Source organism: Sitophilus oryzae, unplaced genomic scaffold, assembly GCF_002938485.1.
Source record: "Sitophilus oryzae breed Bouriz unplaced genomic scaffold, Soryzae_2.0 scaffold_857_pilon_pilon, whole genome shotgun sequence".
Lineage (NCBI taxonomy): Eukaryota > Metazoa > Arthropoda > Insecta > Coleoptera > Curculionidae > Sitophilus > Sitophilus oryzae.
Genome location: NW_022147480.1, coordinates 2,972,498 through 3,090,846, shown reverse-complemented (window position 1 = coordinate 3,090,846; position 118,349 = coordinate 2,972,498). Strand labels below are relative to the sequence as shown.

Genomic DNA, 118,349 nt, shown 5'->3' with positions numbered 1-118,349 from the left:
ATATCATTTTAAAATTCTTGTATGTTATTTTAGATTCTGAAGATAGTTTTAGAATAAACCGGAATATATTTTAAATAAACATTATTAATTTTTTAACCGATGCCTAATATAATTTATCTATTATGTATAATAACAGGCTTATAATTATGATTTTGTTACAAAAACCTTTAAATAAATGATTATGTAATAGAAAAAATCCAGATTTTACATTTTACTAAAATATTATATAAATAAGCGCCTTTCTACAACAACGCCACTGACTCCCAATTGGTAAATTGAGAGTTGCCTACCGGTCGAAAGTCATTTCAAGACTTAATGGATTATTTAAGTCAAATTTCTTGCAAATTTGGCACTGGCGAACCATATTATATGGTTCTTGAACAGAAAAAGTACATAAAATAAACACTTAACGACTACAAACTAAGAAAATGCGTTAATACAGCCGATGACATAGCGGCAACAAAGCTTTACCGCACACGTGCGACGCGTACTACAAGGTAATAAATGAATGAATAGGCGACCTCGCCTCTAATCAGTGTTGCCATATTGTAAAGAACTTATCCTTTTTAAATAGTATCCGACTTATAATTTAGTAGTATAAGGACTATTTAATACATCTATGGAATATTAAAACCTACTTTATTAAAATGTAGTATTAATATCTCAATATATGTGTATAACAAGAAAAAAAATATTGATAATATTAAAGACGTGATAACATAGGCTGGATGAGGAAGGCTCGGTCGACTGTACCCACAAGTAAACGTGTACAAAAAAGATTGTTTGACCGCGTTTAGATATAAATAGTGGAGTCTATATTTTATTTTAAGTCTATGGTTGTATCCATCGAGAAAGCCAAATATTTAGCTTATAAAACAATAAACTTTTGATTTCTAACCACAATTTCTCTTGATGAATCATAATCAAACGTCAAAATGGCATTCCTCCCAAATTTTGAAGTATAATTAGTGGAAAAGCTAAAGTATGTCAACTTTTTCTACCTATTGAAAATGACTACCACTAATGTAGACGTTCTGAATTCTTACATTGGAATTAAAGGAACAAACTTCTACACTAATTGAAACCACTAATTTACTCAACTAATTGCGAGGTTCTGAATGAAGCTTTATACTTTAAAATTTACGATCATTCACTTTATCTACAAAAATACAATTAAAATTAATACAATATCCTAGCAACAGCTTGCGTTAGTCAGTTGCATCCATAGAGAAACCTAATAATTAGTTTACAAATTAATAAACTTTTTATTTCTAACCACAATTTCTCTGGACAGATAATCAAAGGCCAAAATGACATACCCACTCATGCGCAATAGCATTTTCGATTATACCTAATAGAAAATGTTTTTTTTTTAACTTTTTCTGCTAATTGAAAAGTACTACTGCTCAATTTGACGTTCTTAATGCTTACACTGAAATTACAGGAACAAATATCTACGTCAATTGAAACCGCTAATTTTGAGGTCCTGAATGAAGCTTTAGGGTGATAAATTTAGTGAAATTGGTGGTCCCAAATAAGGTCAATTTGATGGAAACGTAATGGAGAACGCGGGAAACGAACAGTATCATAGATACTACAAAAACGTATCAGTAATTGCGAAATTACTCACTAAAACATAATGTTTAGCCCACTTTTTTTACAGTAAATTATTTTGTTACACACTAAGAATCGTCTGACATGAACGAATTTTGAGACTTCAGTTCTTCTAATTCTTTAATCTGTTGACGTAAAAACAATATTCTGAAAATAAACATATATTTATATAACCTAATACACAAAATTTACTTCTGTAACAAAATTTGAATTATACAGGGCGAGTCAAGTATTGCGCCGAGATATGGAGTGTAGAGATGAGGAGAAATATCTTTTATGGGACTTTATTTGAAAAAGTGGTCACAAAAATGGGAAAAATAAGGGGTCACCAAATGACTTCAGTGGCGCTAATGACGCATAAATCTAAAAAATGAAAAGTAACTATAGATAAGAGAATAAAAGTGACATATAACCAAACATTACCCAAAAAGCTTTGTTTTTATTTTTTAGAACATAAAACAATTATTTTTATATATTAGAGGCCCAATCTATTGCTGCTGAATAAATATCGATAATTTATTTCATGTGACATGAAAATAAAATATGTATTTTTTTGAAACCCGCGCCTTCGCGTCCAATATTTGTCTCTTTTGAATCATTTCCTGTTCTAAAAATTTTCGGCGCATATTTTAAATTTTAGGTTTTTGCTACAGCAGCGCCATCTTAAGTCTTCCTTTTTTATGACCATTTTTTAATGCACGACGACATTTCTCCTTACCTCTACACTAAACAGTGATTTCTCCTTACCTCAACAGTGATGGACAAAGACCCGGTATATACCTAATTTTTTCGCTAATGTAAGCTAAAATAAATTCAACAAGAATAATTCCCAATATAATATTTCTTCTTTGCTCTTACGTAAATAGTAAAAAATTAAAAATGTCAATCACATACGTTGCGAACTTTATGACACATCCTGTTTAAATAGGGATGGACGAATGTCGCAGGTCGTACAGAATTCCGAAACAAGCAACGCTAAATGTCTAAATATAATTCTAGACGTCACAAAGTTGTTCCATTACACTTTGCATACTTTGACATTCCAGTTATCTATGACATTACAATGTAAAAAACTACTCTACGCAATTGTTGACTTCTTTTACTCTGTATATCAATAATTATAACGATTCACTCTTAAATAAGTGCTTGAAATTTACAATTGCAAAGTAATAATAGGCTACAAAATGACGACGCTTACCTTTGTTCTTGTAATGTGGCTTGAATTTCCGTAAGACGAACTATCGATCTTGCAGATTTTAATTCAGCTGAAACTTTGGAACATTGTATACTACCCATAATGTGTGCTTCGTCGGCCAACTTCTGTGCCTAAAATATATGATCATATACATGACGAAATGTTGAGTAAATTGACTAAAAGAGAGATTACCTGTTTTTCTAAAATTTCCGCAGGCCATCCCCTTACGTGATTCACCAAGTCATCTCGGTAATGGTTAGCTAACGAAGGCGTGATAGTGGGCCCTTGAGGCCTGAGGGCCTGCAGCGAACTCGACACGCCTGCCATGGGGGGCAGACTCCCCGCCGGGGGACTGCCTGTAATTGCGACCACTGAAAATCAAGCAACAGTATTTATAAAAAATGTCTATACCTATGTGGCGGGTTCATCTCTCCAAAAAAATCCTATATGGGTATTTCATCACTGCAAGAAAATCTACAAAATAAATTAGTTATTTTTTGTAAACACTGCTGCGTTAATCTAACGGAGACTACTTGTCACAGTTAGGTTTACAAAAAATAATTATTTTATTTTATAGATTTTCTAGCAGTGGCGAAATACACGTATAGGATTTTTTTGGAGAAACAATATTTATCTCATTTGATACTAAACTTTAACGGTGCAAAATTACCTTTAGAACATTCTGGAACTTCCGAATGCGTCGGAGTGGGCGGACCATCGCAGGCCACGCCCCCGCCGTTCTGGCTGGTGTCGACACACAAAGGTTCCGCCTTCTTACAGTCGCCGTCAGCAGGACAGAGGCGCGAGGAACCCGGCGGGCCGGGAGCGTTGGCAGCGCCCGGCTGCGACGTGATGGTCGCGTTCTGCGGTGGCGGAGACACGCCCACGCCCGACGTCGCTAGGGCGTTGCCGGCCGAGTGCGACGGCGCGGACGTGGCGAGGAGGCCGATAGGCGTGGTCGTCGGGTGGGACGAGAGCCGGGGCAGGGCGTTGGCCAACAGGACAGGGCCTATGACGGGCTGTTCGACGACGAGAGGAGGTTGGTGTGCCGAACTGGGACCATATGACACCTAAGTGGTAATAATTGTATCATACCAATGACTAAAGAATACAGGAGCAATTATTGTGTTATTAGACGCAATTTTTTTGGACACAACGGATGTATGTCATCTGAGATCTTATAAACTTCGTGGATAAAGCTATGCCATATGTATATTACACACGACCTTGTTTACGGGACTTTCACATGAATTTTTCTATTTCTTTCTTTCTAGAACAAGATTATCGTATAAACCTATCCTTCTCTCTGAATACGCTACTGAGCATGCGCAGAACGATATTAGACGTGAATGCTAACTTAGAGCGTTTTTTCGCTGCGTTGACAACAATTACTAAAAATACACACCATTAAACTTTTTTTAATATAACTGATACATGTATTTATTATTTTGAAAATATTTGTCATATTATTTCAATATACTTTTTATATATGTTTTGACATTTGACTCTAAGTCAAAACATTAAAATATTTTTATTAATCTCACTCTTTGATGTCACTTTTTGTGTTTTTTGTTACTGTTTGTTCCGTGATAATAAAGAGTTCATTTGGATTTTCGACGAAATTTTAGATTTGTTTTTTTTTTAATGGTTTTTGTAGTATGATAAAGTTAGTGGATAAACTAGTGGATAAATAGACATTATAACTAATAAAAGAGTTATATTGTTACGTTTTTCGTCGGTTCCGTGTGGATAGAAAGTCACAATTTATTTAAACACAATTTATTTAACACTAATTAACAAAAACAATAAAGATAAAAGACTTAAAGAATGATTTACGAACGATTTACAACTATTTATCTAGAAAGAATTTATTTTGAACTTAGCGCGTCAACTGTACTCGTCTTATTTTATATCTGCCCTCTCTAGGCTCCAGCCGCCGGCTTTTATACCCACAGCTAAAGATTTCTAGAATAGTCCATAGATCGTTAGGTGCATAGAGAAGGTTTCGATTGTTCTCGTATGTACTACTCCATTCCAGTGGAACTCGATTTTTCTCGAACGTCCGAATGAATCATTACGGTGTCTATTCTTTAATGCGATGTTAAGGTCATCTGAGGGCGGGACATATAGTTAGGATAGGTCGAGTCCACACGGGTCCGCAACAATATGTAAAGCTGTCCGCAATAGGAAAAATCGTATCGAATCCACAACACTAAAAGTATGAAAACCTCTGAAGTATGTTCCATATTTTCAAAAAACAAGATATGTATTACTTAAAATCTTTTTTTTTCCGACTTTTAATTCAGTGAAATATATATTTATGTTAGATAACTTTTTAAGTTTAATTCCCAAAGGTAAATTTACTAGTAAATATTATCCAATAAATAATTAATATTCGAATAACAATATTTATTTTCCCTAATTGAATTTCTTAGTTAATTTTCTGATATTATACTGACCAAAAACGTAGGTATGCACTAGGTTCCTTAATATATTTTTCTCTTACATGCTTAACTTTTGCTATGACTTCATTATATTGAAAAAATGAAAAACAAGCACTATTACATTCTTGTGAGTGCCTAGTTTATCTTAATTTTTCACAGAAAATTTCTTTCATAGGGAAAATACCGCACAGGACTTTTTACAATGATAAAAAAACAATTATACATAACCACAAAAATCAAAGCGAATTTGCGCCAGGTGTTGTCAACGTTACCAATGTTTAGCAATTTAATGTTATACTTATATTGCCTATTACTTTGAATAAGAAGACTAAGGAAGGACATCTTTAACAACTAGTAAATAAAAGCAAAAATGCAAGAAAAAATATATAATTAGTTAATTTAAGTGAATTTCATAAATGATCGGTTTACTACACGTATGTATATTATATAGTCACTTACTAGCGAAAAGCTGTTCCATTATTTCACTCGATTTTTGCCGAGATCTACCGCATATACACAACCAACTATTTTAGAGTCTTTTTCGATAAATCGCGATAGTGTCACTGTTAATTTAAGTTCTGCCACAATTTCCATCTAGACTTACTACCTTTATACAACTATCAGTAGTAGAATAAATAATAAATAACATAAAATAAGCTCCGTAAAGACTGACAAATCCACAAAATTTCAAATCAAATTCAAATGTGTCAAATGAATCGTCAAATAGAATGTCAAGGATCCCCACCCTAGAGTCCTTTTTCCGCCCACCATGCATGAATACATGGATAGCATTATGCCCCTTCCTTAGTCTTCTTATTCAAAGGCCTATTATTCCAGCTTATCCTTATTTATCCTTATATTTTACAACATGTGGCAACCGCGCTAACGGAATCTTTCAAACTTATTGCTATCGTCCAGGGAATGCTAGCATTCACTAGTAAAAGTTGGTATCAAAAATAGCTGTTGAACTTTTACTGGCGTAATCTTAGCAAATCAGTGAATGTGAGCTTTTACTAGTAATTGTTAACAATCACTGATTTCCAATTTTTACTGTAACATATATAAAAAGACACTTTAATCGCTTTACACGCTGAAACACTCACTTTCTCTGTGGTCATGTGCTTAAGATATTAAGGTTTAAATTAAAAACATTGTATAAAAATCAGCGGCATATGTTAAACGTAAACAGTTTGTACCTTACCTCAGAAGTAGGCGTGCTGTCCCCTGGAGAGATATCCATATCTTGGGCAGATGAGGCTGATTGCACTGAATTATCAGGATTTGAATGTCTTCTGGAACTGGAACCCCTAATAATAACGAAACATCATTAATCAGCTTAGTTTTTAACTTCAATTTGACGTATTCCAAACCCGTCCTTTATTGTCCTACAGGAAAAACAGTTCAGCAGTAGAACAGAACGAGTTCGGGTTAACTCAAATCGCAGTAGACAGTTTGGGTGAAAATCATATTCATTAGCGCCAAAAACTGGAAAGGAAACCTAAAGGTGCTTACAGACCTGACGAGACGAGAGCAACACAAGAGCGGGACGAGCGTCAGACTGCTTCAATCTATTTTTTGAGAGACGCCTGCCATGAGCCAATCAAGCTATGTATAGCCATGCACTAACATCTCGCAGTCGAGCAAATTCTATAACTTTGAAAACGCTAAGCGCTTTTAGACGCTCAGCGTATGACATTTATTTTCGCATAGCGCGTATTTAACTACCGATTTGGGTGTTCTCATTTAACGCGCTTAGCGTCTTTACTGATTGCGCTAAGCGATTCGAAAACGGTTACCTTAAAGGATCGTTTTGCTTGTCGAACTGTCAGTGAAAATCGAAAAAAATGTGATTTTGCGTTATCTTGCTCTTTAGTGAAAATTACTTTTTCTATAAATTCCTCAATAAGAAATTGATAATTTACGATTTGGCAGCTATAAATATTGTTCAAAACATCGAAAATACTAAAAAGCGTCTTCAACATGTCCCTCGTATAATAAGAATGACATATCCAAGAAAAATAGGTTGACATAACTCAACAATAGGTTATGAAATTCACGTAACATTGACATTTTTCATTGTTTTATTCACATTTGAGTATTAGATACCTGAGAAATTGCGATACTGTCAATATTTGTTCAACGCGCATGATACAAAAAAAAACAAGCTATAGTCTGTGAAACGAATAACTTTGAATTTGACAGTTCCCGAGGGATTTTCTAGTGTTAATTTTATTAGGTTAGCAACTTGCGGCCATGCATTTTTCTTTGTTGTCTGATATTTAGAAATGTCAAAAGCTGATGACATTTTACTTTTGACAATTATGACATTTCGTGTTGATTTTTGCAAGAAGAGGAAGAACTGTCACTTGTTTTGTTATTTTCCTTTTCTATTTCACGAAAGTAAAAAGAGTAACCTATATGATTCGTTCAGGCACTCAACTGAAAGAATATCAGTAACTTTTTTGATAGAGGGATTTTATATTTGCCATGTTGGTAAAAAATAACGGTCAAGATTCAAAGTTATTCATTTTATAGAATATATGATCGATAGCGGCTCCAATTCCGTTCAGTTTGCGCATATCACCTGTGACGTCACTACGCCACACAAAAAAAAACCATATTGTTCAACAGTGGCGTGCAGTACCATTTACAGTAGGGTAGGCAACAGAATCAAAAATATGAAAAAAAAAACTAAAAAAACGTATGTATTACATAATATACATATGTACAATGTACGTATATAAAATTTACTGTCTAACGTATTTTAACTTTAAACTCAAACACAAGAAAATTCAAATAACAGCAAATAAATTTAATTATTTGTAGATGCAAAACGAATAATCTGTCTATTATTCAATCATTATTTCTTCCCGATAGGCGACTCAACGACTGGCGAATTAGCTAAAACAATAATCGTACACAATATTGCCAGATTGCCAATTGCCACTGTCTAATAGATTTTATGTACCAAAATGAAATACAGTCAAATAAAATAATAAATGAAATCATTTGGAAACAAATACAGATGACAGACAAGCAAATTTCTAATTTGCTACATAATACAAATCTTTCTAAAACACAGTTATTTAAAATTGATCATATAAAATAACATGGACTGTTTCTTACATAGTTCTGTAATAACATCGGAACTGGCAATACCGCATCGGCGGGATCGAGACATCGGGTGCATCCGTTCTGCGGTAACGCACTGCTTTTGCTTGTCCATATCCATGTAACGTTAAGTTGCGGCCGTGCGTTCGATTTCGAATAATGGGATGCGTTTTTTAGGTAATAATAAGACGTTGAACAGGTGGCGTTTGTTTTGTATGATGTTTCCGGCTTTGCAACCGTAATAAACACAATACTAACTTACTATTTAGAAAAATAAAACAATGTAGGTCGCATTGTAGGATTTGTGTTTTTTTTTCTGGCGCCTCAATTGACTATATATACAATTTAAATGTTTGTTTGTGAATTGGAATAGTTTTTATACACTTTTATGCATTTTATGTCATGTGCAGCCATACGATAAATAAATAAATGTAGGATTTGTAGGTAGATATATAATGAAAATTGATCAGATAAATATATTTTTATTTTGCGTCTGTCTTGAATAAATCGAAGGGTAGGCAATGCTTTTTTGCCTATATGTAATGCACGCCACTGTTGTTCAATTGCCACCAATAAAAAAAGACATAAAATAGAGAAAAATTAGGTCATAACCTCAAAAGTTATGTCAAATCACTGAGCCTGACATTTGAAAAGTAAATTTCACATTTATTATGTGTCAACCGTAATAAACACAATACTAACTTACTGTTTAGAAAAATAAAACAATGTAGGTCGCATTGTAGGATTTGTAGGTAGATATATAATGAAAATTGATCAGACAAATATATTTTTATTTTGCGTCTGTCTTGAATAAATCGAAGGGTAGGCAATGCTTTTTTGCTTATATGTAATGCACGCCACTGTTGTTCAATTGCCACCAATAAAAAAAGACATAAAATAGAGAAAAATTAGGTCATAACCTCAAAAGTTATGTCAAATCACTGAGCCTGACATTTGAAAAGTAAATTTCACATTTATTATGTGTCATCAGTTTGACGATTTGAAATTGGTGCGCGGAAAGTGCCGACCAATGGTGCCGTTATCAACTGTGACGTAGCGACCAACCTGCGCAATATCATACCTTGTTTTCTTTATAATATCATGTATCATTTATATCAGGATCATCTCAACGCGTATCCAGAAAACGAGATTCGCAGGGCAACGAGGATACCAAAATCGACTGCCTGGCGTTCCGCTAATCGAACACTTTCGCTTACCGCTTTGAAAGCGTAACGTTTTTATGTCAAAGTTACAAAATTCAGTCCAGACTGCGCCGCGAGAATTTTTTGATCGGCCGTCGAAAACCCGACAGAGGATGGATTATAACCAGACTCCGTGGGTTGTCTCGCGAGACCCGTCCACAGTCCGCAAATCTGGAATGGCTCGCTTAGCTCGTCTCGCTCTGGTCTCGTCAGATCTAGACACACCTCAAGGCACACTCGTAACTGTAAGACCGTCGACACACGGGTCGTTTGGCTTTCAAAGCGGAAGCGTCCCGAACTCCAAGCGAATCTCCCTCCACTCTACCTTCGTATGTAAATAATAGTATGAATCACATCAACTCCGCGTTGATCGCCAAACGACCCTTTCGTGGACCTAGTATTATTTACGTAGGAAGTAGAGTTCGATACGCTTCGGCTTCGAGTTTGAAACGACCCGTGTGTGTACGGTCTAAATCTACCAAGTTTACAACAATGCCGAGATAATCGTTCTATGAGTTTTACCACACTCGCAACAGTTGTTTCGCTGCGCTCTGGAATTCTACCAAGTTCACAACAGTTGTTCCACAAAAAGAAAACCAGGGAATGGGAATGAAAATTAGGGTGTCCGTTATTTACCAAGTTGATCATTTCTCTCACGACGCCCTCTAAATTTTTAGTTTATTGTCTAAAAAAAAATAACAGACCATTGTAAACCATTAATATTCACAATAAACCTTGACGATTCATTTCCCATTTAAATTACATGGGAATTTGCCACTTTTTGCATATATTTTTTTTCTTTCGATCTTGTTCTCTCGCAGCCATGACAATCACATATTCTTACAGAATTGAACGCTCTACAAAACAGGCCTCTTACAATTTTTCAATAAACCTACTGCTTCAAAAGTTATTCACGGTTAAAGTTAACCACTCGGTAAATAGCTAAATTCTTTAACTTCTTTGACAAATCAAAATACGCCAACGGTGTATTTTGATTGCGTTGGTTAGTTTGGGGTAAGTTTTTTTTGTTTATAGATTGCACGCGAAATACCCGACCAATTTTGTAGAACTTTTATATATTATTATAATTTGTACGTTTTTGAAATTTAGGTTAAATTATGCTACTATTACTTAAGAACTTACTCTCGAAAGTTACAAGTTTATAATATAATAAACTAGCGTGTACCAGCGACTTCGTTCGAGTCGAATTAATCATTTGTAATGGTGATGATAAAGCAAAGCAAGAATTTCCATTAACATACAAACTGGATAAAATTTTCTCACATTTATATCAGCATGAGAAAAAACAATATGTCGATATTATTATATAACTTGGTAATATTTGAGGGGTAGTTTTATCTCGTCGGAATTTGACTTTCGAAAAATCCGTTTGTCAAAAATAATCTTTTTACGTCAAGCAGTTTAAGCAGAATCGTGGTTAAGAAATTACCCAACTTTTTGCAACACCCTTATGATTTTTTAAAAAATTTCAAAATATGTAAAAAACCAAAGAAATTATGCTTGTCCAATATTTGAGGGGCGTTTTCACCCTCTTGGAATTTGAGATTCGAGAAACCCCTCCTTATCGAACCTCTACACCCCACAGCCAATCCGTTTGCCAAAAATCAGCTTTAAACGTCAAGCAGTTTAAGCAGAATCGTGATTACTCAATGGTCATATTTTATGAAACACCCTGTATAAATTTATAAAAATCTTAAAATATGTAAAACAACAAAATAAAATATACGTGTTTAAGAGTTTTTCCCAAAAACTCACCGGTTTTTATTAAAAAATATTTTAATATTTGAGGGATAGTTTCACCCCCTCAGAATTCGAGTTTCGAAAAGTTCCTTCTTATCGAACCTCTTCACCCTAAAGTCAATCTGTTTACCGAAAATCAGCTTTTTACGTCAAACGCTTTAAGCAGGATCGTGATTAATCAATGACCAGATTTTTCGAAACACCCTGTATACATTTTTAAAAAATCTGAAAATATGTAAAAAACAAAATAAAATATACGTGTTTAAGCGTTTTTTCGGAAACTTGACCGTTTTTTAAATAAAAAATATTGTAATATTTGAGGGGTGGTTTTGCCTTCTTGGAACTGGAATTTCGAAAAATCCCTTCTTTTCGAACCTCTACACCCTAGAATCAACCTGTATGCCAAAACTGAGCTTCTTACGTTGATTGGTTTGAGCAGGATCGTGATTAATCAGTATGTCAGTCACTTATGGATTTTATATATTAGTATAGATAATTTGTACGTTTTTGAAATTTAGGTTAAATTATGCTACTATCACTTAAGAACTTACTCTCGAAAGTTAAGAAAATAACTAGCGATGGGAACTATCGAATGAATTAAACTATCGAATGGTTACTGAATGAATGATTTCAACTATCGAATGGTTTTATTCGAATAAAATCATTCATTCATTTGTATACTAAAGCATATGTGACAACCTCGCCGTGTGACTAAATGGTTATCGTTGAGCCACGACTATCGAATGCTTTTGATAAATGAAATTTAGTATTCGTTTGATTTTTGTGTGCGTCAGTGCATTATTAGTTCTTCCAAATTTTTATAACTTCGCCTTATAAATACTGTGCTATTTTTGCCTTTATTAAAATATTTAAAATACTAAAATAGTAGTTTTTTTAATTGACGATTGTGTGCGTGTGCAGGTGTCAAAATTTTTCCGAAAATTTGTGTGATTTTCCGTAGCCCGATCTTTCAATTATTTTATTTTTTATATGGTATATGGTCTATTTTTAATGGGAAATTTTGAGAAGTAGCAATTTTTAAGAGAGATGAGATGAACTTAGAATTAATTTTAAAAATACATATTATTTGTATTTTAGATGTTTTAATAATATGAATTAGTTGAACTTAATAATCATATTTAAGTAATGTGGTTAAGTAAATGGTTATCGAACTCAAACTATGGGGTGAAAAAATTAAATTGAAAGTTTTACACGTGCTAATTTAAAAAAAAATGTTAACGATGTTTGTATTTTGTTTATGCTAATTCTCTTACATGTAGTTTTTTGCGAAGAAATATTTCATTTATTTTTTAAAGTAAATGCCAGTAAAAGTAAATATTATTTTTAAATAGTAATATAAAGTACCTAATATAAATAATTTTGATTTCTAATTTTTTATTTATATTTTCCTTCCATTACACTGCATGCTGCTTAGAAAATTAATAAATGTTTATATTTCACGATTTGAAAGTTTGTTGTTAATATAACAAATTCGTTCTGTAATTATTATTATTTAATAAATCAACGTTGCCAAAAAAGTTACTACGTAAAAAATGTTTATATTAAATTATTTTAAATTTTGTTGTTAATAGGTATAACAAATTATTACTGTTATTATTATTTTTATTAAATCAGTCTTTGCTTAAAAACATTAAAAATCATTTTCCTACATCCAAAATAACAAGTATTATTGCAGAATGTAACAACAGAATATTAATTAAAAAAATGCAAAATATATAGACATACTATCCATGACTAACTAAAGCCAAACAATAACATTTTTTGCTAATATCAACTAATACCAATATATGGCAACAGCGCCCTTAATAATGTATTTTCTGTGTAAATACTAGCACCTCAATAAAAAAAATAATGTGTCCTTATCTTTATATGACTCCGCAAAAAATCAAAGATGCCGGCTTCTTTCATAGCATTGCCACCGACCGCTGTCGGGTTTCTCGGAAAGAAACCTACGTCGCCGGGCGACAACTAAAATCCAGTTAATATTTTATTATAATCGATCCTGACGAATAAATGAATTTCATAAATGAATGAATTTTATAAATGAATGGTTTTTGCTGCCGAATTACTAGAATACAATATTTCAAGGCAGATGACGCATCTATTCGATAATTTTTATTCGAATAGTTTTCAACGAATGTTTTCTTACTAGCTATCGAATTATTCGAATGAATTGCAACTATCGAATGTTTCGATAGTATTCATTCGATAGTTCCCACTACTAAAAATAACCCACGATTTAAATTTGGCGGGTATCATTAGAAAATGATCGGAAGACTTCGACCGCCATCGGAACTGTGGGTTGACAGTTGGAGAGTTGCACGGTCTGGCTAGACGCAAGTGACTATATTGTCGAGATACTAAATGCGTTGATGTGCGCTTGCGTAGAAAAATCCGTATGTTGGCAAGAATGTTTGTAAAAATAAATTCAAATCGTCAACTCAATAGATTAAGTACTGCAAAAGAATACAAGCTCAAAAATAATAGGTATTAGAATTAACTATGATTCAAAATTATTCATCATGGTATCATGAAAATTGCTTTTCATTCAAATCGATAAAATTTTTCAAAAATAATCATAATTTTGTCAAAAAAGCTGAAAAATTTAGAAATTTACCGAGTGGTTAACTTTAACCGTGAATAATTTTTGAAGGAGTAGGTTTATCGAAAAATTGTAAGAGACCTTTTTTGTAGAGCGTTCAGTTCTGTACAAGAATATGTGATTGTCATGGCTGCGAGAGAACAAGATTGAGGAAAAAAATATATTTGCAAAAAGTGGCAAATTCCCATGTAATTTAAATGGGAAATGAATTGTCTTTGGGACAAGGTTTATTGTGAATCTTAAGAGTTTACAATTGTCGGTTATTTTTTGTTAGACAATAAACTAAAAATTAAGGGGGCGTCGCACAGTGCTTCGTCCCATGGACAAAAATCGAAAAAAAAGTAAAATTTTACTAATATCTGAATATGTAATTTTATACTTATAGCAATGTTCAACCATCCTGTATATTATTTTTCATAAACAGCGTTTTTTGTTAGCAAATATTTTCACTAAAAATAAATTTTGCGATCATTATCTTATCAATGAAAAGAATAACATTCATAGTAGTTCTGTATATTATGGAGTTAAACTGTACGTACTTAATTGAAAGCCACTATGGATATTATTAAACAAGGAATGTACTTTAAATTTATTTCTAAACAAGTTCGTGATTGTTTAGTTTTTATTTATTTTTTAAGATGATTCTTAAATGGGTATAAAAATTTTACGTTTTCAAACTTCAAAAAGGCATTTAAAAAAAACATATCAAAACATATCATATTTATTGAATATTTTTGTTGTCATATTCATACACTTTTAATTTTTGTATAGTTCACCTGCGTCTGCTTGCGACGAACTTTATTTTATAATACTTTTCAGATGGAGTAAAATTGATAAGCAATGCCGATCTGGTTAATACTTGGCTTGATCATAAGGACAAGAACTCAAAATTATTTGTATTTCAAAAAATGTGTTCTTTATTAGATATTGATGAACCTTCCAGTCAAATGAGACACCACTTGTGCCTGAAATAGCCCACTATGTTGGAGCGAAACGAATAAAAAAAGTTTCCATCTTTCAATTTATTATAAAACCTCATACCCAAGAAAAAGAAAAAATAATATATGGATATGGTCTATTAAAGAGGTAACTATTCACATCCGAACCCCTCATACCAACAAAAAGAACGGTAACAACGCGAAAAAGTAACATATTAGAAAATGATATCTTATATGTGAGTATACTTCAATTAAAGAAATATCTTATATGTGAGGATACCTGTGATTTGGATACTATAAATTTGGAAGATTCTGTCAGCAGTGATTCTTCTGAATCAGAGTAGTTACGATCTATGCATTTTGTTGTCCTAAAGTAAATTTATAGTATCTTATGTTTTTTTTTTAATTAAATATAACATTAATGTTTCTTTTTCATTAAAGAAAAACATTTTTATCTTATAATAGGCTTATATTGTAGGAATCATGTTCTAATGTTATTTCAATTCTTTTTTATCACAGCGATTTATTTATTACTTACACCGTTTTCATACTATAAATTATTATTTCCTTAGATGATGACAAGATTTTTTTTTCATAAACGTGGGTTCTTAGTCATCATCATTTAGTACAATGAGAGTACTCATCATTTGTGTCAAATAAACCTAGTTTGAATAAATTGCCTACAATAAAAGAGAAGTTTTGCATTTTTGTCCTCTAGAGCCATATGTTCGAAGTACTGTGCGTCGTGAGATAAATGATCAACTTGGCAAATAAAAGACACCCTAGTGAAAATAGGCATGTTTTAGAGTATCATGACTCTTACCAATCCGATGGACCATCTTTGGGAGGCCCTTCCGGGGTCTCACGACTAGAGCTGCTATTACTCCAATGGCGAGAGGTGTCCCTGCTACTACCGCTGCCATTTGAGCCTCGAGAGTTGGAATGTTTCTCGTGACCTACAGTTTATAAAAATAACGCGTAAAGCTTGATTTTCATGCATCCGTTATCCGACGATACGATATTAATTTTATTGGTTGAATTTAAAGACTTCGATTGGTTAGAAACGGTTGAATTTAAAGACTTCGATTGGTTAGAAACGGTTAACCAATCGAAGCCTTTAAATTCAACCAATAAAATTAATATCGTATCATCGTATCATCGGACAACGGATGCATGAAAATCAAGCTTCACTCACAAAAAATCCCCTCAAATTCAATATCCTTGAGGAAAAAATGTCTATACGATTGGCGGATTCATCTCTCCAAAAATTCCTACATGGATATTTCGCCACCGCAAGAAAATTTACAAAATAAAATAGTTATTTTTTGTAAACACTGTTGCGTTAATCCAACAGAAACTACTTGTCACAGTTAGGTTTACAGATAAACAAATTTGCCTAACAAACAAAAAAATGCTTAACGTTCCAGAAAGTTTATCTCTTTCCGTCGTCGGAAGCAAAAAAAAATACAAATAAAGAAAAAAACTATTTAAAATATTTAAATTCAACTATTCAAGAACACCTTAGTTTTTTAAAACAGATACGTCTATAAAAACCGTTGACGTTCTGTTAAAATGACATTATATCAAGTTAAACTTCAAAATTAACAATTACTACCTGATAACAATTACTTAATAAGGTAAAACCAAAAAGCTTCAAACTTTCTGTATGATTATTTTTAATTTTTTACGTATGTAATGTTTATTTATGTTATGTTCTTTAAGATCGAAGAAGCGATTGCCATATATTACTAACATTAAATTAGTAAAAAAGCATTAAAAGAGTACCCGGCGCCTCCACCACATGTCGCGACCTAGCTGGGGGTTGTTTGCTAGAGTCGCTATACCAGGTTCTCTCTCTCAATCAAAACAACAACTGGATAAAATATGCATTTATTTAATATAAGGTTTACAATGTATAACAATTTTGGGGAATGCCAAGACTTAACGGTTTACTTAAAGAAGTACTTACAGGAACATCTTCATCCTGCGCTGTCTTCTATTGGTTCTCACTAGCCAACTCACGGACTAACAATGCGACTCACATCGACGGACTAACCTCCCCACTCTCCTCAGCATACATTTTTATATTTTCTATCCCTCGTTGTCATCGCCGGTTACGTCGTTCCAATCTGTTTTCATCTAATTACATTCACCCGGCTATGACCATGAGGAAATCGAACTTTGGTAGCCTGCGTTTGATTATCGACCCGAGATTGTTGTGTTTTAATTGTTTAATTATTAATGTTATTTAAAAAACATATCTGGGTCGATGTCAGGCAGGTAACCGATCTCTTGGGCCTATATCAAATTGTTTTTTCCCAATTTGATTTAAACCCAAGTTGACATCTATTTAAGTCTTGACAATATCGACATTGACACTAAAGTCTATAAACCTGACTAAATGAAATTTTGGCAAAAATGTTTAAATTTGTTGTATAATTTAAGATACCAAGCAGCTCTTCATTTTACTTTATAGAGCAAATGATTTAATAGATATTTTATTTGGATTAAAGCTACAAAAATTAGTTTAAACCGAATTTTAGTATCGCTATGTTGGTCACATTGCGCCGTTTTCAGTAAGGTTGTCGTTTATTATTTGACAATTATCCTAATGTCGGTCATTATTTTGTATAATATCGTGTTGTTGAATCTTTGTGAGTAATTCTCGTTTTTTGCCTATTTTCATAGTCTTTTTTAAAAAATAGTAATTTTAAGCACAAACAGTTAGTTCTTTTATGAACTAAATTTTCGAGTTTTTGTACTGCATTTCTTGAAATTGTGTGTTGAAAATATGCCGAAACATTAAAACAGTCGAAGCAAAGAGCTTGGCAGCTTCCCTGATAAAATATTTTGAACGAGAACGTGACAATAAAGGTCCTTTATTACCCTTAACTGCAGACCAGAAGTAAGTTTGATTGATAAGCACATTACACCACTTTCAAAGTTATTTCTACGTTAGTTTATATTAAATTTTGTGATTATTAGTTTGTGAAAATCTCCCTCTTACTTGTTATTACCACTTATGGCGTTGTAAGACGTACATCAATAAATAAATAAATAACTCATAATAACGCTTAGAATAATATTCATAATGGACTAGTTTTTGCCAATATGTAATAAGTAAAATAAGCGATAAAACAAATAAATCAATTAATTACTAAAATATTAGTTACTAAATTAAAAAGAAAGCGTAAAATTTTTAAAAAAATGATATAATAAATATATTGTGTCACTTTTAAATTAAGATTCGTCTCATAAATCCATCACAATCTGGCAGCGCTGTCGCCATCGCTTGTCACTCAAAGTTGATCACGTGCATCGGAAATCGTTTTGCGATTACCATAGGAATTTTTGGAGATATCCTTGAGGGTAACTATAGGATAAAAAAGCATTACTTACGTGTACTTGATCGACTCGACCCGTCCCTGTACCTCGATCCGTCCCTGCTTCGCCTCTCTCCCGATCCCTGTGCCGCCGCCTCCTCCCTCTCCCGCTCTTCTCTCTCCCTGCTCTCCCTCGCCCGAATTCTCTCGCGCTCCCTGTCCGTCCATTCTCTGGGCTTTTCCCACTGGGACACTTCCGTCTTACAGTTATAGTAATACTTTTTGCCCGACGAACTCACATGTTCCGACCAGTCGCCCACTTTCGGTACCCGCTCCCTGTCGTCTCTCTGAAATATCGATATTATCCTTTAACTGGTGACCCTAGATCATTTGATAAGATATACTCATAGATAAATGAAACAAGTTTAGATTGGAAAGTGTCTCAAATATATGCATTTTACAAATTAAATTTTTAAAATTAATGTTCAAATTTGGCGCGTGGGCGATAGGTCCCCGACAAGGATAGATAGAGTAAAAGCACCGCGTGTGCAAGAAAAAAAGCAGATAAATGGAAGTCGTTGATATGTTTGCAAAAGTTTCCGTAGTGATTTACTTATCCACCTAAGTATATATGATCTAGGCTGGTGATCTGTGACTAGACATGGGATTTTTTCCGATATATCAATAGCTTTCGATAGTAGTTATAGTCTATAAAATGAATAACTTTGAATTTTGACCGTTATTTTTTACCAACATTGCAAATATAAAATCCCTCTGCCAAAAAAGTTACTGATATTCTTTAAATTGAGTGCCTGAACAAATCAGATAGGTAATTTTAAAAATGAATATAGTTTACATGAAATATACATAATATACAGTTAATAAATACAATATATATACGATCTAATTTAAAAAAAAACATTCAATATCTACTAATAGTGATGTATTATTATTTGCATTCACAAAATTTATATGTATATTTTGCAAGTATCAATGATCGAAAAATTATATTTGCAAATAATACAATATCATAAAAAAAGGAGTCAGCGATGGCTATGAAATAAAGATCGCTGTCATTTTATACGTAAAATTATTCTAAAATTTTTGATTTTTTTGGAATTTATGTTAGGGAAAAACGTTAATTAAGTTTTCATTTGGTTTTCCATTATTTTTTTTTGGTTTAAAAAAAACGTTTCGGCTAACATTATAGCCTTCATCAGTGTTGTGTCATATGAAAAAAATGTGTCGAATATAATCCAAAAAATTACATATACAATATTCACAACCTAACCTAACACCACATAATGTTTACTGCAATTAATAAATTAATATAAACTTGTCAAAAGATGACCACATATTTTTTTAAATTATTGTTACGGATTCCGTGGGTCCACTATTTAAACTCACGATAAAATACTTAACGAATTTATTTGTCTCACTCTGTACACACAACTTATACTATTTACAACACAATTTATGCAACTACTATTACTCTAACGGTATTTCGCGGTATTATCAAACTTCAGACTTCAAACTATCTTCAGACTGTCCAACTGTCGTAAGCGCTCCTTTTATATAGCTGTGGTGAGTGTTTCGCGAACAATCCAAAATTATCGGGACGGGTCCGCCATCTACTAGTACATTCTATTGTCTGCTTCGCTTACTTGTCGACTTGATTAAGAGATGGCGCTACAACAAAAAAATGTCTTCAGATTTCTTGACACGTTGCGGTTTTAGTTGCTCGCTTCTCCGACAGATGGCGCCACATACACATTGACATTGCCCCCTTCTCAAATTTGATCGTCCCGATCAAGGTTTCCTGTCTGGTATCTCTTCAATCGATCCAGATGAACTACTTTCATCTTACTTCTAGGGCTGCGTTGAATCCGGTACACAACATCATTTATCCTCTTGATGACTGTATAAGGACCTTCCCATGCTGGAGTTAACTTTGGAGATCTTCCTTTCTTGCGCTGCGGGTTATATAACCATACTGTATAGTCCTGTTGAAATCCCGTAGAATTAGCTGAGGTCGTAACGAGCTTTCATCCGGTCACTGGTTAGCGCAATCTTATTTCTAACGGCCTTATGAACGTCCAGTAATCTTTCCTTCCTAACGATTCTTTCGAACGACAGTCCAACGTTATCTTGTTCCATTTTTCCTCCAGATCGAGTACTTGGTCCTTGTCTAGCTGCGCAAATCTTACAACGTTGACACCATTTCTTAACAGCTTCACAATAATCCACCCAGTAAAAACGGTCTCTCAGCTTGCTCAGGGTCTTGTTTACCCCAAGATGGGCTCCAGTTTTACCACCGTGAATTTCTTCCAATACCTGGGTAACTTTTTTTCTTGGTACCAGTAACTGAGTTGTTACTGTCCTGCCATCCGCACTTTCCCACGTGCGCTTTAACAATCCATTCTCAATCACCAGTGAATTCCACTGAGCCCAGAGAGCTTGAAAACCAGCCCTCTGTCCGCAATATCCTGGCACGGTGGTCTCTCGCCGTTACCTTCCTTGAGTCGTAGTATTGCTCCGATGTCTGAATCTTCCATTTGATCTTTCCTCAATTGTATCGTCGTCCATTGTTCGTCAGTTCTCAGTTTAAAATTCTGTACTCTGATAGTGCTTTCGCGATGTTGCATTTTCTTGTCCAGGTTAACCCGTCGTCGATCTGGCTCGTTGCCGATAATTTGTATCCGTCCTACACGGCACCCAGAGGTTTTCTCTATTTTCCCGAACACAGTCTCTTGGCATCACCAGGTATCATCGCAATTTCCGCTGATCTTGCTTCCATATTTCCTGGTCTCTTCTCTTTAGATACAGAAAATTCCTCATTCCGATTTTCAGGATGTTTCTATGGTGATCGAACGAAAAACCATGTTGACTGATCACATCCATACCCATGATAAAATCATCTTCAATGTCTGCCACTAAAACGCTATGCCGAAACTTCAAATTCCCTAACTCCAGTTCCATGAAAGCTTCTCCCCGTACAACGGCCATTTCCCCCGTAACTGTACGTAAATACACTCTTTTTCTTAGAGGCATCATCTTCAATCCTTGCACTGAGTTAGTCCGCACCAACGATACCATAGCGCCTGTATCCACAGTCATTCGAATTCTTCTACCATTGGCCTTCCCGTTAATCACAAAACTGTCAGCGGTTTTTCCTAGACTCCTAATGGAAAACATCCTAGGGTCTCTGTTTTCTTCAGCCAATACTCGCCCGTTGGTATTAATTTCCTGGTGCCTATGTTCTCTGAAGGGTAAACGGAATCGCATTTCAACGCGGCAATCCCGTTTGATGTGGCCATTCCTGCCACACCTATAGCAACTTATGTCCTGGGATCTTCCGATATGCCGATGTTCTCTTAATGATGAACGGACTGGCATTTGGATGCGACAATTCCGTTGGATATGGCCATTCCTGCCACATCTATAGCACCTAATATCCTGGGATCTTCTCTGGTTCTCTGTCTGGGTGTTGTTGACTCTCTTGTTCATTTGTAGCTCACATAGTTTGTCGACTTTCTTACACATCTCCTCCAAACCCCTGTGAGTGCTTTCGGGTTGTTCCTCGACCGTTACCGATCTTATCTTCGGTTTAGGGATGGCGCTAAAAGCAGCTTCAATTTCCAGCGCCCTGACCAGTGCTTCGCTGCTGGTAGAAAATCGGGATATTTGCAGCGCCCTCTGTAACTCGTTGTCCTTCAGTCCGCTGATAAAACACTGAGCAGCGAGTTTCTCCCTAAATCCTTCCGGTGCTTCAGGAAACGCTAGGTGTACCAGCCGACGTAAATCTGCTTCAAATTCCTGCAGACTCTCTCCGGACCTCTGCATGCGTGTCTTGATCTGGGCCTGGTAAAGTTGACGTCGATGTTGGTCGCCATATCTTCTGTCCAGTGCAGCGACCAAAGTTTGGTATTCCTGCTGTTGGGCCGCAGGAATAGTTTGCAGGAGTTCCAGGGCAGGGCCACGCAGCGCGATGACAAGTGCCGCTGCTTTCTCCTGGTCAGTCCATCCATTGGCAACAGCCGCTGCTTCAAACTGGCGGTGGTACATCGTCCAGGTGGTTTGTCCATCGTAGGTCGGGGCCTTGAGGTTCGCAGTTCCATAAACGCCAGGTGTCCTTACTTGTACCTTGGTCTTCTGTAGGTCCATCTCTAATTTTTCCATTTTCTGCTGAAGGCGTTCCTCCAGATCTTCTACGGCTTCTTGGAAGCGATTCTGCTGTTCCTGGCAACGTACTTCCAACATTGCTTGTTGCTTTTTTTCCATGTCCCCGAAGCTTTTCCGAAGTCGAATTTCCTGATTTTCCAATATTTTCTGAAGCCGGTCCTGTTCTTCCTGTTTGTCGTGCTGTCGTTGAACTTTGAAATCTTCGAAAATTTTCTCAAGCCGGTCCTGTTCTTCATGTTTGTTATGCTGTCGTTGAGCTTTCAAATCTTCGAGAATTTTCTCAAGCCGGTCCTGTTCTTCTTGTTTGTCTTGTTGTCGTTGAATTTTCAAATCTTCGAAAATTTTGTCTTGATTTTCTAGAATTTTCAGTAGGCGATCTTGTTCTTCTGCTTTTTCTCTTCTCATATTCTCCATAAAACCTTCTAATAACTTGCTTAGTTCCTCCATTTTCTTCACTTGCCCCCTTGTACCAACCATAAAAATACTCTAATTCGGTCTAAAAATCTTCCAATCCACTTAATTTCTTCTTAAAATCCTCTTGAATCGCACTTCCGACACCAATTGTTACGGATTCCGTGGGTCCACTATTTAAACTCACGATAAAATACTTAACGAATTTATTTGTCTTACTCTGTACACACAACTTATACTATTTACAACACAATTTATGCAACTACTATTACTCTAACGGTATTTCGCGGTATTATCAAACTTCAGTCTTCAAACTATCTTCAGACTGTTCAACTGTCGTAAGAGCTCCTTTTATATAGCTGTGGTGAGTGTTTCGCGAACAATCCAAAATTATCGGGACGGGTCCGCCATCTACTAGTACATTCTATTGTCTGCTTCGCTTACTTGTCGACTTGATTAAGAGATGGCGCTACAACAAAAAAATGTCTTCAGATTTCTTGACACGTTGCGGTTTTAGTTGCTCGCTTCTCCGACAGATGGCGCCACATACACCTTGACATTATTATCTTAACACTAAAACTATCTACATTGACTATGGAGTACGATTTCAGCCATAATCAATGTAACCAAAAATACGAGGAATAATTATATTTTCCATGTATTCTACAACATATTTATTAATCCGTAGTATCTAACTAGCGTGACGTCATAAATCTCGCTCAGAGGCTGTTCTATTAGAGACGGCATTGCGTAAAAGAAAAATGCATGGCCGCAAGTTGCTAACCTAATAAAATTAACACTAGAAAAGCCCGCGGGAACTGTCAAATTCAAAGTTATTCGTTTCACAGACTATATCAAAATATCGAATAATAGTAGGTGACTTCAGAATTATCAATATGTCGATACCTACGATAATTTTTTAACTGCCGCATATTGTATGGTCTCGAAAATTAATGTATTTCCTCTAATACTGTACCTTATCGGCGCAATTGTTATGAACTGGTTTCCGATCTCGAGATAGCTGCGACATCTTTATGGGATGTAGAATACTTTTGTCTTCGTTTCGATCGCTGTTGGATCTGTGATCTGATTCTCTGCTTCGCTTTTCCTTGGGCGATCTGGCGCCATCTACCGGAAAAATACGAAAAATCAAAATTAATACACCAAAACGGTTATTAAAAAGCAAATACAATGTGGTCCAAAAACTTCGGCAGCATATTATGCAGATAAAAATAAGTAAAACACTTGTATGTCCTAAAATGCTTAGTTTCGGAGATAGAGGGTGTACAAGTATCATATTTATTTCGATTTTTTCCAAATAATTTCTGAAGTAACGTCAATATTTGGATGAAAATTGGTGTCTGGGAGTTTTTTGACATGAGAAATTTGATTTTGATGTCAATATGACTCCTATTTGTAGGGGGCGCCACCTACATGTGTTTTAACTGTTTTAAAGAGTAATAACTTTTCGTCTGTACCTGTATAACACTACTGAGTGAAAAAATATACATTTTCGTGATTTTTACGTAAAAAATGCCTCTTAGTAAAAATCCCTACGAGCAACCGTTCTCGAGATATTTAGAGTGGAAACAGTCAATACATGTCATTATTGACAAAAAATAAAATGTTGAGTAAAAATGGCGAAAAAACAGTTTCTGTTGAACTGTTGGCACAAAAACCTTTCAATTTTCTGATTTCAGTCCAACAGCTATTTAGTCAACATGTTTAATTTTTGACATAAATTAAACTTTGATTCCAAATATCTCGAGAACCATTACTCGTAGCGATTTTTACCAAGAGACCTTTTTTACGTAAAAAAAGTCGCGAAGAAATCTTTTTTTACTCAGTAGTTTTATACAGGCACGGACAAAAAGTTATTACTCTTCAAACCAGTTAAGAAATATGTAGGTGGCGAACTACAAGTAGAACTCATATTGACGTTAATTAACAAATTATTTGAAAAAAAAATCGAAATAAAAATAAAACTTCTACACCCTGTATCTCCAAAACAGCATTTTAGGACATATATTTATACGAACCTTTTTACTTATTTTTATATGCAGAATATGTTGCCGAAGTTTCCGGAATACAGTTCGGACCACCCTGTATATAAGACTATATTGCTAGTACCGAATTTACACAATGAGTGGAAAGTGAAGCCAAAGAAAAGAAATAGGAATATCAATCTTGTATAAGTCTATCCTTTCGGTTCAACAGCATTTTCGTGCGCACGCGCCAATCAAATCGATCTGATTCGTCTACTTCATCGCTGAACTCTGTCACCTGACCGCGCACTATTTAAATTATTTAAACTCTAAATATTAATAATGTATAATATATTATTTTTTCATTGGTAATGGCATTATTTCAACAATAACAAATAAGACCGATTCATATATTAAAAACACACCACATTTTATAGAAAAAATTTCAAAAATTAATATAACACTCTAACAGTTTAATGGTTAGCTTTGACGTTGTTAGTCTTTTTACTAATGTGCCGGTAGATAAATCACTTAAAATAGTTAGGGATAGATTAGAACAAGATACACATTTAATAGATAGAACAAAATTAAACATGATAGTATTTTGGAATTGTTGACACTTTGTGTTAAAACTACTTATTTCCAATTAAATAATGAATTTTTTCAACAAGATTTCGGTATGGCAATGGGATCACCTCTCTCTCCTTTGTTAAGTAATATTTTTATGGAAGATTTTGAAAATAATACAATAAATAGTTTTTCAAAAAAGCCTGTAATATGGCTGCGTTATGTTGATATTTTTGCAATATGGCAACATAACGTTTCTGAAATAGACATTTTTTTGGATTATATAAATTCTCGCGAATCTACCATAAAATTTACTTTAGAAGTAGAGAGAGGTAATCGTTTGCCATTTCTTGATGTTTTAGTGTTAAAGTTTCAAAATAAACTAATTTTAGATGTTTACAGAAAACCCACAAACACAGATAGATACTTAAATTTCACATCTAATCACAGTATAAGTGTAAAAAAAGGTGTTATAAAAAGTTTATATGATAGGGCAAAAATAATATGTACAGACGACATTTCACTAAACAGAGATATAAACCACATAAAAAATACATTAATAAAAAACGACTATCCACCATATTTTATTGACAAAACATTAAACGAAATACTAACTCCAAATCATAGACACAATAATAACAATACACAATATATACAAGTTACAATTCTATACATACGAGGCGTTTCGGAAAAAATAAGGATAGAAAAACAATATAACATACGAACATCTTTCAAAACACAAAATACACTTAGATCCATTTTATCACATACTAAACCAATAAATACAGAATAACAAACAAAAAATGTAATATACCAAATACCCTGTGAATGCGATAAATTTTACATTGGTGAAACATCTAGACCCTTAAATGTTAGAATTAAAGAACAAAGATTATTTAAGAAAGGGAGATTTTCACAAATCTAAGATTTGTCAGCATTCTTGAGACACCGGGCACAGAATAAATTTTAATAACGCCAAAATTATAATGAACGAAGCGATAGCCTCTAAAAGAAAAATAAAAGAGGCTTTTTTAATTCAATCTAATATAATCTATTTTAATTCAATGTATGGCAATCGCTTCTTTGATTTTAAAGAACATAACATAAATGAACATAACATGCGTAAAATTTAAAAATAATCATACAGAAAGTTTGGGCTTTTTGGTTTTACCTTATTAAGTAATTGTTATCAGGTAGTAATTGTTAATTTTGAAGTTTAACTTAATATAATGTCATTTTAACAGAACGTCAACGATTTCTTGTAGACGTATCTGTTTTAAAAAGTAAAGTGTTCTCGAATAGTTCAATTTAAATATTTTTAATAGTTTTTTTCTTGATTCTTTATATTTTTTTGCTTCCGACGACGGAAAGAGAAAACTTTCCGAAACGTTAAGCATTTTTTTCTTTGTTAGGCAAATTTTTATAACTGTAAACATAACTTCTGACAAGCAGCGCCCGTTTAGGTTTAACGCCAGAAGTGTTTACAAAAAATAACTATTTTATTTTGTAGATTTTTCTTGCAGTGCAGTGGCGAAATACCCATAAAGGATTTTTTTGGGTATTATTTCAACTTGTTATTTTACATATTCATATCTATCCGTTTCTTGTTTTTGTTTAAATATGTCGGAGATTAGATTTAAATTTATAAGTAAAGGCGCGAATAGTCAGACGCTAAATTGATTTACGTGGTAGATAGAAACTTAGAAAACTACTTCTATTAGTTAATATGAAATAAATCAACTAATCGCAAAGCACTTCTCACGCTTGCATAGTTCAAAGCTGTTGAGCTAAAAGGACCAACTTATGTGGATTTTGTATAGGTCTATCTCAAAAATGTGGCTTCAATTTGTCTCTCTAATTACATAGAAGAGAGAAAGGAGGATATATGAAATGTCAAACTTCTATCTGGTCTCAATTTTCTTTGTTATTTTGTTAAGAAAAGTGTTTTTCAGTAAAATTTTGGACATTTTTCTATCCTCAATCAAGTGTGGCTTTTAGATAAACTATAATATAATGAAAATATAGTGAAATTATTACTTCATAGGACCGAAATAAAGAAAAATTCAATGTTGAAATTATTTTCTGTTTTTCTGAAAAACGGTAAGAAACCGCCAAGAAAAAAGTTCAGATTCGTAATCAACAACCTCAAAATAGGGTGTATACTAATTTTGGTGAAAATCAACGATTTCCAGTTTTCCCAATAATAATCCTATTTTAATTAACACATACTTACCAGAGTACTTATCTCGGGACGTCTTATAGTCTCTATTTTCTCTCTCCTTTTCGCGGATTTTTTGTACATAGGAGCTCTTCGACGACTGATAGGATCTGTCACGTTCTCTCGGAGACTGGGACTCGGGAGGACTATCCGACCTGTAATTACCATTGGGCGAGTCTCGAAACTTCTCGTACCTCTCACTGCTCGAAGGATAATTTTTCGACGAGCCATATTTCGAGTTCTACAACAAAGGCACTTATTCCTGTATTATACAACAATACTAACATTCGTAACAGTCGTGTATATCATTTTAATTCACAGCAAAACTGTATTTTGTGCCACTTTTGGGTGTCGTCAAAGTGTTTATAATTATCAATTCAGGTACAATGTACAAACCAAACAAATGTTATGTTTGGTCGGATCCCGTTGATTTATTTATTATACTAATATGATGGTATAGTCTGTCAAGCGATCTAGAGAATATTTCGGCAGAGAACGACCAAAAAATTACAGAAAATACGATTTACCTGTGAATTAAAGTGACAGACACAACTGCCAGTGTCTTGTATCTTCTCTCATTGGACAGACTAAATAACTCTAAATTGAAACATGTTTACAATCATATGTAAAAATATAATCATTATTTTTGTCAGATTGATTGATTAATTAACTGTATAAAAAAAGAAAATTTGATAATAATTAATTATACTTAACAGAATAATGTTAGGTTAGTTAGTTTCAGAATTAGTCAGCCATGTTTATTTTTGTTTTATGAAAACATTTTAATTTTATAATGTATCGACGAAATTAAAGAGACGAACAAAGTAAATTGGTAATACGGAATTTATAATCAACAAATATTCAACAGAAAACCTTAAATCTCGAAGTTAAGAGATATTGTTGTAGAAGTACTCAAAATATATACAACTTCAACCAGGAATGAATTTGGATGAAATTGTTATATACTTATGTGTAATATCGAAAACTACAACAAAATTGAAGTTAAAAGGAATTGATTTGCTAACAATAAGAAAATTGTCGCCAATATTTTTAGGTACTATCAACAGATTTTCCTAGAGTGTATATTTACCTGATAGGGATGGGTTTGGTGCTTCTCGAAGTACCTAAACAAAAAGTAAAAGGATAATTTAGATAAAGACTATTAAACAAAGATTAAAGGTGACAAGTTTACGGTCACCTAAATTTTGTGTAAATAAAATCCTGAAAAAAGGCATACCCATCGCTCATCCGTTGCGTTTTCCTTGCATGCATTACCATCAATGCAAGAATCTAGAAAATGTTTGCGGCTTTTACAACAAGCCCTTGCGTAAAATGATGTCATAAAAATAACAGAGACTTTTAAACCGTTTAGAAACTGACTTTCCTCTCAGACGCCATGTCACGAAGGGAACAATTTTCAGCTGAAGGTGGGCAAATGCTCCTAATATTTCCTCGTCGCCTCATTGGATGATGTCAAAGTTACTAACTACCAACCATACAAAGGTAATACATTTAATACCCTAGGGTATTAACTTAGGGTATTAAATATATAATATATATGTTAATTTATAATTAATTTATTTCAGTATATTTTCAAAATATATTTTAAAGTTAACAAAATATTTCTAAAAGACATGCACTTTTTTTTCTAATTTTAGTTAAAAATTGTTCTATTCCCAATAAAAAAAGATAATGCACTTGGTAACATTCATTTTAGGTAGTTTATTTATGGGGTATATTTAGGTTGGTATTGCGTAATCAGAAAGAGATATGACAATGCATTTACCTACTCCACCAGTTTCTCCGATTTTCGATCTCTCTCATACTTCAAAGAGACTGTATGTGCTTATTTCGTTTTGGAACATTTAGAAATGACCATATGATTAAATGAACGTGCTTTTGACATTCATGTCGTTTGCCTCCCTGCCAGCTCTATTATCTCAGGGATTATCTAGAAAAATGGTCAACTAAAATGGCCAGTATAAGTGATATAGATAAAATTGGTAAAAAATATTCGTAACAGAGTGTTCAAATATGTTCACAAAGTAGAAATACACTTATATCAAAGCAAAGAAAATCTTAATGAAGTTTTAGTGCGTAATATATTCGCTTTTTTTAGTTTTACAAATGCATTTGTGAACGTAAGCAGGTAAGTGTGTTCACTTTGGGATCTAGTTTCTCGCTCTTATTTAGTTATTTCGACTTTTCAAGTACGTTTTAGTAGTGTATTTATATGGTTGTCCATCTACCAGACCTATTTACCATTGTTAATTTGTTGGCAGTTTACAAAAAATGTGTTCTATGACCAACTTTAACATACATAAACAATGATTAGATTAAGAAAATTTAAGTAATTTGTATGTATTCTATACATTTGTGACGGGTTGTAGCCTGTTGTAGCAATCTTGTATGGATGATAATGCCAATAACAGATCAACTTAATGATTAAAATATTTATTTATATTATTTTAAATATATTATATTTATTATTATATATAAAAAAATATTATTTTAAATTATATATAAACAAAGATTTGCCTAACAAACAAAATTACTGGAAGATTCATAAATAATTATATACTTTTAATTTCTTTATTGTTTTTATATCAATACATGGTTAATAAAGGCTTTGTACTAATTGACAATTTTATATTTATTTGAAGATATATTGGATGAGAAAATGGACAAATTTCAAATTATAATGGATCAGGACCTAGAGCAAAAATTGAAACTAACACCCGCAACATCTCAAAATGCCAAAACTATCGCTCAATGTTTAAAAAGGTAAGTATGTAATGAACATAGGTTTGAGAATCATAATATAGCTATAATTTGGTATTTCAATAAAGAAAAATAATTGTAGTTTTGGGTATTTTTGTATATGTTACGGCTCAAATGGACACTTGGCTAGTTTCAAAAGTAACCGGCAATTTTGCAGACTAACTAAAAGTGCTGTTATTTTGAAGGAATCCAAAAAAAATGTTTTTTAATTCTTTCTGTTCACAATTAAACTGGTTAATACACAAACTATTTATGAAATCTGGTTAAAATGGAGATTTTATGTCAGTTTTCAAAAAGTTTAGATATTTACCAGGGAGACAAAATCCTCTTTGGGTTCTTTGAGTCTTTGGGTAGGCGAGTTATGTTAATATGATAAATTTCATATTATTTTATAAATTGTAACTGAAAACTAAATAAATTTTGAGTAGACACTTGTCGAATTTGGTAATTAATAATAATCCAATTCAGGAATTATTAACATTAAAAAATAATTATCAACTTATTAAACTCCTGCTTACGACCATTGTCACTTATTGAGTTGGGTAATTATTTACTATCTAGTTTTCTGCTATTATGCAGTTTTTTAAGAAACTACATACAGACCTACCTGTACTACTACAGTGACAAGTAACATGATGTCATGGTTGCTTCACATTTCCGAAAATTTCTGGGGAATATAATAACAAAATTAACAATAATTGAATCATAAATATTATCTTACTCATCATAGAAGTCTGTATATTATGCAGTTTCTTAAAAATACATATAAAAAATATAAACTAGGGGCTGGCAAAGGTTAGTCTTGGGTCGAGATTTCTGTATGTAAGAAGAGTACAATGCGTTTATAATGTACCTACTGAACAAAGAGAGGACAGTAAACACGTTGCCAAACGTATGAAATAAACCGAGAAACTGTGCACATCGCTAAGAGATGTGGAAGGGGATATAGCAGATTTGTCGCAGTTGACCGGTCGACCCAATCAATACCTCTGTCAGTACTTAAAGTTCTAGGGAAAGGTGTACGTCATGCGTTCAGTTTCACGATTTAATTACATCTCGTGATACTTGATTTGTTTATTTATTAACGAGTCGTAATTTTCTCTATAGCTTGAATTTTTTTAAGTGCAAGCTAGAAACACTTGTATTTTTGGGAAAAATAAGTGGAATTGAGTGGGTGTTTGATAGTGGTCGCGCTATTAGAACTCTGAATTCAAAAATCGATATCTCGAAATCTGTTAGAAATGATAGATTGTAGTTTTTTCAAGAGCTTTGTTAATATTTCTGCTGTATTTTCTTTGTAGACAGTATGTGAAAATCTTTATCAATAAAAAAATTACATGATTGCTGAAAATTGCTATGCTCTAGAAGTAAATGGATGGATTGTTTACAATTTTTGAATGGAAAAAACAACCTTATCGAATTTTTCTTACGTAAACATATTGTAAAATATCCGATCTTGAAAATAAAAAAAAGTTTCAATATCTAAAGTTGTTCTTGAGTTATGGCGTGTTATGTGTTAAAAGTTGAGTTTTTAAATTATCGCGATTACCGACGTTTTCTCGTTATAAAAAAATGACACCCTAACGATATCCTTATAATTCCATTTCAGATGCTCAGAAACATGTCTAATGATTTTATCTAGTTATCTCTTGAAAAAAAAGTCTTTTAAAAATAAGCGGTTTGCGATCGTGATTTTACTTTACTTGATAGGGAAAGGCGTATCGGCAACGCCGCAACAGCACAGCGTCGCGCGTCGCGTCCGTCGGTCGTATTCAGGGTTGCCAACCGTACGTGGTTCCTCGTACAAGTACGAGATTTTTGACTTGCTGTACGAGGTACGAGGATAGGACTTTCCTCGTACAATTATGTACGAGATCTTGATAAAGATGATTTTATACTTTAACGTGACTTTTTACTTCGGCTTGGGTATTATTTTTTAGCATTAATGAGGATTTTCCGAAGGAGATACTTCACATATAGCCTTAAACCTTAAATACATGTAAACTACACATGTAATTTTATAGACTAACTAATAAATGATTACCTATTTTTTAAATCTCGTGGTCAAATTATTTATTAACATGTCTTCTCATTTAACTTCAATTAACAGATTAATATGTTTAGTGCAAATTTTTGTCTTTATCGCAGTTATTTTAAATGTTTATTAAATGTACGAGGTTTTTTTTACCCTTTTTATAGCGAAATACGAGATTTTTAGCTGTCTATGTACGAGGGAAAAAGTTCTACGGTTGGCAACCATGGTCGTATTTCTCTCACTCCGACTTAAGGTTGTCGCCCACTAGACCGCGGCGCGACGCGGCGCGGCGCCATGTGGAAATTTCTTTTGTCTGCTTGCCATGTATTTAAATGGACCAACACACATTAGAGCGCGCAGCGCAGAAGCGCGCCGCGGGATTTCCGTCTCCCGCGTTTTGGCGCGTTGCAGTGTGCGTACTCACAAGGGAAATAATTTTGCATTCGAGTCTTTTCAGTTGGCTTTTTGACTAGGAACTAGTGATACGTATCACTGGTAGAATTGTATTTTTAAAGGTAAATTAGGCAAATCGATTTTCATAAAGGAATATGATATTTTTTTAGTCTTCCCACACTAGAAACAAATGGACGAAATGCCTTTCTATCAAAGATTTAATATAATTGAGGGGTGTAGAGGCAAAACCGGCAATCTCCACTTTTTAACAAAAGTGACAATCTCCAATTTTTAAATTCTAATTACCTAAATACATAAAAAAGATCAGGGTTTTTTCACCACATAACTAATATACACATCAGAATAAATAAGAATTATCAAAAGTATTAGCAATTTGTCTCTTCTGAAAAAATATGATGAGTAGAGATATCCGGTGTTTTGCTTCTAAAACCCTCAATTGAGGAGTGCGTAAAATATTTCCTTTATATTTTGTAATACTGAAAAAAATGCTCTTGTCTTTTATTAAATAAGGAAAAAGATGGTAAAATTCTCCAAACTTCTTCCTTTTTTTGCTAATCTTATGAGTCCAAACTTTCCTTTTCTTCTTCACCTGCTCTTCCTCCGTGTTAGAAGAGCACAAAAATACGCCTCGTCCGTACATGAACTCATTGCTTTAAAAACTAAACTACAGTAAAGTAAGTAAAAAACACTTCGACTAACTAAATAGCGTTTCCGCGTTTCAAAAGCGCGCTATAGTGGGCGCAGTCCCTTCGCAGCCGGAAAAAAATCTCTTCCCAGCGCCGCGCCGCGTTCTAGTGGGCGACAACCTTTAATAAGATCCCTATGCGATTTACTAGTGATGGGAATAATCGAATTATTTTCACCATCGAATAATTAGTAATAATTCATATTTCACAATCGAATTAATAATTCGAATTATTTAGTAGTATTATAAATTTAACCTAAAAATAAATTCGTCCCAGCTAGTGCTCGTCTAGGGGCTATTTTAAACAAATTCTGAACCATTGCCATACCTATATTCTATCACTGAATAAAAAAATTAAAAAAAATTCTTTATACAATGTATTCTATTAACTGTGCCGAAGCCGTTTAATAAATTAAACCATAATTTAAAGTTTTAAATTTAAAAGTGCCGAGTTTATGATTGTTTCAATTCCTACTGAAAAGGTCATATCTAAAATAAAAGCTTCTTCTAAAACGATATAAGTATGTCCTTCTTTACGTGCGGTTCGTATTTCTTTTTATTTTATCAGTTGCAATCAATAATTATTTAGATAAAAGAAGAAAATTAATTTTAGTGTTCGGCAGGTGTTCGGTGAAATTTGGGCGAGATGGAAATGAACCAAATAATAGTATTCTTTCGTTCTGAACGAAATGAAAATTTTCACTTAAACTGATTTATTCCTACGTGATATAGAAAATAACAATGATTTCTGGATTTTTCTATATCGGATCGTTCCTTTCTTTGTCGATTCCCTTTATAAATCAGTTTAAGTGAAAATTTTCAGTTCGTTCCGAACGAAAGAATACTACTAATAGCAGCTAATAGTACTATACTAATTACTAATATTCGTATTCGTCCATAAGAGGTTATGTTTTATGTTCATTTGTAATTCGGTTACCACAGATATAATATAAAATACTGCTAATTTTTATCTCGATTATATCGAAAAAGATAATTCGAATTAGTTAGTTTTAATTTACTATCGAATTAGTCGTATTATTTAATTCGAATTTTCCCAACACTACGATTTACTTCCACACATGTAAATGCCGACCCAAAAGTAACAGTTGCCAGCACGGTATATAATGCTATCCATGTATTCATGCATGGTCGACAGAAAGAGGACTCTAGGGTGGGGATCCTTGACAGTTTTCTTTGACAATTCATTGGAATTTGATTTGAAATGTTGTGGATTTGTCAGTCCTTACTGAGTTTATTTTATGTTATTTATTATTTATTCTAATAATCTAGTAAATCTAGAAGGAAATTTTTTGTAGCAGAACTTAAATTAACAGTGACACTTGCGATTTATCGAAAAAGTCTGTAAAATAGTTGGTTATGTAACGTGCGGTAGATCTCGAGAGAAATGCGACGGTGTGCTGTTGCGGCGTTGCCGGTATGCCTTTCCCTATCAAGTAAAGTAAAAGACTTTTTTTCGAAAAGATACCGTGATAAAATCATTAGATATGTTTCTGAGCATCTGAAATGGAATTATAAGGATATCGTTAGGGCACAGGTTAGGGTGTCCATTTTTTTAAACGAGAAAACGTCAGTAATCGCGATAATTTAAAAACTCAACTTTAACACATAACACGCCATAACCATAGTTTAAGGAAAAGAATAGTTGCACTCTCGCAAATATTTTCTGCCAGTTTTTGCAAGCTGGTAGGTTGCAAAGCGTTTCAGTTGAATTCGGTCAGTCGAGCTGTGAGGTTCGAGCGTTGCGTCCGAGCACAGGGATTGACAAAAAATGAGTGCCTTCCTGTGCGCTGCTATTAATTGTGGAAATAATTAAAAAAATTGTTCTTTGAGTCTTTTTAGATTTCCATCGGATGTAAATCGGAAAGCTGATAGTAATTATCAATTACATTTAATTATATTTGTTTATTTTAGAAGCTGAGATATTATGTAATTAATTAAATGTTATTATTTTTTTAGCATGTGTGCAGATTTTAAAAATAGTTTTTTAGATATACAGGTTGTCTCAAATATGCGCATGAAAATATTTTTTGGTCAGGGGATTTTCCATAAAATTTTTATTCCAATAATAATTTACGAGATAATTTATATAAATTGGTTTTTGAAACAATTTTAGAGTAAATATTTTGTACATCTAAAGTCTCCGCAAATTATTCATATTTTTTAATTGAAAGAATTTTATAATAGCATAATCTCTTATAAATTTAGTGGACTGTATTTTTTTATGTTTTTTTTATTTATTTTTTATTATAAGTGGTCGTAATATAACAATATTCACACACAAAATATTATAGACAAAATATTGAGTTTATATTTGAGGGAAGAAAAGTGCCACACCCAGCTTTAAACCACCGTAAATATACAGGGTGGCCTATTAGTGCGAGGAAGTCCAGTATCGTCGCCGTTGACGAAGATGTGAAAAAATTTTTATTCATATGTTTCAAGGTTTATAAAGGGGTGTATCCTAAAATATTTTGTTATATACAGGGTGTCACAAAAAAAGTTATGGTAAAGTTAGTTTGATTTTTTTTATTATTTTTTATTATTATTTATCATCATTCTATATACATTATTCTATATTGGGTATTTTTTATGGCGTCACCAAAATCGCAATATTTAAAATGGTATATCTCAACTTTTTTAAATGCGACATTCTGTATATTATTTTTCTGTCAGATGCAGAATTAAAAAGTGAACATTTTTTTATTAAATTAAAGTGTTTCTAAATGTTTACCGCTGTCGTAGATATTCGCAGTATTATATTACATATGGCTCTTTCAACAGTAAATTTTTTTCAAAGCCACCTAATATGATCTTTGTCTGTCTTGTCTTGTCAAAAAATGTTCACCTTTTAATTCTACATCTGAAAGAAAAATAATATACAAGGTGTTGCATTAAAAAAAAATGAGATACAACATTTTTTAAATATTACGATTTTGGTGACGCCATAAAAAATATCATGTATATGATAAAGTAAAATTTTCTACACGAATTTATTCCGATATCCTTCATGTTTAAGAAAACATAGCAAAGTATTAATAAAGTTATATCCACTCTAGTTTTTTACCACTTTTCGTATATAATGGTTTTAACCAAAGTTTTAGTAAATAAGAAATAGATTGGCAACACCGCAGTGTGCTTTAAATAAAGACAGTGTACTATAGCCATAATTTTATGCCGAATTCAGTTATCTTCACAAAATTAAACTTGCTAAATCAAAAAAAAGTCGTAGAAAATCTCTGAAATAGATAATAATATAAAAATATGTCATTATATATTTTTTCCGCATTTCTTCCCATCAGAAGATTTTCAGATACAGAAGATTTGTTACCTACACGAAATGTGAAAATATTCTGTTTTCAAGCAAGTTTTTACTTGATGATCGTTTTTTTTTATTTAATTTTATTGTGAATTCATATTTTCCTAAATACATATCTGTGAAACTATGGCGAGTGCCACGTCTATACTTTGCCTAGTTAATAGACCACGACTATACAGCTACGTCGTCGGCTACGGAGGCGAGAACAAGGTTTGGTTTGGTTTGGTTTATATAAAGCGGCAGAAAAAGAACAAAGGATTTGACAAGGAGTAAAACTACTAGTTTCCTTATACTATGCCATAACTTAAGAAACGCTTTAGAAACTTTTTTTTATTTTGAAGATCAGATCTCTTACAATATGCTTAAATAAGAAAAATTCGACAAGGTTACTCTTTTCCATTCAAAAATTTGAAATAACCCATCTTTATGCACTAAAAGTAAATACTTTTAATGCATAACAATTTTCAGCAATCGTGTAACTTTTATTTATAAAGATTTTCACATACTGTCTGCTACGAAAATATAGCAGAAATATTAAGAAAGCTTTTGAAAAAAACTACAATCAATTATTTCTAATAGATTTCGAGATATTGATTTTTGAATTCAGAGTTCTAATAGCGCAATCACTGTCGAACACTAACTCAATTCCACTTATTTTTACCAAAAATGCACGTGTTTCTAACTTGCAATTAACATTTTTTAAGCTATAGGGAAAATTACAACGACTCGTTAATAAATAAACAAATAAAATATCACGAGACGTAATTAAATCGTGAAGTTGAATGCATGAGGTTTTCCTAGAACTTTAAGTACTGACAGAGGTACTGATTGGGTCGACCAGTCAACTGCGACAAATCTGCTATATCCCCTTCCACGTCTCTTAGCAATGTGTACAGTTTCTCGGTTTATTACATACGTTTGGCAACGTGTTTACTGTTCTTTCTTTGTTCAGTACATTATGAACGCATTGTACTCTTCTTACATAGGGAAATCTCGACCCAAGACTAACCTTTGCCGGCCCTTAGTATACTTAATATCACAGAATATCTAGCTACGCAACAGAAAAATACTCGAAATGAAAGAGCTAAAATTGCACAAATAAAATACTAGATGGCGCGACAATATCATAGTCAGAATATAATTGGAAATTTTCAATTTTCGGTTTTGGATCGACGGCCTTGAAGCTCGGATAAATATGCACAGTTGCCAGATTCAAAAAGACTTTAATTGGCATCCCATTCTTTTTCTGGTGTATAATAATTTCTTTCTATTCTTCGTTTCTTGTCAGATACACTTATATTAATTATTCGTTTGGCTTTTAAAATAGTTTTAAGTTTAACACGTTAAGCGCCAGACAAAATGTTTAAAAAATGCTTTCTGGGCCAAGTTATAATTTTGTCATATACTTTCAACATTTAAAATTCAAAAAAATCTAGTTTTTTTTTCAAATCAAAAAGTTCGCATAGGTATATCTGCCGCGCAAGCCAGAGAAGTCCGCCCATCACACTCAAACAGGCTTAAACAAGGACCGCTGGCTTGTGAAACAAATTCGAACCGAATACCGAGCGGTCCCTGGGGACCTCCGTGGCGTAGAAGGTACTTCCTTTGGCGGTCCCTAGGGCCCACCATGGCGTTTAACTTGTTAAGTATATTATTAGAAAACATATGCTCACAAAATACTTTTTTAATATATGTACACTACTTTATTATGTTAACTAGAAAATAACTTTAATTACCGTTAAAATTAATATTATACAGGGCGATTGATAGTGATATTTATTAATGCTGAAACGTTAGTAATGAAATATATACGTTTAATAATAATGGAAATAATTTATTAAAATGCAGTATAAAAAATGTTAAGTAATTGACTAAAAAAATACTATAATAACAAATTTCTTGTGTTTACCACGTTTTTATATAGACCTAGGTAGATTTTAAAATGTGACACAGGTACAATTAATAATATATTAGTTCGGCATAAAAATTGCTGTCACGGCATCGTACAATAAATTAAAATTCGTAAAATAAATTAAAATTATTAATTAAACAAATCTTTATAAAGAATGATATCATAACATTGTACCACCCGATATGCTTTATAATATTGCAATGTCACCGAAGATCCGTAGTATACCAAATTTAAGCACAATCGAACGCCAGGAAATGGTATCGTAATATGGTACTATAGAAGGTACCACTTTATATGCATCAAAGTACCATCATATTACAATGTCGCCGAACACACGTAGTATACAAAGTTTAAGACTAATCGAACGCCAGGAAATGGTATCGTAATATGGTACTACATTATGGTACCTCTTGATGTACTTCATGGTACCATAATATTGCAATGTCATCAAAAATACGCAAGTATAATCAAATATGAGCCCAATCGATCGTCAGGAAGTGGTATCATAATATGGTACTATATTAAGGTACCAGTTTATATGCATCATAGTACTATCATATTACAATGTCACCGAAGATACTTACTATACCAAGTATAAGTCCAATCGAACACCAGGCAATTCAATTACAATCAAACGTCACAAAGTGATTGTAATTCAGCTCGTAAGATTTAACTCCAACTAACATGGCAAGTTAAATACGTAAACGTTTGAAAAAAGAGCTCTGATCTATTTTAATATGTTTAAATGATGTAGCAAATTTGAAGCTAGGCTTTATAAGGAAGTATTACAATATGAATTACACAATGGCAACACTGCATAAAATTGTTTTAAATTTCGTGTGTAGAAAACTGTTTTCTTTTAAATTTATCGCCCTCTATTATGTAGTAGCGAAACTACCGCATCAAAATATTTGATTTGGAGACAGGCTTTAAAAGCCTGTCTCCTTTTGATACCTACGATTTTATACGTGTAGCGAGGCTTCTGTTGCGTAGCTAGATATTCTGTGCTAATATACATACGTGTAGTAAAGCGATCATTTATGAAATTCACTTAAAATTAACTAATTATATATTTTTTAAATAAAAAGCCTAATATAAGATCCAATTTAGTTGGGTTGCTATTTGGAATGATTAAAACTCTAATGGAGTTATTACCAAAAATCATAAATGGTTGGTTAAGTGTCCATTTTAGTCGAAATTAAATATACCTTGTAATGGTTCTTTTAATTAATAATTATTTAATGAAAACTATTAAATTGTTACATTTTCAATATTAATTTAATGTTTTTTTTTCTTTCCAAAAAGAATACATGAAGCACCAACGAAATACTTAAAAAGTAATAAATTCTTATTAATCATGTTATTCGAGTCATTATTTAAATGTAAAATGCAATTATTAAATGTGTACTTTTCAATAATGCATACTAACATTCAATATAAGTCTTCTTAGTATATATTTGAGACTCAGATTTCATAGGATTATAGTACCGTATGATCGAGAAAAAACGGCGTCCAGTTGGCTGGGAAATGACGATCGATGACATTTCCCATATAAATTTACATTTAAAATGACAGCGATCTTCATTTCCCAGCCAACTGGACGCCATTTTTTTTCGATCATACGGTATATGTGACTAGTAATTGTGTTATGATGCCAAGAGAGAAGAATTCTTAAGTAGAACTGTCACAGAGTGACAGTTTTTTAAGACAGAATTTTGAAAGGGACACGAAAAAAAAATGAAGAAACAAAAAAGACAGAAGAAGAACTGGATATAAACAATAAAACCAAGTAAAAACTGTATACCAAGATGGAGCTTGGAATTATATTAAGATGCTTAACATCCTGGACAGTTAAAAAATGAAGACATTTGAAAGGAAATTGAAGAGAACCAGAAGAATGGCGCTACGATGAAGATAAAATTTATTTTATTTATTAGTCACTTTCTTGTAATATTACAAATGAAATAAGTACTAGAGGAGTTCTATATATCTTGATACATTGGTGGCCACACACAAATATTAGTTGAATACATATTTATATATGGTATATCCCAGTGGCGGCTCGTGACCCGTGTGAGTGGGTAGGCGACAAAATTTTAGTTGTGTCTATTTGCCGACTACAAACCAATGTTAATTATATTTAGAGCCCCTCCACGTTCACTTATTTCTGTGAGCTAATAAGTAATTAATTCATTACTAAAAAGTATACTGTATGTGTAAAACATTCTAAGTAAAAAAGAACTTGTAAAGTTGAAATATAAAAATAAGTTCAATCAGATTTAAAAAACAAGATGTATATGGTTTAGACAGTTCAAACGTTAAGTTATTTGAAAAAAAGAAGATTGAAGAGAGGAAGATGATCAAGATATCTACTACATGAAGATGCGAATAGGCCATGTTATAATATACTATATTAGTCTAATTAATAAATTAATATTAAGCGATATTTTTAAAATTTCCATAAGACCACCGCCAAAAAACTTAAATTCACTATTACTTTTTGACCTCCCCCTGTAGACCTAAGCTAGTCAGCCAAACATGATTAGAATGTCTGCGCATGTTTGTGATTTGTGATCATTCTCTACCTCTCATTCTCTATATCTTTAGGTACAGCCAATTCAGCCGACGAATCATGTTTCTCATTGTAGTAATTTAGTATTAAATGTTGGCATGACTGCATTGCCACTATTAATTTTTCATACGTGGATTTTTTAGTTTTCTTTTACTTTTGACGGTTCTCTACGATGCTTTGGGTCTCTGCAATTTATATTTTATTAATTTATGTTGAAATTAAAGCTGTGTTCGAGTTTTGTTATTACTGAGAACTCTACCATAGATAAAAGACATATAAAATGGATAGGCAACTTACAATATTTTATAATTTTCTTATACACGAAGAAGTACTAAAGGAACCTTGAGAAACGGGGGCGTTTTAGTAGATTTAAAATAAATTTCGACCATGTAAGAACAATTCGTGTGCTTTTAATTAGGTCGAACATATTATAAACGATAAATCAATTTAATTAAAAGCATACAAAGTGTTCTTATAAGAATAATTAAAAACATATTGCGAAAGAAAAAATAATACTAGTAATAGTATATGTTACAGTACATATTTTTTTTTTGAATTGGAAACAGCTTTATAATTTTGGTGTAGACCAAGTGCAGTTGACCTAATAATTGCTCATTTAGCCAAAAGTGTCTGCCAGGTGCATGCGAGAACTTCTCGCATTGTGACGTCATTGCAGTGTGTGTATTATTGGTTGCCTATGGTATATTTATAAAAATGACAGCTGAGAAATTTTGAGTGAATTATTTTGTCAATTTTATTTTTTTAGAGCTATAGAGTGTATAAATCAGGTATAAATATATTTATTTTGTATTGTGGATTGTGACTAAGTGCCTACGATATTGTTTATTAATTATTTTAAAGCAAAATATGGAAGAACTATAAAAAGAATGTCTGCAAAAATGATGTTAAAAATGTATTATCCCAGTATTTAATACGATTTATACAGTTAATTTCCTATACTGCATCCATCTAAGGTGTTTAAATAAATAAACTAAATAATGAATGTTTTGCTTTATATTTTTACTAAAATTAAATATTAGACGTTTACATATTTGCATAAATTGGCATTAAAAGGATACCAAAAAGTTTTTGAGTGTTATTGATAACGCCCAAGTTATTTCAAATCTTACTCTAACATTTAAATTAAATTAAACAACACTGCGTCTAGTACATGGTAACTATATTCCTTATAACCCACTAAGAAATACATAGTACAAATAAAAACAATTCTCATATCATTTGATGGCCCTACACTATCACGATTTTCTCGTCTTATTTACATAAGAGTACTTCCATATTTTGCTTTAAAATAATTAATTAACAATATCGTAGGCACTTCAAGAACGCGATACTCTCACTCCATTCAAATGAGTCATAAAGTTCAGAACTGTTCCGCGCCATATGGAGGCACCGGGCTATCGCGCACAGCTCCTTTCAGAACCGTTCTCGAGTAGCCCAGAGCGAAAAGCTCTGGAACTTGAAATTCGCGAATGAAGGACAGCAATAGTGCAACCCATGGTACAAAGAATACAAGGTATGATATTGCGCAGGTTGGTCGCTACGTCACAGGTGATAACAGGCGCTATTGGTCAGCACGCTCCGCGCGCCAGTTCAAATCGTCAAGATATTGTTATAAACCTGTTTTTTTGGTTTATATACCGTCATTGAATTATCGCTAAGCAAGTTACTGTGGAGCAGTGCATAAGGAGTAGGGCTAGGAAGCGAGAGACCGGAGTTCGAATCTCGGCCGGAACATCATCACTTTTTATTTATTTTTTTAAATACTGTTGTATTCTATAGTTTATTTTTGTAGTATAAAAAAAAGATCTATTTATTCTGTTATTTTTTAATCTCCGTTATTAATATAAATTGATTGTTAGTACAATACCTCATTTAAATAAAATAATATTCTACTTTTTGAAATGTATTGGGCCCTAATTGTACCTAAAAGTAATATATTTTTAGTGATATACCATATTGTAAACTATTTAATATTTTAGTCACTTAAAAAGTTAATTTGCATTGAATAATTGCCTACCATTAAAGGAAATTTGAGCTATATAATCCTTGATGGGCATATTCTGGGTATGCAAATACTTCCTTTAAATTTTGGGTGTCGTTCAACCGATTTATTCTCAAAACCAGAAACTTCTACATATAAAAAGAAGCAGAGGTCACTAATTATAATAAACTTCACCCTTGGTATTACTTCCACTAATTATAATAAACTTCACCCTTAGAATTACTTCTATCACAATTACAATACGTTCATCTGCATTGGCATTTTCTACTTTTCGATGGGAAACAATAAACTTCCCAATATTTTTTAAATGATGTAACAATTCCTCTTGTGGTTACTTTTCCATAGATATCCTCAACTCTGTCCTCATGTGAATTCAGAGGCAATGAAAATGAAAATTATTTACCATAAACATCGCAAACTAAAAACCTAATAAACAATTTTATACCGAATATAGAAATAAATTCAGTATTCTTACCTATCGTCCAAATCCATGTTAATAGATAATTATTATTTTTAAATATATTTTTGGAACTGCTGGTTTTAGTAATTATTAAATTAAACGAACTAAAAAGTCTTAAAAATAAACAATGCTTAACCATAACCTCAAAAATGCAGATCTCCTGTCAACTTTCTTTATTTTTTATTTATTCATTATTTTCCTAGTGACGTCACAGGTGGTATGCGCGAACTGAACGAAATTGGAGCCGCTATCGATCATACCTTGTATTCTTTGTACCATGAGTGCAACCCGTTTTCATAATTCCTTTACATGTACCTTAAAAAACAATATCTGCTAGCAAGGAGCATTTATTCACAGTATTAATTTAAAAAATGACATTATAATAGGCAATGACTAAAGCATAGGACTAAAGAATACAAGGACATGTAACGCCCATATACAGGCTGCAGCAGAATTTGTTACGTTAAACGCCATTATATTGGAGCCTACGTATGAGTCACCACTGCGTCAACAGCGACAATTTTAGCGGTTTTTAATAATTTGTGTGTAGTGAACTTTGTATAAACTTTATTATAATGGTAATTAGTTGTTCAGCTTTCAAGTGTAAAAGCCGCAGCGATAAGAAAGAGCTAGGAGTTACGTTTCATAAGTAAATAAACAGCCCGTGCCACCTTTTTAGCGTTTTCTTATTGAATTTGGTAATTATTTTTTTTGATACTATATGTACTTGATATGTGCTAATCGTCGATACTAGTTTTGTACCTTTTGTTAACATTTTAATACGTTTTTTTCGTAATTAATTAGTATGATACCACCGATTACAGTTGAGGGTTGGAACCTTTGGTGTTACACAGCAAAATAAAAACACTAAATCACCACAATACACCAAAACGCTTTTACTTTTACACTGGACGCGCGTTTCGTTAACCAAGTTCTAGTTTATATTTATCTGCTGATGATGCTAACATGGTTAGCGAAAGGCGCGTCCAGTGTAAAAGTAAAAGTGTTTTGGTGTATTGTGGTGATTTAGTGTTTTTATTTTGATGATACCATCGTTTACACCATAGGCGTAGTCAAGGCATTTATCAAAAATATAAATATCCCTTCAAGCAGCTAAGTTAAGAAAAATATATGGCCACGGCACTGTTTGGAGCCATGGTGACAATTTGGTCTCGGGTGTTATATTATATGATCTAGTGTTATATTTATGTCCTTGGATTCTTTAGTCAGATAATTACATTTAATTTACTTCTATTGAGATATCCTTCGAAAACTCGGTATGTATGCAACAATTAAACACCATATAAAAAAATAAATAAGAGTTTGTACAAAACCTGAATTGTCCCACCATGATTATAAAACATTGTCTAAAATATGATACTGACAAAAAATCTGAAGATAGGAATGATAGGAATTTAATTGTACAAAATTCTTAAAAGCAAAACAAAATCAAACCGTAAAATCACAACAAAAGCGTCTCGTGTCAGTTAAAAATCAAACATAGATAAATGAAACAAGTTTAGATTGGAAAGTGCCCATAAGGACAATATACATCATAGAATAACTAACTGAAAGAAATGAAAACTCCTATGTTAAAGCCTGGAAACACGCGCTCGACGCGATCCAAGCGGGCTACTGGCAGAACTAAAAGTTCGCGCCATATTTTTAAATGGACCTTTACTGCCAGTTCATAAGTTTTTTACTTATATTTGGTAATTTCAATCTAGATTATAAACTTATTTGTAACAAAACATTTTACAAAATAAAAATAATGTATTTTGATACAAATAAATTAATAATCTAGGTTGAAATTGTCCCTGAAATTAGAATAAAACACGAAAAATTTGTAACTTGATTATTTTATTATAACATTGTTAATAAAATTACATATAACACATTCAACACTATACAAGTATATATAAAAGTTATCAGAATTTATACAATCAGTTATAAGTAATTATAAAAAAGGTTATAAATTATAAATAAATAATTCATTATATAAAAGACATATAGTTACCGTGAATATAATTTGGTATAACTTTAATCTCAACTTTAATGACCTATTCAAATAGAAACATCTTACAATTCACATTATATAATACACAAAGCCAAGGGACAAAATTGTTATTAAATCTATTCTCGATGACTCGAAGCATTTTTTTTTCAAATAAAACAGGACATATAGGGCTTATAAATAATACAAGGGTATAGAAAATATATAAATAAGTAAATACAAATATATTTTCAACCTAATGATTAATGATTATACTCGTTTAAATAAATAAATGATCTTTTTAAAATTACTTGTTTGTCTTTGCAAATTTGTATATTTAATATTTATCTAAAAGCGTACACTTACATAAATTACTGCACAACCTTTAAAATTAAGCTTTTAATATGTTATACAAATTCTTGATTCGATATAAATACACTTAAATAAAACTTTAAAATTAATGATCTTCCAAATTTCTGAGACAGCCATTTTGTTGAAAGAATTTGTTTTGATTATGAGAAATTTCATAAAAATTATCAGAGGGATTAATTAATCTTATACCTATATTAAAACTACTTGGCTTTTAAATTTCACAATCCTATCGTCCAAAATACTCTAAATTCGCAAAAATCCGTTAAATATTCCCATAAAAACAAATCACAATTCACTTCCACTTCACAGAAACTGACAGACATTGCCAAATATGGAATGACGTTTATTTTTCAATTTACTTTTATTAAATTATTTAATTATAATTGTTTCTGGCGAAAGCAACTTCATATCAATGTTTATTCATAGGGTAACAAAGCACATCACTGTTAAATTATCAACATTTTATATAAATATTTATATTTTTCAACTACTCCAATTACTCCACAGAGAATCAAACGAATTGTTAATTAAACTATACTCTGTGGATGACTTGATAAAATCATGATGAAATTAAAGTCCCTAGATGAATATCTAGGGACTTTAGATGAAATTTCTACGCAGCGCCATCTATCCCTCTACTGGCAGAAACTCCGCCGTGTTTCCAAAATTCAAATGGCAGTTTCATCCGCCTGATATACATACTATTTAGCGCTATTCTTGCAACGGTCGCGACCCAAAGCTTTTGATAATTTCGGAGCGGTTCGATTTTTTCCGGAATTATGTCGCCAAATATATTATTTATCCAAATTTATTATTTTTTTTTTAATTTTATAAATAAAATACAGTGTTTATTTTTAAACAGAGTCTTTATTAATCTTATAAGAAACTTTATTTTATATAAGGACATATTTGTATGAAATATCTATGGAATATTAGCTTAAGTTTTAACCATTTTTTAGTGGTTACTGGTGGTTAAATAAGAAAAAAATGCGGATTATGCACTGAGCTTCTAAATATTTTAATTTAATTTTGGTGCAATTTGACGTTAATGACGTGGACAATGTTGCCATTTCCACTGAATTTTCTGAAAAAGTTTTTTTCATGGAGAAAAACGAGAAACAAAAAAGAGTGAAACCAACGCAATCAAAACAGACTTACAGCGTAATTTGATTGCTAGAACTATAACTAGACATTAACCATAACTTAAGCCTAGTTCATGCACTTGCGAAATACGTTCTGACTGGTCGCATTCAAGGGAGACCCAAACAGAACGCAATTCGTAAATCGCAATTCGCAAGTGCATAAACTCGGCTTTAAGGTCGACCGACCGCCAAATCATGCCTTTTTTGAGTCCCTCCACAAAAAGGAATGTGGAATGAAAACTAAGCTTAAATTCCGGATAATTTACTAGCTGCTTTGGCAACCATGTAAGAATCCGCAACGTTTGTCAAAATTCAACCTTCACTACTGTCAGCAGAATGTGACCTACAGAAACGTAAAAACGCATAGTAATAAAATAATGATACAGACAACAGTTATAGACAAACCCACGACCCACGACTCTTTCATTATGAGTTATGGAATTTGGTATAGAAAATAAAATACAACACTTTTTAGAATATTGTTTATGGGAAACATGTTTTTCCACATCAGACTTGTTCTTCAAATATATCTAAGAAGTTCATTTTAAGGTAAAATAGGCTTTATTTTCTAAAATAAATTTGTGTCTGGAGAGTTCATTGAAACTAAAAAAAATTATTCTTATACATTATATTAGCACTGCCTCAAAGATACTAGAAATTTTTCTCAAATGACAGCAAGACCTGCATACCTTGTTTATCTTCTATTGTATAAATATTACCCAAAGAAATATTATAAGTATGGAATTTCTGACAAAAACTATTTATTAAGAATTACTATAATTAATTATTATCATATCATATTTACACATAAGACAGTTCTTGACATTGAATAAACAACAATGTTGCCATCATAAACTCACCTATGAAAAAGTAGCAGAGATATAGAGGTAGGGAGAATGAGCTTCGAGGAGTGCGCATCCATAAATTTTATTTTTATGTCTACAGGGGAGATCAATAAGTAATAATAACATCTGATAACTTCTCATTTATTTGAGTTTAATTTTGTCTCTTTGGTCTTATTGTTATTCAGAGTTTCTAAGTTTTACCAGATTAGTTTGGCGTGTGCTCTAATTTTTTGTACTTTTTGAACCTATGATTTCATGACTGAACTAAACGATTTTTGTGTTCTAAATGTTTTTAGTAGGTTTTTATGTATAATAATTTAATAATTAGTGGTTAGTTAGTTTAGTCAATATCATGGCTGGGCGTACCCTAAAATTTGAAGAGTAATGGTCGGTTAAAACTGGAAAATAATAGTTCCCCAAGCCTAACAACTATGACATTGATCGGGACAATCAAAATTAAGAGGGAAACAAAGTCAAGGACCGCTTTCAACGGCTATCGATAAAATAAGAAACGACCAACCTTAACGTGGAAAAGATTTCTGTAACGGCAGAGATAAGAGGAATTTAGAGATGATAAAGATGACTGAGAGATTGATCGCTATAAACACCGAAATTTGTTTGGAGATCAATCCATAGATGGCGCGTCGAATGTTCTCGAAGGCTTGAGCAACATCTTCTGAGGTTGGAACAAGAAGTTTTCAATTATTAATAAATGGCGGAGACGGAAGAAATCGGGTAAAGGTGGTCTTATTTATTTTATTTATTTAACACAACTAGTGGCACAAACAGTCAAAATATCCACAAGAGTATCCTTTCAATAATACTATAAGACAGTGGAAATCGGACATAGTTCTGATCTAATTAAGTAGTTTATAGTGTTTTTATCTTGTGTATAATATTAACCGTCCACGGAATCCATAAGAATATTGTTTTTTTGCTTAATTTTTTATTTATTTTGAGTAACTTTCTTGTAATATCATAAATACATATTTTTTTGATATTTTACAGAAGTATTACCGAGTCAATAAGATCAAGATATAACATTGCCCCAGAATTTGCAGAGAGAATGCAGCAAAATGTTTTGAGAGTTCACGAATACTACTGTAGAGTTACAGATGTAAGTTTTTTGTTTATTGTACAGTGTTACAGATATAGTCCGCATCATATGGGCATCTATTATCTACTGCTTTAGCTGAAATTTGACTATGGTTGACTTAAATTCCGGTTTATCAGTGCCATTCTAATTTTATTTAAAACGTGCATAAATTTAATGTAAGGTAGACTCAATAATTTGTTGGTTTTGTTTTACGTTGCCAATAAATGATATTACTTATTAATATTGTTAAAAAATATATATATTTATAATATACAGAGTCCGGCAATAGTGCGTCGGGCATCTAGCTCCTACAATAAAAAACTTGAGAACTTTGCTTAAGTGCAAACCTAAAGTATATGTTCTAGGATGTATTTCAGGAAAATATTTTAACTTCTATAGGGTGGCTGAAAAAATGTGAGTGGATCGGGATGATTTTTTTTAAATGTAACACCCTGTATATTATGCATTTTTCGCTTCCTTTCAGATCACTTTACATAATCCTAAGATATGAGTAAATACATTTCGATAGTTTCAGAGATATTAATAAATAAATAAGAAATATATGTTTTTCAGCCTTTATTAGAAAAATTATTAAAAATATAAGAAATGTCTTGAAATCATAACTACATTAGGCATTTACTTTAGATAGTCTATACTTACTTTGCTGTAAATATCGTAATCAAAATACAGGGTGTTCAAAATGCGACGCCAAATTTTCAAAAATCTTTGTTTTTTTTTAAACGGAACACTCTGTATATATGTAATTTTTTATTAGATGAAACGAACAATTTTTGTATTTAAAGTTTACAGTATTTTAACATTTTTAATGGTTTCGCCGATACACGCAGTATTATTTCATATGGCTTTTTCGACGGTAAAATACCAGAGAAAAATGGGCTCTTTCACAAAAAATAAAATACCCAATTCAAGGACAAAATCTGAAATAGAAGACTATTTTCAGTATATTTATCCAAAAAAAATAGTTCCATGACATTGAATAATTTGTTTATAGGTCCTCAAAATTGCTTTAATTTGAAATAAATTTAAAGTGCCAATTGATGACGTATGAAAAATACGCCCAATGACATTGCAGAACCGTGCTCGTGCGCCAGCCAACAACTGGCAACATTGCGATTTGATTTGACCAGCACCACCTCAACTCAAGGCCAATCAACATGATATGGGCAAGGCAAATATGGCGGCGAAGGCAGCGCATTATTAAATTGTTTACCTTTAACCTGAAAAGCCGGTAGTGGTTTCTCGTTCCCATTGCATACCAGAAATAATTAATTATCTCTAGTTTGTTGTGCTTCTGCAACACGTTTGTTTAGTTCTTAATGTTCAGTGCATGGTGTGATCAGAAAATTGTGATAAAATAACAGTGTAATAAAAATCCAAACCAGACATTCCACATAGGGAACTTCAAACTTTTGTGCTTGTCGTACTCCTCTATTATTAATTATTTTAAGGTAAGAACTAGAAGTATTTATCAAGATATTACACCTAAATGAGTAAAAAGCCTTCACCGCCAGTCTGCATAGTACTTTATAATGGTAACTTACAATAATCAAAAGATAGGTATTAACATTTTATTGTAGCATACCTTTTACATGCTCTGGTTCCAAATTGTCACGAGAATTATAGAGGGGGTCCCAAGGTTTCTCCTTTTATATTGCCCAAAAATGACGAGCTTCGTAAATAATGGTTGACAGCTATTAAAAGAGATAATTTCACTCCTACTAGTAGTTCTCGGGTAAGAAGTGCATTAAATAAAAAGGCCAAAGGCCAAAGTCTCTGTTACCCTAGTGAGGATGTAGTTATGGCTACACTGCTTACACTTACCTCACTATAAGTAAAATATTGGAAGAATAATCAAGCTTTTTACATCATAAAGATCACAGAAAGATATTGAACATTCACATTTGAAAATATAAATGGCCTGCCTGGATGTAAGTCTTTTTTTAAGTCACAATTGCCCCTCACATGCCGTCAGAATTTATTATTAAATCCATCTTGTTCAGAATATCCAATATTTTATTGAAGAACTATGCAAAAAAAAGGAATGACGTTATAAAAAGGTATTTCGTTTTTTTCTATATAAAATCTTGAAACACATATTATATTTTTTAGTTATCCTCACCTATTATAGTTTAAATTTATTCCCATTTGTGTAATGCTGCTAAACATAGGAAAAATATTCCATATTTTTTGACCCAAGCCAGTGTAGTTTATAATTCCAAGAGCATTTACCAAGGCTTTTACTAAGACAAGTAACTTCCTATACTGTCCATCATAGTATATATTTATCAAACGTGTAGTAAATTCTAAACTATAGTAGGTAAGTGTTTGCAATTGAATATTTAGTTTATATTGCTATTTTCTGTCATATATTTCTGGTTATTTCTTTTTGCGATGATTTTGCACACCCTATATATGCTACCTCAAGTTTGAATATTTACACACTAGTACACTACCTACCTATTTTCTGAGAAAACAGACCTTTTTATAAAAAGTAACTAACTGATGATTTCATAAAAGTAATAATACAAAAAATTCCATACTTATGTGGAGAGCTTTAGACTCCCTGTATATTAAAAAATTAGTGAAATATTACGTAATCTAACCCGACATTTGTGAAAAATGTCGTATTTGGAAATAAAACAGGTTTTAAAATACGCGACAAATAAAGCACTTCTATCTCCGCCATATTGGAAAAGGTTGAATGGCCTTGTGTGGAGGTGGTGGTGGGTCAGCATGGTGGCCCGGCCGTGTTGCCGCTTTTCAACATGCCAGGGGTGTGACGTATTAAAAATAAAGTGCGGCTTTTTATTCTGGGCTTTTTTGTTTTTATTTATTTTCTTAAGAACGACTTCAAAGTTTTCGAAAGTGAGATAGCAGAAAATTCTAGAATTGATTGCTTTATTCAATTATGCTAATTCCAAAATATAGTAAAGAGCCCATTATTGGGCGGCTTTGATAAAAATTTACTATGGAAAATGCCATATGAAATATAAAACCGCGAATATCTGCGAAACCGTTAAAAATTTTGAAATACTCTAGATACAAAAAATGTTCTTTTTTTAATTCTCCATCTGTTGAAAAAGTAATATACAGGGTGTGTCATTTAAAAAAAGAAAGAAAAATTATTTTATATTTTAGAAAGTTTGGCGTAGAATTTTGAACATCCTGGATAATATAAGATTACGATATTTATACCAAAGTATGTACAGACTATCTAAAGTAAATACCTACTATAGTTTTGATTTCATGACATTTCTTGTATTTTTAATAATTTTTTTTTAAGAAAGGCCGCCGAAAGATATTTATTTTTTATTTATTTATTAATATCTTTGAAACTATCGAAATATATTTATTCATATCTTAGGATTATGTAAAGTGATCTGAAACGAAGCCAAAAATGTAATAATATACCGGGTCTTCCATTAAAAAAAATCATCCCAATCCATTAACACTTCATTTAGCCCATTTATTCTTCATCAAGTCTTCATACAGACCTTAGGTCTACACTTAAACAAAATTATTAAGTTTTTATTCTAGGAGCTACAGATGCCCGACGCACTATTGCCGGACCATCTATAAGTATAGAAATAGATAAGCTATAATAATTATACAGGATGTCCCAGAAATAAGTGCAAATATTTTTACTGGTAGTATAATTCGACCTCAGAAACACGCCCATGAGGTTTTTTGCGAAATAAAAAAGAAATCGAACCGATAATCCCATATGATGCGGGCCAATATTATACCATCCTGGACATTTCATCTGTGTGGTCTGTATTTTAATGCATGCGACAGAGATAAATATAAATGAAGGGATGACAGATTGCCGGTTTCTATGTGTGTTATTATTAATTAAAATTAACTATTTAAAAACTTTCATGTATATTACTGAAATGAAGATAATATACACACACCGGAAAAGTCTAGGGATATTAAAATTTTATCCAGCCATCGTCAGTAATTTAATTATTTGCATTTCTGATATAATAAAATTAAGGACGTATTGGAAATAAAAATGCGAAATTTACCGAATTTTTCAAATTTACCTTGATTTTTATTGAACTCAAAAAAATACACACATTTTTTTTATTCTAAATTGTGAATTAAAAAAAAGATAAACCCATTTTTACTTAATAAAGGGTATGGCCTCCTCTACTGTTCATTACAGCCCTACATCGCCTCTCCATGCTCCTGATCAGGTTGTCGATCTCTTCTTGAGGTACAGCCTGCCACACTGCATTCACGGCCCGAACCAGATCCCTACGAGTTTCACGAGGCATACCCATTCTCAAAATTCTTCTTTGGACCGCGTCCCATACGTGCTCGATGGGGTTGAGGTCAGGAGATTGTGCCGGCCAGGGTAAGATGTTTAATTGATGAGCATTGATAAACTCACTTACCACTCTGGCTGTATGATGCCGTGCATTGTCATGCATGAGAATGAAGTTTCTCCCAAAATCATTGGCATATGGTAACACGACAGGCTCAAGAATTAAATCACGATATGTGATTCCTGTTAGAAACCTTTCAAGAAAAACGAGATCGGTTTTTCGGCCTAACTGGACTCCGCCTCAGACCATAACTGTTCCACCTTGATAAGGGTGCACTTCCTGAACATGGTCCAACCGAATAAGATTTCCCGGTTCTCTCCATACCCTAAGCCTTCTCGAATCAGGATGAATTCCAAAGCGTGACTCATCCGTGAAGTGAACATTGACCTATTGTTCATTTGACCACTGAACATGATCTTGAGCCCACAAATATCGTACCTCTCGATTTCCTCTCGTTAAGGGTTGAGCTCTCCAGGGGCGTCTGCTTCTTAAGTTGACCTCTCTTAATCTATTGCGAACAGTGTCAGGACTAACGGTTACATTATGTGTTTCCTGGAGAATTAAACTAAGTTCTGGTGCTGTAAGAGTCGGTCGGCGTCGGGCATTTAATTGTAAAAATTATCTTGCTGAGGGGTAGTAATGCGATGTCGCCCTGTGTGCCTTTCAGCAACATCACCACTTTCACGGTAGCGTGCACTTCATCGCGATATTACACTTTGCGTTGTATTTAATGCTCTAGCTACATCGATTTGGCGCATTCCAGCTTCGAGCATACCCATGGCCCTTAGCATTTCGTCTCTGTTAAGATGTCTACGCTCCATAATGTCGTTTAATACTAAACAGAGTTATTTGAATGAATTCTGGCCAGTTATCATAAAAACATAGCCAGGACAGGTTAAATTCGAACAATTGATGCTAGGTGCTTTTTATACATTTGACAAAAAATGCACAAACACTTCTGCAAATATCCCAAATTTAGAAATAACTAGTGTGACTACTTCGTTTCAATCGAAGTAGAAAGAATCGGCCTACAAATATGTGGTTGTGTATTCAAAACATTTATTTTTAACTTTAATAAAATGATATCCCTAGACTTTTCCGGTGTGTGTATTTATGCTAAATATAATTTATTACAGCTGTAGTAAAATGAGTAACTAATTGTGAAAAATAAGGTCCCAACTTTAGATGCAACATTCTTCATAAACGCCTACTTGTGCGATTTGAAATTTTGATACAAAATCCGGCACAGAAGAGATGTATCAACCCAACTTTTATCTCTTTTTAATTTAATTTAAATAAATTAATAATTTAATTTTTTTTAATTTGATTTTTCATTAAGCTGTCTACATCACTGTCTTGCACGTTAAAATCCAGACCACGCTTTCACGATCAGTGGCGGATACAGAAAAAAAAACTATAATTTGGGTTAAAAATGGCATCCTAAAAAGCATATTCTACATTACTTTTTATTTGGGCCCCACCTTAAAATAAATTCTTATATCCGCCACTGTTTACGATGACCCGATCGGTATATTTGACACACGCCGAGGAGGAAATCACTGCCTAAATTTGTACACTGAAATTCTCTTTTCGGAAAAAATCCCCGAAATACCCTCGAAATTCCCCGCAATTCCTTCGAAATACCGTCACGTCCTAGGTGGTCATAATGTATATGTTACTGTAAATGTCCGAAATACGGTAAAACCTAGGATTTACCAAAAGCGAGTGGTAGTAAAAACCAACCAACCCCACCAAATAACCACTTAACCAATGCATTAACACCCTCCAAATAACCAGGCTAACCTAATTAGTTAATGCTTTTGGTAAATCCTAGGTTTAGCGCGCTTATCCTAGATTTTGGACATTTACAGTAACATATATATCACTCTATATTTATTTTCACTATTTACTGCAGTATTTAAAATTTATCATTTTTTTTTGTTAGTAGGCCGTGATAAATAAGAAAAAAATCAAAATGGTATTTACTAAAATAGTCATACACATATTAAAATTTTATTTGAGATTGATGTATTTTACTTTTGAACTGTTACCACTGAATCTCTGAATATATTTTTCTTTTTTTATAACGGAATTAGTTATAGGGATGGGTTTGAAAATATCTAAAAAGCTTGCATTATTAAAGCATTTTCCAGGTGTTCGACATTGTTGTAGTTGCCACGATATATTTCATATTTCAAAAATTCCCAAAATCAGAAATCGAGAACGGACAAATTCAGGAATCAGGGAGGCAATCATATGGGTCCATTGGTTCTAATTCATTGATTTGAGAAATAATAATTTAACAAAATTTTAATATTTTCAAGGTTGTGAGGGGGAGCCCCATCTTGCTGAAAGTATATTTTACGTAAATTCAAAGATTTACAAATAGCGGTAGAGAGTTAAATTTCCCTAATACATTTATAAAAAATTTATCAGTGGCTCCCAAAATAAAACAAGAGAGAGATAGCCGTATTCTTTTACTAATTCTTTAGTTTCTTTTATTATCAATCATGGCCTACTAATAAATATGATCTTTTAATAAAAACTTTTAAATATTGCACTAAATAGTGAAAATAAATATATAGTGATATATATTTTTGAGAAGCTTATGGCAAGCCAGATCATATAATTTATAAATATACAGGGTGTTCCACTTAAGAAAACATAACTTTAGTTCTTATCTTTAGAAATATTATTTTCGTAGAATAACAGACTATGCCACTATATTCTACGTAAAAAGTTCTACAATAAACAGTTTCCACCTTCTCGATAGCTTTAACAATAACAGAGATAGAGAAGGTGTCCCAAATTGCAAAATTTTCAAAAAGACCCTGTAGCTTAGAAACGAAGAGGGCTATGAAAATTTTGTTTACGGTATCTTCCATTTGACAAAAAAGTGGGACAGATTTGTGCAAACCGCACCCTTCTATCTTCACTAATAACGGGGACACGATTTTATACTACATGATTTCAACCAAAATAGGACATCCTGTACACTAAAATACCCCAGTGATTTTCCCCTCGTTTGACAATGTATTAAAATTGTATATTTGTATAATTTACCTAGATCATATATACCGGGTGTTGCATCGTCGAGCGGGACATAGGAAGCCCATGTAAATTTTAATGGGGTCAGTTATTGGCTTCCCTAATTATTTTAGAGAATAATTCTATTTATGTTTATTGAAGAGCACTAAAACCCACATTCAAAAGAATAACTTTAGATATTTTTGATTAGCCCGTTTACGAGTTATCGCCGATTTCTTTTTAAATATTTCTCCTTTCTTATGGCCCTGTATTTACTTATGAGCACCAGTCAAGGTAAAAGTTAACTGTCAAATGAAGTTGTCATTTCAGAAATTTATCTATTTAGTGCTTTATTATTATTATTAGAAACTCATACCTACATCGAAAATATTAGCCATGAATTACACTACCGAAGAAAAAGTATTGATGATTAAATGGTATTATCAAGGAAATAGTTATCAAAAAGTGTCGGACATGTTTGCTGCTCTGTATCCGAATAGACCGATACCTGGAAAATCTACCATCGCAAGGAATATCCAGAGATTTGAGACCAAAGGTACCCTAATAAATAACTGCAGATGTGAAGCAAGGCAGGAACAAAGAGAAGATGCAAGAAATGATACCGACTTGGAAGTTTTATTGTGCGTGGAAGAGAACGCTGGAAAGATCAGCACAAGAAAACTTGACGATGAAATAGGTATAGATCACACTACAGCGTTTCAAATTTCGAAACGACATAAATATTATTCCTTCAAATATGAAAAGCACCAAGAGCTACGAGATGGGGACGAAATACGGTGGCAGGCGTTTTGTTTTGATATGATGGAAAGAGCAAACACGGATAGGGAATTTCAAAAAAATATATGTTTTACTGACGAATGCACGTTTGCCTTAAATAATGAACCCAATGTTCAAAATTATCGATATTGGAACAAAGAAAACCAACACAGGTTTGTCGAAACAAGGACGCAATATCCACAGAAACTAAATGTTTGGGCAGGGATATTCGGACACAATATTATCGGGCCATTATTTCTTAGGCGAAATTTAAATGCAGAATATTATTTGGAACTACTCGAAAATCATATTTTACCTGCTTTACATGATGCCGCTAGGGAAAATCGGGAAGTTTGTTACCAAATGGATGGCTGCCCGGCAGATAGTACCCTGACTGTTCGGGAATATTTAGACAATAGTTTTAACAAAGGTTTTAACGGAAACGTTATTGGCCTAAATCATACAGTAAATTGGCCAGCAAGGTCTCCTGATATTTCGCCAAATAATTTCTTTCTCTGGGGCCATTTAAAAAACAGGATATACAAGGATAAAATATATATACCCAAATCTAGACGCGTTAAAAAATGTTATTTCTGCCAAATGCAATAGAATTTCAGTTTACCAACTAGCGAATGTAAGAAGAGAATTTTATGATCGCCTGTGTTATCGTCTAGCAGTGGATGGAGGAATATTTGAACATCTTCTTAAATTTTAAAGTTCTAACAATTTAATAGTACCTAAATTAATAAGTTATTGAATATTGTATAATACTATAATTAACCTTGTAATTGATTACTTTATTTTACTTTAATTCATATTAATTTGTATTTATAAATACATCTTTAAGATTTCCGATGTAGGAATGAGTTTTCAATAATAATAAACCACTAAATAGGTAAATTTCTGAAATAACAACTTCATTTGACAGTTATCTTTTACCTTGACTGGTGTGCATAAGTAAATACAGTGCCATAAGAAAGGAGAAATATTTAAAAAGAAATCGGCGATAACTCGTAAACGAGCTAATCAAAAATATCTAAAGTTATTCTTTTGAATGTGGGTTTTAGTGCTCTTCAATAAACCTAAATAGAATTATTCTCTAAAATAATTAAGGAAGCCAATAATTGACCCCATTAAAATTTACATGAGATTTTCTATATCCCGTCCGACGATGCAACACCCGGTACCTATACTTACGTGGATAAGTAAATCACAATGGAAACTGTCTCAAACATATCAACAACTTCCATTTATCCTCTTTTTGTTGCACATGCGGTGCTTCTACTCTATCTATCCTTGTCGAGGACCTTTCGTCCACGCGCCAAATTTGAACATTAATTTTAAAAAATTAATTTGTGAAATGCATATATTTGAACAATAAATTGGATGTTTACTGTCACAAAAATTAAACTATATAAAAAAACATTTAGCCACTCGGTACGAATATCAATATTCTTAGGAAATCTCACCAGAATGTATGTACAGTACATCTGCTGGATCAGTGTCTATGAAAGGAATGCGGACAAAAAACATTTAAATAAACATCAATATATTTTATACGTCGACTTGACTAGACGTCACCGCAAATCGCTCCGCCCACTCATTTTACGTACTGTATGTGGTTTAATATAAATAAAATAACAACTGAATACTTTACTTGCCTATGAAAAGATAATTCGGGGACCTTTATATTAGAACTTCCACACACCAAACATTATCTAGTCATTTTTACGAGTATTTAGAAAGTCCAACGAAAAAAAATAGAAATATAATTGCAGAAACTCAGATTGACTTCTCACTGAACACACTTGCATCTTTGGCTATATAAAAGCCGTCGATAAAAGGGTAATTAATACAATTTTTAAATTAAAAAACGCAAAAAATAAGCATCGTTACACAATGGAAATAAGATGATGACATATGATTATGACAAGATTATGAGAATATGATGGCAATGAAAAGTTGGTTTCCATAACAATGTATAATTTGTACTTTCTAAACCGTATAAAATTGTGATTATTTTGGAAATACGTGCAACTTTTAATGCGCATGCGCAAAGTAAGGTCCTCGGAAAAGACAAACCTATTGAACGTTTCATAAGTGCTATAAAGAAGGTTTGAAAATGGCATGTCGTGATGTTGGAGACATATTTTTTAATGCTAAACTTATGGCGTTGAGTTATCCACGTAAGTATATATGATCTAGGATGATTTGGTTAATTTGTTTTGAATCAGAGAGAGGGAAAATATCCATATGGAGTCATCAGGGAATTGATCTTAAGCTACATAAAACTAGAGCTGGAAGTGCTCAAACATCCGATACACGATCATGGCGAATACCATGAAGTTATGAAGGATAGAATATTGTTTTTGTTATGCAACATTTATTCAAAGTTTTCCGACAATTCCTATGAAATTTGGAGGGAGATATTAGCTGTTCTGAATGATATGCCTGTTGATGTTCATAAGTTTTTCGATGATATTGTAGAGTAAGTACCTTCGTATACTGTATAGAGAAATCAATAAAAGTTGGGTGTTTGGAAACATATTTTCAAACTTAAGTTGTAGCTTTTTAAACTTAAGTAGTTAATGGAATACCTTGTTTAGCTTAGTGGATTTGTCAATAAATTTCCACGCCAAAAATACCATGTCTTATACTAACCGTGTAGTGGTGGGCAGAACCGTTATTTTTAAAGAACAGTTGAAACTGTTACTGTTATACCGTGTGCGCATCAAAAGTGGCTCACCAATATAACATTTTTATTTTTTCAGTTAAAAACGAGATTTGGTATATTACTATATGATCTAAATTAGGATTGATAGGTCCGATTCTGCTTTATTTCATAACTACAAGGTGTTAAAATCTTGTTATTTTTTCAATTTATTATAATTTTCTTCCAAATACTTTTAGCGTTTAATAATTTTAGCGTTTTTTAATGAAATTTTGAGGATAAAAGTTACTATAAATGCGACATATATTAAAACTAAAAAAGTGTCGACATATTCACCAGGACGTGCATATGGGTTATCACTCGAATATTTTTCTAAAAAAAGCATGTACGCCACTGATTTTTTTCTCTTGTTAGCGAAATAGTGTAAGCAGCTTAATGCCGATTACAAGTTGTCTCTTGATATTTTGTCAATTTCGGCCTCCTTAATGAGATAAGCACAATTTTATTAACTTGCCTTGATCCAAGTCTAATAGCAACCTTTAAAATTTCTTAATATCATTAACATGCGAAAGTTTTAAATAAGTACTCATTGATTCCTCATCAAAAAATATGAAAAAATAGTTCATATAAACATGGGTATGGAAATGCACAGTTTTAGAGTTACAGGATGTTTAAAATTAGATTTTTTGTAATTATCTTAAATACCATTGTTTTTTTATTAGAAACTAGCGCGTACCAGCGACTTTGTTCGCGTCGAATTAATCATTTGTAATGGTGATGATAAAACAAAGCACGAATTTCCATTAACATACAAACTGGATAAAATTTTCTCACATTTATGTCAGCATGAGAAAAAAACAATATGGCGATATTATTATATAACTTTGTAATATTTGAGGGGTAGTTTCATCTCGTTGGAATTTGACTTTCGAAAAATCCGTTTGCCAAAAATAAGCTTTTTAGGTCAAGCAGTTTAAGCAGTATCGTGGTTTAGAAATTACCCAACTTTTTGTAACACCCTGTATGATTTTTTTAAAAAATTCAAAATGTGTAAAAAAAACAAAATTAATTATGTTTGTCCAAGACTAACCTTTTTTTTATATAACAAATATTGTAATATTTGAGGGGCGTTTTCACCCTCTTGGAATTTGAGATTCGAGAAACCCCTCCTTATCGAACCTCTACACCCCACAGCCAATCCGTTTGTCAAAAATCAGCTTTAAACGTCAAGCAGTTTAAGCAGAATCGTGATTACTCAATGGTCATATTTTATGAAACACCCTGCATAAATTTATACAAAATCTTAAAATATGTAAAACAACAAAATAAAATATACGTGTTTAAGAGTTTTTCCGAAAAACTCACCGGTTTTTAAATAAAACATATTTTAATATTTGAGGGATAGTTTCACCCCCTTAGAATTCGAGTTTCGAAAAATTCCTTCTTATCGAACCTCTACACCCTAAAATCAATCCTGTTTTCCAAAAATCAGCTTTTTACGTCAAGCGCTTTAAGCAGGATCGTGATTAATCAATGACCAGGTTTTTCGAAACACCCTGTATACATTTTTAAAAAATCTTAAAATATGTAAAAAAACAAAATAAAATATACGTGTTTAAGCGTTTTTTCGGAAACTTGACCGTTTTTAAATAAAAAATATTGTAATATTTGAGGGGTGGTTTCACCCTCTTGGAAAAAGCAGATAAGATATTTTATTCTTTACCGAGAATTAAATTCGAAGAATTCCTAGTCCCTACTTCTTTGCCAAATTCAATAGTCTCCGCCCCTTTTTACGTTTTAATTTCTGCCACCAGTTGGCAGCATCGACTTATACAGGCACATTGACTAACTATTAATATATAAACAAGGCTATTAGTATAGATATTTTTTGATTTTCGCTCTTTCATTAGTAGACGTTTATCATTAAAAGTGTCATGCCTAGTGTACATATGTCTACTACAGTGTGGACTTACTAATCCATTACATTTAAAATTAGCCTCATTGGTTAGAAATAAGTGCTTTTCAACTACTTAAATAAATAAAGACTGTCTAAGCTAATTTTTTTTTAATATTAGTAATATTGATTTTTTTTAATAATTATTTTCTTAATTATTAATAATATAATAAACATATTCTAAAAATTAAAACAGAGTTTGATTTGCATATAAATTTTATATTTTAAGTACATTATTTTTGATTAAGAAGTAAATAAGAAGATTTGTATGATTTTACTACAATTTGGATAATGCGTACGCTATTTTAGATGTTTAACATTAAAGTCAAAAAATAACAGAAACCAGTTATTTTAAGCTGTTGTATTCCGGGGGTTTCAAAAAACATGTGCTATCTCTCTTGGGGAGATTTCTCACTTTTAATTTATACACGGTGTTTCATAAAATATGACCATTGAGTAATCACGATTCTGCTTAAACTTCTTGACGTTTAAAGCTGATTTTTGGCAAACGGGTTGACTGTGGGGTGTAGAGGTTCGATAAGGAGGGGTTTCTCGAATCTCAAATTCCAAGAGGGTGAAAACGCCCCTAAAATATTACAATATTTGTTATTTAAAATACGGTTAGTCTTTCGGGAAAACGCTTGGACAAGCATGATTTATTTGTTTTTTTTTACATATTTTGAAAAAATCATACAGGGTGTTCCAAAAAGTTGGGTAATTTCTTAACCACGATTCTGCTTAAACTGCTTGACGTAAAAAGCTTATTTTTGGCAAACGGATTTTTCGGAAGTCAAATTCCAACGAGATGAAACTACTTCTCAAATATTACCAAGTTGTATAATAATATCGCCATATTGTTTTTCTCAACGGACATAAATGTGAGAAAATTTTATCCAGTTTGTATGTTAATGCAAATTCTTGCTTTGCTTTATCATTACCATTACAAATAATTAATTCGACGCTAACGACGTCGCTGGTACACGCTAGTTGTATTATATTTTGAAAAAAACACGGAAGTGTTTAATAAAATGACAATAGCTATGAAACCCCTAACGCTAGGTTACCCTGTAGATAGGTATAATTATTTTTAATTATTTTTAGCAAAGTAAAAGAAAATGTGAGAAAGTGCGAACTAGAGATCTCAAGAACAATGAATAAACCACCTCAACTGACTTGTTGCAACTCATACCCTAACAGTTCCTCGTGCATAGGCATATACAAATGGAACGAACAAATTACCGATGGCAGTGAGAATGATGTTATAACGATATTAGATGATGACGACGACATCTGCCCTGACGATACTGTCGCTGAGAACAGTTCCTATCCGTTAAAACCAGAAAGGTGCCGAAATAATATGAGTGATGATGTGTACGATACAGGACAACATAAAGCTACAACACCTTTGAAAGTGATTGATGTGTGTGATGATATAATTGACTTGATAGATGATAGTGATACTAGTGATACCGAAGTGTCGAAGGATACATCGCAACCGCAAACGCAGGACTCGTGTACAAATGTAAATAAAGTAAATAGTTTTAACAGCGGTGCTAACGCGATCTTAAACCAAACTGATCCAATGAACTCTAACGGCTTTATAACCCGTGCTCAATTGAGCATCCGAGACCAAATTAAGCAGTTGGTGGAAAATTCAAATGCTGAGGTTAGTATTAAAATATTTTTTGTCAACATGTTTTATATATACCGGATGCGTCTCAAAAGTGGCTCACCCCTATAACTTATCTATTTTTTCAGTTAAAAAACGAGATTTGGTGTGTTAGTAACACCCTCGGTATTTTTTTACTTCGTTTGATAGAAAATGACATTCTGAATAGAATGACAAATCATATGTCAACTTTTGACATTTTCGCATATGGTTTATGTGAAATTGTAGCGGTGGTTCATAACAACAATTTGACTCGAAATACCAAGTGTGTGGTACCAAATTATTCGTAAAAAATGCGATTTTTCCAAATATGCTAATGAGCCACCCTTGTTCCATTTGAAAAATAAATAGATATGATTAAAAAAATACGATATGGGCATCTTTTAGCTGGCCAGGGACAAGACACTAAAAACATTAGACGATCAAATATATTTTTCCAAGGCTCCTTGATTAAACATTAGTGTTTTTAAAACAGCCATGGCATTCTAGATTGAAATTTAAAATACAATTTTGTTATAAGCGAAAATGTCAAAAGTTGACATATGATATGTCATTCTATTCAGAATGTCATTTTCTATCGAATAAAGTAAAAAAAAATCCGGGGTGCCATTTAAAAATCAAAAATTGTAGTAATTTCCGGTGAAACAGAATTTATGTCATATACTAACATACAGTACAGCTGGTTCCAATAAAATTGAATACGATTTAAAACATATTTTTATTATTTCGGGCAGTATATTCTATGATACCAGTCCCCATTTCTCTACTCATGTCATACTGACGTTCTGAAAAATTTATTTGCGACTTTGTCAAAAGCAAAGTTGTTTTATACAATGTCACAATAACCTTAACATGTCAAAATACTTGAGACATAAATATACACTGCCCAAATATTCTAAAAAATGTGTAAAGAGATATTCTTCTACTACTAGAGATAAAATTCATTTTTTTTGGAACCAGCTGTACATCTGCTGGATCTGTGTCTATGAAAGGAATGCGGACAAAAAGCATTTAAATAAACAGCAATATATTTTATACGTCGATATGACGAGTGCGTCCGCCCACTCATTTTATTGGCTACTTGCAAATTTGTTGAATTTTTATTGATGGGACGCGTCGTCTATTTTTTTACGAAAAACATCGAGAGAATATCGTTTCCCCTCTCACGGATACCCCGTAGCTACAGAACGGACAGACGTACTGTACCAATTCTCGTTTTTTTATCTAAAAAAATAAAAAAGTTATAAGGGTGAGCCACTTTTGAGACGCACCCGGTATACAGTTCGGGTCACCCTAGACCCTTTGTCTGGGTTTTAACGTGTAATCGTTGACTGAGGGTGCATCCACACTATCCTAGAAACGGCGTATCGTCGTAACAGCCTAACGACCTTGAATCGATTTCCAGCAATTCTATTGGCTGAAATTTTTGACAGATAAAATTTCTGACAGATGAATTTTTCAGCCAATAGAATTGGTGGAAATCGATTCAAGGTCGTTATGCCGATGCGTTTCTAGGATAGTGTGGATGCACCCTGAAGAAATAATATGTGCAACATTATGGGAATTTCGTGGCACAAAACCTATCCATGTAGCTGGCGTTAACGTCAGCCTGTCCGGGATTTAGTTTAGCACTGCGCCGTTGCGCGCTGATATTCGTTTACAGCGCAGCGGATAGAGGATACTGTACCGTAGTTCTGCTTTCAGTCGACAGAGTGAGTGGTTGCCGGAGACAGTGTTGCTAGAACTACTGATTAATCCGTAGATTTAGGGCAACGGCCCAGCTACGTCGAATCACCGGTTCCCAGTAAAACATCGAAGTTAAGCGACGTAAGGCGATACTAGTGGATGGACGGGTGACCAGTTCAAAACTCTGTATCGTGTTGTTGTCCAATAAAGGCAAAAGTGTAAAATCTATTGACACACACTGCTAATTCACGCCGGTTCGAGGCCGGATGAGATCGTATATCTCGTGAGTAAGAGTTGATTTAGACACTTGCCAAGTCGGTAGGCCATTAACCATGATATGGCCGAGGACCGCGGTTCGGATTCCGCGTAAACAAAGTAGGCCCCGTCCAGATTAGTCCCGGCAGCAAAAAGGAGACGTTAACTGAAATTTTTACTTTAATCCGTAGATTTACGACATATTCACCAGGGACGACTTTTTTCGATCATATTTAGTACACATAAAACATAAAAGAATGTTTATTTTTGTTGTTTAGTCTATGTTTAACACGAATAAATGTTCAATACATAAACGCGAATTTTTCATCCAAAGATATTTTCGTCAAACGTATTACAGTTATTACACATTTTAATATGGCAACACTGTCGCTTTCAGATCCACACCGCGTTCGATATGCCTTGGCTGGCCGAATTAGGGAAAATAAGTGTTTTATGCGTTGACCGCAGAACGATTGGTGTCACCACCGTACAGCACTCGACACGTAAGGGGAAATCAAATCAGCCTTGTCACGAATTCGCCCATTAGGTTGCGTATCTTCCCAATTTTTTCAATCAACGCTTATATTAGATATCTGATGTTTTGAATATTCGATAGTATACAGGGTGTTCCTTAATGTCATGCTCATATTTAAGGGGTGATTCTTGGGTCTGTTTTTATAGTCTAAGAGCTAGCAACGTTTTCGAGAAAGTATTTTAAGACGTCTGGCTTTTTGATATATCTTTTACTATGCTCTCTGGAACAGCATCTGGCCCGTCTGGCTGCCGATACCCGTTACGTTCACTACTGCGTATCGGAAACATGTCTCCATAGCCAAGTGCGTAGAGTTTCCGACCACGAACCGATGATTCAGAGTTCAAATCCTGCTCAGGTCAAAGCCTTTTTTATTTTATTTTCGTTTATATTCTGATAGTAAAGTATTAAATAATTCTGGTAATTAAATAAAAACAAATATTTAATAATTTACTATCAGAATATAAACGAATATAAAATAAAAAAGTGTTTGCCCCAACCCGGATTCGAACTCTGAATCATCGGTTCATGGTCGGAAACTCTACGCACTGCGCTATCGGGAAACGTTCGATTTTTATTCAATAATAGAATTTAAAGGACTAATAAAAATATAGGATCTTCTTTCAATGCGCAGTAGGGAACGCAACGTTTACCGGCAGCCAGACGGGCCGCATGTTGTTCTAGAGAGCATGTAGTAAAAGATATACAGTGCTTTTATTTTAACTGTGAACATAGGGCTTATAGCGCCATGCTATTCTACTATGTTCATTTTTAAAATAAAACAGTCAACGCATTGAATTTTCATAGTGGGTATGCAACCAACAATTCATAATTTTAAACCGCCATTTTAAAAAGCGCTATTTTTTGTTTTAAAATAAGCCATTTCTTATAATTTATTTTTAAATTTTCATTGTAAATTGATTGTAAAATTAATAATATAAAATAACATGTTTACAGAAAAAGAAAAAATTGAGATGGTGTCTTTATACCTAAGCGGTAACAGTATAAGATCAGTCCGCGATATATTTGCGGCTAAATATCCCGACAAACAAATTCCATCGGTGGGACTAATTCAAAAGTTAGTACAAAAATTTAATCATGAAGGCTGTATTAATAATCTGCATAAAAAGAGGGTACGACAATGTCCGGTACTAACGGAAAATTTAAAATTAGAATTTTTTGTTACGTTGAAGATGAATGAAATGAAAGGGTAACGCTAAATACACTTTCACAGCGTTTTGGTGTTTCCAAGTCGTCAGTTCACAATTTATTGAAAGAATTCAAATTTAAATCGTATAAATATGGAAATCACCAAGTTTTATTTGAAGAAGACAAAGAAAGACGCACTGTATTTTGTGAATATTTATATTTAATTTAATTAATAATAACAATGACCTCTTGCACAACATAATATTCACAGATAAGGCTACTTTTACATTACATGGATCAGTCAACTCCCAAAACTTTCGGTTAGTATCATAAAATTTTTGATATTGGTCACGAACAAATATCACTGTCACCAAATGACTTTTTTCTTTGGGGCTACCTAAAATCCAAAATTTACAACAATATACAAATTGAAAACATAGAGGAATTAAAAACTAGGGTACTTACAGCATGTAATTCAATAAATCCTCAATTCCTCAGACATGCTGTAGAGGAATTTAAAAACCGTCTTGCATATTGCTTGGAATGTGAGGGAGGGCATTTTGAACATCTCTTGTAATTCTAATTTTAATATGTTAATAAATAAGTACACTATTTCAGTACATATTCATTATTTGCACCTAAAATCAAAGTTACGTTTAGTATTATATTATCATTATAACGAATTTGACTTTAAGTGTGTTACAGTTTTGCGCTTTAAGTAAATAAAAATATGATGAATAAAGAGTTAAAACTAAAAACAAAGTGATATTACCTTTCTTAGCGGATTCGCCCTTGAGGTTAGACGCCAATGAGACGCTTTGTATCTATTACAAAATGTTGAAACTAGCATATCTTAATAAGTGATCCTTATTACACTAAATCATGAATAATAGATATCAACATAAGCTTGTAAACATGGAGAATATTTTTTACGCTCCACGTTCACGTAGAATTCTCGTTCACGTTGTCAATCCCATAACCAACCTTTTTTCTTTTTTCATCTTTTCATCCATTGATTAAATAAATATTGACAAGCGATTCGTTACCAAAAAATTAATAGTCATTAAATAAAATTCAAGATATTATTTGTCATCCAAAACAGATTATTCCAAAATTGTATTTTTTTTAGAAAGAATACGCTAATTTTGGTTAAACAAAATAAATTATTTTAAAACAAATATTATTATTTTTGTACGGAGTATTGTTGGTTGCATACTGTTCAGTTCAAATCCAATGCATTGACTCTTCCACATTAAAAATGAACATAGCAGAATAGCATGGCGCTATAAGCCCTATGTTCACAGTTAAAATAAAAGCACTGTATATCAAAGAACCAGACGTCTTAAAATACTTGTTTTTTCAGACGTTGCTAGCTCTCGTACTATTAGAAAAAAAGTTCATATAAATGTATATCCTAAAGATCTTAACTTTTGAGATACAGGATACAGGGTGCTAAAATTTTCTAACCATTTTTTATAGTATACTGTAGAAAATGGTTAGAAAATTTCTATAAACTATAAAAAAAAATGGTTAGAGTTAAAAATGGTTAACTCTGATACATATCTATGAAATTTGATACACGTCTTCTATGTAGAGTTGCAAGACGCCCGGGATTTCCGGGTAAAAATTCCGGACCCCGAAAAATGATTATACTATCCCGGAAAACGTCAACCAAATTATAAAATAAAATGTTATAAAGTTCACAAAAAAAACAATACACACTTTTATTATTAGTTAGTTTATATCTAATTGTTTATCTTCATTTATGGTATTTTGGTGATTACACCTTCGTTTATGTCGTTTGTGCTTGTGTGAAAATAGTCAAACATGTTTTGACTATAGTTTGTTTTAATTCAATTTAATGAAAATGTGGATAAGGAAGGGGGGGGGGATGTGTATTTTTAGAGAGTCACCTTTTTTTTGCTCCCGCTTTTTTTGCCCTCTTGGAATTTAGCTGTAATAATCTGGCAACCCTGCTTCTATACGTAAAAATTATTTTTTGATGTACAAAAAAATGCACAATCCACCACTGTCACCGCATCAGATTTTTAGCGACTTAACCCTGAAGTAAAATTACTTTTTAAATGACTCTAAAAAATTTTAAGCAGTTTTTTTTGCAAAAAACAATGATAATTGTTTGAAAACTATATAGATTTTGAAAATAATGTTTATTTTTAAAGAAGTCAGTAACGTACCATTTTTTGTAAAAAATATTCAATGTAAAATCTGTACTGGCGCCACTGGTTGGAATAAATATAAAAAATAATTTGTACATCAAAAAAGCATCAAATACATGCATGGAAGACGCGTATCAAGTTTCATAAATATATCTATAACATCAGAGTTATTATGAAAAAAAGTTTTTTTAGGAAACTACCACCGTGCGGTGCTATTGTTGACATCGTTCTGATTAAAAATTTTGCGTATACGCATTTACATGTATTGTTATATGGCTTTTTCGGAGAAATCAAGTCATATAACAAAAGACAAGAATAGGAGAATAGGTACCCTGTATCTCTCTGTATAAGTTAAGATGTTTAGGACATACATTCATATGAAGTTTTTTTTTCTTAGAATAGGTTCGAGAATCACCCCCTTATGTCATTAAGAAACACCCTGTATAAAACAAGAGTAAAATATTATTTACAGATAAGTTATGAAGAAACACGAAAAGAATGGGTGATACGAGTAAAAGACACCAACGCGACCATAATTGACAAACGTCGAGGTGATTCTCAAGAATCTACATCGATGGATCAAAATGAAAATGAAAAATCAAATTATATATATGTTAGGTCAGATTTAAAGGATTTCAGTTCAGGTAGGAAAGGGACTGTAATTACAGAACATCCACCTGTGAAACCTAGTGAAGGACAATCACAACAAGTGGAAGAAAATATTAACAACTGTTTGAATATTAAAATTTTACAACACAATAATGATGAACAAAAGCAAGCAGTACCAGACATAAGTACTGTAATAGAGGAAAGCGAGTTGAATAATGCAGGGGGTCTTTCAGAAAATCACTTACAAGACGATATTGGCGATCAGCAGCAGACAGGATTAAACTTGACATTTAATCAAGCAAATCGATTGGCATCACAAGTTAATAAAATTGAAAATTCTCAACAGGAAATTGCTGACCAAACTGAAAGCAAATCAAATTCACTTAATACATCTAATGCAGAACAATTAACACAAGTGAAAGAAGATATTAAAGATAATAATTTGAATGTAGCAGACACAATTAGTGTTTTACAAAAACAAGAAACAGATATAGAAGAAAGCTCCTATAATGCAGAAACTGTAATTACAGAACATCCATCTGACCCAGGATCCAATAAAAATGCTGGAACTGTTGAAAGTGATCCTCCTTGCCAAAAGAAGATTCAAGTTAAGACGGATACAATAAAACCTACGATAGAAAAATTGCAGAAACGACTATCTGAGCCATGTAAGGAAAAATTATTAAATGATGAAAAACATATACAACCAGTCGCAAGTTCACTTAGTATATCTAATAAAGATAATTTAAATGTAGCAATGAAAACTATTAAAACTGTTGAACACGATCAGTCAAAATTGCATGGACTTCAAACAACGATAAAACAGAACAGCGTATTTAGAAAGAGAAAGTTATCGGAGCCAATAAATCGTGATCAGTCACAATCGCATACACTTAAAAAAGCAAAAGGTTTATCTGAAAAGAGAAAGTTAACGCAGCCAAAGAATCGTGATCAATCACAATCGCGCATACCTAAAACGGCTAAAAACGGTTCTAAAAAGATTATATTATCAAAGAGCCAGAATCAACAACATAAGGATACACAATTGAGAAGTAGAAGAAATAGAGGAATAAAGTTAACGCAGCCAAAGAATCGTGATCAGTCACAATCGCGCATACCTAAAACGGCTAAAAACGGTTCTAAAAAAATTATATTATCAAAGACCCAGAATCAACAGCATAAGGATACACAATTGAGAAGTAGAAGAAATAGAGGAATAAAGTTAACGCAGCCAAAGAATCGTGATCAGTCACAATCGCGCATACCTAAAACGGCTAAAAACGGTTCTAAAAAGATTATATTATCAAAGACCCAGAATCAACAGCATAAGGATACACAATTGAGAAGTAGAAGAAATAGAGGAATAAAGTTAACGCAGCCAAAGGATCGTGATCAGTCACAATCGCGCATACCTAAAAGAGCAAAAAAAAGTTCTAAAAAGACTATATTATCAAAAACCCAGAATCAACAGCATGAGGATATACAATTGAGTGCAGGAGTTGTCGATTTAAATCACATTATTGTTGAGCAGAAAAAGACAGTGAATCAAGAAATAGACAATTTAGGTAGTAAAGGAACTGCAATCATAGGTCACACATCTGACCTAGGCTCCACAAATGCTCAAGTTAAGACGGATACAACAAAACAATATGACGATAAGAAAATACCTATTAAAAAGAGAAGAGTGCATAATAGAACTGCAGAACGTGATGAGCGAAAAAATGTATTGAAACCTCTTAAAAAGCGAAAACTGTCAGAAGATATTAATTCTCAACAGAAAATTGATGACCAAACTGAAAGCAAATCAAATTCACTTAATACATCTAATGCAGAACAATTAACACAAGTGAAAGAAGATATTAAAGATAATAATTTGAATGTAGCAGACACAATTAGTGTATTACAAAAACAAGAAATAGATATAGAAGAAAGCTCCTATAATGCAGAAACTCTTTCAAAAAATAACTTACAGCAAGATATTGACACATTTTGAAAACTAAAAAATTCTCAACAGGAAATTGATAACCAAAGTCAAACAAAATCATGCTCACTTAGTATACCTAGTGAAGGACAATCACAACAAGTGGAAGGAAATATTAACAACTGTTTGAATATTAAAATTTACAACACGATAATGATGAACAAAAAGCAAGCAGTAACAGACATAAGTGCTGTAATAGAGGAAAGCGAGCTGAATAATGCAGGGGGTCTTTCAGAAAATCACTTACAAGACGATATTGGCGATCAGCAGCAGACAGGATATAACTTGACATTTAATCAAGAAAATCGATTGGCATCACAAGTTAATAAAATTGAAAATTCTCAACCGGAAATTGATGACCAAATACAAACAATATCAAACTCATTTACTGTATCTAATAATGCAGTAGAAGATAATTTAACAACGAACGATAATTATGAAGAACAATTTTTGAATATTGAAAATTCTCAACAGGAAATTGCTGACCAAACTGAAAGCAAATCAAATTCACTTAATACATCTAATGCAGAACAATTAACACAAGTGAAAGAAGATATTAAAGATAATAATTTGAATGTAGCAGACACAATTAGTGTATTACAAAAACAAGAAACAAATATAGAAGAAAGCTCCTATAATGCAGAAACTCTTTCAAAAAATAACTTACAGCAAGATATTGACGAACACATTTTGAAAACTAAAAATTCTCAACAGGAAATTGATAACCAAAGTCAAACAATATCATGCTCACTTAGTATACCTAGTGAAGGACAATCACAACAAGTGGAAGGAAATATTAACAACTGTTTGAATATTAAAAATTTACAACACGATAATGATGAACAAAAGCAAGCAGTAACAGACATAAGTACTGTAATAGAGGAAAGCGAGCTGAATAATGCAGGGGGTCTTTCAGAAAATCACTTACAAGACGATATTGGCGATCAGCAGCAGACAGGATATAACTTGACATTTAATCAAGAAAATCGATTGGCATCACAAGTTAATAAAATTGAAAATTCTCAACCGGAAATTGATGACCAAATACAAACAATATCAAACTCATTTACTGTATCTAATAATGCAGTAGAAGATAATTTAACAACGAACGATAATTATGAAGAACAATTTTTGAATATTGAAAAATTCTCAACAGGAAATTGCTGACCAAACTGAAAGCAAATCAAATTCATTAATACATCTAATGCAGAACAATTAACACAAGTGAAAGAAGATATTAAAGATAATAATTTGAATGTAGCAGACACAATTAGTGTATTACAAAAACAAGAAACAAATATAGAAGAAAGCTCCTATAATGCAGAAACTCTTTCAAAAAATAACTTACAGCAAGATATTGACGAACACATTTTGAAAACTAAAAATTCTCAACAGGAAATTGATAACCAAAGTCAAACAATATCATGCTCACTTAGTATACCTAGTGAAGGACAATCACAACAAGTGGAAGGAAATATTAACAACTGTTTGAATATTAAAAATTTACAACACGATAATGATGAACAAAAGCAAGCAGTAACAGACATAAGTACTGTAATAGAGGAAAGCGAGCTGAATAATGCAGGGGGTCTTTCAGAAAATCACTTACAAGACGATATTGGCGATCAGCAGCAGACAGGATATAACTTGACATTTAATCAAGAAAATCGATTGGCATCACAAGTTAATAAAATTGAAAATTCTCAACCGGAAATTGATGACCAAATACAAACAATATCAAACTCATTTACTGTATCTAATAATGCAGTAGAAGATAATTTAACAACGAACGATAATTATGAAGAACAATTTTTGAATATTGAAAATTCTCAACAGGAAATTGCTGACCAAACTGAAAGCAAATCAAATTCACTTAATACATCTAATGCAGAACAATTAACACAAGTGAAAGAAGATATTAAAGATAATAATTTGAATGTAGCAGACACAATTAGTGTATTACAAAAACAAGAAACAAATATAGAAGAAAGCTCCTATAATGCAGAAACTCTTTCAAAAAATAACTTACAGCAAGATATTGACGAACACATTTTGAAAACTAAAAATTCTCAACAGGAAATTGATAACCAAAGTCAAACAATATCATGCTCACTTAGTATACCTAGTGAAGGACAATCACAACAAGTGGAAGGAAATATTAACAACTGTTTGAATATTAAAAATTTACAACACGATAATGATGAACAAAAGCAAGCAGTAACAGACATAAGTACTGTAATAGAGGAAAGCGAGCTGAATAATGCAGGGGGTCTTTCAGAAAATCACTTACAAGACGATATTGGCGATCAGCAGCAGACAGGATATAACTTGACATTTAATCAAGAAAATCGATTGGCATCACAAGTTAATAAAATTGAAAATTCTCAACCGGAAATTGATGACCAAATACAAACAATATCAAACTCATTTACTGTATCTAATAATGCAGTAGAAGATAATTTAACAACGAACGATAATTATGAAGAACAATTTTTGAATATTGAAAATTCTCAACAGGAAATTGCTGACCAAACTGAAAGCAAATCAAATTCACTTAATACATCTAATGCAGAACAATTAACACAAGTGAAAGAAGATATTAAAGATAATAATTTGAATGTAGCAGACACAATTAGTGTATTACAAAAACAAGAAATAGATATAGAAGAAAGCTCCTATAATGCAGAAACTCTTTCAAAAAATAACTTACAGCAAGATATTGACGAACACATTTTGAAAACTAAAAATTCTCAACAGGAAATTGATAACCAAAGTCAAACAATATCATGCTCACTTAGTATACCTAGTGAAGGACAATCACAACAAGTGGAAGGAAATATTAACAACTGTTTGAATATTAAAAATTTACAACACGATAATGATGAACAAAAGCAAGCAGTAACAGACATAAGTACTGTAATAGAGGAAAGCGAGCTGAATAATGCAGGGGGTCTTTCAGAAAATCACTTACAAGACGATATTGGCGATCAGCAGCAGACAGGATTAAACTTGACATTTAATCAAGAAAATCGATTGGCATCACAAGTTAATAAAATTGAAAATTCTCAACCGGAAATTGATGACCAAATACAAACAATATCAAACTTATTTAGTGTATCTAATAATGCAGTAGAAGATAATTTAACAACGAACGATAATTATGAAGAACAATTTTTGAATATTGAAAATTCTCAACAGGAAATTGCTGACCAAACTGAAAGCAAATCAAATTCACTTAATACATCTAATGCAGAACAATTAACACAAGTGAAAGAAGATATTAAAGATAATAATTTGAATGTAGCAGACACAATTAGTGTATTACAAAAACAAGAAACAGATATAGAAGAAAGCTCCTATAATGCAGAAACTCTTTCAAAAAATAACTTACAGCAAGATATTGACGAACACATTTTGAAAACTAAAAATTCTCAACAGGAAATTGATAACCAAAGTCAAACGATATCATGCTCACTTAGTATACCTAGTGAAGGACAATCACAAGTGGAAGGAAATATTAACAACTGTTTGAATATTAAAAATTTACAACACGATAATGATGAACAAAAGCAAGCAGTAACAGACATAAGTACTGTAATAGAGGAAAGCGAGCTGAATAATGCAGGGGGTCTTTCAGAAAATCACTTACAAGACGATATTGGCGATCAGCAGCAGACAGGATTAAACTTGACATTTAATCAAGAAAATCGATTGGCATCACAAGTTAATAAAATTGAAAATTCTCAACCGGAAATTGATGACCAAACACAAAGCGTATCGAGTTCACCTAGTGTATCTAATGAAGAGCAATTAACAGAAGTAGAAGCAAGTACCAATGGTAACACTTTAAATGTTTTAAAAGGTGATAGTAAAAATAGTTTGAATATTGATGGGCAAGAAACCCAAGCGTATTTAGGTATTAAAACTGCAGATAAGGCGAGTCGCAGTTTTTATTCAAATCCAACGTCTCCATTAGCTATGTCGCCTGCAGCAATGGCAATTAGCTATTGGAATCCCAGCTCGCCAGGTAACATTACAGAGTCTAGCGATGTGAATTATGAAGTACCGGACTATAGATTGGATGAACGTATTCCTGATTATCTTACAGACTCGAAAATTTTGTTAAGATTAATGAGTATGGGTCAATTAGACGAAACTACCAATGATTTATTACCAGAAGAAAAAAATGTATCTAGCGATGCCAAGACCGATTGTAGTTCCACTCATAATAAAAATATAACCCCTTCATGGCAAAAAGATCATAATTACTCAGGAAATCCTCTGCTAACGGGAGCGTGTCAGGATCAGGATATAGAATTATTAGATTTTATACCTGTAATCCCATCTGATAATAATAACGGGATGGAGGATGAGAAAAAAAAGGATGGTTCGTCTCATCACAATAACGTGTCATTTTCCAATTATACTGATCCGTCGATAGAAGACTTTCTTACTTCCAAAGACCCTAAGGTTATCGTCGAAAGTTATAAGCTGTGGGATATATGGTGTGATATGAGTGACAGTCCTCTTAGTCAGACACATTTGGCAGAGGTCGATAACCAACCTGTCAGCTCAACACCGATTGAAAATTTTAGTCTGCAAAAACAGGTAGCCGAAGGTAGAACGGTAAATAGTAACTTGTTTGGAGTAAACGAAAATTCGTCGCAAGTTACTGGTCAAAATGACATTCCTAACGCAAACATTCATAACTTACCAGAGGAGAAAAAAAAAGAAAAAAAAAACAACCCTCGACAATTTGTCAACAAACAAAAAAATAATTTAAAATCAACATCAGATTCGAACATGGGTATCGTATTTGAAAACAGATCTCTTACGAGGCAGGTGCAAGAAGCTATTAGATCAAACCATGTTGAAGGAGCAGTAATTAACCAGTTACCACAGAATACCAAGTTATATACACAGAATGGAACAACGGAAACCTCATCGGTATATGTTCCTAAACGGTAAGCAGTTTTAACATTGATTGAAATAGACGTAAAATCACGGGCGGCTATGTCACCCTGTATTTTTCCCCTTTTTACATTAAATAATAACCCTTTACAACCTAAAAACCTTTAAATAAAAAGATTAAGGAAAGAGTATAATACTATTCATGTATTCATATATGGTGCGGGGTCATGATATGGTTGATATCTTCAAAAAGTCCTATGAGTATTTCGCCACTTGCACTGTAAGAAAATTCACAAAATAAAATAGTTATTTTTTTGACCGCTGCACAGTGCTTCGAACATATGGCTCTAGAGGACAAAAATGCAAAGCTTCTCTTTTATTGTAGGCAATTTTTTTAAACTAGGTTTATTTGACACAAATGATGAGTACTCTCATTGTACTAAATGATGATGTTCTTAGTCCCACGTTTATGAAAAAAAAAATCTTATAAATAATAAAAATGTTGGAGCTGTGTTCCATCTAAGAAAATAATAATTTATAGTGTGAAGACGGTGTAAGTATTAAATAAATCCCTGTGATAGAATTGAAATACCATTAGAACATGATTCCTACAATATAAGCGTAATATAAGATAAAAATGTTTTTCTTTAATGAAAAAGAAACATTACTGTTATATTTAATTAAAAAAAACTTAAGATACTATAAATTTACTTTAGGACAACAAAATGCATAGATCGTAACTACTCTGATTCAGAAGAATCACTGCTGACAGAGTCTTCCAAATTTATAGTATCCAAATCATAGGTACATGAAGTATCCTCACATATAAGATATTTCTGTACATCATTTTCTAATATGTTACTTTTTCGCGTTGTTACTGTTCTTTTTATTGGTATGAGGGGTTCGGATGTTAATAGTTACCTCTTTAATAGACCATATCCATATATTATTTTTCCCTTTTTTTGGGTATGAGGTTTTATAATAAATTGAAAGATGGAAACTTTTTTTATGCGACGTTTCGCTCCAACATAGTGGGCTTTTTCAGGCGCAAGTGGTGTCTCATTTGACTGGAAGGTTCATCAATATTTAATAAAGGAGACATTTTTTGAAATACAAATAATTTTGGGTTCTTGTCCTTATGATCAAGCCAAGTATTAATCAGATCGGCATTGCTTATTAATTTTACTCCATCTGAAAAGTATTATAACATAAAGTTCGTCGCAAGCAGACGCAGGTGAACTATACAAAAATTAAGTGTATTAATATGACAACAAAAATATTCAATAGACATTAGCGTAACTAGCAATTTATCCTGGGGAGTGCCTGGGGGGCTCTGGGGTTGAGCCCGGGGGGGGAGCCTAGAGCTTTTGTTTTTTTAAAAACGAAAAATAATCTAAAAAAACACATTTTTTGATTAAAACGTTTACATAAATTTCTCTATCAATAAATTTCATAGACTTGGTTATCAAACCGTGTTCCCGTAGATTACTTAAATACCTACAAATTTTTAAAATAAATAAAAATTAACACATTTTTTGAACATAACAAAATAATATTAACTAAAGAAAACTAAAAAACGTCATTTTTACTGCATCACAAGCAAATAAAAATTAATACGTAGCCCAGAGTCATAACTCAGTATTCCTCTGGGGGGTGCCCAGCAGTAGCTGGGGGTGGGGCCCGGCACCCCCGGGCGCCCCTGTAGTTACGCCAATGTCAATAGATACGATATATTTTGATATGTTTTTTTAAATGCCTTTTTGAAGTTTGAAAACGTAAAATTTTTATAACCATTTAAGAATTATCTTCAAAAGTAAATAAAAACTAAACAGTCACGAACTTGTTTAGAAATAAATTTAAAGTACATACCTTGTTTAACAATATCCATAGTGGCTTTCAATTAAGTACGTACCGTTTAACTCCATCATATGCAGTACGTCTGTCCATTCTATAGCTACGGGGTATCGGTGAGAGGGGCAACGATATTCTCTCTGTTTTTCGAAAAAAAAATAGACGGCGCGTCCCATCAATAAAAATTCGACAAATTTGCAAGTGGCCAATAAAATGAGTGGGAGGAGCGATTTGCGGTGACGTACTAGTCAAGTCGACGTATAAAATATATTGTTGTTTATTTAAATGTTTTTTGTCCGCATTCCTTTCATAGACACAGATCCAGCAGACGTACTGTACAGAACTACTATGAATGTTATTCTTTTCACTGATAAGATAATGATCGCAAAATTTATTTTTAGTGAAAATATTTGCTAACAAAAAACGCTGTTTATGAAAAATAATATACAGGATGGTTGAACATTGCTATGGTATAAGTATAAAATTACATATTCAGATATTAGTAAACTTTAACTTTTTTTTCGATTTTTGTCCATGGGACGAAGCACTGTGCGCTGCGTTAAACCATAGTAGAAGGAAAAGAGTAGTTGCGCTCTACCAAATATTTTCTGCCAGTTTTTACAATCTGTCGAATATCGACAGATTGCAGATTGCAGAGCGTTTCAGTTGAGTTCCGTCCACAGAATATACTAACGAAAAAGAAGCCCAAGTTCCTTATAATAAACCGCTTCCATTTTCGTAACGCCATCTCTCGACATAGCTGACATTTACAGGTTAGCCAAAGGGGTGCGGGGCCGGGGGAATTGCAAAATACACTTTTTTATTTTAATTATTTTTATTCGCTATTTGCAATTTCATTTTTAAAACATATTATGTGAAACAATCACATAATATGTCTTAAAAATAAAATTACAAACGGAAACAAAAGGAATTAAATAATCTGAAAATCTACAAAGTTTATTGATAAAGTTCCGTCCGTAGACCTGCGAGGTTCGAGCGTTGCGTCCCAGCACAGAGACGGATTGACAAAAAATGAGTGCCTTACGTTGTAAGGTGGTTGTAGTAATAATTCAAAAAATTGTGCTTTGAATTTTTTTTTGAGAGTCATTTGTGATCATTGTTTGTGTTTAGGTTAATTTTCTCGTGACTGATTACTACTTAATAATTTGATATTATTTTCATTTAAACCTCAATTTTTTATCGATTTTACTTTTGACAACCATCCCTTGCTTGCTGTTTAACGAACCGCACCATCGTTGAACAAAAATTTGCTAGTACCGAAAGTACCGAAAAAAACTGGAAATCCCGGTTCCTTAGAGGCATGGTACCGAAACTACCGGTTCCGAAAAACAGCTTCGGTTCCGGAAACGCTATAACGTACCATAACCGTGAATCGCCCCATACAGGGTGAGTCTTACATTAGTGCAAATATTTTTATGGGTAGTATATTTTGGCGCCGGAAATATGATGATTTTTCTGTGCATTTTTTTTAATACGGTGACTAGGGCTCAGAACCGGAAATTCCCGATTCTTTTGAGATATCACAGAACCAGGACTCGAAATTATTAATCCCCGGTTCTTTCGGTACCTTCGGGACTCGGTCACAATAACTAAAAAATTATTCTTTTATTACGTGAAAAAGTAGTGATGCTATTTCTCATTGTTCTTGCTTCTTTTCTCTTTTGAAATTTCTCTAATGTTTATGAGCAAGTTTAAATATGTTATTTTATTATTTAGTACAATGTGTTGTTCAATGTATTAGTTATCCAATGAAAATCACCTAACCAATATATTACTACAAAACAAACACATTAATGTTAAAATGAAACTTGTTTTAAATAAAAAAAAAAGTTGTAGAAAATTTTTGAAATAGATAATAATATAAAAATATGTCATATATTTTTTCCGCATTTTTTCCCATCAGTAGATTTTCAAATACAGAAGAATTGTTACACAAAATGTGAAAATATTCTGTTTTCAAGCAAATTTTTACTCGATGATCAATTTTTTTTATTTTATTTTATTGTGAACTCATATTTTCCTAAATACATATCTGTGAAACTATGGCGAGTGCCACTCACTGAGATTAAAATATCTAACTACAAGTATTAAAGAACACTTCAGGTTTTTTTTCAACAGATACGTCTATAAAAAACCGTCGAACGTACAGTGCAAGTGGCAAAATACCCATAGGACTTTTTTGATGATATGAATCCGTCACAGAACTACAGATGTTACGGTTAAAGTCCGATGTCCGGTTAATGTTTGGGTTTGGTTATGTTTTTGGTTGTTTTGTTGTGTGTTATTCTCGAGATTAACCGGGTAATGTCGACATTAACCGGGCATCGGACCTTAACCGTAACATAGACATTTTTATCTCTTTCTATTTTATTAGTATTTGCTTTAATATTCATAGACGTATTACTTAACTTAAGAGTCTGTTACGCTGTACTTTCGGGTTGCTCTCAGGGGACGGGTAAAGCGGGTATGTGGGCGAAGGAAATATATATTATATTTCAGAAATCTGCCTAAGGCTTAGCCCGATCCTGTCGTGATAAGCCACACCTAAAATTCCAAACACACGTGCTTTAATTAAGGCTTAATTAAGGTTTGCAGAGCTTCACCATTTGTCATAAAATAACGAGCAGTTACAAAACCATATAAATTATATATCACTGTAATCACAAAACTTCAATCTATTTCCGTATTGTAACGGAATTTTAAATTATATCTTTATTTTCGAGAAAAGTTAGTCCAAACATAAGAAATATTTTGTTGATGTTTGCCCATCAAAATCCTAAAAATAAAGAAGTTGTCTAAACATGTGCTACAATATAGTATAGTCCTTTATCTTTAATTGCCTTCTTGATTTGTGTCAAAATATTGGTTTACCGGTTTTACATAAAACATTAAATGCCGAACGCTTATTTTGCTACTTTTTCGGACTAGTGATTGTTCCTCTTTCGTAATCAGTTTAAAACAAAAAATGAAAATCCGTAAGATTGAAATGAAATACAGCGGTGCAAGCCACTACTTAATAAGACTCCTAAAAATTAAGAGTTTCTTAGCTAAGAATTGCTTAGGTTTGATTTGCAAATGGGCATAATTGACTTTTTACTGTTCTGTTTATAGAGTTCCAAGCAAACAATCAAAAACAAAGAAAAAGGAGAGAAGAAAGCGATTGGCTCGATGAGGCTAATAACATCAAGTGGCCTAAAGATATACTATAATACGTTATCATGCCGTAGTTCTCGGTCGCGCCACCTTACACAAGGTAAGTTTTTATTTGGATGCAGTGACGTGTTCAATAGCCATTAGAGGTGAAGTTTTTTTTTACTTCAAATCGCTTATAAAAGAAAACAATAAATGATCTAGTATACAGGGTAGCCCATCGAAAACGTTCTACAAGGCATAACGGCCAGGGTATTTTTTTTTCAAAAAATCCAAAAACACGTCAATTTTGTTTGTGAAGGGGACAACTTTTGCCCCAAAAATGATTGCAAAATATTCAACCCTCTAAGCGGGGGTGTCATCCCCCAACTTTTTTCAAATGGGAAGGGAGGTCAAGTGGCACCGCAATGAAAAGAGCTTTCTATTCTCTATATTTCCCCACTTCGTTTTTGAAAATCGGTGGAGTCGTTGAGAAAATATGAAGGATTGAAATTTGAAAAGTTTATTTAAACATTTATCAGAGTAAATGATAATGATAAGTTCCTTCGACCAATTTGCTGTTTTTTTCTTATTATTTCTAGATGTTTACGCATTTTTTCACTTGCCACAAGATTGAACGATCAGGTGCGGTAGTTGCTAGATACCTGTTGTGACTTGTGCGTTGAAGTTCTTCTCAATATCGTTCAACTGACCCACAATAAAATTTCCAAAAATACCAGCCCACGCGTTCAATTTCTGAGGATTTTGTGTGTGCATCTCGTGAAAAGCCCTGGGGTTGTCCTCAGCCCAGTACCGACAGTTGTGCCGATTAACTACACCGTTCAAAAAGAAAGTACACTCATCCGAAAAACACACATTAAATAGGAAATTATTATCATTCGCCACTCGTTCACTCATAGTTTCACAAAATTGCAAGCGACGATCAAAATCGTCTTCGTTGAGTTCTTGTACCAACTGAATTTTGTACGGGTGGAACTTGTGTTTTTTTAATATCCTTTGGACACTTCTAGGATTTACGCCGGTCTCATTGGTTAATTTTCTTGTACTCAGCGTACTATCCATAGCAACTTGGCCCAATACGAATACCTCCATAGCTTCATTTACTACAGGATTTTCTCCCTGCCTCTTTTTATTCATAACGGAACCAGTTTCGCGAAATTTTGCTACTAACTCACGAACAATTTTGCCATAAAGGTGTTTGTCAGGATGGCGTTCATTGAATATCTGCGCAACTACCGCACCTGATCATTCAACCTTGTGGCAAGTGAAAAAATGCATAAACATCTAGAAATAATAAGAAAAAACAGCAAATTGGTCGAAGGAATTTATCCTTATCATTTACTCTGATAAATGTTTAAATAAACTTTTCAAATTTCAATCCTTCATATTTTCTCAATCACTCAACCGATTTTCAAAAACGAAGCGGGAAAGTATAGAGAATAGAAAGCCCTTTTCACTGCGGTACCACTTGACCCCCCTTCCCATTTGAAAAAAATTGGGGGATGACACCCCCGTTTAGAGGGTTGAAGATTTTGCAATCATTTCTGCGACAAAAGTTGTCCCCCACACCAACAAAATTGACGTGTTTTTGAATTTTCTGAAAAAAAATTACCCTGGCCGTTAAGCCTTGCAGAACATTTTCTATGGTCCACCCTGTATAGAAGCCTCCCCAAACACAAATTCATAAAAATTTCTCTGGGGAAATGCATCATTCTCTTTTTTCCGACTTCAGAATAACTGAAATCAGTTACATGAAGACGCGTTCCTGATTTATATTCTAAACACTTTTCTTGTGTAGGTATGAACTTAATCTAGTAGATACTGTAATTTAGGCATCAATACCGTATGCGCAATATCTTATCTCAGAAGATCCAAATCGGTTCTCCGCATGGCGTCACCCGGGTAGTAATTTTCTGTTAAGCTCCGCCCACTACATGCGTAATATCTTATCTTTCCGTTATTGTATCATGGTCTGTACCCAAGAACAGTTAACCTAATAGGACTGCTCATTCAGCCAAAAGTGTCCGCTAGGTGCATGCGAAAACTACTCGCTTTGTGACGTCATTGTAGCCCTTGACATGGTTATTAGTCCTTATCCGGCAACCAATAATACACACACGTGCATTATTGGTTACCGAATGCAAAACGTTCATTATTTAGTTTATTTATTTAAACACCTTATATGTATGCAGTATAGAAAATTAACTGTATAAATCGTATTAAATACTCGGATAATGCATTTTTAAGAACAGCAGTTCCCAGTGTATCACCTTTTGCAAGCATTCTTTTTAGAGTACTTCCATATTTTGCTTTAAAATAATTAATAAACAAAATCGTGGGCACTTAGTATGCACTTTGTCACAATCCACAACACAAAATGAACGTATTTATACACTCCATAGCTCTAAAAACTTTAAAGACACCTTTTTCACATTTAAAATTGACAAAATAATTAACTCAAAATTTCTCAGCTGTTATTTTTATAAGTTTACCATAGGCAACTAATAATACACACTATCATGACAAGGCCACGAAGGCTTTGACAAGGGCTACAATGACGTCACAACTGTCAGCTGAAGCGCGGGAAGAGGCGAACGTACGTCTTATGAGGATGAGCAATCCTATTAGTTTACCGTTCTTGGTCTGTACCCTAGAAGCAAACTGTGTTCCAAAAAGTCCAAAATTGGCATATTTGAGATATATACTCTATAAGTTACTTAACTTTTTATGGTTCTACCTTTTTCTGCCTTACTATGTTCAAAGTTAATGATTCGTTTACCAAATATTACAATCATAGGTTTAAAAATAACCTGTAATTAGGAAATATCTTCAAAAAAGAACTTTAAGTTCGTTTTTCTCAAAACTTTGTTTTGTGACTTAACATAGTTTGCTTCTAGGGTACAGAAATGAAGAATTAAATACGTCAATCATTACACCAACATTTTTTGTAATCAAGTGTTCTGAAATTTTTAACTGTTTGACAGATAAGCTGCAAAAAACACTTGTAACCCTCTCTAACTACACTTTACTTATCTATGAGGGTGCATCCATATCATCCTAGAAAAAGCGGAACGGCGTATTGGCGTAACGACCTTGTATCGATTTCCAGCAATTCTAGGATGATGTGGATGCACCCTGAGAGACTGTTGGTGTTAATTAAAAGGTACCTATATGGTACTACGTAAAAGTACCTACTTATGCTATATTTCTTTTTAATTTTTAGATAGTCACGCTCCGAAATGGTCTACAAGTGCTACCATTTCAAACTTCTGTTTATTATTGACAGAAGGTTTGAGATTTGCAATACTTCATTGCAGATGCATAAAATTGGACTGATGGCAGAAAGTATATGAATCTTATATTTGAAAGACTTATTATACCAAAGATATAGATTTAAGGAGAGTGAGCATGAACGTGCCTAGAAATTCTAATTATAATAGTCGCCATGTTCGCGCTAAGGTCTCTAGGGGATGGTCAGAAAGTAACAGCGCTTATAAGTTTCTTGACGGTCATCTTTAGTTAATCTTAAAAATATCGCGTAATATTACTACTCTACTTAATAAAATGGCGTCCAGTTGGCTGGGAAATGACAGCAATATATAAAATGACAGCAATCTTCATTTCATAGCCATCGCTGACGCCGTTTTTTTTCCGATCATACAGTATATGTCGCAGGCGTATCGAATACCTATGAACAAAAGAAGAATTTTTTACAAAGAGCCTATCTATTTTCAGTCGCTTTGCAAAAAGGCTTATCAGAATTAGGCATATTAAACAATGACGATATTTTCTGTATATTTCTGCAAAAAGAGTGCCTGTTTTCAGTCATTTTACAAAATGCCAAATCGGGGCTAGGCAGATTAAAAGATGACTAAAGTATAGTCAGCTACGAGGCCGTAGGGCCCGCGAAAAAATATTTATACCTAAAGAGGCTATGAGAAACTGCTGGAAATTATTTTCAAGTTTTTAGAACGGCCGCTAGAGGGCGCAACTGCTATAAAAAATAAGTAAAAGGAGTTTATACACAATTTTGCCTAGATAACGGGTACTATAAATAATAGCTTCATAATCTTCAGTAAATTTTGAATATTTTTTGTTAGAATCATTTTCTACTACAAAAATATTTTTAGTAATTGTTGTCAACACAGCGAAAAACGCTCCTAGTTAGCATTCACGTTTAATATCGTTCTACGCATGCTCAGTAGCGTATTCAGAGAGAAGGATAGGTTTATACGATAATCTAGTTCTAGAAAGAAATAAATAGAAAAATGCATGTGAAAGTCCCGTAAACAAAGTCGTGTGCAATAAATATATGGCATAGCTTTATCCACGAAGTGTATTAAGATCTAAGATCCAAACCAAACTAACTAAACTAACTATATAATTATCCATAAACAAATAAAAACACTTTAGAATAATACAAAAGTCGTTTATATCAGCCTATAAGTTCCAAAAACACCAAGAATTAGATCAAATGCCAAACTAATCTCGTAAAACCTAGAATATCGTATTTACAATAGGAGAGAAGACGAAATTAAACCAAAAAAAAATTAGAAAATATCACCTGTTATTACTTATTGATCTCCCCTGAAGACCCAAGCATGAAAATGGCGTCCACCGTGGCATGAGAAAAGCTTTGGAAGTCGGAAGCTCATTCTCACTACCTCTATATCTATGCTTTATATCAATCAGTTTGCTGTCAAATGTAAGAAGGAGAAGGGTTATAAGATTGGTATTGAGAAATTAAGCAATTGAGGAGTTTCTGGCAAAAACCCCATTAGTCAGATATTTCGAAATTTGCAAAAACTAAAAAGAACGTATATCTTGCTCCCATTTCAATTTAAATTGTCGTTTTTTTGTGTGAGCTCTGGTTATAATCTGAAATTACAGAAAACTAGTTTTCTTTATTTTTTTCTTATTTTTAAGTTAGGAAGGGCGTGAATGTGTTTGACTTGTGGGGTTTTTGCTGGAATTTTGGCAAAAACCGTGGAAACAACCAAGTCCTCTTAGCAACTGTTCGAACGATTACGAACGACAAACAACCAAACCACAACAAGTAGCGGACTAGTGGGGTTTTTGCCATTAAGACTTGTGACTTGTGGGGTTCTTGGCGTAATTACGGTATTTTTAATCGTATGCACGGGCTGACTTATAGCACTTGTCCCGAATTCGTTTGGTAGGAACGTTATGACTAATAGTCTAAGAGCTAGCAACGTTTTCGAGAAAGTATTTTAAGAGGTCTGGCTCTTTGATATATCTTTTATTATGCTCTCTGGAACAGCATGCGGCCCGTCTGGCTGCCGATACACGTTGCGTTTACTACTGCGCATCCAAAGAAGATCCTCTATTTTTTACTTAGCGCTTTAAATTCTAGTATTGAATAAAAATCGAGCAAGTCTCCATTAGCTCGGCGCGTAGAGCTTTTGCCTATGAAGCGAAGGTCAGTGGTTCGATTCCGGCTGGGGTTGCAACTTTTTTATTTTTTTTTTTCGTTTATATTCTGATAGTAAAGTATTAAATATTTGCTTTTTTATCACCACAACGGATAGCGTTTATGGGTTTATGATCCGTAGTGTATATAAGTAGAATTTGATACTTTCATTTGTTTTGAAGGATTATTGTGGTAATTAATTATTAGATAGGTTTAGGATGGTCTGACTGCCGCGCCGGTAGGTGGCGTTCACTACTGCGCATCACATGGGTACAGGGTGTCTCATTTTCGTGCGTTTTTTGGGATTTGGGATATCTGGGATTTCTCGTTTATGAGTGGAGATACAATGATGCGGTTTTTTTTTCACATTACTTTGCTAGTTTTTCATGTAACTAAATATTTTACCCCTAGATTTGTGCATTTTCTACACATTAACATTAATCAATCTTGTTTAGAAAGTATTATTATTATTTTATTTAATTTAATTTAACCAGATAATTTTGTTTTCCATCGTTATCTTAACAGACTGAACTGAAAATAAACTTATGTAGCTTTTAGATAACAATCTGTTAAAAAAAGTATTATTAAAATAATAAACAACAGCTGAAAAAAATATTTTGAAGAAAGACAGGCAGAAATTACCTTAATAAAGCATTAAAATGCTAATTTTTATATATTATGTTTAAATCTTTAAAATAAAATTATAAACGAGAAATCCCAAAAAAACGCACAAAAATGGGACACCCTGTACACATGTGATGCGCAGTAATGAACGCAACCTACCGGCGCGGCAGCCAGACCATCCTAAACCTGCCTAATAATTAATTACCACAATAATCCTTCAAAACAAATGAAAGTATCAAATTCTACTTATACCACTACGGATCATAAACCCATAAGCGCCATCCGTTTTGGTGATAAAAAAGCAAATATTTAATACTTTACTATCAGAATATAAACGAAAAAAAAATAAAAAAGTTACACCCCCAGCCGGTATCGAACCACTGACCTTCGCGTCATAGGCGAAAGCTCTACGCGCCGAGCTAATGGAGACTTGCTCGATTTTTATTCAATACTAGAATTTAAAGCGCTAAGTAAAAAATAGAGGATCTTCTTTGGATGCGCAGTAGTAAACGCAACGGGTATCGGCAGCCAGACGGGCCGCATGCTGTTCCAGAGAGCATAATAAAAGATATATCAAAGAGCCAGACGTCTTAAAATACTTGTTTTCCCGACGTTGCTAGCTCTCGTACTATAACAAATTACTGTCGGATAGCGCCATTAACTCATTTTACCCATTTTTTGACTAATGGGGTTTTTGCCAGAAACCCCTCAATTACTTTACCACTTGCATATTTTTCAATCATTTTGTACATATGTACCTACCTACCTTTTGTTATGATCGAAAAAAAAACGACGCGACAATGGTCTTTCAATCAATGATGATTTTTGTGTCTCACCTCTATAGGGCATTTTTTAAAAATTTACATACGCCAGTCACACAAATCAATTTAATGAATTATTTTTTTGAAAATTGATTTGTGTCTGAAAAACTCTTTTTCTAAACATTAATTTTTGGCAAATTTTAATGTTAAGTTTTTAATAAATGACATTATAGAGTCGTCGGGCCGACAGAAATTATCATGAATTGTCGGTCAAAAAGCCACTGTGACACCGTTTTTTTTTCGATCATACTGTATGATGTTTAGGGCTATAAGTTTATACTTTATACATATAAGTTTAGTGATATACCCACATCAAAGTAAATTATTTATACATGATTTTTTATATAATAGTTTTATAGTCTTTTAAATGTTTTTTATAAGCTAAAATTTTATTAGATCTAGTGGGTATATATTATTTACTAATAATACTAATAATACTTGTAAGCTTTTATTATGCTATTTATTGTAGAATACTTTTTATCCTGTATTATAAGTACATTTTATTGTAATTATTGTATATATTTATATAGCAGATAATGTTTGTAAAAGTAATTTGAGAACATATTTGTAAATAGTTGATTAAAAATACTGCTCCGGAAATTTGGAATGATTTAATACCCAGAATACCTCGGTTTTAGAGTTAAACACATGAGGCGGTTTGCACTGTACAGCTGAGTCGACTCCATAATGTTACTTCAATGTTACAAAACATACGGTATCTCGTCGACGTTTTTTAGCTACTCTAAAAATTTCCTCTTAGTTTTATTTTTGAGTCATATTTTTCGAAATAATATCTCATTATTTTCTTTAAGTAAAAAATGGAGCTAGCTATGGTTAACTGTATGTGAGAAGTTTAAATTTTAATTTGCATAGTCGCAATATAAGAGACAACATAATTATATATTAATTATATTACAATTACCATCATGCGTTGAATTTTTAAACTAATCATTTACAGATCTCTAGGAAAAAACACACAGCTGGTGTCATCTAACGTTAAATAGTTAAACTTCGCTTAAAATTTTCTTAGAATTTTAAAGAAATCTATAATTTTTTGTTCCCAAAAAGTGTCGAATCAATGCCGTCTCTAATAGAACAGCCTTGGGGCGAGATTTATGACGTCACGCTAGTTAGATACTACGGATTAATAAATATGTTGTAGAATACATGGAAAACATAATTATTCCTCAGATTTTTGGTTTGTATTTTAAAAATTATATAGTTCACATGAAATATACATAATATACAGTTAATAACTACAACATATATACCTATTTATAGTAATAAATACTTTGGCAAATAAACTATGAACCATACAAATGCAGCAAATGTTTTACAATATACAAATAATGTATTACCACAGATTACACATAATTATTTGTTATTATGTGATTATGTGTTATCTGTGGTATTACATAAGATATTGGGTAAAATGTAAATATATTTTAAATTTTGGGGTTTGAAAATCGATCTAATTTAACAAAAAACATTCAATATCTACTAATAGTGATGTATTATTATTTGCATTCACAAAATTTATATGTATATTTTGCAAGTATCAACGTTCGAAAATTTATATTTACAAATAATACAATATCATCTAAAAAAAGGCGTCAGCGATGGCTATGAAATGAAGATCGCTGGCATTTTATATAAAAATTATTCTAAAATTTTTGATTTTCTTGGGATTTTAGGTTCGGGAAAACGCTGATTTAAGTTTTCATTTGGGTTTCATTATTTTTATTTGGTTTAAAAAAAAAAACGTTTTGGCTAACTATAGCCTTCATCAGTGTTGTGTCATATGAAAAAATAGTGTCGAATATAATCCAAAAATTACATATGAAATATTCACACCACATAATGTTTACTGCAATTAATAAACTAATATAAACTTATCAAAAGATGACCACATATTTTTAGAATTATTATTCTTAACAGTAAAACTATCTACATTGACTATGGAGACTATGGAGTACGCAGTAAACATTATGTGGTGCGTGGTGTGAATATTTTATATGTAATTTTTGGATTATATTCGACACTATTTTTTTATGACACAACACTGATGAAGGCTATAATGTTAGCCGAAACGTTTTTTTTTAAACCAAATAAAAATAATGAAAAACCAAATGAAAACTTAATCAGCGTTTTTGCCGAACCTAAATCCCAAGAAAATCAAAAAATTTAGAATATTTAGAAATAAGGTTCAAGAATATCAAATTTTCCAAGATTGTAAAATTCTAGTTAATTTTTTTATGTGTACAATTATTTAGGGAACGTCATCGATGTTCATTTCCAAGCCAACTAGACGCCGATTTTTTTTCGATGATACGGTATATTTCTTACGTAAAATGTAAATAACATTCGACCAATTAAAACAAAGAAATATGAATTTCATAGTATTTTTAGTAACACCTTTATTCTTAAAACTTAATTTTGTATTGCAAATATACCAATTTTATTGTTATTTTATTCATATTGTATTCAGCCATCACTTAAATATTTGATATTAATTTGGTATTATAAATAATCGACACTATTCAGTAAAAATTACTGAACAAATAGGTATATGTTATGCTTTACATACATTAAATTATCGAACAAAAACACATTCTTCTTTTAAACTTTATCATTCTTGTCTTTACAAAAATCTTTTTTAATTTTGAACTCAAAATAATAATCTTTTTCATGATCATTAATACACATATTCTTTATTTTTCCCTAGATCATAATCACAGGGGAACTGTTTACATTTTATGCGAATGCCAACATCCTATTGTTATTGTTTAGTATGTTGCCGAGTATTTCTCCGCTTTTGTTTATTTTTAATTTTGTATACGTATACTTTGGGGAAATCTTAAGAAAATAATAATATAATTAGCTTACTACTTTTCAAAATTTCGACATTTATAATTTTATTTAGTACTTATTAAGATTCAGTCAAGATTACAAGAAAAATAAACTTGAAATATTTGTAAATTTCGTCATTTTTCATCAGCCGTTAGGATTAATTTTTAATCTGACAACGCCGCTCTGTTGTTATAGCAAAGAGTAGATAAGACAAGAGACGACAGTTCGCGCGGTACCTTTCATGTTTGAGTGGTGGGGAGAGTGACCTCGTCTCGCTTGTCCCTTTAAATTTTCGTAACTTTTTCGCGGGAAATTTGAAATAGACTATTATTAAAATTTGCCTGTATAGCTTATAAATAGTTACTGTGTGAGTAAAGAGATAAATAGAAACGAAAAAAAAAATGAGTTTTCTAAATATTATATAAAATAAATTATAATTAGAAACATATTTGTCGGGGAATAAAGATAATAAAAGCAATATTTTGTATATCGTTGGTAAACAAGAGAAAGTGACCAAGTCGATTTGTAAGAAATGTTTTATTTACGTGTATTTTTTTTACATATGGACAAAAAAATAGAGTTGCTCAATTTTTATTTAATAAATCCTCGCAATTACAAGCTTCTAACCATGTCTTCGATCTATGGATTACATTTAGTTTAATAACATAATTATATAGTATATTTCTATAAAAATACTTTTCAGGATCCTTTGGAAAAGAGTGAAATATTATGTTTGTCGAAGAACAAGACCTATTTTTGCACTCTTTATAAGCACACACAATGCCACAATCTCGTCTTTTCCTGCTACTCGTGTCCTGTTCAGTATTCATATTTAACAATAATTACAAATTAGAACGCAATAAAAACGATACTAAAATTAAACCTTAAAAACTCTCAAAACGATAATATATCGAAAAACTCTGAAAACACACTTTAAAAAGGCAAAAATGCAAGAAAACAACTAATCAGATTTGTTTATGTTTAAGCCTGATTAGCACAGCTGATTAGCGTCCTAAAATCTTAGGTTCGAATAAATAAAATGCGCAGTTGTCAGATTTTCAGATTTTATCTGTTTAACTTTGAAATCGACCAACTTTAGTAATTCTGTTTCTTTGATATTATCAGTACATTGCGAAAAAAAAGAACCTAAACCAACCTAAACTAAAAATTTACATTTCCGTATTAACATACGTTACTTTATATCCTTCTTATATTATTAATTTATTTTCAGAAAATCTTGTTTATTTTTCAAAGAAATATACTTGGCAACAGACAAAATGGGACTTCATGGGACCTTTAAATTTTAATATATCTGCGTCTCTCTCGCGAAATTCGACTTCTTTGTTCACTGTCGTCTCTTGTCTTATCTACTCTTTGGTTATAGTATTTTCTATAGTAGGGGAATTGGACGCGGTCAACAGTGTCAATCAGGTGGATGACACTTCTTATGGGAGAACTGGAAATGGTTGAAAACTTGACTACAAGCGATTTTCTAGGAATCTTCCTTACCGATAAATTATTGACAAGAGTGACAGATAAAGCCTTGACGTTCTTTCAGTATTCCAGTTCATCTCTTTTTCTTTCTAAAGTGTGCGTTGAAAGGAGACAAAAACAATTTTTGGTGACCCATAATTTGTTATTCGAACACCACTTTTCTCCTTGTCGGGTCGTTGACGTTGACTTGTCGCCATTTTATTTCTTTTGTTTACACGCTGCATTTTGCTTTGCAAATTTAATACATAAATTATTTAGGCAAATATATAGGTTTTTAATAAAACTCCTCGGACTAACGTGTAGGTAAGTGTTGATAATTTTTTTTTCATCTTAACATGCTCATTGTCGTTCTCCTGATTTTAGGTGACAGAAAAGGATCATCAAATCAAATTGAATTTTATATTTTCCTTCCTATTTATCCTTCCTAAATATCAACGAGATGAGCCATCGGAAGAAAGGGACCATAGTACAAAACAGAAAGGTGATCTTTTTTCTTTCCACTTCGGATATTGAAATTATTATATACTGTAGTCGTGTTCGGCATTATGCTCTGAGAAATATAGATAAACAAAGAACAACAGATATAAAGCATCCCAGAGGAAAAGAGAGGCAATACCTGTATGTACTCTCTCTGATATTTGTGAAAGTTACAGCAAAGTATTGTTGTAAATGTCATCTTTTTGATCGACCTGAAAACTTCGAGCAAAAAGATGACACTTTCAACAATACCCTGACAGATATCAGAGACGATACAGGTTTTTCCTCTCTTTTCCCCTGGAATACTTTTAATTTATTATTCTTTGTTTATCTAGATTTCTCAGAGCACTATGAACGAACTCAGCTTGTATGTTTGAAATAATCGTCCAGTTGGCTTAAAAATGATGATCGAAGACATTTCCCATATAATTTTACTTTCAAAATTATGATATATCTTTTATTTCTAAGCCATCTATGACGCCATTTTTTTCAGTTTTGTTATAATTAATTTTGTCTCTTGATCTACTTGTAACATTATTCTTTTAATTTTATTAATTTATTGTGGTGAAATTAATTTCTGTTGTATATTTGATATTGATATTAAACATATTTTTAAAAAATGGTGTATTTTTTGTGTTTTTGTGTATGTCATAATTAAAAATAAATGAAGAAATAAAATTGTTTATTTTTTTAAACTTCCCGCCATGCGTGACAATTTAGTCCGTAGTTCCTACAAGCGAAATTGGGGGCGCTAGTAGCAGTAGACTTGTCAACAGTGTCAAATTTAAACGTCAATTTCACTTTCCAATATTTAGCAAGGCGCTCGCACTTCTTCTTGTGTATGTGTTTTGTGGTGTCAATACTGTCGATAAACAGCTGATTGGCATGATCAGCTGTTTGCCGTGCTTTTATTTTTCCATATTTCTTAACTATTAATAAACTATTAATGTATAATTGTTTCATTTTATATAAAAGACCAAAATTAGCATTTAAAATGGGTCTACACTGGCAAAATGTGTGAGAATAAAAGAATTTAAACATCGTCATTTCAAAAGTAAGTACTGTTCTGTGGTAATACAACATCTCGTTTTATTTACCTAAAATATTTACCATATTTGTTAAAATTTGTTTATTTGTTTTATAATATAATTTTGTGAATATAATATATTATGTATATTATAAGAAGTAATGTTTATATTTTTGTTACAATATTGTCCGATTTAAAATCGTATATTTGTATTTAATTATGAATACAAATAATTTGTATGTTTACATAAATTATAATTGGTATGTTTACATTTGTAAAATAATGCCTATTTACGTTTTCTATTACTAAGATAAATATTTTATTTCAGATTTCTAAAAGATAGTGAGAGAAAAATTAAATGGTTTTCTCTGTTAGGATTTATTCATAGCATAATATTAAAAAGTCGAGCAAAAGAGAACTCAAGAACAGCTGATTTTTTTATAAGGAATTGAAGAAAATATTTAAAATCTGATGATTTTCACAGCCATTTATGTCGCGATTTGTGGTCTTTCAGTTGTTTCAACATCACCTAGGAAATTAACATTAAGATATCAGGATCCTGCATATAACGAGATAAGAACTATGATCTTGTTAGGATACCTATTCCGTCACAATATGTAAGTACATATATATTTACAGTTTAATTTTTTAATATAAAATATTACTATATACTAATATGTATACACAGATTCAAAGTGTACAGGGTGGTGCCTTTCATACGATATGAAGGTTTCAAGGATTTTTGTTGATGGAAGTTTGTATTGAAAGAACAAATGGAGGGTTTAGAAATCAATCAAGTCATACAAATTCACTTTCATTTTCCTTGGAGCCTTCGCGTCCTATGAGAGGTGTTACCCTATATGTATATAGATTTGTATATATATATATATTATATTAATATTATTTTACTAAAATTACACTATAGTTGTATAAGATCTCACCATCGAAAAAAAAAACAGCGTTAGGGTTGGCTTTGAAAGCAAGATTTATGTAATTTTTTAAAATGTAAATTTATGTGGTGAATGTCATTGATCGTCAATTTTATTTTGCTCACAATGTATACTCAATGTAGATATTTATATTCACCAACTTCATGTTTATATTTTGTTTTAGGAAGTGAAGATATTCATGGTGTGGAAGTCGTTACTTTAATTACATAGTGCATATGAAATTGGTCCTTTACATCATGTTTAAAATTGACGTAATGCTACTATGCAAAATAGTGAGAGATGTGAACCCTAGGCAGAGCTACAGAATTACTTTTGTTGAGAGACAAATTATGATAGTGATTAGAATCGCATATTCTAGACTTTTACTTAAAAAATGATTTGTTCGGAATGAACTTTTATAGTGTGGAGGAATACCTGCAAATTATAATATGAGGCCTACGTATATGATAATTTTATTATGATCTGTTGTGTTTGTTTTTTTATATTTTGTATTATATATTTGTGTTAGCTTTAAGAATTTATTGACTATTCCTATACAATTGTACATTGTTTTATGGAAATAAATAAATGATTGATTGATTGAATAAGTTAGGAAACCATACGATCGAGAAAAAAACGGCTTCAAAGGCGACTGGGGAATGAAAATATGATAATTTCAGTGAGGTCAAGCCCTAGAAGTCATTTTCTTGGCTCGTACTATTTTTTAAAGGCGCTCTAAGGTTGTAATTTATTTTTACATTAAGTAAATATGATTTTTAAATGGTGTAGTTTAAGATTGACCTCGCTAAATTATCAATCGTCATTCCTCAGCCGCCTTTGACGCCGTTTTTTTTAGACTATTTGCTATAACTATGTTATCTGTTATGCAAATACATATGTCAACAAGTAAAAAGCCAATGAGAAATTAGTTTCTGCTTGGATCCTTACAGTGGCATTTAACAAAATATATATTTTTTCAGGTTACAATATTTTATTTAATATGAACCTGTAAATGTAAGAATATTATACATATATTATATTTTTTACTCAGTCCCTAAATATATTATTAAAATACAACACTTGTGTTTTTTATTAATATCGTGTTATGATTAATACCTAATTAATGTAAAATTATATGGTATGTAAATATCCTTACACTGAGAATTCGTTTGGTCAAAATATTACTCTCTTACTAATATGAATTTGAAAACTACAGAACATTGTTTTTTTTTAGTTTTTGTGCTAATATTTCCACTTAAAATTACCGAATATATTTATGGTATAGGTAGGAAAAGATGAATTTTGTGCTTTTTAATTATACATTATATTAATTATATTATTATTGTAAATAATATCTACTGATATTTAATATAAAAAATAGTTATTCACATGCATCTATTTTTCTTTTGTAATTAATACTATCTAAATAACAAGACATCTTATATAATAGATCCATTAACATTTTAGTTTATCAATTATCAATCACTATACGATATACAATACGTATAATATCTTTTAATTATATCTAACTTTTAATTATTGAATATTTAATAAACAAATTTTTTATAGTGTTTGTTAAATATTTTATAGCATATACTATTATGTATTTATAATAATTTATTAGTTTTATTGCATGAACATATTTTTAAAATTTATTATTAAAAAATATTTTATCTTTGCCTCTAACCACCTACTTCTATATCTCTGGCTTTTACTTTACTATCATCAATGAATCTCAAGGTTAAATTCTGTTTTGATGCTCTTCGGCTGTAAACTCCCCTACCACTTTCCTCTTTACCCCGCTGTCCATAAACTATGGTAGTGGGGGCACTCACCGATAAAACGATGTAGGCACCTCGATTTTGTGAATTTATGAATGACTTGCTCTATCTATTTTAATTCTTAATCTAAGATCATAATACCTACTTACGTGTTTATCTTACGTGTTTGAATCTATCGAAGCTGAACCAACAACACTTGGAGTGGAGATTCCACAATATGAATAAAATAAACATAATTATCCAGTTTTCTTTAATACCATTCTGGGAGAATATTATTTTTAACTTTATTAAAGATATTTTCAATAGAATTGCCTTGATTTATAACTCGTACCCACTTTTCTTGCTCTTCCGGATACTTTAAGCTGCCTAGTATCACTATCCTTTCCACCAGGAACACAACAAAGATGCGGCATAGCACCAAAAACACACTCCACTTAAGCTTTATTGATGAATTGTTGAGTCTTAAAAAACACACACAAAAATCACGATAAATAAAAAATTTATGAGCACTTTTAGGTTAAAGCACTTAACAAAACGTGTAATATTTCGTGTTTTTTATGAGAAACAGATTGACCATCATAGTAACCATATATCTGGTAGTACTTTATGTCACTTAAACACCAAAATAATTAGTTTTTTGCACTACAATAACAAATAATACCAAAAATCAACCGACAAAATATGAATACAGAATCTAACCCAATATCTAAGTATGTACAGCTGATGAAGTAAACAAAAGTCCGCCCGTGGGCTGTTCTTTTATAGAGGGCGTTGGTCGAATGAGTCATCTATGAATAAAATTTTATACTAATTTTGATTCTAAATTCTAACCAAACAAAAAAGTTGAGGTTGTTAAGTTAGAAAGAAGAACGAAGAACTCTGGAAAAAAGAACTATTTCCAGAGCGATTCCATATAAAATATAAAATGTGGAACGTTTTAATTATAAGTCGCTTTTTAAATTCAAAAAAAGTTCTTACCAAAGTTCTTAATTCACTGCATCGGAATTTTTCTTCAGAACACAAAATAGTATCCACCAAAGATGAGAGTACACTTGTAGCTTGGCACCCGAAACGGGACTTTCCTTACGAGTTCAGTAAACCTCTTCCAGAAGAAAAGATAAAAGAGAATCCTTCCGCGCTTAAAACTCAACTCACTTCAGAGCTGATGTCAATATTTAACAAGAAGACTCCCGAACAAGCCAGACTCGAATTGATGAATATCACGCACACTACAAAACACAGGTGGTTCCCGAGAGCAAGAGATAAAAAGGCCAAGAAAACGCCAATGGACAGAGAATATTTATAACTTGTCTTGACACAAAATCGATTTAACACATTTTGTATATCTTAGATCCATAATTTGTAAGACAAATAAACTATTACGGTTTCACTTGTTAAACCTTTCTATACAAAATATCTTTCATAGATAGAATACATTCTAATAGATAGAATAATAGTATGATTTTTAAATATGCATTTTAAGGAAAGTGAAGAAAACAAGAAAAACAATAATTTTGAGTAGTATGCAATGTCTTAATTTAATAGTGCAATTAAAGCATTAACCACATTCCCATGATTCTCTCTGAGGGTTCTTTCAGCTTTGATTCTAGAAATTGCCATTTCTCCAACTATAAGATCAACGTCCTCTTTTTTAATGGAGATCTGAAATAAATATACTATTAGCTAAGTCCATATATTTACAAACGGATAATATAAAATTGAATTTTTACTACCGTAAAAACTGAACAATATATTTATTTTTACGAACAAAAAGAACATCGTTTACTTTTAGAAGTTCCTTCTCCCTCGCTTGTTTCTCTAAAGCTGCTTGATTTCTTCTATCTCCGATAGCTGATATCGCATTAGCTACGTCCTGTGTCGATATTTCTTTTTCTTCCACATAGTCTGTTACTTTTTCCAGATCTGCAGCTCCACTATCATATTTAGCTTGTTTCTTTTGTTGAGATTTTTCGGAATTTTCATCAGAATTTCCATTAACAGGATCTTCGTCAGCCATTGAACTAAAGTTACTAATATAATACAATAGAAAATAGAATGTTTCTCTGAAAGAAAAATATTATTTTATAAAACTTCCAAGTCAGTTTACTGCAGATTATAATTTTCACAATTTCACAAATCTAACCTATATAAATTTTAGTGTATATCTGGTTGCTGCGCCAATCTGCTAGAATACCTACTTTCAACTTTATATTAAGTTCCTAATGAGTTTGTAAAAAATCATAAAATAAAAAATGATGGAGTCAAATATCTTGCTGATTTAAGCCTACTTTGAAAACCACAAATTACACCACTCGGGAGCAATTTGTTAAATACGGAAAGGATGTCATTATGTTGGAAGTGATATTAAAAAAACAATGTCGATAGGTTTATTTCTAAAAATATTTACAATTATGACACTTCTCAAACGAATATCAATATTTAAATATAACTTAAATTACACGTAAGGAAAGGTGATCATATGATCAAAAAGTTTTATCACAAAGTGGGCTTTGATTATATGACAGTTGTAAAAAAATCTAATGTAATATTCTTTCATAACAATACATTTTCTATCATACAAAACAAAGTATGTACAGGGTGGCCCACTAAGAATAGCTCTCGGCTGGGTAACGGCTGTATCTCGGAAAGTATTAGCCGTAGGGCCTGCGGAAAAAAATATTTATAACTAAAGAGGCTATGAAAAATTGCTGGAAATTATTTTCAAGTTTGTAGAACAACCCCTAGGGGGCGCAACGGCAACAAAAAATAAGAAAATGGAGTTTTTACACGATTTTGCCTAGAGAAGGTGTACTATAAGTAATAGCTTCATAATTTTCAGTAAATTTTGAATATTTTTTGTTAGAACCATTTTCCCCTATCTAGGTACCAAAATAAAGTGGTGGGGGAAGGTTAGATCTGTTTTTATTTAAATTTTAATAGTTCCGGACTGGATGATCGGAATCCAACAAGCGAGGGCTCGTTTAAAAGAGCGTTTCTTACTCTATATTGTCCCATATAAACAATAATAATAAGCTTTTGAACGTAGACGCTAGGGGGCGTTATCTTACAATTTAACAAATATTGCGCGTTTTTTTTTCAAAAAAATTAAATGCGATAGTATATGTAATTTTAGCTGATAGTAAAGGGTAATAAAAGCTTAACAAGTCAGCGAAAACCGCATCTTGATATCTTTTTTCAACCCAAAGTTATTAGCACCTTATTTTTCTAACACGGTAATACTAGCCCTCTTGATTATGAACATTCTGACAAAAAATAAGATAGAAATGATTAGAGTATTCTAAAATCGACAATATACCAGAATACCATAATACCAATCTATTAATATCTAATAATTAAGATATCAGTGACAGTTAATAAGAAACGACGCCTCAGTGAAGTTTTGGTAGGCTTTGGCAAAAAATTGTTTTTGACGTAATAGTATAAACGTCAAAGTGTTATTAGATCAACATTTTGATAGTCTTAGCAGCGTTTTTTCTCTGTTGAAAAAAGGGTTTTTTAGTAAAACAATCAAAAGATAAAAAAAGGCTGCTGAGACTATCAAAATGTTGATATAATAATATTTTGATGTTTAAACTATCCGTTTAAAAGCAACTTTTTTCCAAAGCCTACCATGAATTCACTGAGGTGTCGTTTCTTATCCACCGTCATTGGTATCTTAATTATTAGATATTAATACACGTAGTATTATGGTTTCCTGGTTCATTGTCGATATTTTGAATAAAATAATCTTTTTTATATTATTTTTCATTAGAATGGTCATAATAAAGAGGGCTAGGGATACCGCGTTAGAAAGATAAGGTAATTAAGGGCTTATTTTTTCGTATTTATTATAGTTTTGCTAATAACTTTGGTTTGAAAAAAGATATCAAGATGCGGTTTTCGCTGACTTGTTAAGCTTTTACTACTCTTTGCTATCAGCTAAAATTAAATACAGTATCGCATTTAATTTTTTTGAAAAAACGCGCAATGTTTGTTAAATTGTAAGACAACGCCCCCTAGCGTCTACGTTCAAAAGCTTATTATTATTGTTTATATGGTACAATATAGAGTAAGAAACGCTCTTTTAAACGAGCTCTTGCTTGTTGAATTCCGATCATCCAGTCCGGAGTTATTAATATTTAAATAAAAACAGATCTAACCTCCCCCTCCACTTTATTTTAGCAGATAGGAGAAAATGGTTCTAACAAAAAAGATACAAAATTTACTGAAGATTATGAAGGTATTATTTATAGTACATCGTATCTAGGCAAAATTTCTTAAAAATTCCATTTTGTTATTTTTCATAGCAGTTACGCGTCTAGCGGCCGTCCTACAAACTTGAAAATAATTTCCAGCAATTTCTCATGAGCTGTTTAGTTATAAATACTTTATTCCGCAAGCTCTACGACTAATAGTTTCCGAGATACAGCCGAGAGCTATTCTTAGTGGGACACCCGGTACAACGAGTCAGTGAAGACAGAAGTTTTGACAGAGAACATTCAGAAAATGCCCGAAAATACCATTTGTCTGTGAATCAAAAAGGTCAGACACACCTGCCACTGTCCACTGTCAAATATCCTGCCATTGGACAGATTAAATGGTCATAAAACTTTTTGATTATACTGTATATTACCACTTTTAGGTGCTCATAAAAATATGATAAAAATTTCATTCAAAAAAAGTCCTTTTTATTTTTTTCAGAGTTCAAACTAATCGAAAATAAAATCAATATTTTTCATATTAATGTTTGGTTTCGTAGTTTTTAGAATGTTTAGACCAATGACTAAAGAATACAAGGACATGTAACGGCCATATACGGGCTGCAGCAAAATTTGTGACCTTTAGACGCCATTTTTTTGGACATAACGAATGAATCATCAGCTGTTCATCAGCGACAATTTTAGTGATTTTTAATAGTTGGTTGTATTAGTGAACTTTGTATAAACTTTATTACAATGGGTAATTTGTTCAGTTTTCAAATGTAAAAGGCGCAATGATAAGAAAGATCCAGGAGTTACGTTTAATAGGGAAATAAACAGTCTACACTACACCTTTTTAGCGTTTTTTTTTATTGAATTCGATAATTATTCCTCAATTTCAATTAACATCTATATGTACTTGATATGTGCTATACGTCGATACTAGTTTTGTACCTTTTGTTAAAATTTTAATACGTTTTTTTCGTAATTAATTAGTATGATACCACAGGACACACCAGAGGCGTAGTGAAAATATTTACCAAAAATATAAATATGGCTTCAAGCGGCTATGTTAAAAAAATATGTGCCACGGCACTGTTTAGAAGAATGGTCACAGTTTGGTCTCGGTTGCTATTTGTCCTTGTATTCTTTAGTCATTGATTTAGACGATAATTTTCAATACGTTTTTACGAGCACCCTGTATAATATTTAAAAAAATAATAGATGTTCCGCTCGGCAAATATCATTTAACATAACACTGAAAATTCCACACCTGTAATTTTTAACCAAAACGTGTTTTTTTGACAAATCACCATGGCAACGGATAAATTTTAGTGAAATTTTTTTCCTTGTGGGCACCCAACAGCGAATTATACTGGAAATTTTTTGACGTTTATAATGACAGAATATCTTTTTGAGAGTCTGGTTTTTATTTGTTTACATGATAATCATAGACAAGAGCAAAGAATATCTAAGCCTAGCTAGAAAAAGAATGGACTCTGCCATACTGAAAAATGGTTCTACAGAAGTGGCGCCATCTATTGAGTAGGGCTTGTTTTAAATGGATCGAAGCGTGGGCTTTTAATTAAATTTGATTATTAAATCTTATTTTTTACACAAATTCAACAATACTAATAACAAGTATCGTTGTGATGTGTAAAAAATAAGATTTAACAGTATAATTTATACATTATTATAAATAAAATTAAAGCCAAACATGTGTAAATATTATTTATTATTTAAAGTTTTTATTTATAAATCAAATATTTAAACATCATTTATTATAAGAAAACAAGATCAACGTAATACGCCCAAAGTTTTGTAAATATAAATAGGTATACTTAAATGATGGCAAAAATAAAAGACTTACATTATATTTTTAGGGCCACAAACAAAAGGAATTGTCTAATTTGGTCTAATTAAAACACATATAACAAATTATAGTTTGAAAAACGTTTTGATTATCATTTGATAATATTATGATTGGCGCTATGACAACGACAATATTTTTTGAGAATTTGACAATAGTATGACAATGGCCGTTGGAAACTATGGAAACTACAAAAAAATTCTGATTTAACGCCATCTGGCAATAACTAGTAGCAACTTCTTAACCTAAAAATTAATTGCACTACCACCTAGTGACTAGGGCTGGAACTATTTTATTTGAGATTTCCGTGGAAACGGTGGAACCGCTTTTGCTATTTCACTTTCCCGCCCCTGGACAAGAGATATACTAATTGACTTATCTGCATGATAATTTTGATACATTTCAATTACAAAGCTGAGATGAAAGTTTGTAAACTGCTTCCATACGCTTGACCTCGATTTCTTAGTATTCGCGGGTGTCAACTGCTTAATCTCCTGGCGAATATTTTCTTTGCTTTCATGACCGAAGCGAAACATTTTTTTTAAGCCGAGCCGCTTGACAGCTTCAAAACTGAAATAGTTTTTAGGTTTGGTTTGAGGGCCGGAAAGTGAAATAGCAAAAGCGGTTCCACCGTTTCCATGGAAATTTCAAATAAAATAGTTCCAGCCTCGGGCGCTAGGTGGTAGTGCAATTAATTTTTAGGTTAAGAAGTTGCTACTAGTTATTGCCAGATGGCGTTCAATCAGATTTTTTTTGTAGTTTCCATAGTTTCTAACGGCCATTGTCATACTATTGTCAAATTCTCAAAAACTTGTCGTTGTCATAGCGCCAATCCTTAATATTATCAAAAATGATTATCAAAACGTTTTTCAAACTATAATTGTTATATGTGTTTTTATTAGACAATTCTTTTGTTTGTGGCCCTAAAAATATAATGTAAGTCTTTTATTTTTTGCCATCATTTAAAGTACCTATTTATATTTACTCCACAAAACTTTGGGCGTATTACGTTGGTCTTGTTTTATTATAATAAACGATGTTTAAATATTTGACTTATAAATAAAAACTTTAAATAATAAATAATATTTACACATGTTTGGCTTTAATTTTATTTAATAATTGTATAAATTATACTGTTAAATCTTATTTTTTACACATCACAAAGATACTTGTTATTAGTATTGTTGAATTCGTGTAAAAAATAAGATTTAATAATCAAATTTAATTATTTGGTGTGGAATTTTCTTACCGAATACCCTCGTCTTCGGCTCGGGATAATTTTCAAAATATTCATGAGCTCAAAAAAATTTCCGGAAATAATTTGACCTCTAGTGGTATTACTAGTGACAATATTTCAAAAATCGTTAAACTTAAAGTAAGTTATAAGGAAAATGTTTTTAGAATTCCACGCATATTCCACGTAAACTTCCAAAATCACAAAATATACAGAGTGTTTCCTCACGTAGAAATAAGGTTTATTTTTTATATCAACATAGCTTTGTTTCGTAGTTACAGGGGGTTAATTTTTTTCTTCAATTTATTATAATTTTCCTCAAAGTGCTTTTGGCGATTCGAATGACATTTTGAGGGCAAAAGTTAGATAAAGTGCTACATATTTTAGATGTCTTTTTCTCTTGTCACAAAAGTTGTGTAGATCATTTAATGTCGATTAAAAGATGTCTCTTGATATTTTGTCGATGTCGATCTTTGTTCTTTCGAAATCTTCTCGATTTTTTTTTAAACTTTACCACCCTGCGTCTCAAAATTTACGACAAATCAATATACAGGGTGATTCCTGTAAGTAGGTCATACTTTCGGGGAATGATGGGGGACGTCGAAATATTAATTTTGATATAGCACAGTATGGGTCGGAAATGCCTCTTACGAAAGATACAGAGTGTTAAAGTTTTTGAAAAATTAAAGATATTCTTTAATAGTTTTTTAACAGTTGGAGGTATCGTTATAAAATGTTATTATAGGAGTCTACCTAACAGAGACACTTTAAATGTAAAAAGAAGAGGTTTTAGTTTCAACCAGGTTTTAGTTTAAAAATAAATATTTTTTTTAATGAGAACCTTAATATGCGAATTATTATAACTACCTTAAAACTAAGAATTTTATTATTAACAATAAAAAAAATTCTAGTTTAAATTTATAATTTTTTAAAAATTTATTTAGAGCTAATCGTAAAAAGTACCAAAGTTACCCAAGATGAAGGGAGCTAACGATGCACATGTGTTTCTGCCCTCTAGTTATAATAATTCGCTGTATTTAAAAGATTCTCATGAAAAAATTTATTTATTTTTAAATTGTGACAAAATGATGTTAGATAGGAGAAAGTTGCAAGAGATATTTTTTCTTGGAAATAAACAAAGTAAATAAAAAAACTCCGAAATTTTTATTTTTGTCAGTAGCGTACTATTTTTTTTTGAAAAAATTACCCGATGCGTATCACATCTACGCCACTGGTTGAAACTAAAACCTCTTCTTTTTACATTTAAAGTGTCTCTGTTAGGTAGCCTCTTATAATGAAATTTTATAACGATACCTTCAACTGTTAAAAAACTATTTAAGAATATCTTTAATTTTTCTAAAACTTTAACACCCTGTATCTTGCGTAAGAGGCATTTCCGACCCATAGTGTGCTATATCAAAATTAATATTTCGACGTCCCCTATAATTCACCGAAAGCATGACCGACTTACAGGAATCACCCTGTATACAGGGTGGCGCACCTCATTCGCCTCGGTTGATTATACGAAAACGGAAACGTGGCAATGTGCACAATTTAAAATTATTTTGAAATGTACAGGGTGTTTCAGAACTAAGATACATACCAAAGTTATATTTTTTCTTATGGAATACCCCGTATTTTATTTCATTTTTGGATTCTTGGGCCCAAAAAAAGGCATTTGTTATAAAGGTTAAATATGTTTAAAATCTTTGGTTTTTGAGATATTTAAAGATGTTTAAAAATGCAGGCTACAATAGAATAGATTATTAACACCCTGTACATTGCTTTTCAGAGTTAATTCTTGTGCTGACCTTTAAGCCAGAGAAATAAACTTTACTGAAAAATTTGAATGCTTTGTTTAATGTATACAGGGGTATCAAAAATTGCTGGTCTATTTTTAATATTTATTTTACATAAATACTTCCTTATTTCAAATACAACACCCTGTATTTTTTGAAATATATCGAAGCAGGATTAAATGCTCTTTCAAACTATATTAGGGTTTCCTATAACTATCTAGCTCAGATTTTGAATAAAGAGCAATTTTTCAATAGTGTGTGCACATTCCCTCCCCACATATACCCATAAAATATTTTGTTTCTACATCTTTCCGTTTTCGTATAATCAACCGAGGTGAATAAGGTGCGCCACCCTGTATATATGTAGTTTCTTTCTTAGAATAGGTCCAAGTCATCCCCTTAAATATTAGCATGCCATTAAGGAACACCCTGTATTTATCAAACAAATAGTATATTGTTTTAATAGGATTAAAAATTACACTTTTTGTGGCGAGGCTGTACGTTTGACATACAGGCGAGGCACAAAACGTCATTTTAACTCCAAATAGAACATGCTATTTTTTTCAAACGCCACAAATAATTTTTCAAACAATTTCAAACGTTCAAATCGATATGTACAGGGTTGTTCACAAAATACGACACGATTAGCTAAACGATTAGATTTTTACAGATTGCAAGTTTTGTGTTCGTTGGAGGACTATTATAGCTACAATTTAAAAATATTTTTACAAGATACAGAGTGTCCCAAACAAATAAAAAATATGAAAATATAATGAAAAATATGAAATTTGTATTTTTAAACAGAACACCCTGTATATTATTACATTTTTAGTATCTACGATTAAAATAAAGGTATATGTGATTAAGGTTTACCGCATTTTAATCTTACCATTTTTGAAATATTTAGGTTTTTGTCAAAATACAGTAATAATTTTAATGCTTCATTTCTCTAGGGGTATTTAAGTTTTTAAAACCAAATATTGTACTGAATGTTTACTAAATTTTGTGTTGCGGCTATAAAAGTTATACTACCTTATACAGAGTGTCTAAAAATTTATTTTAAATAATTACTAGCTTTAAACGACAATAACTTCTTCAATTTAAATGGAACACCCTGTATATTTTATGAGAACCAGATGCACAATTTAATTGTCTATCAAATTGTATTATACCATTTTTTACCTATCTCGTCAAGTTTTCGTAGAAAATGTATTTTCTAATAATTTAGACCTCATTTATCAATATACCAATGGAATATTGACATTTTAGATTATTTTTAAAGATGTAACAAATTTTTAAAGACTACAGATACTAATATTGTCGATATAGTTCGTTTATTCCATTAAAAAATAAAAAAAAATGTTTAAATATATTTCGTTAAAGACGACCAATTAATATGATCTCAGTATTCAAACTACATTAATTGTTGATTAATAAGAATCAAATATACTAAAAAACTGAATTTTGTATGTGTATTAGACAGTCTGATAAAAAATAACACCTTAAAAACTTTATTTAATTTTTTGACGAATGCTTATTTATAACAGAGTAACAGAGACGTTCATTTTCATAACTTATTATTATATTGATTTCGGATTCAAATCCACATTTATTTAGAATAATTTATTAACCAACACAATTAAGTATGTAATTAATTAATATTTGGGCGGAAATAATGGTGGTATATTTAATTAATGGTATACTCTTTTATAAAGATTTAAATAGTTTTCTTTTTGTATACAAATGGTCTAGTACTATTATCGTTTTTAGCACCTGTACATTTTGTACATTTGTCGCTTTAAAAATAATCTAAAATGTCAATATTCCATGGGTACTAATAAATGCTGTCAAAATTATAAGAAAATTCATTTTGTACGAAAACTTGAAGAGATAGGTAAAAAATGGTATAATACAATTTGATAGACAATTAAATTCTGCATCTGATTCTCTAAAAATATGCAGGGTGTTCCATTTAAATTAAACAAGTTATTGCCGTTTAAAGCTAGAAATTATTTAAAATACATTTTTAGACACTCTATATGAGGTAGTATTATTTTTATTATTGCAACACAATAACTGATCAATAAATAAACTTCAGTAAATATTTAGTATTAAAAACTTTGATACCCTTGGCGAAACGAAGCCTTAAAATTTTTACTACAATTTCACAAAAATGAAAATATTACAAAAACGGTAAGGTTTAAGTGTGATAAACCGTAATCAAATTTATCTTTATTTTAACCCTAAAAACTAAAAATGTAATAATATACACGGTGTTCCATTTAAAAAAATACAAATATGATATTTTTATTTATTTGGGACACTCTGTATGTTGTAAAAATATTTTAAAATTGTAGCTGTAATAGTTCTCCAGCAAACTCAAAACTTACAATTTCTAAAAATCTAACCGTTTAGCTACAATACTCCGTGTCGTATCTGGTGAACAACTCTGTAAATTTAAAAAAAAACATTACTTTAAAAAGATCGACTGATGAATTATATATTTTATATATGTAAATATAATACTGCGCCTCTTAGAAACAACGGAATGTAGCCTAACTATAATAAAATAATAAAGCTAATTTAACGTTTCCCACAAGAATTATTATTTAAATAATGTCAAATTGATTTATCTATAATCAGACTTACATATATAGGATTGAGCACCATACATATCACAATTTTTCTTAAACACCTAATTTACATCTAACAACTGAAACAAAATATATTGCGCTTATATTATTAGTTTTACATTCACTGGTCAAAACATTTATTTAACACACCTGACAAAACGCTGTCCAAGTAGAAGAATACCTTCTAAAGCTGGGCTCAGACGACTAATGTACTTGGCAAGCACAAAACATCCCCCTTTACAACTTTTTCTTTAATGGCTATAAACGGCAGTAAAAGACTAACCGTGCGAACAAACAGTAGAGGCGCCACCGTTATCAAATGAAAAAAAGTTTAATCATCTAATTTTGACACAAGGGGTCGCGCTTAGCTTTTTTAAATTTTAGTTCAATTTTCATTGTTTTCAAACTATATTATTAGATTTTGTTGTATTTTGTGAATGTAATAATGTGTTCTTAATATAAAGTAGCATTATATTAACTTGCCATTTAAAAATCAAAAATTGTAGTCATTTCCGGTGAAACAGGAAGCGACAGAAAACAATTGAATACGTCAATCAATCCTAATTTATGTCATATATACTTGTATTCATTTAAAACTTCCCAATATGGCGGACTTCAGTATGGGAGGCTTAAAAAACGAAAATCTCTAGACTGGAATCGACTGTAGTTCAAATCGTTCAATTGTTGATAATCTGTGGTAAAGCTAATTGAAATCTGACACTTGGCTGACTGACGTTTACGGTTCCTTTTTCTAAATATTTTCATTATTTTTTGAGTTTTTATTTACAAGTTCTACTTGATTTTGTTCTTTTATTTAACCTGCAGCCTGCAGTACTAATTATATAGTTATAAATAATCTTTTCACCGATCAAGAACTGAGGAATAGGCTGGAAGATATTCAAAATGTGTAAAACGCTTAAAAACATATTAGAAAGCATTGACTCGTCCACAAATTCGTGAAAATAAATTAGTCCAGATGTTTGTAAAAAGGTCTCTAATTATTTGGAGAAGTTTCCTCGTATAACAGCGCGGCATTACAGATTGTTGTAAATCAGGTTTAAAATATAAAGAAACAGGTTTAAAAGTTGAGTTAGTAGAGAAGACCTACCAATAACGTAATAAAGGTAAATAAGGTAATGTCGGTAATGGGACCAAAGATCAAATAACACTTGAAATATATAATATGTCTATTGCATTGTTTTTATATTTCTTGAAATATATATCTTTTTACTTTACAGGATACACAAAGAATAATAAAAAATAGAGTTACTCACTAAAAGCACTTAAGGTTTGTAATAGATGTAGTTAGAATATCAAACATCAAACCAAGCCAAAAATTATGTTTTATTTTACTGGTATTCCTCACATTTGAAAGGAAAGTCATTTCATAAATAAGCAGAAGGACATCGTATAGTACACTCTATATTAATACTTCTTTTTTATCCTATATTTGTTAGTTGACGCATCATTTACTAGGTATAAAATTTAGTACTGATTACAAACCTATAGTTGTGGTTGTGTTAAACAAATATTTCTGGCTTTCCTGACAGGAATGTCACACAAATTTAATAAAGGTATAATGTGAATAATGTTCTGATTATTACAGTTTGCATGGATGTTTTTGTATATTGTTATTTTTAATAAAGTATATTTAATGAGTTTTTGAGTATTTCTTTTTCCCTCAGAGGATTGTGTTCTAATCTTTATATATACATTTTCATAAATTAGGTATATCTACAAAATTTATTACCTTATGACTTTTTGCTAAAGACTTTATAGTTGATACAGTTTAACAGTATATAAAAGAACTATTTAAATAAGATGTTTGAAAATATATAGGTAGCTGTTTTTGCACAAATCAATTCAATTTGTGATTACTGTACTGAAATAAAAACAAATTAAGAGAAATGGGGTGATCTATCAACTATAACATGAAACGCATATCATCCTATTTCCAAGTCTTCTATTAATTTCACTTATTAAACAACTATAATTATTCAATATTCTTGGTAATTCTAGGAACTCTCAGATATCGTCAAAACATGAAACATGTTTCTCACTAAGAAAGTTTATAAAATACCTTTAAGTAAAATCTCTTCGGATCTGCGGTAAAATACGTTTATTCCTATTAAATAATTTCAATAATCTATGTTTTTATTTATGATTTATGACAACCACCTAATAACCTAACTTTAACGTCAACTTGACAATCCTGAAAAATGTTATTGTTAACCAAAGAGTAAATCAATTTCTGAATTCGCTAACGCCAACTTATATTTCATTAAAAAAAAATTACCAATTTTTGTAACTAGCTCGGCCATATTGAGGAACTTTTAAAAGAATTGTACTATACTAACATACCAAATGTCATTTTTTTATCTAAAAAAAAATAAAAAAGTTATAGGGGTGAGCCACTTTTGAGCCGCACCCGGTATATACGGCGTCGTATAAATTGCTACCTGAAATGTATGTAGAAAATTCGCTCGGCTTTTTATCGATTATGTCACATTAAAATAAAATTTTAGAATCGCTTGCGTTCATCGCTTGGTACTCGTCACTTGCATCGCTCGTTCATAATCGAGCGATGTCGGTTATTTCAATAATCGAGTACTCGAGCGAACCTTCGCTCGAGTTATCCCATCACTATTATAAATTTACTAATTTGAAGATACATTTTTGCAAATAACTTTTAAATGCCGATTCCGAATTAAACGAAGTTCTGGGCGAAAGTACAACTTTAACGCCTCTTCAAAAAGCCTAATACAACTTTTGCGTAAAATCATCTGGGGAGATAATTTTTGGCCTTTTCAAAATTTACAAGGGATTTCCTATGCCCCCTTTTCCGATGCCACAACACGGTATAATACCCCTCTCTTGGACAACATTTTGTAAAAACCCATTTTCTTATTAGCCGTTCTAAAAACTGGAGAATATTTTCCAGTAATTTTCCATAGCCTTTCCGCAAGCTTTCCGGCTAATACTTTCCGAGATACAGTCGAGAGCCATCCTTCGTGAGACACCCAGTACTGATTTTTATTTTAAATTACTTTTGTATTAAACTAGTCAAAATAATTATCGCATATTTTAAAAAAATACGTATCAATTTGAAAAACAAGACACCTTGAATTTTCTGAATTATGTTTTTAAATAGTTTGGATACTGTAAAGTGTGAAATTCGAAACAATAAGCCTGCGCGCTGACGTGCAATTTTTAGTCGGCCGACTATTTATAGTTGCAAAAGAGAAAACACACATATAGTAATCGCAAAACATTTCCGATGCACGTCATCAATCATATCGACATTAAGTCTACATACTTAAGTCTAGAGACTGGACCACCGTAGTAGTAACATAGGCAGAACCGGACGAATTAGCGTATACCCGTCCGCCGGATAAAAAGCAGGCGAAAAAATGCGATAAAATAAAAATAGGTCGATATGCGATAAGAATGTTTCAGAATTTGTATTTATTCGTGTTTTAATAGCCAAAACGAATACGTAGATTCTCGCGACAGTTCTCGTGTAAAATTTATTTTTTAAGTAAAATAATGGATGTTTATGAAGTTCGTGAGAAAATTCAAATTGTAAAATGGTATTTCCAAAATAGGTCTTATCGGGATATACAAACAATTTTTTCACAAACTTTTGTAAACAGGCCAATTCCATCTTTATCTACTATATCAAGAGTTATTAATAATTTTGAAGCACATGGGTGCGTGTCCCCACAAAAACACAAAAAGCCTGATGTGTTGATTACTGAAGAACAGGAGTTAAAGCAAGTGTTCATTTGTGCTACCGCGGATCAAAATCCCACGTTTTCAAGTAATCAAATTGCTGAGGTGGTTGCCCTGCCCACAATGCCCGTATTGTTTAAGAATATTTGAACAATACTTTTCCCAACCGTTTAATTAGTGGATATGGAACTATTTTGTGGCCCTCTCGAGCACCAGATCTTTCTCCCAATGATTTCTTTTTGTGGGGTTATGTAAAATCCAAAGTGTATGGTCATAATAGGGCTAATAATCTGGATGAGCTTCAAGTAAAAATGCGAGAGGCTTTCCAAACTATTAGCCCTAATATGTTAGCCAATGTCAGACGGGGATTTTACGACAATTTAAAATTATTTTGAAATGTACAGGGTGTTTCAGAACTAAGATCCATACCAAAGTTATATCTTTTCTTATGGAACACCCGGTATTTTATTTCAATTTGGATTCTTGGGCCCAAAAAAGGTATTTATTATAAGGGTTTAAAATCTTTGGTTTATATTAATATGTTTAAAATCTTTGGAAAAATTTTAAATGTTACCTTAAGTGAAGGTAAACACTTAAAATGAAAATAATAAATACACGGAACTCCTCGCGTCATATTCCTAGTCTGTCACGACCGACCCGTCCAAGCACAACTGCAACTGTGTACTGCTTGACCAGCCGACTAGCCGGCAGTGACTCTCGAGTACGAACGCAAAACGGGTAAACGTAAATTCGTCCGGCAACTTGCTATGTTACTAGTAGCCTGGTCTACTCTGTATAACCCTGACGAAATGAAATTTTGGCAAAAATGTTTAAATTTGTTGCATAATTTTAGATACCGAGCAGCTCTTCATTTTATACTTTATAGAGCAAATGATTGTAACAGATATTTTATTTAGATTAAAGCTGCAAAAATTAGTTTAAACCGAATTGTATTATCGCTATGTTGATCACATTGCGCCGTGTTCAGCAATGTTGTCCTTTATTATTTGACAATTATCCTAGTGTCAGTCATTATTTTGTATAACATAGTGTTGTTAAATCTTTGTGAGTAATTCTCGTTTCTTTGCCTATTTTTATAGTTTTTTTTAAATTGCACTTTTAAGAACTAAATTTTCGTGTTTTTGCATTTCTTGAAATTGTTTGTCGAAAATATGCCGACGCATTTAAACAGCCAAAGCAAAGAGCTTGTAGCTTTCCTGTTTTTTTTTAAACAATTTTGAACGAGAACGTGACAATAAAGGTCCTTTATTACCCTTGTAGTAGACAGTCAGAAAAGTAAGTTTGATTGATAAGCACTTTATACCATTTTCAAAGTTACTTTTTATAAAATTCTGTGATTATTAGTTTGCGCATTAATAGCGCTCTTACTTTTTATTACCACTTATGGCGTTGTAAGATGTACGTCAATAAATAAATAACTCATAATAACGCTTATAATCTTCATAATGGACTAGTTTTTGCCAATATGTAATACGTAAAATAAGCTATAAAACAAATAAATCAATTAATTACTAAAATACACACACCGGAAAAGTCTAGGGATATTACAATTTTATCCAGCCATCGTCAGTAATTTTATTATTTGCATTTCTGATATAATAAAATTAAAATAAACAAATAGTTTGCAGGACGTATTGGAAATAAAAATGCGAAATTTGCCGAATTTTTCAAGTTTACCTTGATTTTTATTGAACTCAAAAAAATACACACATTTTTTTTTATTCTAACTGTGAATTAAAAAAAAAAGATAAAAACCATTTTTACTTAATAAAGGGTATAGCCTCCTCTACTGTTCATTACAGCCCTACATCGTCTCTCCATGCTCCTGATCAGGTTGTCGATCTCTTCTTGAGGTACAGCCTGCCACGCTGCATTCACGGCCCGAACCAGATCCTTACGAGTTTCACGAGGCATACCCATTCTCAAAATTCTTCTTTGGACCGCGTCCCATACGTGCTCGATGGGGTTGAGGTCAGGAGATTGTGCCGGCCAGGGTAAGATGTTTAATTGATGAGCATTGATAAACTCACTTACCACTCTGGCTGTATGAGGCCGTGCATTGTCATGCATGAGAATGAAGTTTCTCCCAAAATCATTGGCATATGGTAACACGACAGGCTCAAGAATTAAATCACGATATGTGATTCCTGTTAGAAACCTTTCAAGAAAAACGAGATCGGTTTTTCGGCCTAACTGGGCTCCTCCCCAGACCATAACTGTTCCACCTTGATAAGGGTGCACTTCCTGAACATGATCCAACCGAATAAGTTCTCTCCATACCCTAAGCCTTCTCGAATCCGGATGAATTCCAAAGCGTGACTCATCCGTAAAGAGAACATTGGCCCATTGTTCATTCGACCACTGAACATGATCTTGAGCCCACAAATATCGTACCTCTCGATTTCCTCTCGTTAAGGGTTGAGCTCTCCAGGGGCGTCTGCTTCTTAAGTTGGCCTCTCTTAATCTATTGCGAACAGTGTCAGGACTAACGGTTACATTATGTGTTTCCTGGAGAATTAAACTAAGCTCTGGTGCTTAAGAGTCGGTCGGCGTCGAGCATTTAATTGTAAAAAATGATCTTGCTGAGGGGTAGTAATGCGATGTCGCATTGTGTGCCTTTCAGCAACATCACCACTTTCACGGTAGCGTCCACTTAATCGCGATATTACACTTTGCGTTGTATTTAATGCTCTAGCTACGTCGATTTGGCGCATTCCAGCTTCGAGCATACCCATGGCCCTTAGCATTTCGTCTCTGTTAAGATGTCTACACTCCATAATGTCGTTTAATACTAAACAGAGTTATTTGAATGAATTCTGGCCAGTTATCATAAAAGCATAGCCAGTACAGGTTAAATTCGAACAATTGATGCTAGGTGCTTTTTATACATTTGACAAAAAATGCACAAACACTTCTGCAAATATCCCAAATTTAGAAATAACTAGTGTGACTACTCCGTTTCAATCGAATTAGAAAGAATCGGCCTACAAATATGTGGTTGTTTATTCAAAACATTTATTTTTAACTTTAATAAAATGATATCCCTAGATTTTTCCGGTGTGTGTATTAGTTATTAAATTAAAAATAAAACGTAAAAATCTTTAAAAAATGATAAAATAAATATATTACTTTTCACTTTTAAATTAAGATTCATCTCATAAATCCATCACAATGCAATCACGTGCATCGGAAATTATTTTGCGATTACCATATACAGGGTGGCGCACCTCATTCGCCTCGGATGATTATACGAAAACGGAAAGATGTAGAAACAAAATATTTTATGGGTATATGTGGGGAGGGAATGTGCACAATTTAAAATTATTTTGAAATGTACAGGGTGTTTCAGAACTAAGATCCATACCAAAGTTATATCTTTTCTTATGGAACACCCGGTATTTTATTTCAATTTGGATTCTTGGGCCCAAAAAAGGTATTTATTATAAGGGTTTAAAATCTTTGGTTTATATTAATATGTTTAAAATCTTTGGTTTTTGAGATATTTAAGGATATTTAAAAATGCATGCTACATTAGAATAGATTATTAACACCCTGTACATTGCTCTTCAGAACTAATTCCTGCGCTGACTTTTAAGCCAGAGAAATAAACTTTACTGAAAAATTTGATTGCTTCGTTTAATGTATACAGGGGTACCAAAAATTGCTGGTCTATTTTAAATATTTATTTTACATAAAAACTATTTGACATAAAAACCCTGTATTTTTTTAAATAAATCGAAGCAGATTCAAATGCTCTTTTAAACTGTATTAGGGTTTCCTATACCTATCTAGCTCAGATTTTGAATAAAAAGCAATTTTTTAAATAAAATGGCAATCAAGATGGTTGGTTTGGCAATTTTCTAGTTAAAGTTAGTAACTCTTTTCAAAATCGACATTAGTTTATGGACATTATTATTTAGATTTATAACAGTTTACTTAAATTTAGCTACAGTAGTTTAATAAGTAAGTATTCATTATTTTATCAAGAAAAATAAAGCAGTATCTGCTGGTGGAACGAATGGATATGTTACCAGTGATTTTGTGAGGAAAATTGCTTCTTGGCCTCAAGGGCTTATGCTCAAAGATATCCAAATAGGAATCTTCCTGATAAGCTTTCCTTGAAAAAATACTTTTCTATTTCGCAGAACTATGGTAGTGTGGTATATAAAAACCTAGTATAGTAAACGCCACGAATGTTTGGGAGTGATTTATCGGTCGCTACCATGTGAACTAATCTGTTCAAGGTCACATAAAACTTAATTCCAGTGCCGTGGTGTTTCAAGTCATTATAATATTCAATATATAATCTGTTGTAATTTGTTGTTTTAACTGTCAAAGTCTTGTCAAAACATATATTTAAAAACACTAAATCACCACAATACACCAAAACACTTTTACTTTTACACTGGACGCGCGTTTCGCAATCATCTGCTGATGATGCTAACATGGTTAGCGAAACGCGCGTCCAGTGTAAAAGTAAAAGTGTTTTGGTGTACTGTGGTGATTTAGTGTTTTTATTTTGCTGTGTAACACCAAAGGTTCCAACCCTCAACTGTAAACATATATTTGGTTATAAATATAAAATGGAATGCCCCATTGGTCGCACTGCAAGCACACCAATGGACTGACGTACAAAAACGAATCAATCAAAGAAATGCGATATAGTATCGTCTTTGTCAATCACGCTAACATTTTAGAATAAGTAGGAGGAGCGCAGGCAGATGATTAGACCGGACCTTTAAAAACCCACGTCTGCGGTAAAAATTTACGTATTTAATGTAAAAATGATAGCGCGCGTGTCGATTCTAACTTCATCAAGCGATGAATCACTCCCAAACATTCGTGGCGTTTACTATAGGTAGAAACCTGTCGTTACAAAAATGAATTTGCCGTAATTGGCTCTTTTATAGAAAATCCATATAGGTACCTATCTACAAGTGAACGTAAAATAAATGAAAGAACTACTTCTTCGTTTTTCTTGATAGAATAATAAATACATATTTAATAAATATTATTTAAAAAACTACTGTAAGCAAATTAAACAAAAATAAACTGCTATAAATTTAAATAAAGTCCATAAACTAATTTTGATTTTCAAAATAGCTACTAACTGTCACTAGAAACTTGACCATCAGCCATCTTGGTTGCCATTTTATTGAAAAATTGCTCTTTATTCAAAATCTGAGCTAGATAGGTATAGGAAACCCTAATATAGTTTGAAAGAGCATTTAAACCTGCTTTGATATATTTAAAAAAATACAGGGTGTTGTATTTGAAATTAGAAAGTTTTTATGTAAAATAAATATTAAAAATAAACCAGCAATTTTTGATACCCCTGTATACATTAAACAAAGCAATCAAATTTTTCAGTAAAGTTTATTTCTCTGGCTTAAAGGTCAGCGCAAGAATTAACT

At 32.3% G+C, this 118,349-nt stretch overlaps 4 protein-coding genes and 2 long non-coding RNA genes across 6 annotated transcripts; 3 read left to right on the top strand and 3 right to left on the bottom strand.

The window, feature by feature from the left end:
- Positions 1-794: 794 nt before the first annotated feature.
- On the bottom strand, positions 795-29,050 carry LOC115889912 (WW domain-containing adapter protein with coiled-coil homolog). The gene is made up of 11 exons (XM_030910002.1): positions 28,812-29,050; positions 28,665-28,698; positions 27,590-27,815; positions 23,781-23,932; positions 18,288-18,558; positions 15,712-15,844; positions 6,455-6,560; positions 3,480-3,879; positions 3,002-3,180; positions 2,813-2,940; positions 795-1,761 (listed from the first exon to the last, which is right to left on the bottom strand). Exons 1-11 carry the CDS (start codon positions 28,850-28,852, stop codon positions 1,683-1,685), a joined length of 1,749 nt encoding a protein of 582 aa, XP_030765862.1. The 5' UTR covers positions 28,853-29,050; the 3' UTR covers positions 795-1,682.
- A 453-nt stretch (positions 29,051-29,503) lies between these two features.
- LOC115889835 lies at positions 29,504-77,048 on the top strand. Its single transcript, XM_030909911.1, has 8 exons — positions 29,504-29,723; positions 30,238-30,358; positions 49,154-49,262; positions 59,632-59,885; positions 63,124-63,688; positions 69,963-72,075; positions 72,754-73,242; positions 73,306-77,048. Exons 2-8 carry the CDS (start codon positions 30,255-30,257, stop codon positions 77,046-77,048), a joined length of 7,377 nt encoding a protein of 2,458 aa, XP_030765771.1. The 5' UTR covers positions 29,504-29,723; positions 30,238-30,254.
- On the bottom strand, positions 67,513-68,320 carry LOC115889952. The gene is made up of 3 exons (XR_004051534.1): positions 68,086-68,320; positions 67,779-67,951; positions 67,513-67,710 (listed from the first exon to the last, which is right to left on the bottom strand). It is a non-coding gene; the product is annotated as an uncharacterized LOC115889952 (long non-coding RNA).
- Positions 77,049-94,582: 17,534 nt separating the features above from the next.
- LOC115889942 lies at positions 94,583-97,591 on the top strand. Its single transcript, XR_004051531.1, has 3 exons — positions 94,583-94,764; positions 95,066-95,354; positions 95,851-97,591. It is a non-coding gene; the product is annotated as an uncharacterized LOC115889942 (long non-coding RNA).
- Positions 97,592-98,253: 662 nt separating this feature from the next.
- On the top strand, positions 98,254-98,837 carry LOC115889955 (39S ribosomal protein L42, mitochondrial). Its single transcript, XM_030910055.1, has one exon. It carries the CDS (start codon positions 98,373-98,375, stop codon positions 98,751-98,753), a length of 381 nt encoding a protein of 126 aa, XP_030765915.1. The 5' UTR covers positions 98,254-98,372; the 3' UTR covers positions 98,754-98,837.
- Positions 98,736-99,605, bottom strand: LOC115889956 (huntingtin-interacting protein K). The gene is made up of 2 exons (XM_030910056.1): positions 99,234-99,605; positions 98,736-99,109 (listed from the first exon to the last, which is right to left on the bottom strand). Exons 1-2 carry the CDS (start codon positions 99,462-99,464, stop codon positions 98,981-98,983), a joined length of 360 nt encoding a protein of 119 aa, XP_030765916.1. The 5' UTR covers positions 99,465-99,605; the 3' UTR covers positions 98,736-98,980.
- Positions 99,606-118,349: the final 18,744 nt, after the last annotated feature.

Excerpts from the sequence above, each read along its gene's own strand:
- LOC115889912 (XM_030910002.1), bottom strand. The coding sequence starts at position 28,852 with ATGGTAATGCATGCAAGGAAAACGCAACGGATGAGCGATGG. Across the intron at positions 3,181-3,479 it reads AGTTCCAGAATGTTCTAAAG|TGGTCGCAATTACAGGCAGT; the intron begins GTAATTTTGCAC and ends CTTGATTTTCAG. Across the intron at positions 1,762-2,812 it reads GCCACATTACAAGAACAAAG|AATATTGTTTTTACGTCAAC; the intron begins GTAAGCGTCGTC and ends GTTTATTTTCAG.
- LOC115889835 (XM_030909911.1), top strand. The coding sequence starts at position 30,255 with ATGGACAAATTTCAAATTATAATGGATCAGGACCTAGAGCAAAAATTG. Across the intron at positions 30,359-49,153 it reads ATCGCTCAATGTTTAAAAAG|AAGTATTACCGAGTCAATAA; the intron begins GTAAGTATGTAA and ends GATATTTTACAG. Across the intron at positions 73,243-73,305 it reads AAAATTCTCAACAGGAAATT|TGAAAGAAGATATTAAAGAT; the intron begins GCTGACCAAACT and ends AATTAACACAAG.
- LOC115889956 (XM_030910056.1), bottom strand. The coding sequence starts at position 99,464 with ATGGCTGACGAAGATCCTGTTAATGGAAATTCTGATGAAAATTCCGAA. Across the intron at positions 99,110-99,233 it reads GGGAGAAGGAACTTCTAAAA|ATCTCCATTAAAAAAGAGGA; the intron begins GTAAACGATGTT and ends TATTTATTTCAG.
- LOC115889955 (XM_030910055.1), top strand. The coding sequence starts at position 98,373 with ATGTGGAACGTTTTAATTATAAGTCGCTTTTTAAATTCAAAAAAAGTT.